At 47.1% G+C, this 120333-nt stretch overlaps 1 protein-coding gene across 9 annotated transcripts; it reads left to right on the top strand.

Annotated features, from left to right (window-relative positions):
* The first annotated feature begins 39576 nt into the window (after positions 1 to 39576).
* Positions 39577 to 104932, top strand: IL1RAP (interleukin 1 receptor accessory protein). 9 transcript variants are annotated; one of them, XM_073359026.2, is made up of 11 exons: positions 39577 to 39687; positions 57880 to 57947; positions 69195 to 69480; positions 70239 to 70431; positions 73677 to 73842; positions 79518 to 79589; positions 81837 to 81966; positions 84980 to 85128; positions 88796 to 88945; positions 89621 to 89764; positions 103797 to 104932. In XM_073359026.2, the coding sequence occupies exons 2-11, from the start codon at positions 57881 to 57883 to the stop codon at positions 104471 to 104473; spliced, it is 2034 nt and encodes a 677-aa protein (XP_073215127.2). In that variant the 5' UTR covers positions 39577 to 39687; position 57880; the 3' UTR covers positions 104474 to 104932. The 9 variants fall into 9 exon arrangements, with proteins under 9 accessions (XP_073215127.2, XP_073215133.1, XP_073215135.1 ...); XM_073359032.2 differs by lacking the exon at positions 103797 to 104932 and adding an exon at positions 96473 to 98297; XM_073359034.2 differs by lacking the exon at positions 103797 to 104932 and adding an exon at positions 91493 to 92903.
* Positions 104933 to 120333: the final 15401 nt, after the last annotated feature.

Raw genomic sequence — 120333 nt, 5'->3', positions numbered from 1 at the left:
TGGCCTATTGTTAGAAAGGGGCCTTTTCTGATTGACATCAGTTCACTTCCATCAAAACAACAACCCACTATTTCCTAGGCACCGAAAGTCATTGGTAGGTGACAAGGGCACCACCTACAGAGCAGCAAGAAATACTGCAACACCCAGAAGTCTGCAGCCATCCATTATCCCTTTTCTTAAAGGGCCTGGTCTTCACAATGGGAGGAAGATCTGAAAACTTGGAATTCACTGACAGAGATTCTTGGGAGTGGGGGAGGGAGTTTTTACATCTATCTCTCCTGCCCACGGCAGACCCTCACGAGGGACATTTGCCTGACATATAGGACCAGGAAGGGAGTTCTGTGAGATGCGTGAACGGACAGACACATTTAAGGAAGACATTTATTCCTTCAGTTATTTAGCTAGTGTTAGGGAAAAGTCTGCCTTTTCCTTTATTTAATACTATTTTATCTCTAAACAGCGTTCCGGTGTTATTCCCTACAGACAGACATGTATTTTCCCTTCTGCCTTAGATTTTGTTATTAGTACATATAAATTAAATTAGTTTTCCACAATACCTTCATGAACTTGTTATATGTGACTAAGAGAGAAGTCAGAAAGGAATTGGTAGTCCATTTTTGACTTGCCCTAAAACTTATGAAACATAAGTTGAATAGGGATGGGGGTTCTACTTGCCTCTGAACCACTTCAAGTATCCAAGAGGCTGACTAGAGAAAGGGACTGTCTCTTATGAGCCGTATATACAGAATTTAGCCCAACAGGGTCCTATTACAATAACCCTCAGAGTAAAATCCTAATGACAAATGGATTCTTTTTTGCAGAAGTTCATGGAAGCCTTCTTTCATCTCATACTGTTTATCTCCTCACCAGTGGTGCCTGATGGTTAAGATGGATTCCCCCATTTTAAAAAAAACGATGTTGCATGACAGCTCATGATCGTTGATTAGAACAGGAGTAAGTGCAATGCAGACTTCAGAACAGGAGAGAAAAGCAAAGGAGCATGCCGGAGAACAGCAAGATGGTGGAGCTGTTAAGCTAATGTGAGTTTGCTTGGATAAGGAATCCGGGTCAATCCTGTTGACTCCTTGTGTACAACAGTCAAAATACAACCTATGTCTGTGTCTTGTTTATCCCAGATCTTCTTCTCGAGGGGCTATAGATAGCTGTGGGACTCACACTGTGATCCAGTCCTAGACTTCAGCTCCAAATCAGCCTTCAGCACATCTCTGCATCTAGGCCTGTGCCTCAGACATAGGCAAGTAGCCCTTATCTCTCTCGCGGTTATTGGATGGCAGCTACTTGCCAAGGGGTGTACCTACTGCTGCAGTTCAGGCCAGGGCTCTGCTATGGCCTCCTGCCAGCGTAGCTAGGGCAGTCAGTGTGATGAGCTGTGGTTTGTGACCAACATGCTATCGCTGTGTTCACCGAAGGCTGTTTTGACAGTAGAGTACATTGGTGTTCTGGTGAAGTGCTCCTGATGTAGACCTGGCCTCACGTTAAGACAGACCAGAGTCCAGCTAGTTCTCTGAACTTTGGGCATAGCCAGTATCTTCAGGCACCGCCATTTATTGGTCGAGCAAAGCGAGGTCATACATTCAGCTGGATGGCATTTCGCACTCTGGGTGTAATGAATAACTTCTCAGCACCGCATCTGCTCAATCCTAACATTTCTAGGCATAAAAGGTTGTTACAAGGAGGAGGGAGAAAAATTGTTGTCCTTAAATCTGAGGATAGGACAAGAAGCAATGGGCTTAAATTGCAGCAAGGGCAGTTTAAGTTGAACATTAGGAAAAACTTCCTAACTGTCAGGGTGGTTAAGCACTGGAATAAATTGTCCAGGGAGATTTTTAAGAGCAGGTTAGACAAACAGCTGTCAGGGATGGTCTAGATAATACTTAGTCCTGCCATGAGTGCAGGGGACTGGATTAGATGACCTCTCAAGGTCCCTTCCAGTCCTACACGTCTCTGATTCTATAACCCCCTGATTTTGGTGAAAATTGGAAAAACCAAACGAGGCAAATGGGGGACACACGGAGCCCCAGGTATCTGGATAGCAGACCCAGCAGCTTCAACCACCTCTGTAATTGTCTCGATCAAATAACTGGTTGATGGCAGCCATTAACCTCTTCCAGGGAAACAACAGCCCTACGTGGAAGCTCTGCCCCATCTCCCAAAGCAATTTAAAATTGTGACCCCTTGAAACACTTCTCTCCCAGCTAGAAAGAACAGAACAGAGCAGTGGGGGGGAAGTGCAGAATGGGGGCACACGCAGAGCCTCTATGGGGGGGTGGGGAAGAGGGGGACCTTTTCAGAGCAGCGTCACAATCAGTTTTGCTCCCATCCACATCTCCCTGGAGTTTTCCTCTCCCTCCCTGATTTCACTGTTACTTCTCTTCCAGCCTGAGCGCCACAGTTCCATTCTCAGTGGCTGGGGTAGCCAAGCCGAGAGCCTGCTCCCCAGACACCAGCTCAGATGGCCCCTAAACCATTTGGATAACACAGCTCTGAGCCTACATGAGCAACGAAGTGTGCACGCAGCCTGCTAGCACTGCATTTGTTACAGTCCATTCACTTTGCGAAGGATCCTCATCAGTGACTGCCAGTAGGGGACCAGGAAGTCAAAGATACCAGTGCATCACCCACTTAGAGGAGGGTAAACAATTCTTCCATATAGTGAAGAAAGGACTACAGAGGTTCTCATGCAACATCACCATTATGAAGGTTTTGGCAGGTCACATGAGGCCCTATGTTACACTTGGACAATTCCATTGTTCTCTGATTTTGCCCTCCATGTCCCCTGAACAGCCCCATTTGTTTGCTCATGCACTCCACGCCAATGGCAGTAAAACTGGCAGAAAGCAGGGGTGACTCATTCAAGCCTTATGTCTGGTTCAGAGGAAAACCCAAGGAATTCTGTACATCAGGCAACATTAGCCATGTGTAAGGTGGATTTCTCCCTTGTACACTTTTTTTTATACCGCACAAGTGCTTAGAACTAACACGATAGCTGTTTTCAACAAATAGCCAGCTATGGAAAGCTGGAATCTGTAATGGTACACTAACAGGATGTGTAACATTTTAGTATCTCCAAAAGTCTCCCATGGGAGTTTGTAATGAAGTGTCCAAAATACCAGTTTGCAGAGAAGCATCTGGCAAACAGATGCTTCAGTGACTGAGGCCCTAAACATAGATCGATTTACGTGAGATCCTTCTTACTGAAGAGTTCATAGGGGAATACAGCTTTTAGGAAAGCATCTTTCCAGCAACAGTCTATTGCACGTGTTTGTGAGTTTGGTATAGACTCTGCACTCCACTTTTGCAGGAGAGAGAGACTCTTTGGCTTTACAGTTTTGCACGTGAGCTGGGTTGTGACAGGTTAAGGCTAAAGGAGGGGAAACAACAGTTGTTTTTTTTTTGGTCAAGCATCAGGAGGACAGCTCCATCAATGGCTAGTCACTGAGACATGGAACAGAAAGCCTGCAGCTTATTTCTGGCTGGGGTATTGGATGGAGATTCAGGAGATCTGAGTTCAGTTCTCAGCTATGCCACTGACTTCCTATCTGATGTTGGACAAATCAGTTGGTCTCTCTGTGTTGCACCTCCCCAGTGGTAAAGTGGGACTAAGAACCCTTCCTTTCCTTTAAATCATACATTCTCAAGGCAGGGACTGTCTCTCAGTACGCATCTCCACAGGATTTAGACAAATACTGGACCTCTTGGCATTACCGTAATGCAAAGAATTAGACCTAAAGCTCATGGGAATAAAGGCAGATTGAATGAAGGTGAACACTGAGGAGTGGGCCAGAAATACAATCCATTAATCAACTGAGAAAATGTGTCCCTTTGCGGTTTTTAAAATGAAATAGCAGCTAACAGGTGCTAAAGGTCTGAAGCCTAAAACCACCTATTTATGCTCAAACAGGGTCTTTTATTTTTAATCGTTTTATGTTGCACTGGGATTTTTATCTGTTCCCTGATTGCCGTTCTTCTACTGTGTTGCAAAGAGCTGAGATTTCCAGTTAAAAAATGTAATCACTTTTGTATTTTAATCCTCTGTAATTCCCATAGCTGCTGGACGGAAAAAAGACAAGAGGAGACTAAATCACTTGCATCCCCCTCCTCTGGTTTTGAGTTACTGATAACGTATTGGACACCACATGGGAGTTTTGGATGGAGGCTCCCTGGCAAACAGCCTGAAATGCATTTTCAAGTCAATTTCTTGGGCGGACTCGTTTGGCAGTGAAGGCTGCAATAGCCCATGTCTGAGGGTCCATTGTCAGCTGACACAGGCACCAGGTATCCAAAGTCCCACAACCGCACTTCAGTGGAGCTACCAGTCTTTTGGCGCCCCCCGGAGGAACCAAAACCTAAATCCTGCTGCAGCTCCCCTGCGACCTGAAATTAGGAGGAAGCCCTGCTAAGTTAGGCCTAGGCTTTTCAGAGGTTAATTTCCCAGCCAGGATGCAGAGGCAGCTGCATCAGGCAGCTTTTTAGGAGCAGTTGAGACGAACACCTTAAAAGAAAGGGAGCTTTGCTTCTAGAGGCCTGGCTTCTGCTCAAAAAACTGCCCATCGGTGACACAACTTACAGCTTGCTCAGTGCTGAATATGGTGTAACTGGCAGGGCAGCCCAGCACAAGCTGGGATTCGAGCCTCCAAGTTTATGGCTTCTGAAAACACAAATAAACATTTTTTTTTACATGAAAGATTTCCTTGGGTTACAGGTGACAAATCTGGCACAGAGGGGCCCTGGCTCCTCTCCTGCTGCTTTGCAGGCAGGGAAGGAGGGGTGTTGCCTACAGATTTAGGCTGCGGGGAGGGCTGTCACTGCTTCATGCTCTCCCCTGGCTCCCTAACCCACAGAAAGGATCCCGGCGGTGGGAGCTGGGTGGGCGGGGATGGTTAGAAATGGGGTGGGGAGGAATGGCAGACCAGGCTCTGCTGGATTCCACCCCCAACGCCCCCTCAAAGCCTGTGGGGCAAGCCAACCCCAGTCACTGCAGAGCAAGTCTGCAGGAACCACTATCTGATTGACAGAGCCTGGCTCCTTGGTATGGGAGTGGGAAATACTAGCCGCGAAGAAGGGAAGAAGAGCTCCCAGAAGGTGTTTTCCTCTGTCTGTTCTCTGGGGTTTTGGCAGCACGTATGTGTTCATGTGTGAATAGAAAGACAGTGTGGGATTCAAGTGAGGGGGGAGACACAAAGAATACAGGTGAGACTCTGTGGGTGGGAGGTTGGGGCTTTTTGTTGTTGATATATCCAAAAAATCCTCCTTAAGCCTCTCTGTTTTACTTCCTGCATGTTCTAGGGAATAGGGTCGTCTCAGGGCACTAATAGCGTTGCTAATTCTTACAACTGCTGTCAAGAAATCCTTCATCATGCTCAGTCTCATCCTTCTTTTCTTAGTTTTATCCCCTTGGCCTGAGCTATACCCCCATGGAGAACACTAAGCAATGCCTCTCCCTCCTTCAGACTTAGCCCATTCAAATATACCTCCACAATCCTCGTGCACCTCCTTTCCTAGTGAGCATGCTCCAGTTAGCTGCCTTTATAACACTTTCTTTTATTCTTATTTATTATTTGCAGTAGCACCTAAAAGCTAGGCCCTATACAAACTTATAACAGAGACAGTCCCCACCCCTGTCTTAGTGTAAGATTGCAGAGAACAAATGGATGCAAGAGAGGAATGGAGGAAGCACAAAGAAACAATGGGCCAGTTCTGGTCAGGGTGCTATGTGGGGGTCACAGCACACCTGCTGGCTTTTCACCTGGCCCAGCTTCTAAATGAGCATCAGAGGGTGGAGCCTATGAATGGAGGATTGCTCCCTCCAGCTGACCGTGAGAGAACCAGACACAGATCCTCTCCCCAGGTAAGCCAGGCAGTCCTGCTTCCACCTGAGCCCGCAGTCCTTGCTGCTGCAGGACCTGTTAGCATCCGGGGACTCTGCTGAAATTTCCCCCAGGAAGGGAAAGGGTTTGACTGTTCGGGACAGGACAATATCCCCCGCAATGGGCTCTGTAAGTCCCAGTGTTTTCCTCCCCCAGCTGCCTTGTTGGGACCCCCCAAGAGAAAAAGGAAATTAACTTTTCCTGCTTTACCCCTGGTTACCATCAACACAAGTTGTGGAGTTCTTTAAACCTGCAACTCCTCCAGCATCTCCTGCAGCAGGGGCCTTCCAGGCCCCTGAGAACTAGCTGGGAGGGGTTCCTGACTTCTGCTTGGGGGTTCCAAGGGCTCCGACCAGTGGTGAGCTGGAGCCGGTTCGCATGAACCGGTTGTTAAATTTTGAAGCCGGTTTAGAACCAGTTGTTAAACGGGTTCGGCAAACTCTGGCCTGCGGCCCACACGAGGCCCGAGGGACCGTCCTGTCCGTCCCGCCTGAGCTGTCGGCTGGGGAGGCTCCCCTGAAAATTTCTACTCACCCGGTGGCCCTGCTGTCCTTCGGCGGCGGGTCCTTCAGTCACTCTGGGTCTTTGGCTGCACACTTCAGTGCCACCGAAGACCCGGAGCAACTGAAGGAACCGGTTCTTCAGCTTCTGGCTGCTCATCACTGGCCCCGACCCCAGCTCTCCAATGACATAAAGCGAGGGTGGAGTCATCGCTGCGAAGACAGGTTTCCATTCCTGGGAAGCGCAGGGGAAGGAGTTCCCTGCTGCCGCACTGGGACATTCCTCCTCCTTGGAAGTCTCAGGTGGACTCTTCTGTTCCTCGCCCCCTCTAGTGCAGCAGATCAATCAGCCAGTGGCCTCAGAGCAGCCTCTGCAATCGCAGAGACTTCAAGATGGACCACTGCTGTGCAACACCGGCAATATGAAGAAATCAGATGGGCACTGGGCGGTCCAGGTAACTGTGTCGATGGGACATACACAGCGTATATGTCTAACCCACACACCTCCTGGGTGTGGTGCTCTGTCCCATCAAGTGGCACCAAGACCACTTAGAGTGAGCTTAATGAGTCTGCTCTACAGCCCTATGGCTTTTAGCTCATGCATTTAGCTCCAGAGGTCTCAGGTTCAGTTCTGTCCACCGACGACCGGGGTCTGTTGGTGTTACAGATGCATTGCTGCTCTGGTTGGGTACTGGTGGCTTCTAAAATACAGAACACAGTGAGCACCAGTAGAAGGCCCACAAACTATTTAAAGAGAGAGTACCTTTTCCTATACACTACAACCTTGGGGAGAGGCCTGGCATAGATAGAGAGCTAGGGGAAGAGAATGAAAAAAACATATTTTGAAGTCTACTGGAGGGGCATGAAGGGTAAACAGAATCAATGTGAGGGAGCACACGTAACTCACTAGCCAGGATGTGTTCAACAACTGCTCTGGGCCAGACCCACAAGGAGTTCAAGTCTGTTACTGCCCACATCTGGCTCGCAGACGCGGTAGGAAAAGCTGCTTCCAGAGAAGAACAATTCATTTTTTTAGCCCATTGGAATTTATGAGTAAAGGAACAAATATGGACACCGTGTAAAATCAAGCATGTGGGTTTATTACGTACAGCATGGATGGAGTGTCACCTCGCTTATTAGGCTCAGAGACACTGCCAAACAATTGATTACCATGGATTATATGAATTTTCCATGGGCGGAGGGAAACGATGGGGTTGGCAGTCCCAAACCCCTGGACAGGTCTAGCAGCAAGACAAGATAAGCACAGTAGACAATGGTCAAAAGGTTACATAATATCTCCACCCATGGTTTCAGGTTAACACATGACACTTAATTAGTACACAGGTGTTTTCCATTAAACAATATATAAAGTGTGTTAGTATAAAATATATATGTTGAATTCTGATTTGGGATCCATAGATAATGAAGTAGCTCCCTAGATTGTCCAACAGGTACACACCTAGGAGTTAAAGCAAAAGGACAAATGAAAAGTATATAGCAATAAAGGTTGTCTTTTAATTATTCATTTGTGTTTCTAAGGCAGGTACTGGCAATGGCTAGGAGGAGAGGTGCACATCTGTAAGAGGGAGGATATCATATCTCATACTGATATGTCTGAACCTCTTCCATAAACTTAAGGCTGGTGTGTAGGAAGGCACCTCTTCTACAGAAGAAACAGGGCCCCTTTCATTCCCATGGTCTGTTCTCAACTTTGAGATGAAGCCCCCAATTATAATTTCCACCTGGCTTCTTGCTGACCAAGCTTATCTTAGCAAAAAGCAAGGTTGTCCTTTGTTTGTTCTGCTTCTTAGCTAATATTGTTCACTATTTGCTAGGCCTCTGTCTTCTTGACCAAACTCTGGATTTTGGGCCTATAAAAAGAGCTGACACAGTCTATATATCAGGTTGTAACATAAACAGCATATGGATTTTAGCCCTTCAATGAGCGATGGCTCATCATCACCCCGCCATGTACTCAACTGTGAGGCACACAGGCACCCCCTTGTTCCTGAGACCAGAATGTAACGCTTTCTATCCCACACACGAGTAATTCATTCACCTCCCAAGTCCTAACTCACCTCATTCCTGTGAGACTCTTTTGCTATCTTGTAACACCTTCCCCTGAGGCGCCCAAAGGGTGTTACAGGCACCACTCCTCCCCCCCGCCCCCGCCACCCCTGGGCCTCTGAGTTGGGTAAGTATTAGTATGGTCATTGTACGAAGTGGGAAACTGAAACACAGAGGTTAAGTGACGTGTCTGAGGTGACTCTGCGTATGTCTACACTGAAGTGAAAAACCCGCAGTAGCGAGTCTCAGAGCCCGGGTCAACTGACTCTGGCTTCTGATACAGGGCTAAATTCAGCAGTGTAGACATCTGAGCTTGGGCTGGAGCCCAGAGCCCGGGCTCCAGCCCAAACCTGAATGTCCACACTGCTATTTGTAGCCCCGTAGTGTTTGCCAGAAGCTGGGAGTGAGCGACAGGGGACGGATCACTTGATGATTCCCTGTTCTGTTCATTCCCTCTGGGGCACCTGGCACTGGCCACTGTCGGAGGACAGGACACTGGGCTAGGTGCACCTTTGGTCCGACCGAGTCTGGCCGTTCTTATGAGTCCAAACCAGTTGACCCCGGTTCTGAAACTCGCTGCTGTGTGTGGTGGCAGAGATGGTATTAGTGACGCCCAGTCTCTACCCTAACCACTAGCACAGGCTGCCTTGTGAAGGAAAACTTCATAGACGAGAATCCCTGGTGCCTGGAAATGACAGAGTCATTCAAAACTGTAACTGCTGGAAAGCTTAGCTCATACACCCACCCACCCACACACCACTTGGTATTTCTAAAGGCTCCCATCTGAGTTCTAATTTGTTCCTTATTCAAGTAAGCCCTGGTGTCAAACATAGCTACCAGGGGCCCGACCCTGCAATGTTGAGTTCCCATCGAAGACAAAGAGAACAGAGGGCATTTGGTATTTTTCAGAGTCAGGGCCCAATTATTTTGTTCTGGCCTGGACACACACCAGGGCAAGAGGTCAGATCCTGATCTGGCAGCCACTGAAGTCAAAGGGACTTCTGTCACTGGCAACACCAGGTGCAGGCTTGGGCCCCAATCCCCTACTGGAACAGATTGTGAGCATCTTCAAATTTACTATTCTGTCTCAAATGGTAATTAGTTATTTACATAAAACTTGGGAGCATTTTAATTAGTTGTGCTAATTTAGAATTCCCAGAAATTAAGTCATAAAAGTCTATTACATGCTACACTTATTCAAATGAAGGTTGAAATGGCACATGGCAATAGTCACAAATCTTCAGCTAATGCGTGGGGAAATCTGGAGAGCAAACCTAAGCTTTGAATAATGCAGTTAAGTCACGGGCACTTCTGCTACCTCTATGCGAGGTTCAGATGTCTGACCTATGGGATGATGAACCTTTCAGACCCTAGGTCGTCACTTCCTGGCCACCCTGGGTTGCAGTGACCCAAGGTTGGTGCCATCTGACACCTCTCTGGGGCCCCGTGTGAAGTGAGTTAGTGGACACATGTCATTTCCTAGAAGATGGCTGTCCGTGCTACAAGACCACCCTGGGACCATTGGGATAGCAGGCAAGGGTGAGCCCCAGAGCCTCAAAGGTATTGAGGCTCTTAACTTCCCTTCTTGAGGATCTGGGCCCAAATGATCATGGAGACTGACCTACCCAGAGGCTGGTCCTTTGAGGTCTTGCCTGGGGCACCCTTGCATTGGACTTTGTAGCCGAGCTTGCGTAGGTGCAGCCTAAGCTGTGCCCGTTCTTTGGGTAGACAGAGAAAGACAACGCTTCAGTCTCCCAACTTTCCCCTGTCACCGGCACGGCATTTAATTAAAGCAAAGCTGCAGGTGTGTGGCTAGACTGATAACTCAGTAAATCCATCTGTATACGATAGGTAGCTTGTTACAGAGTCTAAATTACACCATCCCTATTAACCCCCAAATAGAGAAAAAGCCCAGAAAGCTAGATAATAGAGCAGACATTGCCATAAGAGTTCATCTGCTGGGGAAAATTGCTTTCTGTATAAAATGCAGCATGTGTGCCTCGTGGGGATAAAAGCCTTGGTTCCACAAATCTGGAAATACCCAAGGCCTGTGTTTGCTTGGAAATGGATTTCTTTGGGAAAGAGGAAGAGAGTACGATACAGCATCATATCAAGCCCTGATAGTGATCTACAGGCATGAGAAGAGCAAGAAGAAAGGGGACCCTAGGATATATATGGTACACTACCAACATAATTCATTGGTGCTGAAATTAACAGGGAGAGAAACCCTACTTAATCCAGGATGAAAAATCTGTTATATTCAAGGATACAAGGGAGACTCAGGAATATTTCTGCATAATTATCTTAAAATATATAGAACCATCTGATAATAGAAATTATGGGCTAAAAAGTGATTCATCCCATTAAAATCAATGGAAGCATTTGGCTCAGTATATTAATTTGATGCTAAAAGTGTGGCCCTTTTTTCAGACCGGTGGACTAAACCTCCTGAGAGGTAGTCTTTTAAAAGCACAACTAGGGTTTGAGCTGCATAATTCCCAATGGGGTGACATGCAGCTGTTCTCTCCCCCCCCCCAACCGATTGGGAAATGTTCTTCTCCAGTGATAAGAGCAAGTAGGACCCCAAGAGATTGCAACTAGGAACAAAGGAATGAAAGAGAAATTTAGGATAAATATCAGGAGCAGTTTCCAAACCATGAGGTTTATTAACCTGCGGAATAATCTCCCAGCCTGCTGCTGGCCTCATTGAGAAATGGAATAGACCACACACTAGAAAACATGCTGTAGGTCTCAATCCCACACTAGCTGAGCAAGTGGATGGACTAGCTTAGCTAATAGGTCTCTTCCAGCTCTAACTTCTTTAGCTTCTGGAGATAAGATTTAAGGTCCTGATCCAAAGCCTGTTGAAGTCAATGGGAGCTTTTCCATCAGGCTTTGGATCAGGCCCTATGGCTGTTGTTTCATATCCCTCTCTTTAGCTGGGATGGAAACCATAGAGTGTGTGTCTTTGGAATCCATTACTTGTGTCAAAATGAAGTGCAAAATTCCCCTGTGCAAGCACCTGTTTGATAACAATAGTAGAAAGGTAGGAAATGAAGCCTAAAGCCACTTCCAGCCCTCTGACAGGGTTCATGGGAGTCAAATCCAGTAACCCAGCCATTTAAAGCTCATTGAAAGAAATGCTTTTACATGCAATACACAAATGACCTGTGGAACTCATTGCCACATGATATCATTGAGGCCAAGAGAGGAGCAGGATTCAAAAAAAGGATTGGACATCTGTATGGAGAGTGAGAACATCCTGTACTATATTTAAAACAAACAAGAATTTTGGAAAGGGTATAAACCTGTCTGCTTCGGAGCATTAACTAGACTCTCACTAATGGGGTTAGGAACCTTCTGCAGGTTTTTTTGCCCCTTCCTCTGAAACAACTGCTGTTGGCCACTCTTGGAGACGGGTTACTGGATTACACTCCCATTCTTGGTTATTGCTGTTTATTAAGTAGTCTCCTCATTGACACAGTTGCCTGTCACAACAAATTGAATCAGTGCATGTGTCCAAAGGACTCCACCTGCAGCATGAAGCAGGCAGAGTGGCAAGCAGTGGGTGAGCTGAAGGCTGCACAAGGAGTGGTTTTTTACTGTCAAGCTCACTGTACAGTAGCTAGGAGTCACGGCAGAGCTGTGACAGGGGAAAGGATGTGCCAAAAGGGCTGAGTATTCCAGTGCAGAGCAATGCCGTGTGCAGCCCTGCTAAACACCCCGCATCAGCCACCGTGTGCACTTCTGAGTTACCGTGACTGGCGGGACTCCAACATTTCCAGGATTGCTTATAGCACCCGACATTTCAGACACTTCACTCCGTAATAATAATGTCCTGCACTATCCTACAGCATACCCTCTTGTTTGAGGATTTCCAAGTGCTTTACAAACGTGAGTATCGTATGAAGTAATTATCCTCATTTAACAGCTATCTGGGGCCTGGGGAGAATGACACACAGAGCAGCTAAGCACTTGGTCCAAGGTGAAAGTAGTAGGGTGGAGATTTATGATTGCCCTTCCCATGGGTCCATGAAGAGGAGCGAACTCTTTGCATTATCTGCCTGATCCCTCGTGTCTGCTATACTGGCCACAAGGTAACTTCCTTCTGCATAGCACATTCTTTCCTAATATAGGTCCTAGAGTGTCCACCCTTCCCTAGTCTTAGGTGCTGTACTGCATGGGATGGTTTGGGGGATGGCTTCCAGGAGGCTGGGGACAGGCTGTCTAGCTGCTGTGTTGTTGGGGGAAGGCTTACTCAGATGATTGCAAACAGCGGTGGCTTGGTTCCAAATTGTTATCAGTTTGGTGGCCACAAAATTGGATTGAATTAAGCAGTAGGAGGAAAGGCAAGAGTGGAATCAGAATAATGTGATTTTTTAAAAAAGCCTGATATCTCACAAACCACCAGGGCTGGACCACCGGAGAGCTATGGTTCCTAGCCTCTATTCCTGGTGAGTTCAGAGACATTGTACCTTGGTCCTATGCACCAAGCAATAATCTCTGAGCCAATTACTAGGCTGGTGGTGATGCTTTTAGCTTGCCAAGCGTCACAAGCGTGTCAGGCCAGACTGCTCCTGCAACAGAGCTCTAGCAAATGTGTAAACATATCATCAACATCTGAGTGGATCTAACATTATAATTCATCAGAAAACAACTTTGTGACTCTGTTTTTTTCAGATGCTGAAAGACGTGTGCCAAGCAGCTAACAATGCAGAGCATATACTGTAAGTTCTTCTTAAAAGGGCATCACAAATTAATCTCCCTGCTGGAGTTCTTAATTTTTTAGAGCATCATTTATCAATTTAATTCAACATTAATTTAACTGCTAAACAGCCATGACAGGAAACCTGCATCAAATATGTCTGAACATTAATACCTAAGCATCTAATTGGGAAACATTTGAAATACCAAGCTGAGGTCTCTTTTCCCCCAGATATGTTGCAATCAGAGATGCAGAAATGTTTCCGGCAACACATAATAACAATGCTTTTCAGCGGAGACTTGTAATTGGTGAAGAGAAACACGAAATAACAAAAGGTTTGCTGAAACTGACTGACAAATGAATCTCATTAGGTATGAAATTGAACAGCTCTGTGCTATTGGTGTAGCTGTCTCAAGGATAATATAATTGTCTGCACTTGCACCTCGCCTTTCATATGAGGATCTGAGTGTTTTTCAAAGAGTAATTTATTAAGGCTCTGCCATGCTAGGGAAGGAAGGAAGGAAGGAAGGTGTTTAACTAATGGTGTGCCAAACGATTCACAAAATGTCATGAAAATTTGCAGACTAAATATTACTTATTTCACTTGCTGATCCAGAAATTTTGCTTTGTGCTCATCTTTGGTAAAATGGGTGGAGTCTTTGCAGAATAATCCCCCCCCCGACAAATTTGTGCATGTTTTTATCTGAAAATATATTTTCCTCTGAATTAAATCCTGACCTATTTTCAAGCAAAAGATCCTGACATTTCTCAGTTTTCTCTCTACCTTGGACACTTCAACAAATTTGCAGCAGGATGCTAAAATCTAAGGTTCTGATTCACCATGGTGTTATTCCAGCTTTACACCTCAAGGGCATAACACTGCATTGAGGAAGTGGTGAATCAAGCATCCAAATGTCAAAGGTTTTGAATTTCATTGTGAAGGTTTCACAGTGTCCTATTGTTAGCCCCATTGTACAGATGTGTAAGTTGAGACACAGAGAAATGATGTGACTTGCCAAATATCGCATAATAAATCAGTGAGGTAGCAGGGACTAGAACCCAGGAGATAAGTCCTGATCTCTTTTCCCATGCTGTAACCACTATACATGCTCTGCCATCATATTGGAAACCTATTGGCCTTGAAAGGAACAAGATGGAATGGGTATTAATGTTGGTGGGGAGCATTTCGACAAAATGTAAAAGAGTGTTTTGAAGATGCACCAAGTATCTAAATAGCCAATGATGCAAACTATTATGAAACTTCCTCTCTCTGCCCTCATTCATCCTCCCAAGTCTTGAAAGATCATAGCTGGAGACAGTCCCTGGCATGTCGTTCCCCCAAGGCAAACTTTGCACCCAGCCAGTAGTTCTGCCAATTTGCATGTCACAGCCCTTCTCTGCAGCTAAGATCTTGCAATGCAAAAAGGCGTCCGCCCTCTATTCCACTTCTGTCCCAAAATTCCTCACTGCATCCTGAGCCATAAAGGCACAGAACCCCGAGGCAGCTCCAGTACCTAGCAATAGATTGTCAGCACACCCAGATGCAACAGGGCTTAGTCCACCAAACATGCCAAAAGCTGGAAAACAATTAATCTCCAGACCTAGCAAGGGACTAAAGTGGTGTTAGCAACTGATGAAAAGCTGGGCCTCTAGATCTGGGTCAATGAGACACAGCCCTGGTCTATGCTAGGAGTTTAGGTAGAATTTAGCAGCGTTAAATAGATGTGAACCTGCACTCGTTCACATGATGAAACCCTTTTTTCGACTTAAAGGGCTCTTAAAATCGATTTCCTTCCTTCACCCCTGACAAGTGGATTAGTGCTTAAATCGGCCTTGCTGGGTCGAATTTGGGGTATTGTGGACACAATTAGACGGTATTGGCCTCCGGGAGCTATCCCAGAGTGCTCCATTGTGACCGCTCTGGACAGCACTCTCAACTCAGATGCACTGGCCAGGTAGACAGGAAAAGGCCCGCAAACTTTTGAATTTCAATTTCCTGTTTGGCCAGCATGGCAAGCTGCAGGTGACCATGCAGAGCTCATCAGCAGAGGTGACCATGATGGAGTCCCAGAATTGCAAAAGAGCTCCAGCATGGACTGAACGAGAGGTACGGGATCTGATCGCTGTATGGGGAGAGGAATCCGTGCTAACAGAACTCCGTTCCAGTTTTCGAAATGCCAAAACCTTTGTCAAAATCTCCCAGGGCATGAAGGACAGAGGCCATAACAGGGACCTGAAGCAGTGCTGCGTGAAACTTAAGGAGCTGAGACAAGCCTACCAGAAAACCAGAGAGCCAACGGCCACTCCAGGTCAGAGCCCCAAACATGCCGCTTCTATGATGAGCTGCATGCCATTTTAGGGGGTTCAGCCACAACTACCCCAGGCATGTTGTTCAATGGAGATGGAGGCAACACAGAAGCAGGTTTTGGGGATGAGGAAGAAGATGATGATGAGGTTGTAGATAGCTCACAGCAACCAAGCAGAGAAACTGGTTTTCCCAACAGCCAGGAACTGTTTCTCACCCTTTACCTGGAGCCAGTACCCCCCTAACCCACCCAATGCTGCCTCCTGGACCCGGCAGGCGGAGAAGGGACCTCGGGTGAGTGTACCTTTTAAAATACTATACATGGTTTAAAAGCAAGCATGTGTAATGATTAATTTGCCCTGGCATTCGCGGCTCTCCTGGATGTACTCCCAAAGCCTTTGCAAAAGGTTTCTGGGGAAGGCAGCCTTATTGCGTCCTCCATGGTAGGACACTTTACCACTCCAGGCCAGTAGCACGTACTCGGGAATCATTGTAGAACAAAGCATTGCAGTGTATGTTTGCTGGCGTTCAAACAACATCCGTTCTTTATCTCTCTGTGTTATCCTCAGGAGAGTGATATCATTCTTGGTCACCTGGTTGAATTAGGGTGCTTTTCTTCAGGAGCCCGTTCCTGCTGGGCTGTTTGTCTGTGGCTGAACAGAAATGTTCCCCACTGTTAGCCATGGGGACGGGGGAGGGTTGAGGGGGTAGTCACGCGGTGGGTGGAGGCAAAATGCGACCTTGTAACGAAAGCACATGTGCTATGTATGTAATGTTAACAGCAAGGTTTACCCTGAAAGAGTGTACCCATTGTTCTATAAAATGTGTCTTTTTAAATACCACTGTCCCTTTTTTTTTCTCCACCAGCTGCATGTGTTTCAATGATCACAGGATCTTCTCCTTCCCAGAGGCTAGTGAAGATTAGAAAGAGAAAAAAACACACTCGTGATGAAATGTTCTCTGAGCTCATGCTGTCCGCCCACACTGACAGAGCACAGACGAATGCGTGGAGGCAGACAATGTCAGAGTGCAGGAAGCACAAAACGACCGGGAGGAGAGGTGGCAGGCTGAAGAGAGTAAGTGGTGGGCTGAAGACAGGACTGAAGCTCAAATGTGGTGGCAGCATGATGAGAGGAGGCAGGATTCAATGCTGAGGCTGCTGGAGTATCAAACCAATATGCTCCAGTGTATGGTTGAGCTGCAGCAAAGGCAGCCGGAGCACAGACTGCCGCTACAGCCCCTGTGTAACCAACAACCCTCCTCCCCAAGTTCCATAGCCTCCACACCCAGACGCCCAAGAACACAGTGCGGGGGGCCTCCGGCCACCCAGCCACTCCACCACAGAGGGTTGCCCAAAAAACAGAAGGCTGGCATTCAATAAGTTTTGAAGTTGTAAACTTTTAAAGTGCTGTGTGGCCTTGTCCTTCCCTCCTCCACCACCATCCCCGGTGTTTCTCTCCTCCACCACCCCTCCTGGGCTACCTTGGTAGTCATCCCCCTATTTATGTGATGAATGAATAAAGAATGCATGAATGTGAAGCAACAATGACTTTATTGCCTCTGCAAGCGGTGATCGAAGGGAGGAGGGGAGGGTGGTTAGCTTACAGGGAAGTAGAGTGAACCAAGGTGCGGGGGGGTTCATCAAGGAGAAACAAAGAGAACTTTCACACCGTAGTCTGGCCAGTCATGAAACTGGTTTTCAAAGCTTCTCTGATGCACACCGCGCCCTCCTGTGCTCTTCTAACCGCCCTGGTGTCTGGCTGTGTGAAACCAGCAGCCAGGTGATTTGCCTCAACCTCCCACCCCGACATAAACGTCTCCCCCTTACTCTCACAGATATTGTGGAGCGCACAGCAAGCAGTAATAACAGTGGGGATATTGGTTTCGCTGAGGTCTAACCAAGTCAGTAAATTGCGCCAGCGCGCCTTTAAACGTCCAAATGCACATTCTACCACCATTCTGCACTTGCTCAGCCTGTAGTTGAACAGCTCCTGACTACTGTCCAGGCTGCCTGTGTACGGTTTCATGAGCCATGGCATTAAGGGGTAGGCTGGGTCCCCAAGGATACATATAGGCATTTCAACATCCCCAGTGGTTATTTTCTGGTCTGGGAAGAAAGTCCCTTCCTGCAGCTTTTGAAACAGACCAGAGTTCCTGAAGATGCGAGCGTCATGTACCTTTCCTGGTCATCCCACGTTGATGTTGGTGAAACGTCCCTTGTGATCCACCAGAGCTTGCTGCACTATTGAAAAGTATCCCTTGCGGTTTATGTACTCGGCGGCTTGGTGCTCCGGTGCCAAGATAGGGATACGGGTTCCGTCTACGGCCCCACCACAGTTAGGGAATCCCATTGCAGCAAAGCCATCCACTATGACCTGCACATTTCCCAGTGATACCCTTGATATCAGCAGATCTTTGATTGCTTTGGCTACTTGCATCACAGCAGTCCCCACAGTAGATTTGCCCACTCCAAATTGATTCCCAACTGACCGGTAGCTGTCTGGCGTTGCAAGCTTCCACAGGGCTATCGCCACTCGCTTCTCAACTGTGAGGGCTGCTCTCATCTTGGTATTCATGCGTTTCAGGGCAGGGGAAAGCAAGTCACAAAGTTCCATGAAAGTGCCCTTACGCATGCGAAAGTTTTGCAGCCACTGGGAATCGTCCCAGACCTGCAACACTATGTGGTCCCACCAGTCTGTGCTTGTTTCCCAGGCCCAGAATCGGCGTTCCACCGCATGAACCTGCCCCATTAGCACCATGATGCCCACATTGGCAGGGCCCATGCTTTCAGAGAAGTCTGTGTCCATGTCCTCATCACTCACGTCACCGCGCTGACGTCGCCTACTTGCCTGGTATTGCTCTGCCAGGTTCTGGTGCTGCATATACTGCTGGATAATGCGTGTGGTGTTTAATGTGCTCCTAATTGCCAAAGTGAGCTAGCGGGCTCCATGCTTGTCGTGGTATGGCGTCCGCACAAAAAAAAGGCTTAGAATGATAGTCTGCCATTGCTCTGATGGAGGGAGGGGCGACTGACGACACGGCTTATAGGGTTGGCTTACAGAGAATTAAAATCAACAAAGGGGGTGGCTTTACATCAAGGAGTATTTCAGGCAGGACTTCACGGAGGGACGGAGGAGCAAATGAGTACAAAGCAAATCTGGTCTATTTCTTGTTTTGATCCACTCCATCTATCTTTTACATCTTTGGCTGGCAGCAGATGGTGCAGAAGGACTGCAAGACATCCACATCTCTTGGCTGCTCGGCAGTCGATGGTACAGTAGGACTGCTAGCCATCCTCATCTCCTGTCTGCCTGGCAAAAGATGGTACAATAGGACTGCTAGCCATACATATTGCCTGCCTGCCCACCAAAAGATGGTAGAATAGGACTGGCTGCAGGACTAAAGAGGGTGACCTGGTCGAGTCACTTCTAATGTAATCCCTGCACCCATGTCTGCCCGGGTGCTCCTGACCGACGTGGCCAGGAGCGCCTCGGACATGACAATGATGGCTACCAGTCCTATTGTACCGTCTGCTGCCACAAGGCAATGGGTTGCTGCTGCTGTGTAGCAATGCCGTACTGCGTCTGCCAGCACACAGGAGACATACGGTGACCGTGAGCTGAGCGGGCTCCATGCTTGCCATGGTATGGCATCTGCACAGGTAACTCATGAAAAAAGGCGCAAAATGATTGTCTGCCGTTGCTTTCACAGAGGGAGGGGACGGAAGGAGGGCCTGATGACATGTACCCAGAACCACCCACGACAATGTTTTTTGCCCCATCAGGCACTGGGATCTCAACCCAGAATTCCAGTGGGCAGCGGAGACTGCGGGAACTGTGGGATAGCTACCCACAGTGCAACACTCCAGAAGTCGACGCTAGCCTCGGTACTGTGGAAGCACTCCGCCGAGTTAATGCACTTAATGCACTTGGAGCATTTTGTGTGGGGACACACACAAATCGACTATCTAAAAACGATTTCTAAAAAAAAGACTTCTATAAATTCGACCTAATTTTGTAGTGTAGACATACCCTCAGTCTCTAATTCTTAAAGTGACTTCTTCAATTGGCCTCTACGGGCAGTTTTCTTGGCTTTTTTTGCAGGCATTCACCTAACTTTAGTTCTGGGCTCGAATGCTGCAAATGTAATCCATCATCGCTCCCCCTGGTTCTGGGAACATGAGACAATTCAAAGCACTTGCCTTAGCTCAGTATTATTAGGCAACTGTGATTTAGCAGCTGTGGTTGTACTCTGCATTCACTGCTTATTAAAAAGCAATAAAAGATTACACCCTTACTGCCCAGTAGCAGCCTGCCAGATAAAGCCCTGCATAATGTATAAAAATAGTGTGATTTGAAAAAAGCACAATCTCTCTACATTTCACTTGATTAATCTGAGAGGTTAATGGAAGGAGGATAGCAAGTCTTTTGTGAACTCTTGCTTTGCATGTTACACCTTCTCAACCAGTCTGGATGCAAGGCTAAGGCACGGCTTGTTTCATAGCAGAAATTGGTAAATGTACAATAGTTTATCTGCGCAGAAAATTTTCCCTGCCCCACATGCAGAGAGGCTATTAAAATAAAAAACTCAATAATAATGGGTCATTTCAACTATCCCCATATTGACTGGGTACATGTCACCCCAGGACATGATGCAGAGAAAGTTTCTTGACACCTTAACTGACTGCTTCTTGGAGCATCTAGTCCTGGAACCCACAAGAGGAGAGGCAGTTCTTGATTTAGTCCTAAGTGGAGCACAGGATCTGGTCCAAGAGGTGAATATAGCTGGACCGCTTAGTAATGGTGACCATAATATAACTAAATGTAACATCCCTGTGGCGAGGAAAACCCCACAGCAGTCCACCATGGTAGCATTTAATTTCAGAAAGGGAACTACACTAAAATGAGGAGGTTAATTAAACAGAAATTAAAAGGTACAGCGCAAAAGTGAGATCCCTGCAAGGTGCATGGAAACTTTTTAAAGACACCATAATAGAAGCTCAACTTAAATGTATACCCCAAATTAAAAAACATAGTAAGGGAACCAAAAAAGTGCCACCGTGGCTAAACAACAAAGTAAAAGAAGCAGTGAGAGGCAAAAAGGCATCCTTAAAAAAGTGGAAGTTAAATCCTAGTCAGGAAAATAGAAAGGAGCATAAACTCTGGAAAATGAAGTGTAAAAATATAATTCGGAAGGCCAAAAAAGAATTTGAAGAATAGGGTGTGAGGGAGATTCCCAAACCTGAGCCATTCTTTTTAGGTGATAAATCTGAGGAACTGTCCCAGATTGAGGTGTCGTTAGAGGAGGTTTTGGAACAAACTGACAAACTAAACAGTAATAAGTCACCAGGACCAGATGAGATTCACCCAAGAGTTCTGAAGGAACTCAAATGTGAAATTGAAGAACTACTAACTGTAGTCTGTAACCTATAATTTAAATCAGCTTCTGTACCAAATGACTGGAGGATAGCTAATGTAACACCAGTTTTTAAAAAGGGCTCCAGGAGTGATCCTGGAAGTTACAGGCCAGTAAGCCTAACTTCAGTACTAGGCAAATTGGTTGAAACTAAAGCAAAGAACAAACTTGTCAGACACATAGATGAACATAATTTGTTGGGGAAGCATCAACATGGGTTTTGTAAAGGGAAATCATGCCTCACCAATCTCCTAGAATTCTTTTAGGGGCTCAACAAGAATGTGGACAAGGGGGGTCCAGTGGATATAGTGTACTTAGATTTTCAGAAAGCCTTTGACAAGGTCCCTCATCAAAGGCTCTTAAGCAAAGCAAGCAGTCATGGGATAAGAGGGAAGAAGGTCCTCTCATGGATTAGTAACTGGTTAAAAGATAGGAAACAAAGGGTAGGAATAAATGGTCAGTTTCAGAATAGAGAGAGGTAAATAGTGGTGTCTCCCAGGAATCTGTACTGGGGCCAGTCCTATTCAATATATGCATAAATGATCTGGAAAAAGGGGTAAACCGTGAGGCAGCAAAATTTGCAGATGAAACAAAATTGCTCAAGGTAGTTAAGTCCCAGGCAGACTGTGAAGAGCTACAAAAGAATCTCTCAAAACTGGGTGACTGGGCAACAAAATGGCAGATGAAATTCAATGTGGATAAATGCAAAGTAATGCACACTGGAAAACATAATCCCAACCATACATATAAAATGATGGGGTCTGAATTGGTTGTTACCACACAAGAAAGAGATCTTGGAGTCATTGTGGATAGTTCTCTGAAAACATCCACTTAATGTGAAGCTTTCAGAGTAGCAGCCGTGTTAGTCTGTATCCACAAAAAGAAAAGGAGGACTTGTGGCACCTTAGAGACTAACAAATTAATTTGAACATAAGTTTTCATGAGCTACAGCTCACTTCATCAGATGCAACGACAGTCAAAAAGCAAACAGAATGTTGGGAATCATTAAGAAAGGGATAGATGATAAGACAAAAAATATCATGTTGCCTCTAGATAAATCCATGGTACGCCCACACCTTGAATACTGTGTGCAGATATGGTCGCCCCATCTCAAAAAAGGTATATTGGAATTGGAAAAGGGTCAGAAAAAGGGCAACAAAAATTATTAGAGGTATGGAACGGCTGCCATGTGAGGAGAGATTAATAAAACTGAGATTTTTCAGCTTGGAAAAGAGACGACTAAGAGGGAATATGATAGAGGTCTATAAAATCATGACTGGTATGGAGAAAGTAAATACGGAAGTGTTATTTACTCCTTCTGATAACACAAGAACTAGGGGTCACCAAATGAAGTTAATAGGCAGCAGGTTTAAAACAAACAAAAGGGAAGTATTTTTTCACACAACTCACAGTCAACCTGTGGAACTCTTTGCCAGAGGATGTGGTGAAGGCCAAGACTATAACAGGATTCAAGAAAGAACTAGATACGTTCATGGAGGTTCGGTCCATCAATGGCTATTAGCCAGGATGGGCAGGGATGGTGTCCCCAGACTCTGTTTGCCAGAAGCTGGGAATGGGCGACAGGGGACGGATCACTTGATGATTCCCTGTTCTGTTCATTCTCTCTGGGGCACCTGGCATTGGCCACTGTCGGAAGACAGGACCTTTGGAGGAGGTAGATGGACCTTTGGTCTGACCCAGCCTGGATGATCTTATATTCTTTCTGTTTCGGGAAGAGATGGCTGGTGCATCCACTTCATAGTACACATGCCTGTGGAGTCCGATTTGTTGATAAGGCATGACCAGGAGTTTTTTTTCCAACAACCTACCGTGCATTATTTTTCATTCTCCAAAAAAAACCAAGCACACTCAGGGCTCTGGGGTGTGAGAGTTTCTCAACCTGGTGGCCAGAGGGGTCCTGACAAGACGCAGGGTTTGGGGTCATGGTATGGAAAAGGTTAAGAGCCAGTGGTGTAGTTCAACAGACATTCTTGTTGCTAAGTATTGTAACTAGAATTAGCCCTTGGTGATATTTCAAATACTGGTGCAGTTATACCCATTATCCCTCTCACACGTGGACTCATGCAAAATAGCCTGTCCTTGCTCTGAAAACATTCAGGAGCTCTGGCGAATTTGATCTAGGGTGTAATTTCACTACTTCCATCTAATCAGCAGAGAGGCAAGACGGTGCCACATATGCTTTCTGAAGCCCAGCATCCTGCAGACCACATCCCAAAAGTCACTGGATTCCCACAGACGTCAGAGGGAGTCCTGTGTGGGGAAGATTTGCAAACCCCGGTCTATTGTTGTTTGGCAGTGGTGGATTTACAATGAGGAATAAACCTTCGAGGTGGGAAGGACCCGTCATTTAGTCTGTGCCGTCCCTCAGCAGTGCTGGGTTGTTACATTTTCAGTGCTATCCTCATTCTGCTTGAACATTTCCCCAGATGTGGGATTTCTACCCCTTTCCTACACAGCCTGGTGTAGAATCATAGACTCATAGACTTTAAGGTCAGAAGGGACCATTATGATCATCTAGTCTGACCTCCTGCACAATGCAAGCCACAGAATCTCACCCACCCACTCCTGTAACAAACCCCTGACCTAAGTCTGAGCTATTGAAGGCCTCAAATCGTGGTTTAAAGACTTCAAGGTGCAGAGAATCCTCCAGCAAGTGACCCGTGCCCCACACTGCAGAGGAAGATGAAAAACCTCCAGGGCTTCTGCCAATCTGCCCTGGAGAAAAATTCCTTCCCGACTTCAGATATGGGAATCAGCTAAACCCTGTGCATGTGAGCAAGACTCATCTGCCAGACACCCAGGAAAGAATTCTCTGTAGTAACTCAGATCCTACCCCTCTAACATCTCATCACAGGCCATTGGGCCTATTTACTGCTAATAATCAAAGATCAATTAATTGCCAAAATTAGGCTATCCCATCATATCATCCCCTCCATAAACTTATCAAGCTTAGTCTTGAAGCCAGATATGTCTTTTGCCCCCACTGCTCCCCTTGGAAGGCTGTTCCAGAACTTCACTCCTCTGATGGTTAGAAACCGTGTGTAAGGACAGCACACTCTGCAAGCGTCTCCTGATCATTCAGCCTACGTTTCCCATTTACTAACTTCATCCCATTCACTGTTAGTTTCACCCCAGCTGTGCCAAACTCAGTCATTCCTCTCCTGTTTACACCTTTCTTGTCCCGCCCCCACCTAAACACACACACAGGGTGTGTCTATACTGCACTCACCGCGGGTGACTGCAGCTCAGCTAGACATAACACAGCTAGCTCGGGTGCCAGAGCAGGGAAGCCAGGGCAGTGCACGCTTCCCTCGAGACCCTACAAGCCCACTGGGAACCCTGGGTAATTGCTTGGCTGGTTAGCCCACACAGAAGCGCTTGTTATCATGGCTTCACTGCTCCTGAACCTGAGCTGGAGAGATTAAAGCCCCTGATTGCAACCTAGACACACCCCCAGACGCAGACACACATGGGGAGCTCCCTTTGTCCAAGTTCTGCAGAGTAAATTTAGAACCAGATTGTGCCAAGCCTTGAGCAGATGCACAGTCTTGGGGCAGTTTTCTGCCCTGCGTTACGCAGGAGATCAGTCTGTGGTCCCTTCTGGCCTAGGAATCTCTGACTCTAGGAGAGCAGTGGGATGCTGAACCTCTGGGCATTGTCACTAGAGCAGACAACCTCCTCCCCAGCACAGGCGCCCTCTTAAAGCCGCCACCCAGCCCCTAATCCTCCTTCATAAATCAATCTCTCCATTGCACACCCTTCCTCCTTAGTCGGTGGGATTGGGCCTGACCGTGAGTGGTGCTCTGGTTAAGCTGCTGCATTTGAAAAGAAGGGGAAATGAGGCTAAGCCGATGGTGGTGGGCCCAGGGCGACGGGATAATGGAAGCTCTCCCTCCTGTTTGCACAGGGGGCCCTGTTCAGATTTCCAACGTTTAAATAAAAGGCCTTGGGCTGGTTTGCCCGGCACCCGTGTCCTCAGTTCCTTGGCTGAGTGGAATCCGATAAGTCTGGCTCAGAGGAGTCTTCCAGGTCACCCAGCTCTGACAAGGGGGATCGGAGCTATGTGTCTGCCCTCATGTAAGACGCACCAACAGGGATTTTCAGATTTTCTTCACGATCAGGATGAATTAATTTATCTACAAGTATTTTTAAAAGGTTGAATTTCGACCTGTCACCTTCACGAGCAACTTTAAAAAATCGTGCTGTCAGTGACATCTGTGTTCATCTCATTACGAGAGGAACTGGCCAGAATATCTGTTGCAAATAATTTCGCTGATGAATTTAGCCCCTTTTCTAATAGGAAATACTTAGCCCTCCGATCCCCATTTTCTTGAAAATCCTCACCATTTAGAAGTAGCCACTGAATATTTTGGATGAATCATTTGCAGACTACAGGTTGTTCACTTCAACTGGTGTGCTGTGTTTCGTATCAAAACACATGCTATTATTTTCTGCTCCTAAATTGGACAACCGAAACCTCTGAATGAATAATAAATAATAATGAATAATAAGCACCACACAGCTATATATCTCTCTATCAACATTTCTAAAGTGACAAGCACTGTAGACCATAAGCACAGCACATAGGTTACAGAAAACATCAAGATCTGCCCAGAGTTGTAATTTGGGCTACACTCCAGATGCAAAAATATTTTCATAAATACGTGGGGCTTTACTGAACATTTTTAATTCAGGTAAGTACTTAAATATGTATAAGACCATCCCTATTAAGGAAAGCACTTAAGCATGTGCTTAACTTTAAGTCCTATTGGACTTATGTGCTTTTCAGAATTAAGTGCCCCTCACAGTCTCAGCCCTACAAATTGCAGTCCACCCAGCATGGTACTTTTGATTCATGAAAATATTCTTGAATTAGGCTTTTTACCTATTCGACCAGCTCTAATCATAAGCTGCACACGTTGTCTGCTGTCTTCATCATTCAGCTGGCCAGGAAAGAAAAGATAATTACAGAACATTTGTTTGGTAATTGTCTAGTTCTATTTTGGAGTTTGTTTCTCGTGCTAGTGAATGTGAATCCACTATGCCATTTACTAGGCAAGGAGTCAGGTTGGGGAACATTTTTAATCAGAGACAATTTTGGTTTGTATGAGAAATAACCCCATTGTGCCATTAATGAAGATGTGTTAGTGGAAAAATCCCACGGCTGAAAATAATGGACTAGGTAGTTTAACAGAGTAAAAAGCTCCAGAAAGAGACTCTCTTCTTCAGTAGCACAGAGTGTTCTTGTCGTTTACGAGGTGGATATTTACAGACTTCCCCCACTCCCACACACAGACGTCTAACTGTTTAAGAACATAAGAACATAAGAATGGCCAGACTGGGTCAGACCAAAGGTCCATCCAGCCCAGCATCCTGTCTACCGACAGTGGCCAATGCCAGGTGCCCCAGAGGGATTGAACCTAACAGGTAATGATCAAGTGATCTCTCTCCTGCCATCCGTCTTCACTTTCTGATGAACAGAGGCTAAGGACACCATTCCTTGCCCATCCTGGCTAATAGCCATTAATGGACTTAACCTCCATGAATTTATCCAGTTCTCTTTTAAATCCTGTTATGGTCCTAGCCTTCACAACCTCCTCAGGCAAGGATTTCCACAGGTTGACTGTGCGCTGAGTGAAGAGAGCTTCCTTTTATTTGTTTTAAACCTGCTACCCATTAATTTCATTTGGTGGCCCCTAATTCTTACATTATGGGAACAAGTAAATAACTTTTCCTTATTCGCTTTCTCCACATCATTCATGATTTTATAGATCTCTATCATATCCCACCTTAGTCTCCTCTTTTCCAAGCTGAAAAGTCCTAGCCTCTTTAATCTCTCCTCATATGGGACCCGTTCCAAGCCCCTAATCATTTTAGTTGCCCCTTTCTGAACCTTTTCTAATGCCAGTATATCTTTTTTGAGATGAGGGGACCACATCTGTACACAGTATTCAAGATGCGGGTGTACCATGGATTTATATAAGGGCAATAAGATATTCTCTGTCTTATTCTCTATCCCTTTTGAAATGATTCCTAACATCCCATTTGCTAAGACTTAAAGGTTACTAGATGACATTAATTTTATCTCACCCTGATTTACTGTCACTTGCTCAATGCAGAGCAGAACTTGTATATAGACATTTCTGTTGCTAAGTTTAATATTTTTAAACTCACTTAAATGCAAGCAAAATATTTCTGCAGTTCCATCATAGATGTAGCAACCTGTATGGAACCTGGAGGGAGAAAAACAGGTTGCAGGACAGAAGAGTTTGGAAGAGAGCCCAGAAAGGCAATCTGGATGTACGTGGCTAGAATGCTAGCTGCGGTTGCAGCATCTCTGTAAACAGATGTCAGAATAAAGAGTCAGTTTAGTTTTAGAAACATGGAGTCCTTTCATGCTATTGCCCAGAACACGGTACACAAAACAACAGGGACTAGCACAACCCACTCATCCGCAGGGTCGGGAGCTGATCTGCTGTATTCAGGTATCTGCTGCTCTGTGGACAAGAGTTGTTCTATGAGAATGGAGGCTTTGCTGTACTTGGGCTCAGCACAGAGCGAACATGCCAGGTTCATACGGCTACTTGAGCACAATCTTGCAATGTACAGTATATGGTGTTCTCCATCGCAAAATAATGTATTAATTGCTGGTACAAACTACGTGTGGTGAAATCTATCTTATGTGGCCATCTGCTGGACCAGCAAAAGTTGGTCACTTGCGGGAAGCGGTCTTCCAAGAAAAGGGGAATAGGCAATGTTTTTTTGGGGTGGTCTCTTAAGACAGGAGGTTGCCTAGGCAGCGTGGGCTTCTGTAAAAAGTTCACTGCACATAAGCACATTAATTTGCTCACCACTGAAATGCAACCACCTCTGAGTGAAACGCTGTAACCCGTTCAACAGCACACAGCAATACAGAACTAGAGGTTAGCGCAGGAAGGTAAGGGAAGGTATCCATCAAAGCCAGTGCTAAAGAAATGACATATGGCCTACAGCTACATAGAGCTCAAGGGAGCTGATTGGTCTTCAGCTTGTACCACCAACAGTTCTTATGGGCCATGCATCCCACTCTGAAAGCTGAAATGAAAACAGTGTCAGCCCAAGTGTCCACATCACAAAACCCACCATCGCCCCTGGCACTAGCTGGCAGCCTTGCATGCACCCTCAACGTGGAGAGAGACCATGGAGAATGAACACCTACTTATGCCTCTGGGGATGGTTCCTCAAGGTCACGGTTAAAGCCACGTTAGCAGGGTGGTGTTGGGGAATCTTACCCTGATGCCCTCTGTGTTGCATCTGGTCTGTGGATAAGCAGAGGACTTTGACTTTCAGGGCTGTTAATTCAGGATCTTTCAACAGCACCAGATGCAGAGAAATAAAATTAAGTTAACTGAAAAAACTATAAAAGTCCCCATGACCTTTGTTTTCTGAAACAGACTAAAGTGTGAGTTTATTGTTTGTCTCATTTTGGCCAATTACTCTTATCAGAAGCTTCTCTGCTACATTGTGAAACCCTGAGGTCAGCTAACTTCCAACCTGTCAGGCACATCTTTAAATCGCTGGGTAACAACTTGGAAACCCCATTGTCAGATGCTGTCGCCTCTTTATTCTAGTTGATGGCTCGTTGCCAGGAGCCAAGCAAGGGCACAGGCTAGAGCGAGTCTTGCCCTTGTAAGTTTCAAGGTGCTATTTTTCTGCCCCAGTCGTTTTCTCTCTGCAAATCCCTTTCTTTTGCGCTTTTCTATCCATCACATTTTTCTTGGATTTCCCCCTCTTCAGAGGTCTTTAACACGTACTTAATTACATAGAAAAAGATGCATCCGGACATAGGTACTGGAACTAGGGATGCTGGGGGTGCTGCCCCACACTCAGGCTTGAAATGGTGTCCATCCGATACAGGGTTTACAGTTTGGTTTAATGGCTCTCAGCACCCCCACTATAAAAATTGTTCCAGGTCCCCTGCATCTGGAGATCCATTTCCAAGTACAGGAGAGTTTCCTATAGAGTTTTCTGTGCAGTGGGGCTGCCAGCAATTCCACCCAATTTTCCTTCACTTAATATTGGCCTAGTACATCAAGTTATGCCCCCTTGGGCCACCATCCCGAGCAAACGTTCCTCAAAGGCCCTCCCTTGCAGTACTTGGAGAAAGTGGTTGTTTAATCTAACCATGTGTGGAGAGTTCTTTGATTGTTCTTCATATAAATTCAGTACCTCTTCCAGTGACTTGTACTGCTGTTTGTTGCATCCCAGTTCAATTAGTCCAAGTTTTTGCAATTTTCTCCCAAAGTTTCAAAGGCTTTTGTCCCTGAGAGGCTGCTGATGTTCGTGCAGCTTTGCAAATGTTTGTTTCCTCCTTTTTCCTTAACAGGCAAAGCAAATAGTCTTTGGGTTTTTTTGCCTCTTCATTATCAGGATGGTAATGATGGGTCAACAAATTTGGGGCTTGATCCAACCACCATTAAAGTCACTGGGAAGCCTGGCTGTTTAGGTTAGCTAACTTTGCAAGGGTGACTTGTTAGCCCAAAGTCTTCCCTAATGTAAATCCGCTGATGTCAGTGGTGTTATGGCAGAATGAAACTGGCCAGTCGCCTTTGTCTGATGGGCCCTTTTTTGTGGTGATGGACGGCCATTCCTGAGAGAAAAGCTGGTCTTGTGGTTAAAGCCCTAGACTAGGCCTCAAGAGAGCTGGCTTCAGTTTCTGACTCTGCCACAGGCTCCCTGTGTGACCTTGAGAAAATAAAATAAATCTCTTTTTGCTTCAGTTCTCCTTCTGTAGAATGCCAATACTTCCCCTCATCTTCTGCGTGTCTCCTGTGTCTAGGCTGTAAGCTGTGCAGGGCTGGGACTGTCTCTTACTGTGGGCCTGTACACCAAATAAAGAACAATACTCTGTCTGGAAATACACTGCTCTCTGAAATGTAGGACAACTGTGCCCGTGGTCAGCCTTTGTGGAGAGAGGAGTTCTGCCCAGCCAACCATTTCATTCTAGTGTGAACTACTGGTGTAGCTCCAATGGCGTTACGCCGGTTTACACTAGCAGAAGATCTGGCCCATTGACTTCAGGGGAGCTACTGATTTACACCAGTGATGGATCTAGTTGCTTATTGAAAATGTGCTGACATATAACCGCGGGGTTCTAGATTTTCAGTTGTAATAAAACTGGGATATTAATATCAGAGCCCTGCTTACCAAGGTTGCCTTACACAAATAGTGGGTAAGGTTTTCTGCAGCCTGTGAGTTTGTTTCTTTAGCCATGTAACCTTTTAAGGGTTTTCCGAAAGCAATCCTTAACTCACTTACACACAAACTGTGAGTCTAAAGGTTAACAATTCCTTATTACTGCTGAAAGGAAATCAAAGACTTAAAAGTCCATTGTCAAAAGGATTTTTCTTTCATTTTTTTAGGGAAAACAATGAACTGCTGTTGATTACAATAACCCCCTGGGAGCTGCAAGGAGAAATTTGTTCCTCTATTAAATGTGCAGCTATTTCCTCTGTTGCATGACCACACTCATTTATTGTTTGTTATTGTTACTGTATTGTTATTGTGCAGGACGGTTGCTTCTAAGATCTGGGCCCCCAGAAGTTTTGTTTTTTAGAAAAAAAGAGTATGGAAACACTTATTCTAATTAAAAAAATACACAAAGAAATACACGAGTTTTATAATCAAATAAGAGAAAAAAAGTGGTATGTTATGTCTTGTGTCTACTAGCCATTTCGGTGTCCTTTAAGTGTGTCATCCTATTTAGGCGGTGCAGAATGTCAGCATTGCTAAGTGCTTTTCCTCCCTATAATGGGCAGCTAAAAACTGTCATCTAGTCACAGTACACCGGAGCAAGATGATTTGTGGAGGCCTTCAAGCAAGAATCCCAGGTTGCCACCCTGTGGAATAGAATCTCACAGTAGGAGACCTACCAACATCACTGAGGAGGCTTTTAGATGTTCTAACTTTGGGCAGGTCTACACTCTGGGGCTACATCGGCGCAGCTGACCGGAGTGATGCCAATTTTTATAAAAGGCTCCAGAGGCAATCTCGGCAATTACAGGCTGACAAGCCTAATTTCAGTCCGAGGCAAATTGGTTGAAACTATAGTAAAGAACAGAATTATCAGACACATAGATGAACATGATTTGTTGGGGAAGAGTTCAAATGGTTTTTGTAAAGGGAAATCATGCCTCACCAATCTACTAGAATTCTTTGAGAGGGGTCAACTAACATGTGGACAAGGTGGACCCAGTGGATATAGTGTACTTAGATTTTCAGATAGTCTTTGACAAGGTCCCTCACCAAAGGCTCTTAAGCAAAGTAAGCTGTCATATGATAAAACTGAGGAAGACTGGTCCTCTCATGGATCAGTAACTGGTTAAAAGTGAGGAAACAAACGGTAGAAATAAATGGTCAGTTTTCAGAATGGAGAGCAGTAAATAGTGGTGTCCCCCAGGGATCTGTACTGGGACCAGTGCTGTTCAACATATTTATAAATAATCTGGAAAAAGGGGTAAACAGTGAGGTGGCAAAATTTGCAGATGATACAAAACTACTCCAGATAGTTAAGTCCAAAGCAGACTGCAAAGAGTTACAAAGGGATCTCACAAAACTGGGTGACTGGGCAACAAAATGGCCGATGAAATTAAATGCGGATAAATGCAAAGTAATGCACATTGGAAAACATAATCCCAATTTGATGGGGTCTAAATTAGCTGTTACCATTCAGCAAAGAGATCTTGGAGTCACTGTGGATAGTTCTCTGAAAACATCCACTCAGTGTGCAGTGGCAGTCAAAAAAAGCTAAGAGAATGTTGGGAATCATTAGGAAAAGGATGGATAAGATGGAAAATATCATGTTGCCTCTATATAAATCCATGGTACACCCATATCTTAAATACTGCGTACAGATCTGGTCGCCCCATCTCAAAAAAGATATATTGGAATTGGAAAAGGTTCAGAAAATGGCATAAAAATAATTAGGGGTATGGAACAGCTTCTGTATGAGGACAAAAAGAAAAGGAGTACTTGTGGCACCTTAGAGACTAACCAATTTATTTGAGCATGAGCTTTCGTGAGCTACAGCTCACTTCATCGGATGCATACCGTGGAAACTGCAGTAGACATTATATACACACAGAGACCATAAAACAATACCCCCTCCCACCCCACTGTCCTGCTGGTAATAGCTTATCTAAAGTGATCATCAAGTTGGGCCATTTCCAGCACAAACCCAGGTTTTCTCATTCTCTGCCCCCCCACACACAGACTCACTCTCCTGCTGGTAATAGCCCATCCAAAGTGACCACTCTCTTCACAATGTGTATGATAATCAAGGTGGGCCATTTCCTGCACAAATCCAGGTTCTCTCACCCCCTCACCCCCCTCCAAAAACCACACACACAAACTCAATCTCCTGCTGGTAATAGCTTATCCAAAGTGACCACTCTCCCTACAATGTGCATGATAATCAAGATGGGCCATTTCCAGCATAAATCCAGGTTTTCTCACCCCCCCACCCCCATACACACACAAACTCACTCTCCTGCTGGTAATAGCTCATCCAAACTGACCACTCTCCAAGTTTAAATCCAAGTTTAACCAGAACGTCTCGGGGGGGGGGGGGCAGGAAAAAGCAAGGGGAAATAGGCTACCTTGCATAATGACTTAGCCACTCCCAATCTCTATTTAAGCCTAAATTAATAGTACCCAATTTGCAAATGAATTCCAATTCAGCAGTTTCTCGCTGGAGTCTGGATTTGAAGTTTTTTTGTTTTAAGATAGCGGCCTTCATGTCGGTGATTGCGTGACCAGAGAGATTGAAGTGTTCTCCAACTGGTTTATGAATGTTATAATTCTTGACATCTGATTTGTGTCCATTTATTCTTTTACGTAGAGACTGTCCAGTTTGACCAATGTAAATGGCAGAGGGGCATTGCTGGCACATGATGGCATCTATCACATTGGTGGATGTGCAGGTGAACGAGCCTCTGATAGTGTGGCTGATGTGATTAGGCCCTGGGATGGTGTCCCCTGAATAGATATGTGGGCACAGTTGGCAATGGGCTTTGTTGCAAGGATAGGTTCCTGGGCTAGTGGTTCTGTTGTGTGGTATGTGGTTGTTGGTGAGTATTTGCTTCAGGTTGCGGGGTTGTCTGTAGGCAAGGACTGGCCTGTCTCCCAAGATTTGTGAGAGTGTTGGGTCACCCTTCAGGATAGGTTGTAGATCCTTAATAATGCGTTGGAGGGGTTTTAGTTGGGGGCTGAAGATGATGGCTAATGGCGACCTACTGACCGCTATTCCTACCTACATGCCTCCAGCTTTCACCCTGAAGTCACCACACGATCCATCGTCTACAGCCAAGCTCTGCGATACAACCGCATTTGCTCCAACCCCTCAGACAGAGACAAACACCTACAAGATCTCTATCAAGCTTTCTTACAACTACAATACGCACCTGCGGAAGTGAAGAAACAGATTGATAGAACCAGAAAAGTTCCCAGAAATCACCTACCACAGGACAGGCCTAACAAAGAAAATAACAGAACGCCACTAGCCGTCACCTTCAGCCCCCAACTAAAACTGAACAAAAGGAAGTATTTCTTCCCTCAACGGACAGTCAACCTGTGGAGCTCTTTGCCAGAGGATGTTGTGAGGGCCAAGACTGTAGCAGGGTTTGGGAAAGAACTGGGTAAGTTCCTGGAGGATAGGTCCATCAATGGCTATTAGCCAGGATGGGCAGGGATGGAAAACCATGTTGTGAAGTGTCCCTAGCCTTTGTTTGCCAGAAGCTGGGAATGGGCGATGTTGGATATAGATATTCAAGCCTGTCTGTAAAGGCCTATACTCTAAGAATTTAGGTGTATTCTTATCACTTAGCTAGTTCTAGAGGTATAAAAGAAAGAATCAAAATCACTGTCTGCTGCTGAAAGGGCCTTCTCTTACTGTGACAGTCTGAGGCCCTTTGCTTAGGCTAAAGCCTCTGGCTAAGCAGCAGAGACAGTCATAAGCTGGGAAGCGACCGGTCACCTCCTCACATTCCAAACTAGTCCCATTGAAATAAGGTGCTATTGGGCTGTTAGGATACACTCCTGTCCTGATAATGCCTGTCGCCTCCAGAGAAAGGCAAGTGCCTAGAAGATGTAAAAGGAAACGTAGTTTAATAGCATCCTGTCTGGCAAGAACTCACTTATCAATAGCTGGGATGTGAAATCCTGACTTCTATATTGTTTTGCCATTATAGTTCCCACTTTGCCATTGTTTCTCTTTATAATCTCTGTCTGGTTCTGTGACTGTTTCTGTCTGCTGTATAATTAATTTTGCTGGGTGTAAACTAATTAAGGTGATGGGATATAATTGGTTACATAATCATGTTACAATATGTTAGGATTGGTTAGTTAAATTTCAGGAAAATGATTGATTAAGGTATAGCTAAGCAGAACTAAAGTTTTACTATATAGTCTGCAGTCAATCAGGAAGTGGGTGGGTGGGAAATGGGAATCATATTTTGCTAAAGGGGGAAATGGGAACAGGGAATGGGGGTGGGGAAATTGGAATCATGTTTGGCTAAGGGCAGGAATGGGAACAGGGACACAGGTGTAAGGCTCTGTGGTGTCAGAGCTGGGAAGGGGGACACTAAGGAAGGAAACTGGAATCATGCTTGTTGGAAGTTCACCCCAATAAACATCGAATTGTTTGCACCTTTGGACTTCAGGTATTGTTGCTCTCTGTTCATGCGAGAAGGACCAGGGAAGTAAGTGGGTGAAGGAATAAGTCCCCTAACAGGCGACAGAGAAAGGTTCACTTGATGATGACCTGTTCTGTTCATTCCCTCTGGAGCACCTGGCATTGGCCTCTTTCGAAAGACAGGACACTGGGCTAGATGGACCTTGGGTCTGACCCAATATGGTCGTTCTTATGTTCTTAGGATGGGTTTAATTGAAAACTCCAGATTAGACAACATTTACAACATCTGGTACATTTTAATTTCTGGTCTGACTGGCAACAGAGTGGGGATCAGTTTTCTATGCGTTATTTTGGCAGAAAAGTGGAATTAAAATGGCTTATATTGATGGATTTCATTCAAAATGTGAATATGGGTGGTCAAAATTATTGGTGGGCTGCGAAGATTTGATCCTTTAGATCTCAAATTTAAATGTGATCCAGATTTGTATGAATGGATTTGTATAATATGTGGGCAGTTAGGTGATATAATAGAGCAGTCTGGAGGGTGGAGTCCAATTCCTTCTTGGAAGGTATCCACATAATCAAACCTACCATTCACAACTGGACATGGAGTGGAGAACCTGTGACTACTTAGACCATGGAGATTTACAGCAACTCTCCTCTTGCTCCTTGAGGACCTAACCCTAACCCTAACCCTAACCCTAACCCTAACCCTAACCCTAACCCAAGAGATGGGTTAGAGATGGACCCAAATGGAACCACAAATCTGATCCTTCTCACTCTCAGTTTTCTAGGGTCTCATGTGATGTCTTGGGTTGGTGCCTGAGTTAAACCCAGAAGTGGCCTGATTTCAGATCTGGTTTGGATGTGGCCCATGATGGCAGAAATTGTCCAAAATCAGCTGACTTTGGGGCAAGGGAAAATCTAACAATGCTATGGCACATTGTAACATGAATCTGAGCCCAGAGTCTTCCTATAATCTGAGCCCCAGCATCAGACTGACCCTAACCAGAACATGCCCTCATCCGCCTGCCCCTAGTTACAACACCTTGTGCAATAAAATGGTCTGCCTGGAAAGAACATGTATCTACAAGAACCTTACAAGGGCTCCTCTCTGTAATATGGCATAAATCTAAAATGCTCAGCCGCTGTGCAAACCCGTGTCTGCCTATTTAACTTCTCCATATTAAGCTGGTGGAAGGACCTAGTACTCATGTGTGTAGAAAGATATCTCACCCTTGCCAAGTCTATTCTAATGTCTTGTACTTTAGCTGGAAGTCAGGTTACTGCTCTTCCCAGGGACAGAGTTGCTGTGAAATGTATCCAACACCTTAATTTATAATTCCATAGACTACAATTTCATGTACTCTAGCATTTGCTTCCAGGATCAGGAAGGAGGAATAGTGGTTTAGGTGAGTACGAGGACAGTAACAAGCAAGAACATGTCTTCTGAGGATTATAAAACAGCCTTGGACTCACCATGTCAGAATCATTGGAAACAAAATGGGGAAACCATGTGCAGGAATCTTAAAGGAGAGCCACAGGAACAGGACAGGAGCCACAAAACCAAGGTCTGGCTCCTTAAAGATTCATGGAACTTCTCCCAGCAGTTGTAGTACTAACCCCAGTGTTTTGGATTAATCCCAGTGCCTTTTTTTCTGTCTATTCTAATTCCCTCTGTGGTTTCATTTGGATACAATACTCTTCACACCATCATTCCTCACTGTTGCACAGTGTTCTTGCTGGTTGCTGCTAAACAGCTGCTGCACTTCAGCCTGAGTGAATAATACAACAACAATAATAATAATTAATAGTAATTAACATCTTTTATACAGTTCCTTTCTTCCCAATCATTTCAAACTATGTATTCAATTAACTGCTCTTCATACTGAAGTGCAGTCACCTTTGGGGTGTAACCCCCACAGGTGTTTAACAGTGCAACACTATCCAACAGCATAGGGCAGGCAGCGAAGAAGACTGGCAATATTAATTAATCCTCACAACATCCGTGAGTCTAGGTGAGCAATATTATTCCCATATCATTAGTTGCAAGCATTTTTAATCTACAGACAGCAGCTGTATGGAATGTTTGCTGTGAAACCACAACGGACTGGCCTGGTTTGGGATTTCAGTACTGGCTTTATTATTGGCTCATACTCCCTGAAAGGTTTGCTCATGTTCATGAACCTTTCAAGTGAGCCTGATGCTGAATTGCATCAAGATCAGGGGGAAATTCTTCATTTTGCTGCCAAGGCCTAAGTAATTTTGATGAAGTTATAGCTTTAAGATTTTGGAGTTGTTTGAACCTCAGGTGCTGAGTGAAACTGTGTGTTTGTGTGTGTGTGAGTGAGAGAGAGAGAGAGAGAGAGAGAGAGATCAAACATTAGTATTACTGCAGTACCAAAGCTCTTCCCTAAGATTAATTACTAGGCTCTGTACAAACCAAAGTAAAAGACAGTCCCTGCCTAGAGAACCTTGCAATCTAAGCAGACAATGGGAAGATGAGTGGGATACAACATAAAAGCAAAGTGTTCAGGGTGATAATTGGACCTTGGCTTTTTAGTTCCATTTTCCCCCCAGGACCTCAGGACAGATGACATAGAGATGGTGGAGAAGAGAGAGGGATAACTGCAAAATATGTACGTTATTTATATACATTCTTTATATGTGCATGGATCAGATCCCAAAGAAACAGTTCTCATGAATGCCTGTGAAGTGGAACCTTGGAGTTTTTCCTGGCTCGGATTTTAGACACACTTTCTACTGTAGTGTCACTTCACTGCAACAAAAACAAGGAGGAACCCGGTGGCACCTTAAAGACTAAAAGATTTATTTGGGCATAAGCTTTTGTGGGTAAAAAACCCACTTTACCCACGAAAGCTTATACCCAAATAAATCTGTTAGTCTTTAAGGTGCCACAGGCCTCCTCATTGGTTTTGTTGATCCAGACTAACACGGCTCCCCTCTAATACTTGACTCACTGCAACAGTTAAAGTTAGGGAAGTAAATTCAGACAGTAGAGGGCACCCTGATCCTGATGTCATGTGCAACCCATCATCTTCTCCACAGGGCCCTACAAACCAGAGGGTCCTTTCAATTCAGGAGTAAGAAGGCGGCCTTTCCTTTACTTCTGTCTGTGGCATGTTCCTTTTGAAGAACTGCTTCCTCCCACGGCTGAGAGACCTGCAATGGAGATCTCTGAATCACAGAGTCTCAACAAAGAGGCCATCTACCCCAGCAGGGTCATTGGGACTACTCTGCAGCGTGCATGTCATACTTTGCTGCAAGCGGGTCCCATTTGCTCATAGAAGCCTCTCGCAGAGCATGGTGGGTGAATTCATCCCAGAAGCTGACTCCCACTTCTCCTTTTCTCCTAGGGGGATGCATCCACCTTACTGTAAGGAATGTGAACACACCACCTGAAAGCATGACACCCTTCGACCCCCATTTGGGCGATACTGTAAGATTTCCCTAACTTGTGGTTACTAGTGTTCCCCTTGTGTTTAGTTACATGGGCCCAACAGTTTGCAATGGGAGTCTGCAAAAATCTAGTAATTATAATAAAAGGGTGCATGACTTCTGAGCGTGCCCGTGAAGGCCAGGTGTGCTCACACTGCTCAGGTATTTGCATACTTGCCATTTATTAATCCATGGGCTGCTGTGAGTGAAGCTGAAGATGAGATGGAGTGGTTCGGGACAGCTCTGTTTTTATGGGATGGGTGGCACACTGGTGGATGAAGCAGTGACCTCCACTGCCCACATGTTCATGCCCACATGTTCATCTGCTGGGGCTGTTGCTGCAGAAGATAAAATGCACTCTAGAGGAATTATGTCAGGGAAGTTCTCTGGCTGGTGTTCTACAGGAGGTCAGACTAGATGATCACAATGGTCCCTCCTGGCCTTGGAATCCATGAAATGGCAAAAGCAAGTAATTAACTTGCCAGGGTCTTTATTATAATCCTGACCTGTTCTCCAAGCATTAGCTCTGGGAGAAGAGTCACCATGATCCTGGGTTCCCTTCCCCCTCTGTTGCTGCCGCGAGAGACTCCGTCCCCCTAGTATGGCTCTAAAGCCTCCTAGCAGCGTGCCTGTCCTTTGTCCCTTTGAGGTGCTCTTGTGCGTCCAGCAGGCACGTCTGCCCCTCAACCCACCCGGCCCAAGGGCACCAGCTTGAGATGCCTGGCAGATCTGTGAAGCCTTCCCTATTTGCATTCATTTTAAGGCAGCTTAAAAGAATTGTGGGGATGGATTTTTTTGCAGGGTGTTTTCAAGAAGATACTTAAAATCTCCCTCTTACACATAGTTCCAGCCTGACTTCTCCGGCTCTGTCACTCCAGATGGTTGAAGGGGTGTGTATGAGACAGGCAGCGGGCTAGGGATGAAGGGGCGGAGAACACAGAAGCCGCTTCCCCACCTCCCCGCCATCCCTGATGCCTCAACAGTAGTCTTCCCATCCTCCAGCTGTGTGAATGCAAGACCACCGGGAAGGGCAGAATCCCCTCCCTGCTGCGGAACAGCTGGAGCGTCTCGAAGAGAAAAAGTCTCGCTCTTTTTTTTTTTTTTCTTTTGAACACCGGGAAAGAAAGAACCCCCCCCCCTCCCGCCCCAGGCTGGCCCATTCGTAAGGACAGAATCTCCCTTCTTCTGCTGCCCATCTGCCACACCTGGAAGGGCAGAACTTGCCCCTCTGGCGCTGCACGTCTGGAAGGGAATGATCCCCCCCCCCCTTACCACTCTGCCCTTTGCACATCTGGCAGGGCAGCATTTCCCTGCTCGGGCTGGTCCGTCTGGGAGGGAGCCATTTCCCCGCACCCCTGCCCCCCTTTCCCGGCACATCTGGCTCATCTGGAGCGCTCGTGGGGCAATCCAGACTCCCAGCTGCCAGGAAAGCTCCTCCCCCCTCCCCTCCCCAAGCTTCCGCCCCTCCTGCCGCCGGGAAGGAAATCCTCCTTCATTTGCATAATAAGACGTCACTGGGGGAGGCCGGGCCAATCAGCCCCGCGGTGGGCGGGGCGCGGGGAAGGCGCCGTAAGGACAAGTGAAGAAGGGGCGGCGGCGCTCCGGGTTCGCTGGGTGCGGGACCCGCCGGCTGCGCGGTCCCTGGCGCCCCGGGGAAGGTGAGTGAATCGGGTCGGGGGGGGGGCCCTGCAGGGCCAGAGGTGGGGGGTCCTGCCGGGCCAGAGGTGGGGGGTCCTGCCGCGCCAGATGTGCAAGCGCAGCAGCAGCAGGTCCGGGACTCCGGATCGACTCCCCTTTGCCCAGCGGGGCGTCGCGGCGGGTGGGGGGCTTGTCTCCCCTCCGGATCCTCTCCGGGGCTGGTGTCGGGAAGCCCCGGCCCCGCTGCCGCGGAGGGTCCCTCCCGCCCGTGGCACCCCGGCTGGGTTCCTTCTCGCCCGGTGCTGGGTCTGCCGGTTCCCGGCGTGTAAACGGTCCCTGAGCGCGGCTGCCCTGCGCAGTGGGGCTGCCCGGACGCTTGCGGTCGCTGCGCTGCGCTGCGAGACGGCAGGCCTGTGGCACGCGCGATTTCGCCAACTTTCAGCCCTCTGCAGCAAACACGAAATGTGTGTGTGGGGGGGTGTTTGTTGTTATTAAATCTTAACTGTGTTTTATTTAGAAAAATAATAATCCTGCACAGTCTCCTTTACTTTGTGTTCTAGCTCTGCCACAGAGATAGCCCTAGGCAAATCACTTAACCCCCCCCCCCACCTCGTGCCTCAGTTTCCCCGTCCACAGAGCGGGGAAATTAATTCGACCTGGTGAAAAAAGGGGCACAGTAAATCACAAACACGAGCAAATTCGCACACACCAAAAGTCCCTTTATCTGAACATTTTCAACCAACTCTAGTAAGTGAGCAGGAGGGAGCAGAAAGGTTAAAAGGCTTAATTCATTTACGTTTGTAATGTGTTTTGAGATCCTTCAAGGAAAGGCATTGTAAGTAATCACTGTTGTTATGAAATGGAGAACCTAAATAATGAGCTTTGTAAAGTAATGTACTTTACTATTTTTGTTTCAATAAATGTAAATACATCAGTTTTCCAGATCCCCAAGATCACTTAGAATAGTAGAAATTAGGTGGAAAGGAAAGATGCACTAAACCGAGCAAGATATATTTGATAGAGGACGCACCCAGTATTAAAATGATGGTAGCTAAAAGGGCCACAAAATGCACACCGCAGCTGCTTCAGCAGCTTCACCCGTATTCTCTGCATTATCTGAAATGCAAACTGATTTGCTTTAATTCTCTCCTTTGGATGAGGGTGTGCGCAGGGAAATTGGACATGTTGATTCCTGGCCACGCGTCCAGTGGCACGGGGTGTAACTCTAACTTTCATCTCCACTTCAAGCAGAAGAGCCTTCAACAACTGCACTCTTCTGCTGTACAAGCGGGTGAGGATGGGTCATATTGAAGACACAACACGAAAATAGAATGAAAAGGACATATCCTAGCGTGCAGCGGTCCCTCCTGTTTGGCAATACAGAGAACAATCTGAAACTGATTAGTCGCTGGCAGCAGCCGGACCCTTTTCACCATGTGTGCTTGTGGAGGTCAGCTGCCTGCAAATGCAAAACATTCTGTCGCAGTATTTAGCAAGAAAATGATGAAGTCTGGCTTGTTTTGTTGGAGCAGGGAGAAAGGCAGAGCATGGGGGCCACATCTTGTAAGCCCTGCAGTTCTGTGACCTATGTGGGTTTCATTTTTATCTGTTTTCCACATGGGTTGATTAATAAACACCACCAGGGACTGTCTCTCACAATGTATTTGTACAGTGTGTAGAAGAATGGGTCCCTGATTTTGAGGCCTGTAGGTGCTATTGTAATACAAAACACACACACACACACTTTTGTGGTCTTCCTGCTGGCCACTCTTTCGTGGTTCAGCCAGTGATGATGCACTGGCAAAATGTTTGAAACGTCCTTTACTATTTTAACTAATTGGCTTTATTTTCATTTATTTTGTCATTGCACCAACTGCTTCTTTTATTTCTGAGATCCCAGCATGCACCTGACCAGATGTAATTAAAGCAGTTAGTTTTCCTGACGGTCTGTTTTTAACTCTGCTGCCTTCTTTGTGGTGCCCAGCTGGTCCCTGAGCAGACCTCACTGAACTTAGATTTGCTGAGCTGCACTCCTCAGGGTTGACCTTGCGAGGTGCTGAGGGCTTCCTACTAGGAGCCATGCCGTCAATGCCTGCTGAAGTCCATAGTTAGGCCCCAGCACAGTCTTCTGTTCCCACTCATCTCTTACCATCCCCATGAATTTTATTTCAGTCCTTGACAAGCAGAGGACGCTGCCAGCTGTCAAACACTCTCTCCTTTTAACAGGATTCTGGGGTGGCACAGGCAGAATGCTTACTACATTGCAGAATGCTTACTACAGCTGATGACGTGTGAGAAGGAAAGAACCCAGATTGTCTTGTAGAGCCTGAGCTGAGTTTTCAGGGCTGGTAGTTAGAAAAGTAACCTATGTGTGAATGTGTATAAAATATGCCAGCCAACTGCTCCAGCCATGCTGTGCTGTTTTTTCATTGACTCTTACAGTCAAGGTGAATTGAAGTGTTTTAGAAAATAAAAATGTATACACCTAAAAAGACAAATGGCTCCATGTTAACAGTGAGCTGAGACACTTGCAGCATTGAAGATCTGAGTTCAAGACCTCCTTGGGGTGTCTTTCTCCCAGCACAGCTGGTGGTTTTCACCGACACCGAAAGCAGAGCGGAGAACTGCATCCTTGGACAGTCCTGCTTATTTAGCTGATTTGGTAGCACCCTGTGGCTCACAGCCGCTGTTCCTTCCAGCAGTGCTGTCTCAGCAAGGTAGATCAGATGCAGTGGCAGAAGGAAAGCATCGAGAGTTGTCATGTTTACCATGCGTAAACTGACTTCTCTGTTCTCCAGGCCACCTTGGAATCTGGAAATCACTTGGAGGCAGAGCTCATGTGAATTCTTTTTGAAGTGTGGAGCTGCGTGGCCCGTAACCCCACCCCACTTGGCTACAAGCTGCTATCAGATGAATATATCATCCTGCAATTAGGCTTCTGCTAGATTGACACCAAATAACCTTTTAATTTGGGCCTGAATTTAGGATTTTTTCCCCAAAACATAAGGCTAATTTAATATTTCTCTGAAAAAAGCCTATAACATTGCAGCATTCACAGGAGGGACAAAACTTGAAATTGGAGAGAGACGAAATTGAATAGTCAGTTTTTGTTGTGTGACCGAGAAAGGCAGAAGTACAGCAAAAATAATGAAAAAGCAAATTGGCTTTTCAAAGAGTCTTCTGTTTTAGTAATCGAAGGTGTTGTCAGGACTGCAAGGACAGTTTGTTAAAAAGGAAATGTTTTATCTGTTACCGTCTCTTTAATTTAGATGCACAGTGGTTTTTTCAGCTTTCTAGATTCCTTGTATTAGACAAATCAAAAAGCAAGGCAGACAATTTTTGTCATAGGCCTTGATTCTGCCTGCACTTATGTACGTGAATAACTTTATTGCATGTGAATAGTTCAACAGGTCCATTCTTGTTAATAATTTACTCATGTCCATGAGTGATGGCAAGACACTGGCCTTCATGCTTAGAGCTGGATGTCACATTATTATTAATTATTATTATTAGGGCTGTCAAGCGATTAAAAAAATTAATCGTGATTAATCAGGCAGTTAATCACACTCTCAAACAATAATAGAATACCATTTCATTAAACATTTTTTGGATGTTTTCTACATTTTCAAATGTATTGATTTCAATTACAACACAGAATACAAAGTGTACAGTGCTCACTTTCTATTTATTTTTGATTACAAATATTTTCACAGTAAAAAAGAAAGAAATAGTATTTGTCAATTTATCCAATACAGGTACTGTAGTGCAATCTCTTTATCATGAAAGTTGAAAGTACAAATGTAGAATTATGTACAAAAAAAACTGCATTAAAAATATAACAATGTAAAACTTTAGAGCCTACAAGTCCACACAGTCCTCCTTCAGCCAATCACTCAGACAAACAAAGTTTGGTTACAATTTGCAGGAGCTAATGCTGCCCGCTTCTTTTTTACAATGTCACCTGAAAGTGAGAACAGGCATTTGCATGGCACTGTTGTAGCCAGCGTTGCAAGATATTTACGTGCCAGATATACTAAACATTCATATGCCCCTTCGTGCTTCGGCCACCATTCCAGAGGACATGCGTCCATGCTGACGACGGCTTCTGCTTAATAACAATCCAAAGCAGAGCGGACCAACGCATCTTCATTTTCATTATCTGAGTCAGATGCCACCAGCAGAAGGTTGATTTTTTTTAAATTTTTTTTTTGGTGGTGGTTTGGGTTCTGTAATTTCCGCATTGGAGTGTTGCTTTTTAAAGACTTCTGAAAGCAAGCTCCACACCTCATCCCTCTCAGATTTTGGAAGGCACTTCAGATTCTTAAACCTGGGGTCGAGTGCTCTATCTATCCTTAGAAATCTCACATTGGTACCTTCTTTACGTTTTGTCAAATCTGCTGTGAAAGTGTTCTTAAAACGAACTGTGCTGGGTCATCATCCGAGACTGGCAGAATGCGGGTAAAACAGAGCAGGGGGCATACAATTCTCCCCCAAGGAGTGCAGTCACAAATTTAATTAACACACTATTTTTTTAACGAACATCATTAGCATGGAAGCATGTCCTCTGGAATGGTGGCCGAAGCATGAAGGGGCATACGAATGTTTAGTATATCTGGCACGTAAATACCTTGCAACGCCAGCTACAAAAGTGCCATGCAAATGCCTATTCTCACTTTCAGGTGACATTGTAAACAAGAAACGGGCAGCATTATCTCCTGCAAATTGTAACCAAACTTTGTTTGTCTTAGCGATCGGCTAAACAAGAAGTGGGACTGAGTGAACTTGTAGGCGCTAAAGTTTTACCTTGTTTTGTTTTTGAGTGCAGTTATGTAACAAAAAAAAAATCTACATTTGTAAATTGCACTTTCACCACAAAGAGATTGCACTACAGTATTTGTAAGAGGTGAACTGAAAAATACCATTTCTTTTGTTTATCATTTTTACTGTGCAAATATTTGTAATAAAAAATAATAATATGAAGTGAGCACTGTGCACTTTGTATTCTGTGTTGTAATAGAAATCAACATATTTACAAATATAGAAAAAACATCCAAACATATTTAATAAATTTCAATTGGTATTCTATTAACAGTGCAATTAATCGTGATTAATTTTTTGAGTTAATCACGTGAATTAACTGCAACTAATCAACAGCCCTAATTATTATTATTATTATTTATTTGTTTTACCGTAGTGCCTAGGGGCCCATTGTGTTAGGTGCTGTACAAACACAGGACAAAAAGACACTCTTGCCCCAAACAGTTTACTGTCTAAGACAAGAAACAACAGATGGATATAGACTGATGGGAGAGTACCAGGAAACAGTGAGACAATATTGGTCAGCATGATACACAGAACCTTATCTAGCTATATATTTATACCAGGGTTATTAAGAAGCACACTACATTTTTCCTCAGAGGGATTTTACATTTGTTTTGCCTTTTTCTTTTTGTTTACACTTGTAGTTCTTTCTTTCTTCTTGATTGTTTTACCTGTGGTCCTAGAGATAAATAATGACCTAACTGCTGTTAATTCCACTGTAGGGGAGTCAGATTTTTGAACGGGTAGAAATCATTCCCATCTGTTAGGTTAACACTAGTGGTTTAAGGTGTTACATTGTGACTTGGGACGAGGCCAGATGTTCTGTTGCTTGATTTAAGATTCTCATGGTGATATTTAATCTGGCTTTTTTAATCATTTAAGAAACCAAGAGGAATGTAGTTAGATTTACAAAATGCATTTGGGCATATGCTTAACATGCTTTTTAATAAAACCCTAGCCGCTCAGTCTTGCTCATGCCGAAGTCAGTCGTTGTTTAGCTACTGACTTCTATGAGAACAGGAACAAGCCCTTATTCCGGCAAAGGTTTTACTGAAAGACGTCTATTTTTTCACAGCAATAAATTGCATTTCTATTGCTCCCATCTGCTGGGGCTTCCCATGTGCCCAGCTAACCTGCCAGAAGACAGTTTGTTCTAAGGAGAGTCGCTACATAATTTTTGTTATTTAATCAGGATTTAAACCCATGTTTTCAGTGGCGGGTAACCGGTGCATTCATCCATGACACCACCACGGCCTGCAGAACTAAGGGAATTAATCAAATATTTTGCACCTGCATGGTATTTAATAGCCTCACATCTCTAAGCACTTGAAAAACATTGATTAAGATTCACACTTTCCCTGTGAGGTAGGAAGGTATTATTGTACTCCTTAGGTAGGTGGGGAAACTGTAGCATGGAAAGCTTATGGCCCAAATTCTCGTAAGAATCCACTAATTTAGGGCATCTCAGTTTTCGGGACCCAGATCTTCAAAGGTGCGTAGGCACCTGACTCCTGTTGCTCAGTTTGAGTCCCTAGGTCCTGATTTTCAGAAGGGCTGACTACCGTGAGTGCTCTGTACCTCTGAAAGTCTCACGTTTAAACAGGAGGTACCCTAAATTAGGGGTCACTTAGGAAAAGTTTTCCAAAGGGACATAGTCAAGGGCGAAGCAAATCATGTGCAGAGCCGGGAGCAGAATCCTAACTCCTAGTCCCTTGCTGTATTAGTACCACAGTGCAAAAGGTAGGCACAGTGCAAAGCCAAACCAAAAGAATCCCACCTCAGCCCACTTTGATGTGTCACTGATTGCGGATAAAAAGCCCTGAGCTGCGTAGAAATCCTTTACCCCTAAGTCTAGGGCTTTGCAACCAAATTTTAAATACAGATAAACAATTTATTTTCCTCCAAATGGTCCCGCCCTTATTTACCAATGATTGAGATAAGGCAGGAAAATCTCTACACTGTTGCATAACTCGGTCAGCCTGGCAAAGACGCGGAGGTTGGTGTGCGCACGCTCATCCGAGCTGAATAAACACACGCTCTTGCCCAAGGAGTGTCTCCTGGCTGTCGAAACGCTTGACTTTAGCCACCCTGGCTTGATAAAGTTCAGCTAGAGGCAGGCGACGGGAGGTGGGGCGGAACAGAGGTCTGGGGAATACCTTGGCGGTCTGTCTGACACGCCGATGCCTTCAGACAAATAACATCCTCCCTCCAGAATAATGGGCTGTGCTGAGCCCGGGAACTTTACCCAGTGTCTGAAGGGGACAGTGGTGGTCTGAGCTGGTCCCTTGCACATTGCTGGCCCTGTTCTCCCCGGCTGGTTCCCAGAAAATGCCCACCTAGCCCTTTCCTGCCCACCGACCTGCATCGTTGGGGGTGCGCTGGCAAAGCAGACTTATGCTCCCCATGCTGTTCCAGGCGGGTGTCTTCAGAGAGGTGTGCAGCCTGCCTCCTCACCCACCCCTCCAGCTGCAGTGGGACCCTGCAGCTTCGCTGCTGGAGTCCTCTTCGCTGTGTCTGAGAAGCTGCAGAGCATGCCGGACGGGGGCGAGCACGGCCCTTAGTGAAAGGGGCCAGGGTGGGGGCAGCTAGTCCAGGTGGCTGCAACTGGTAGCCAAGGTGTGGCTGTGGGGAGAACTGCGCCAATGGGCAGCCCCTCGAGATCATGGTTCAGGGTAAGTGGGGACCCCCAGGCCTGTTCTGGGGAGGGTGGGAGCTCAGCTGAGCCCTATCTATCTTTCCCTGTCCCCAGTGAGAACCTCTCCCCCTTCCTGGAGCAATATGTCAGAGGAGCAGCCTGGAGCTCTCCTCCCGGGTCAGCTGGAGCCTGAGGCCCTGTGCAATTCAGTAACCACATGCTGCCGACAGGGCCAGGCAGACCTGGGCTGGGAGTGCTGAGTGGGCCAGGCTATGGGACTGTCAGCTGTTTGGGGCAGGGACTGGCTTTTTGTAGGGAGTGTGCAGCACCCAGGACAGAGGTGCCTTGATCCCTGCCTGGGGTGCCGAGGCATCACTGCAAAGCAAATAGTAATCAGTAAGAGTACGGGATGGGAGATTGAATCCACACCGAGGGGCTGGGAATACCTAGCTCCCTGAATGCAGCGTTCCTGCCACTTGGCAAACATAGTGCGTCCATCCCTCCTGGACTCTCCACATTACAGAGGGTCCTAAGTTGGCAGAGGGGGTGAGCGTGTCGCTCCAGGGCCATCGTCTTCCTCTCTCGCTTCGTGTTTGGATGGGTATAGCTCAGCACCAGTGATTCACGCTGTGCAACTGGCCATGGTTTTTCATCCCCGCCGCTTAGCTCAGGGCCGTAACAACATACGGCAGTGAAATTCAAAGGAGCCCTTTGCATATCCACTGGGTGCACTAAACAGGTATTTGCTGATAAGCAGTGTCAAGGGGCGAAAGGGGAAATTTCGAGTTTATTTATTTTGTGTGCATAGATCTTTCTAAAGGAATGCAGCGACTGAGCAGGAAGGAGGCTGCGGGGTTCGGTTGTGGGCAGTGCAGATTTTACAGTAATAAAGCACCCCCTTCCTGGCATCTGCGACTCGAAAACCCCAGGATTGAGACACTTGGAACTCACAGAGTGGGGGGTTTTTAGCCTGAAGTGGATTGTCTGCCTTGTCCCTGTGCCTCGCAGCCTCTGGAAATGTCAGCAGTGCATACATTACTTTTTGTTTGTCCTTCAGCTTGGGGGATAAATTCATTGACCTTCTGAAATCAATTATGTCCTCCCTGAATAATAAATATTGAATGATCATCACAGCATTCCACTGCTGCTTTGAGTTCCGTTCCAGCCCTCCCTTCTTGTAAGTGCAACATATCACGAGACACAGGTTCTCGTAGAAGGCTGCTTGCTAGCTAGACGCTTTCCATGGTACTTTAGGGTCCCTTTGTTTCAAGGTATGTTTAATACTGCAAGTGAAGGGTGCCGAGTTATGTCCTCTGGTCAGGTAAGCGCAGGCACAGCCAGGACAAGTTCCCCACGCTCAGTGGTGTGCTGGGAATATCTTCGGGTCATCTGGAAACCGCCTTGTTAAAATCCTCCCTGCCAATTTAGGGAGCTCACCCCTGACTCCCTCCCGCCAGCGATCATCTGTCTTTAGGGCTCTTAAAAATACTTCTCAAGAGCAGATTTGTTTTGCCATCATAAGCCATCCATCCAGCAGACTTACCTGGCCACCATCACCATGGTATCTGAGACCCTCACAGTCTGTATGGTGTTGGACCTCCCAACACCTGTATAAGGTAGCACAGTGCTATTATCCCCATTCTGCAGGTGGGGAACTGGCGCACCGCAAGGCTAAGTGACTTACTCAAGGTCCCACAGGAAGTCTGTGCTGGAGAAAATCAAACCCAGTTCAGCGTCCTAACCATTTGGCCCTCCTTAGTGCATTAGATTGCACCATGTATCAGGTCTCTCCTTCACTCACCGCTTCCCATTAACACTGCTCAGTGCACTCAGTGTGTTTTTTCAGGAATAAAGTATAAACCTGGTCAGCAAAAATCCCACCCTCCGATGAGTTTGTTTCCCCGCTGGCATCTCCTCTTTCCCTTGTTACGATTATGAGCAAGTGGTTTTGTTTAAATGGGGTTGGGGGGAGGGGAGGGAATGAAAAGATTACACTGTCCCATACTTGGTCCCCTCAGCAATTCACTTGGCCCTGCCCCCTGGCATGGGCTTCAACAGAGGCTAAGTGGGACGCTGCTTTGCAAGGACGCGTTGCTAAAATATTAGGAGCATGTCACTGTCCCAATTGCCTCACCAGTGCTCCTCAGCCCCTGACCTAGGCTGGATTTGAATTGGCTGCCTAGAGGTGAATGGGTCTTTTATTATTTATTTATTTATTTATTTATTTTCACTCTCACTGAATTGCAAATGGCTAAAGGAATTTTAAGAAAAATCAATATCTAAATGACATCAAATCTGCCTTCTCGCAGAGACATCGGGCCCAATCCAAAACCCATCTGAGCCAATGGGGATCTTCAGCGGGAGTTGGAACAGACCCCAAGTATGGAAAAGCTCAGTCCTAAAAGGAGGAATGAGTGAAAGAGAGGATTATAACAGACGCAGCTTTAACAATAGCCATTGCTGTCTTGTGTCTGCTATAAAGTATGGAAATTATAGACACGCTCCAAGGAGAAATGGATGCACGGTTTAAAAAAAAAAAAGTCAGCTTTGCTTCTCAGCTCCGGTCTCAAACACTTGGGTTTTGTCTACAAGGGGATTTTAGCCAGTCAGGCAGTTCTGCTTCTGCAAATCCCTAGGTGGTTTATACCAGTGCAGCTTTCCTCAGAGTGCCCTGGACTAGTGGAAATCAAGCTACATGAGTGTAAACTGTGTCTTTGCTAGGGGTTCCAGAGGAGCAGCCGTGTCAGTCTGTATCCGCAAAAAGAAAAGGAGGACTTGTGGCACCCTAGAGACTAACACATTTATTTGAGCGTAAGCTTTCATGAGCTACAGCATCCGATGAAGTGAGCTGATGCATCCGATGAAGTGAGCTCTAGCTCATGAAAGCTTATGCTCCAATAAATGTGTTAGTCTCTAGGGTGCCCTAAGTCCTCCTGTTCTTTTTACTAGGGGTTGACACTGGTGTAGCTCCAACGATTGGCTCCAATTCCAGTGGAGAAGACGCCTTAGCTGTTGAAAACTGTCTGTGTAGGCCTGGGTGCGGAGCTGGAAATGTAGCAACGTGCGTGGGGTTTGGTGATGATTGCACAGCAGAGGGTGGGGGGAAAGTGACGTTTCATGGTTCTTGAAATGGGACATTGTGACACTTGGGAACTTTTCTTCGCTGATGTCTGGATGAGTGACTTGCTGGGTCAATGGGCGGGCAGAGAATTAGAGAGATTTGTGAAGTGTCAACGTAGGGGGTAGGCAGGAGACAGGTTTCTGTCCCACCAGAATGTCTGAGATTTTAAAAAAGAATTCCTAGCCCAAATTAGGAAGAAAAAATGAATTATTGATTTTTATGCTACATTTTCATGAACTGACAAACTGAAAAAAATTTCAGTTCAGGTCAATCAAAATGCTTTGTTCTCATAATTTCAAAATGTTTCATTTCAATTTACAAGAACAGCCATACTGGGTCGGATCAATGGTCCATAGAATATCAGGGTTGGAAGGGACCTCAGAAGGTCATCTAGTCCAACCCCCTGCTCAAAGTAGGACCAATCCCCAATTTTTGCCCCAGATCCCTAAATGGCTCCCTCAAGGATTGAGCTCACAACCCTGGGTTTAGCAGGCCAATGCTCAAACCACTGAGCTATCCCTGGTCCCCAAGTCTTGTTGTCCAATAGTGTCTGGTGCCAGATGCTTCCGAAGGAGCGAACCGAACAGGGCAATTATCGAGTGATCCATCCCTTGTCGTCCAGTTCCAGTGTCTGGCAGTCAGAGGCTTAGGGACACTGAGAGTGTGGGGTTCATCCCTGACCACCTTGGCTAATAGCTATTGATGTACCTATCCTCCATGTCCATGGATTTTGATCTTTTTTTTTTCCCTGTTTTTCATCAGAAGCAGAAGGTGGCCGTGATGGCATTACCTGCCCCCAAGGCAGATTTTCTTCTAACTCCCAATAGTTAGAGATTGGCTTAAGAGGAGGGTTTATATCTACTCTGGCTTGTGCCAGTTTCCTACCGGTGTAGCTCCATTGAATCGGTGGAGTTACTCCTCACTCTCGCTGGCGTATGTGGGATCAGAACTTTAATTTCTTGGGTGGGGAAAAGGGAGTCAACTTCTCTGCCTCTCTTAAGTACTTATAAGGCCCTATTTCCATAGAATTTGAGTGCCTCACAATCTGTAATGTATTTCTTACATCTGGGCAGGAGCTGGATTTTCCATTTGATGGGAAATAGGATGAGCAAAATATTTTTGCATTCCGAAACAAAAGCAAAAATTTCAAACTTGCCCATGAAATGAAATTCCCCCATGTTCAATACAACCAAAATGTTTCACTCTGATTTTGACATTTAAAATAAAATAGAACGTAAAATGAAAGAATTTTCAAGACAAAAATTCCTGGCCACCTCTAGTATTTATCCTCCCATTGGTCCTGTGTATTTATCCCCATTGTACAGAGGGAAACTGAGGCACATAGGTTAAGTGACTCACCTGGGGTCATGCAGGAAGCAGGGAAATGAACCCAAGTCTTCCAAATCCTACACTAGTTTCCTGAGTACTGTACCATCCTTTCAGTGGCGATAGGCAATTGATTTGGACCTTCATCAGGGCCTTTTAGTCTTAACGTGTCTCTAGATCACTGTCTCGCTGCTTCTTCCATGTCACTGATGGCACAGGGCCAGATTCTGGGCTTCATTCATGCTGGGTGTAACTCCACTGGCCGCAGTATAGTCACAGCAGGGGTGGATTTGATTTTCAGACGAGATGCATGTGTTTTTCTAAGGGCAAAATTCAGCCTACCTCGTTGGCTGGCATGACTGGCTCTGAGATTAGGGTACTCTGTGTGTACTGGAGTGACTGGTGTATTCAGTATTAAATTGTTGTGGCTATTCCCCCTATTGCATTCTTAAAAGCTTCCTGCAAAGGGAGACTTTAATGAACATCCAGCTTCCCAGAGAGGGAATGTTGGGGTCTGAAAACCCACAGCACCTGCTATTGCTCATGCTCTCAGCACAGTCCGGTGTGACGTTAGGCTGCTCTGAAGAGCTCTCCATGGAACATGCAAACTCTCCACACTGATGATTTGCTTCCTGGGAGATGTGTGCGGAAACACTGAGAAACTCTAACAAATGGCAGTGTCATTCAATGCCAAAATCGCCTCCAGAAGAGTGATCTGGTCAGAAAGAAACTACAGTAAATCCCAGCGAAATGGAGCCCAGATGGTTTATGCTACAGTTATTCCCTCCATTGTTCGATTTACTCCTGCAGATATTGAAAAGCAAGAATATGTCCTTAAGGGCTGAAGGGCCTTTTCCCAGCTTCCATTAATGCATTTATCTTTTTCTTTGTAGCTGCTTTTGTTGACTGTCCCTTTCCCCCCTCTTTGGTTCTCTTAGTTTCTGTGCTTTAATTATATTTTTTCCTGTATCCTTTGAATGACAGGATAAAAAAATCCTAACTTAGCAACCAGCCATAGAATCATAGGACTGGAAGGGACCTCGAGAGGTCATCTAGTCCAGTCCCTTGCACTCAGGCAGGACTAAGTATTATCTGACCATTCCTGGCAGGTGTTTGTCTAACCTGCTCTTAAAAATCCCCAATGGTGGAGTTTCCACAGCCTCCGTAGGCAAATTATTCCAGTGCTTAACCACCCTGACAGTTAGGAAGTTTTTCCTAATGTCCAACCTGAACCTCCCTTGCTGTAATCTAAACCCACTGCTTCTTGTCAATCTTCAACCCTTTTCCTGTGCAAGGTGTGGGCCTGGTTCTCCAGAGGAGCAGAGCCCTGAGTGGGTGTGTTATCTGTAAAGGGTGAGAGAGACCTCCTCTGACAAAGTGAAAAATGGGACCCTTTCCTCCTCCCGGACAGTGCTGTGCAGAAGCTGTGCCGGCCACTAGAAGTCATCCATTGGGGAAGGCATCTATGAAGTGATGGGTCTCTGGCCAGGCTGCCCCTCCAGCCTGCCCAATTGCAGGGATCCCCGGCGAGTACATGGCATACACCCCTTTGTGTGCCCCTCCAGATGTCTGGTCCCTCTGCAGAGAGCCAGTTGCTATGGGGCACCTGAGAACCCAAGGGAGAAAGGGTAGTTTTGTCCTCCGGGCAAACAAATGGAGCAGAGCCTTGCTAACTGGAGTGCAGGGGTGGAGCCGGGAGAGCGCCTAGCCTGCATCTATCACCCGTTCAGCGGAATCCTCTAGCCCAGTGCCCGCCTGGAGCCCTCTAGGTACATCCAGGCAGTACAGGACAGCACAAGCTGTCCTTCTTGTCAGTCTCAGCAGGGAGGCCGGAGACTGAACTTGCCTCTCACCCCAAGAGGTCAGCTCCTTTCTGGCCTGGCTTGAGATGCACTGGTGGGGAAGGATAGCTCAGGGTAACCTTGGGCGTGGGAGACCCAGGCTTAGTTCCCTGCTCTGCCCTCGCCTCCTGGTTTGACTTGTCTTTCTGTGCCTCATTTGTTCCACCTCCCAGGGGTGCCATGAGGATGAACATATGGGATCCCACGGTGACGGGAGCCCGATAAGTACCATAGCGAGATATGTGCATCCCAGCAGCCTGTGCCGTGCTGCCCATCGTCTTCCTCCAGGGCTGCTTTCCCCAAGGACCAAATGTAAAGGGGAGAAATGAAAGCCAATAAAGGGATGGAAGCAGTTACTCGCCACACTAGGCACACCGGCTCAATCCGTCTTGCTAGCTTTCCCACATCTGCAGCCCTCCTCTGGGGTGGAGAGTATTAACGTCCCATCAAAGGCAGTGGGAGCTGGGAGTGCTCAGAGCTACTCAGCGCCTTGCAGGATTGATCCTGGAGGGAACTACAGGGAGAAAGCAACGTGCCGAACCTGCTTCTGCCATTTGGGGTCTGTTTTCCCCCCTGAAGTGTTCCATTAACTTTAATGGCCCTCTCAGCCGGAGCACTTAGTGGGATGTCTGAGGGGAGCTTTCGTTCCGCGTGCAGTCACGTGGCTTCTCCGCGGAAAGTAAAAACCTGTCAGGTCTTTATAGGGGCTCAAGGACAGAAAGGGCAGAGGCAGCGTAGTGGAAAATACAGGCTTGTTCTCCTTTAGAATGGGCGCAGGATCTTTGGAAAGAAAATGCTGCAGTTACATAGGATGGTATTTTTTGCCCTGGTGTTGGATACGTTGGAAAGCAGAGAGCGATTCTGGGTGGGGAATGAGAACTCCAGGTAACAAGGCGTGTACAGAGAGCGGAGTAGCATCCTCCGGAATTTGCAGAACTCCCGTTACCTTTAGTGGGGCAAGCTCCGGGAGTAAGTGCCGGCTTAGACTGGGCATTACGGGCCTGTGCCATTGTTCCTAGGGGTCCGGCTCTTCATTGTGAGTGTGCCCTGCAAAGAACAACTCCTCTCTGTCGCCCTGTGCGTCCCATTGCACTTTGTTAAATGGCAGAGCAGCCCAGGCTGTGATCGGATGAGTCCCAGTTCAGAAATGGAGAAGTTGCTGTAATCCGACACGCTCTGTGTCTGTCAGTCTCCAAGGATAAGATCTGTGGAGAGCCTGGAATGAACCAAACTGCACTGCTCTGGATAATGCAACTGGGAGGAAGTTGCAGAAACACTGGATTTCATACTAAAAAAACAAACAAACAAAAATTATCAGGGCCAGTTTGTTCAGCCCTTAGGAGACCACCTTGCTCTTGGGAGTAAAGTCCCATTGGCTTTAATGGGATATTTGGGGGGAGCAAGTCCTCATCTGCACAGCTAAAGGATGCAAAAAAGAGTCCATTGAGATTATGGCTGAATTCATGTCACCATGGGCGAGAGTATAGCCGCCCAACTGATGGCCAAACTCAGCCCTGGGGTAAGCAGGAGAAGCTCCCCTAAAGCCACTGATTGCGCCTGCATACACCCAGGCTGACTTTGTCCTGGTTTGCGTAACTGGGGAGTGAGTGGCTTCAATGAAAAGTAGGGAAGAGGGCTCATTTGTGGATTTATTTTGAAGAGAAAACAGGGAAGACTTTGCTGCTCACAGAGTGGACTCTGCAGACACAAGACAACACACAAGGTGCTGTGACGTCATTGTCAGATCTGACAACAGCCGTACGGTGCGAGAACTTTGCCCCCAGTTCTGATTAAGTGTATTGCCATTCCCAGCTCCAGTCCTCTGTGCTGTCAGCTCTCTGTTCCCAACTGAGCAGTCGCAACCTCTCTCTTTCCTCCGTCTGACCGGCCTAAAAGAAGACAAATAAAGAGGTGTTTTATTGTCCGTGAGGGAGGCTGGCAGGTAGCAGAGCTGGTGTTTATTTTTTAGCCCTGGAGCTGTTCTGAATGACTCAGGCAAGTATTTACGGGGCAGCAATGCAGGATTAGGCTATCAGATGGCATTTCATTTTGGATGACAGAAATGTCACGAGAAGACCAGGTCACTTCATTTTTATTGAGGCCTGGTAATTGGCTCCCAGAGGAAGAAAACAACTCATGAAAAACAAACACAAATGCCTGGATTGTCAGGTTTTTACTGATCTCTAGTGCTCAGACTCTGGAGACTATCCTGGTACCTGCCAGCAGGAATTGCCTCCCTGCATGTTTAGAGACAGCCAACGAGAAATGAGAGTAGGACCTCATTTGTCATGAGTCCTTGCAATGCCCCCCAGGACTGGCTAGGGACCATCAGTAGGACCCTAGTGCTCTGTAGCTCTAGAGCCAAGCACATTCAACGCAAACCTGCCTTACAGTGAAAGGTTTAAGAAGCTCAGTCTGTTTAATAAGAGAAGTTGAAGAGGTGATTGATCTTAGTGCTACATGGGGAGTCTTCTGAGAGTAGAAGGCTCTCTAGCGGACAAAGGCAGAACAGAATCCAATGGCTGGAAGTTGGAGTTAGATAATTTCAGGCTCGAGATGAGGTGCATGTTTTTTAACAGTGAGGGTAATTAACTCTTGTGACAATGTACCTAGGGATGTGGTGAAGTCTCCATCACTTGGAGTCTTTAACTGCCGATTGAATGTCAAACATGCCCTAGCTCAACCACAAGATATGGGCTAGATGCAGAAATTACTGGGTGAAATTCTTTGGCTTGTGTTATACAGGTCAGCTAGATGATCACAATGGTCCTTTCTGGCCTTACAATCTATGGATCTTTGCTGTTTTTTCTGAGGGGCCGGAGATGGATAACCGTTCTTCCTCATCTCCCTCCTCATCCCTTCTGTAAGCAAAGTGAGCCCGATCCGACCTTCCCAACTCCACTTCCTGAGACCCAGAAGATGGTCCCTCTCCCAGGGGGGAAACAACCTTACACTCCTTGCCCCATCATCCGGCCTGTTCCTTGCTAGCCTGCTTCCTGGTGTGACTGGCACCCACCAACCTCCCTCCACTTAATCCAAAATCAGGCGAGGTTTGGGGAGAAGCAGCAGGCTGGGAAGGCAGGGTGCTTTGGGGAAGCTTGCTGGGGAAAAAGGAGGGAGCGTTCCTGGGGCAGATGAGGGTGCTTGGTGGGAGAAGGGGTGGGCAGGGAGTCATCCCTCCAAGAGCCCTGACCTTAACACACACGAAAGTGGCTGCATAAGGGCTCATTGTTTAGATGAGAGTCCCTGTAGGCTCCTGCAGTTGTTCATTAAGCGCTGTATAGCAGGCAGCGAAGGGCTGTGCTGTTGCATTGCTTTAATCTCCGTTATTAGCCAATGGAGCAGGGCTTTTTGCCAGACCAGCCGTTCAGTACCATCATGGCTAGGTGGCTTTGCATTTGCAGCCCGGCAGCTGCCTGCTGCCCTTTGCTTGGGACTGCAGAGAAGCGCGGGATTCTTGCATATTTCCCTCTGCTGCTAGGAGAGGCTGGCCCGGCAAGGGGAAGCATCATGACAAATCATATTAAGAGCAGGTGCCTCAAGTTGGAACCTTAAACCCATGGTCCGGTTTGCAGCGTTGTTAAGCGCACACAGCTCCCACTGGTGGCTGAACTTTTGCTACCTAGAGCTCCGTGCTCCTAGAGATTGCCCCTACTGACACGCACAGCTAAATCCAGATTCTTTGATCAGCCTTGCCTTAGCCACTTCAGTTGTCTGCCTGCCATCATGATCTCCTGGCACCTGGGAATGTCAAACGAAGCCTTCAGTCCCACTAATTAGAGCATCTACTAAATGTCAGCTTTCATAACCTGCAGCTTCTGTTCAGCATGCTGGGAAGGCCTGGAGCTGCAGGGAACTTTGTTTTGCAATGACCAAGAGGATTTGTGAGAGCAGAATGCCAAATGTCAGATGCATAGGTTGGCTCACATTCTTGTGCCCTGAACCTGCACCAGCCGTTCATACCAAGGGATTGGTCACCTACTGGCAGTCCACAGCGGTCCAGCACTGTGGTTTTGGAGCCAAGGCTCAAGACTTCTCTTACTTCCCATGCTGTATGCATGCAGCTGGCAGATGTCCATGGTATCTGTGTGTAGACGCTACCTCTGAATGTTACACTGAGCTGAAATGTTTCAGAGTAACAGCCGTGTCTGCATCCGATGAGGTGAGCTGTAGCTCACGAAAGCTTATGCTCAAATAAATTGGTTAGTCTCTAAGGTGCCACAAGTCCTCCTTTTCTTTTTGAGCTGAAATGGTTGAACTTGAGATCTGACTTCCACTGTCTAACTATACTTTTGGGCTTAGGTGCCTCATGCTCCCATGGTGTCTCTATGTAAACTTTTACAAAAGCCTTAAAATCAAATTCAGAGGTGCTGGAAGGTGCCAGAACAAAACTGCCACGGACAAAACTTCCCTTCAATGGAAGAGTTCAGAAATAACTGGAACTTCTTTGTGTGTGTTTGTATTGCAGGATGAAGGTGTGCTGTCCCCTGCTGGTTACTTTATGGTTGTGCTTGGCCACCCTCAGCAGCAGCTCAGGTAAGAGAGCTGTCAACTTTTGTTTTAGGAAATGCCAGGCAGTGTATTAGGTTCCACTCTTCCAACTCAGGACAGGAAGCACAAACTCATCTCTGGGCCTTTGAACTCAGCAGGGATGGATTTATTGCTTAAAAATAGTTGTTGTTTTTTAATATTCCTGGATGCAGTGGCCATCTGGGCATCTGAGAGAGCTTTGCAAACACAAGCTTCATAACACTCTGGTCATTAACATTATCATTTTACAGCTGGTAAAACAGAGACTCAGTGGGGGTGGGAAATGACTTGCCCGAGATCATGTAAGGAGCCAGGCAGGGCCGGGAATTGAACCCGAGAATCTTTCCCTCCTGTTTGGATCCGGAACATGAGATTCTGGCCCTTGAATTATGACTCATGTCTCAGTCATGGCTGCTGAGAATGGAACTTCTTGAATGGGCCAAGTTTGCATGCCAGCTTCATTGAGTCATGTTCCTAGCAGAAAATATGTTGTAATCCTCATGGGCGTCTGGCTCGCATTCAGCTGGGCTGCTCATGAAGAGGGGGATTGTATCTGTATCGGCCTCAGGCTTCCTATCTGGGGCAAAGGAGAGATGTCATGATTTACAGAAGGAAAATGGAAAGGGACTGGGGAGCAAGATTTATTAGGGAAAATGCATTGAAGAATGAACATTCCAGGTGGCCAGTGGAGGCTCAGTACGTCCCTCGTCGGCATCGGCCTCATTGCACCATTTACCGAGCCTGCGCTTGGATAAACCCCCCCCGAATCCCTAAATCAGGCCCCCTCCCTTGCCCAGTGGAGCTGTACTGGCTCTGGTGGGTCCTGAGAGCTCCATGCCCCCGGTAGGTGGGAAACCGGGTCGGATTCACCCTTCCGTGCCTTTCTCTTGTGGAATCAAAACTGCCCTGTCTACCATGTGGACAATCTCCCCTTCCATTTCAGGTAGGGTGCTGCTCCCTGGCAGTGCTCCAGAAAGCATTGCTGCAGCATTTCACGCCGCCACTCGCTGCGGTGACGAATCTGGGAAGCCCAAGCCAGTGAGCAAAATCCAATTCCCCCCGGTGCCATGGTTTGTAGCTCCTGGCCTGTTGCCTCTGCAGGTGTTGCTGGGTTTGTTCGGGCTTTTGCTAAAATGAGGACCTCAGAAGCGGGTGCTACGAGGTGGGGCAGTATGATCTACTGCTTAGAATATGGGACTGGGAGCCAGGGCTGCAGGGTTCTGTGCCCAGCTCTACCCCTGACTTGTTCTGTACCCTTAGGGAGGACACTTAAGTCCAAATTTTCAAAGAAGTGTCCACTAATTTTAGTGTTTCAGCTGTTGGGTGCCCTCCTTGGGACCCCGGGCCTACTGTGAAAAGGGGTTGAGAATCCATAGCTCCCCTGGGCTCTGCCTTAAAAGGGAGTTAACCGATGTCAGGAAGGGACACACTTTGGTGTCTATGGATGGAAGAACGATATACCGTGGGCCAGATTCTGCTGTCAGTTCATTGGTGTCAATCCAGAGTAACTTGTCTGAGGCCAGTGGAGTAACTCAGATTGTCACTAGTTTAGGTGAGATCAGAATCTGACCAGATAATGGCCATCATAACCCATTCTGCACTGTAAAATACTGGCTGTTTTGTGTTTGAGTACCACTTTCCCTTATTCGCTCCTGATCATTGTTTTACAGATTTGACTCTGATTTTACTGCAAGTTCCATTTGTATCTCTTACCTTCCCAGGCTGCCTTCATATTCTTCACAGTCTTTCAACCTTAGTGAAGGGTAGAGGATTGGGAGAAAATCATTGTCAGTTTTACTGTTGTGGGGAACTAGAAAGGACTCGTTAAGAGCCTGTAATGCTGCCAGCAGAGACGGGAAAGCCTTGTCCTGAGCTCTGATCGTTTAAAGTATCTGTCTAGAGTTGAGGAATAAATGCTGTCCAAAAAGTAACCTTCACTGCCATTCGGCATCATGCATATGTAGGAAATCACTTCCCTTTCCTTACCTGTCAAACAGGCCGGGCGCTCGAGTGGAATGAGCACAGCCGTGCAAGCCAGGGATGCTTGGGGCCAAGTTCTGTGCAGATTTACACCCTAAAGGGAGTCATAAGTTAGTATGGAATCAGTGTAAATTGTTTGGCCTCTCTCTGTGCCAGATTCTGCTCTCAGGACCTGATCCAGCTCCCTCTGAAATCAGTTTCAAAACTCCAGTTGACTTGAATGGTGCAGAATTGAGACCTTCAGTGTACCGGTGTAAATCCACTGTAACTCATCTGCTTTCAGTGGAACAGAGACCAGAAGTAGGCCCCATGGGTCAAATTCATCCCCAGTGTAACCTCCTACCAGGGTTAGGATCAATTTAGCCTAATGGTGGGCAACCTTTGGCCCATCAGGGTAATCCGCTGGCAGGCCGCCACGCAGTTGGTTTACATTTGCACGGCTGCCTGCAACTCCCAGTGGCCGCGGTTCGCCGTTCCCAGCCAGTGGGAGCTGCGGGAAGTGGTGCAGGCCGCAGGTGCCCACCACTGATTTAGCCTGTCTGTCTCCCACTCCGTAGAATGGGTGCGTAGTTACTTGTGGCCAGGGATAATCTGAGGGTTAATAAATTACTGTCTGTGAAACACTTTGAAGAGGCAAAGCTTTGTATCCATTCTCAGGAAACACTGCTACACAACTGTTACTCGAATGATGGGGTTCCGGTGATCTTATTTCTCCTATGGGTGGTGACAGCCCCAGAAGCCCAGAGCGTGCGTATTTTAGGGTGTAAAGTAACAAGAAAAATAGATGGAAATGTCTTGTGGTTTTTTTTTTAAATGAACAACTGCCCCCCAATGCCCTCTGCCCCCCACTCCCGTCTTCTAATATTTCCTGCCTTGCCCCTCCTCCTCCATTCCCCTGTCTGTTGCAATTGCTGGCCAGCTCAGGTATGTTTTTATGACCTGCTACGCCATTTTTAAGCACAGTTCTGGAGCTGCTTTCATCTCCAAGGTTTATTTATGATACTTTGAGGTTAGGTTGTTCCCCACCCAACTTTTAAAGTGAAGTTATGCTGGGGAAAGATGCCTGATTCATGCCCCTGGGGGGAACCGGAAGGTTTAGCTGCAAAGCAGGTACATCAGTAAGCTACCACCATGTGGTACTTACCAATTTGCATCAACCCCGAGCTGTCAGGATTCCTTCTGCAGACAAGAGAGGAGTTCAGTCTCTATGTCCAATCAGGGGGAGCCAACTGCCGGGGGGGGGGGGGGGGAGGATAGTTTTATATTTTTGTGTGCATGGTGTGAATGTCTGTCGGCCAGGAGAAGGGAGGAGCCCGTTTCACTTAGGTCACTGATCCGAGGTTAGATGGTTGCTTTCGGTCTCTCCTCACATGAATCAGATTTGAACTGGCGGCCCGTTTGATTCAAGCTCCATAGCATATTATCCAAGTCACCTAATCTTCCCCCATCCCTGGTTTAGTTTTGTATAATAAACCAAAATTATAAGAGACAGAGTGGCCGGGTGACGCTTTGAGACCAGCCAGCAACCTCCATGTCTCACATCTCTTTTGGGTGTTTTGTTTCTGTTCGGCTCAGCTGTTGACTGAAAACCTGTTAGTCACAGTCTGAGGTCCCATTGAGATGTAACTGGATTTTGACGGCCCGGGGTGTAGTTGCAGTAGCCTTGTCAAAATGTATAAGCTAAGCAGGGCTGCACTTGCATGAGGTGTCCAGGGAAACCCCAGCGTGCTGCCAGGAGCGGCCAATGCTCCTGCCTGGTGTCACGGGCATTAGGCTGTGTGAGACAGGAGCTTACAGAGAAGCTGTGGAAAAATGAGGATCCCGAGATCACCAAATACCAGGCATGTTTACAAGAGGGAGGTGCGTTACCCCTGCTTTCCTGGCCAAGTCATTATACCTTGACTACCTAGTGCAAGTGCAGTTGGCTACGGTATTCTTCACTTCCTGTCTTCAACTGGTGTGGCTGGGAGTACATAGCTGCTGCGTTCCACTCCAGAGGTGGCTGCATCTCAGCCTTGGAGGAAGGAACGTGAAGCCCTTGGGGGTCCCTCAGGATGATAAACGAGTTATTTCTGAGGCAGGGAAGAACTGCTCTCCATGTTTCATGAAGGAGAAAGTGGGGCACAGAGGTGAAGTAACTTGCCCAAGGTTACACAATGAGTCTGCGGCAGAGCTGGGAACTGACCTCGGATCCCCTAGGTCTCAGTCCGGTTTCTTAGCGCGCTGAAGTGATGTGTCAGTATCAGATTATCTCCATGTACACCGAGGCTGAGCGCTTTGCACTGGTCTTTCAAGCCACCTTCTTTTACGGGTTGTTTTGTTGCGCTCTCCGCCACACCAGGAGCTAACCAACAAGTACTGCTCTGCTCTCGTCCATGTGTCAATTTCCTCACTGAAGTGGGTGGGAAAGTGGGGACTTACTTGTTTTCCTCAGGCTTAAAAGCCTCTCACACCCCATTTTTATTATGTCGGGCTCAGTTTAAAAATGTGGAACCTGCCAGAAAACACTGAAGGTTTTCTTAGGGCCACTTGCATGCCTTACAATAAACACTGTATTCATGTTTACCTGTTTTACAAATGGGGAAACTGAGGCACTGAGTGGGGAAGCGATTTGCTCAGGGTCACCCAGCCAGCCAGTGGCGGAGCGGTGAATAGAACCCAGGTCCCCAGAGTCTCAGTGCAGTGCCCTAGACACTTACCGTGCGTGTAGCTATCTGATGAGATTTGGGCGCATGTGCGTGCATGGGCACTTCTGTCGGTGTGTTGTGCACGTGTGTGGGGAGGAGATGGGCTCTGTGTCCGTAGGGGGCGTTCCCAATGAGGGTGTGGGGAGTGTTGTGAACAAAGCTGCCAAAGATTTCCAGAATGTTTATTTTCTATTTTCCGGGGGTTGAGCGACACCGTTATTTTCCCTCCTTCCCCAGCACTTTCCTGTGTGCACAGCGGAAACCCCCAGCTTTGCTCAGCTTCTGAGCAGGGTCCTGGCTCCTTGCTAAGCCTCCTCACCCGTTATACAGCCAGGCTGAGCAAGAGGGCAGGTTTTTAAAGCAAGAGATCAAAGATGATAATAAAGAAATCTCCCTGCGTGTGAGGTCGGTGCTGTAACACCCACAACCCGGGCCATTCAAAGTTAACTCCCCTCCCCGATACGAGCTGCTTTTCCTCGTGCATCAGAGAAGTACTGCGGAAGGAGAGAGTCCTCCCGTCTCATCCTTATCTCAAGGAACATTGAATTCTGTGCAGTGGCCTTCAAGTGACCTTTGTCTCTGCTCTCCAGCCTCCTGTGTCAGAGGTGGAGCCTTTGCTTCTGACACACCAGGTGGAAGAAGTTTGCCCACCTCCCTGCACCTCGCTTGCTCCGCATCCCTTTCCCATGCAGGAATGTAAACCAGCCTCTCCCCTGGGACCTGCAGCCTCTGAACAGCTAGTTCCACACACTGGTGTTTACTGATGCTGGCTTTCCATGCCCTGTCTCCTTCTCTTTGTCTCCCATCCCATTTCTCCTTTCCCCTTCTGCATGCATTGTTCCTCTTGCTGACACATTGAGATAGGTTGGTGGTTTAGGGCATTGGACTAGGGCTCAGAAGATCTGGGTCTAATTCCAGTCTCTCTCATGAATGTGCTGCGTGACCTTTGGCAAGTCACGCAGTCTCTCGGGACCTGGGGTCCGCCAGCTCTATTATGGGTATAACAACAAGTATCTCATCCATCCTTTGTCAATTCAGATATTAGCTCTTCAGGACCTGGACTGTCTCTTCCTGTGTGTTTGTAGAGCACCAGGCTCAGCGGGGCTTCAGTCTTGAGTCTGCAGCAGTACAAATTAATGCTAATAATAGTGATACTTGCATGCATTATTTTAAAATTAAATTGTATTGGCATCTCCAGGGTGAGTATCCATGGACTGAAATAGAGTTTCATCAGCTCTCTCTGTTAGGCATCTTTAATCATATAATCATAGAACTGGAAGGGACCTAGAGAGGTCATCTAGTCCAGACCACTGCACTCGGGCAGGACTAAGTATTATCTAGACCATCCCTGACAGGTGTTTGTCTAACCTGCTCTTAAAAATCCCCAGTGATGGAGATTCCACAACCTCCCTATGCAATTTATTCCAGTGCTTAACCACCCTGACAGGAAGTTTTTCCTAATGTCCAACCTAAACCGCCCTTGCTGCAATTTAAGCCCATTGCTTCTTGTCCTATCCTCAGAGGTTAAGAACAACAATTTTTCTCCCTCCTCCTTGTAACAACCTTTTATGTACTTGAAAACTGTTACCATGTCCCCTCTCAGCCGTATCTTCTCCAGACTAAACAAAGCCAATTCTTTCAATCTTCCCTCAGAGGTCATGTTTTCTAGACCTTTAATCATTGTTGTTGCTCTTCTCTGGACTTTCTCCAATTTGTCCACATCCTTCCTGAAATGTGGCCCCAGAACTGGACACAATACTCCAGCTGAGGCCTAATCAGCATGAAGTAGCGCAGAAGAATTACTTCTCGTGTCTTGCTTACAACACTCCTGCTAATACATCCCAGAATGATGTTTGCTTTTTTTGTAACAGTGTTACAGTATTGACTCATATTTAGCTTGTGATCCACTATCACCCCCAGATCCCTTTCCGCAGTACTCCTTCGTAGGCCGTCATTTCCCATTCTGTACGTGTGCAACTGATTGTTCCTTCCGAAGTGGAGTACTTTTTATTTGTCCTTATTGAAGTTCATCCTATTTACTTCAGACCATTTCTCCAGTTTGTCCGGATCATTTTGAATTTTAATCCTGTCTTCCAAAGCACTTGCAACCTCTCCCAGCTTGGTATCATCTGCAAACTTCATACGTGTACTCCCTATGCCATTATCTAAATCACTGATGAAGATATTGAACAGAACCTTACCCAGAACTGATTCCCGTGGACCCCCACTCGTTATGCCCTTCCAGCATGACTGTGAACCACTGATACCTACTTTCTGGGAACGATTTTCCAACCAGTTATGCACCCACCTTATAGTAGCTCCATCTAGGTTGTATTTCCTTAATTTGTTTATGAGAAGGTCATGCGAGGCAGTATCAAAAGCCTTACTAAAGTCGAGATATACCACGATATCTACCGCTTCCCCCCTATCCACAAGGCTTGTTACCCTGTCAAGGAAAACTGTCAGGTAGGTTTGACACAATTTGTTCTTGACAATGAGCCCATTGCTATGATATCTGAGGATCTGTCTACGCAGCAAATTAAAACCCATGGCTGGCCCGTGCCAGCCCACTTGGCTCATGGGGCTCGGGTTGCTGGGCTGTTTCATTGCTGTGTAGACTCCCAGGCTCGGCCTGGAGCCTGAGCTCTGGGAGCCTCCCACCCTGCAGGATCCTACAGCCTGGCCTCGAGCCCAAGCCCAGAAGTCTACACAGGTCCTTCAGACCACAGCGCGAATGCGGATTCCACCTAGCTTACCCCCGACGGGTCTAATTTGTGCAGGGAACATTTCAGAGACAGGCAACTGCCTGTGCCAGGACGGTGAAAGCCCGAGCCCAAGGGAGCGTAAGCCCATGTGGCTCCACTGATTTCAGTGGAGCTCTGCCAGCTGAGGTTTGCACCCTGAGTTCTGGCAGGTTCTCGTGCACTGATCCCCGAAGCCCTCCTTGGTGTCATTGTTCTGCTCAGGATATGTGGCACTGTGTAGTATGGATGATTTAGTTGGGGTTGGTCCTGCTTTGAGCAGGGGGTGGGACTAGATGACCTCCTGAGGTCCCTTCCAACCCTGATATTCTAGGATTCTATCCCATCAGTATTGAGAATGAAATCCTTTGTGTTGTGGAAGGATATTCACGGGACTTGAAACGTCCAGGGAAGAACAAAATGCCCTTGTCACTGGTTGAGACCGACTTCGCCAACTGAAGTGTTATGCGCTTGCTGGCAGCGGCAGCAAATACGTTTCTGAACTTCTAATGCAGCCTAGTGGATTGGGAGTGGGAGAGGTGCAGCAGGGAGTTGCACACAAAACACTGCTGAAGGCAAACACATCAAGATCGGTTTCCAGCACAGATTAAATCTCCCCACATCCTGGGCAAATGATACAACCAGCTCTCTCCAAGCCTGACAAACCCAGCTGGTTCTGAATCATTCTGCGACAGCACCGGGCTAGTCACTGCAGCAAAGGGCATTATCAGCATTGGGAATCATAGAATCCTAGAATATCAGGGTTGGAAGGGACCTCAGCAGGTCATCTAGTCCCACCCCCTGCTCAAAGCAGGACCGAAAAGAGACACTGAACAGCTGAAGAAGAAGAAATGGCTTTCGTGTGCGTGAGAGATCATTCACATGTCCTCCGAGACAAAACCCAACCTCTCAGGCACAAGGCACCCACTGTGGTAAATCTAAATGCAGATCAGCCTGTGGGTGATGGCCGCCTGGCTACATCCTTTCACAGCAGCCTGAGCCAGGTAGGAGGGGGTTGAGGGGAGCCCGTCTCATGCCCTGAAAGGTTTATATGTCCGATACAGTGCTTGTTTCTGTCATCCAAGTTGAGATTGATGGTCCTTGGCTTTCCTTCCTGCGCTCTTGGGGCGTTTATCGAGATTTATGGAGCCACGAGGGCTGGGGAGCAGTCAGCCTCTCTATGTTCACAAGTAAGGTAAAGCCAGACCCCTGCTTTGTGGTGTAGGGTGTAGCCGTCCTTTATCAGCATGGCTGTCTGCTGCATTTCGAGTTAGTTCACTGAGGTTTGGAGCCGACCTTCTCCAAATTGGGATTCCTCAGCATGTCTTGACTCCTGAATGTGTGACAGCCTTCCTAACCTGTCAGGAAAATTTACTCAGCCCCACTAACACATCTCCGTGCCCCCCGGTTATCATAGTGACTGACAGTCACGGAAAACCACAATTCTCTTTTACGTGGCCATCCACCAAGATCAACCCCCCACCACACCGTGGGCAGTGCTGACTTGGGAGCTCTTCCAAAGTACAAAGGATTGTTCAGGATTGCGGAGTTCATTGGCCTTGAGCCCAGAACTTCAGTATTGCCATTTTTACGTAGGTTTCTTTTCCCCTCTGGCCCTGCCATGTGAAGAAATAAAGACAACTGACACTTACCCAGCCCAAGGGGACACAGTGAAGTCAGTGGCAGATGGAGCGCAGATGAGAATGAACCCCAGGGAGCCCTCATGTACGGTCCCCTGATCTAATCCCAAAACATCACTCCCTGGTCACAATCCCTTCCCTTAATGGGAAGCAGAGACTGGGATGAGGCTTTAGGCTTTCTTTGTGAAAATAAATGCCCCTAAAGCAAATAGCATAAAGCTTCATCATGCATATAGCAGTCAGTCACTGACCGAGCAGTCTGCTTTGTTAACAACTCTGAAGTCCTGACCTTGTATAAATCAAGTAGCCTGGACCTCATGGTTCTAAGTAGCTTATCAATGTATTGGTCACAGTTAGCCTTGTCCATGATGTATTTGTCCCATTCAGCTTTGACCATGATGCTGGTTAGCCAATGTTTTGGACTTACAGAATGAGGTTTTCAGTAGCACTCAGCATTGGCCTGACTGTTTCCAGGGAAGTCCCATAGAAGTTTTACCACAGATTTCACGAGAAGCAGCGTTAGGCCAATGCTGTGTGCTTCTGAAAACACCAGCCAGAGAGTTTAAAGGGAAATAATTTTAAAAAATCTAGTTTCACTTTTCACTCTTTATGCCGTTTGCTATCTGCACTCTGAAGAATGACATGACACCGCTCAGATTGGCTTCCTGTTGACAGTCCATTTTGCTAGGTTTCTCCTGCTGGTTTGGGTTTCTCACATTCCAAGGGAATACACATTCAGTTTTCATTGACATTTTTAGAATCCCAGGAAAAACATTTCTATTCAGATTGGGTCAGATTCTTCAATTCTTACATTTAAGTAGCACTTAGTTATGCAAGCTACTGTTGCTCAGTGCAAGGGTTGCGAAGTCTGTCCCATTAGGTTGTGTTAGCCCTGCTTTTCTCCTTGTTTTTAAATGTCAGTTTTGGGCCAAAATACTTTCCACTGCCCCTTTGAGGAGTAGGATGTGCCAGAAGAGCCTGATCCCTCGAAGGCAATGGGAGACAGCAGGATTGGCCCAAAGAAAATAGGTCTGACGACTCTGGTTTTCTGTCTAGCAATGCTCCTCTGATCTCTGCACATGTGAGAGGCTCTGTGGTAAATCCCCTCCCATGTGTATTGTCATGGTATCTGACTGCACTGCTGCATCTGACTTGGTTTTCTGTGTGACTCACTGTGGTTTTCTGGGTTAGCATGACTAGGAGGCTTTGCACGACCTGACACCTCCCACCAGACACAGCCCTGTTTTCCGTATGTGTGCAGGGCCTGCCCGCTGAGGCAGGATGTGTTGTCACACCGCTAGCCTCTCTCGGCTCGCAGAGGAGAATTAGGAAAGACGGTGGTTAGCCAGCACGACGGGTTTGGGGTTCACTTGCATTCCGTGTCCCTTTTATTAAGTAGCTTCCAGGCAAACGCGGGAAAAGATGCTGTTAAAGAACAATTAACCTTTCGCCTGTGCTTTGCCTTTATTTCTTTGTTACTGAGGAAGATGAATGTGGGTTTGCTCTGCAGCTTTCCTCCTCCCAGCCCAGCTTCTGCCTCTGGCAGACCCTGTAGTGAGCCCCCCTTGATCCTGCTTTATGACGTGTGTGGCCATGGGAATGCAGCTCGGGGCTCTGTTTCTTTTCCCATGCTGCTTCCTAGGTCTGGAGCACCCTCCCCAGAGAAGTATGATGTGCCTTCTCCCATGCCAGGTCCTCCCGCTGTTCCACCGGCAGCCTTGCCCCCCTGTTTCCTTGCCTACACTATAATAGAAACAGGTCGCTGTGTAGATGGCAGCCCAGTGCCACTGAATTCTGCAGCAACAGCCCTTAAGTCCTGTGGCAATGTTAACCGATTCTACCGCCGTGAAATACCCTACGTTCCCGGCCCCTGCCGCCCCACACAAATGCACACACAGCTGTGGCATAGAGTTCATCAGGGAGTCATTTTCAGGTAGGATTTCTCTCCATGCTGTCCGGGAAGCCTGGCTCTACCCACTCGCGTCCTGTGATGTTGCCCTGGCAGGGACGCATATCTTGGGGAATTGTAGGAAGAACAGCAAGAAGAAGCCAGGTTTCCAGGTGCCTAGTACTCTGAAGGCAGCATCCCCAGCTCTGTCTCCAATGACGCCGCTAGACACGTTGATTTCAGTGGGAGCAGGAGCGTGGGCAGCTCTTCTTTTCTGCCCACGTGAAAGCTAAGGTGTCTCTTCCTTCTGGCCCTAGAGCGCTGTGATGACTGGGGAGTGGACACCATGAAACAAATCCAGGTCTACGACGGGGAACCAGCTAGGATCAAATGCCCGCTCTTCGAGGCCTTCTTAAAATACAACTACAGTACAGCCCATTCGGCTGGCTTAACCCTGATCTGGTACTGGATTGGGCAGGACCGGGACCTGGAGGAGCCAATCAACTTCCGTCTCCCAGACAATCGGGTCAGTAAGGAAAAAGACACCCTTTGGTTCCGGCCTGCCCTTCTCAACGACACTGGGAATTATACCTGCATGCTCAGGTAAGCAGCGCAGTAGGGCGGAGGGCGTCAGACTGTAGGGCACACAAATGCCTTTTACATAACAAGAAAATTGTGTTGCTCGCTTAATATCTTATATCACATAAGAATTAACGGTGACAATGTGACAGTTACAAGAATTCTCAGTGCCAAGCCCATTTATATTATAATAATGCTTAGCACCTTGCAGACGTTAATGCACATACCTCTCCATGCTAACTGTGAGTGTCCACGGGGAGAATACTGGCAAAATCCACACGCCCCCTCCAGTAAGGAGCAATCTCTATATAGAAGTGGAGATGGCTTCAGAGGCAGGGTAATATGTCAACTGGATGCTAATTTGCCAAAGTTTCCTGACACCCCAAAAGAGTTCCAGGGAATTAAAAACAGCTCCAGGTGCAGGAGAAAATGAATGTAGCATCCCCAAAGCAACAAAGAGGAGATCTCAGTCTGTCTTCCTTTTTCACGTCTTAGCCCCCATTGTTTTCATTACGTTGGTAAAGGATGGTGCAGTACGTGAGTTGTCTTTGCATGGGGAAAAGTGTCTTTAGGTTTTTCTAATGCACTGTGCGGCTGCTGTGTCTGTCTCAGTGTGTCTGTCTGGAGTTTTCCTACATGCAAATACGACAATAGAGGCTGGATCTATCTCATCAGAGCCGTCATTTCTGTGACCCAAACTGTGACTTTTAATTTCATTTCATTCATAATGCCACATAAATAAACTAGACCAAGCTAATCGTGTTTCCCTCCTCTGTGCTTAGAAACACAACCTATTGCAGCAAGGTCGCGTTTCCCCTGGAGGTTGTTCAGAAAGACCAAACTTCTTGCGTCAGCCAATCAATAAAACCTACTGAAGAGCTGTTCTATTTGGAGCATACTAACGAGAAGATCATTTGTCCAGATATTGATGGCTTTTATCCTCCCAGCGTAACGCCAACTGTCAACTGGTACAGGGTAAGAAAGGGAGTAGTGGGGCTAAGAACCAGGAAGCCAAATTCTACCCCCAAACTCCCTGATGCAACTCCACTGAAGTTACTGGAGCTGCTGCCTCGATCTTGCTCCCTTTGAAGTCAGCAGTGAAACGTCCCTTGCTGGCACTGACGCAGGAGTGGGGCCTAGATTAATCAGACTGGGACTTTTCAGCTTGGAAAAGAGACGACTAAGGGGGGATATGATTGAGGTCTATAAAAATCATGACTGGTGTGGAGAAAGTAAATAAGGAAGTGTTATTTACTCCTTCACATAACACAGGAACTAGGGGTCACCAAATGAAATTAATAGGCGGCAGGTTTAAAACAAACAAAAGGAAGTATTTCTTCACACAAAGCACAGTCAACCTGTGGAACTCCTTGCCAGAGGATGTTGTGAAGGCCAAGACTATAACACGGTTCAAGAAAGAACTAGATAAATTCATAGAGGATAGGTCCATCAATGGCTATTAGCCAGGGTGAGTAGGGATGGTGTCCCTAGCCTCTGTTTGCCAGAAGCTGGGAATGGGCAACAGTGGTTGGATCACTTGCTGATTACCTGTTCTGTTCATTCCCTCTGGGGCACCTGGCATTGGCCACTGTTGGAAGACAGGACACTGGGCTAGATGGACCTTTGGTCTGACCCAGTATGGCCGTTCTTATGTTCTAATAAGGAAGAGTTTAGTCTCAAGGTGACCTTCTGGAGAGGGCAATAGACTGAGACTCAGGAAATCTTGGTTCAGTTCCTGGGCTGTTGAATGACCTTGGGCAGGTCACATGCCCGCTCGGCCTCAGTTTCCCCATCTATAAAATAGGGCTAGCCATACTGACCTCCTTTGTAAAGCGCCTTGACATCGATGGCTGAATTATTACTATTAGGTGAAGAGGTTGGAAAGTGACGAGTGATTTTTGGGGGGCCCGACCGGAGGTACCATCTGAAAATTAGGCTCCTTTCTGGTGTCTGCAGTTGAGTGCTCCTCACTTTTGAAAATCTTGATGTCTCCTTTGAGGTTTTCGAGATTCTGCTTGCCCTGGCTAGCGACAGACATAGTAGTGTCCAGCTCTGTTCCTGGCAGGGCTAGGTGACACAGTGGTAAGAATGTTAGGGGCTGGGCTACACTTTCCTGCATGCTAAGCCAGTGGTGAGAAAATCCCCTAGGTAGGCTCAGTGGAGATGCAGCCACACAGGGCTGGGAGGCTAAAACCGCTGATGTTTTGTACAGCAGTTTGAGATTCGTAGATGGAAGGTGTCGCAGGTGTGCAGCTGTATCTGGTCTAACTAAAACCCTTCGTTCGGGCCAAGAGGAGTAGCTTCATATTGGTGGTTTAAATGACTAATTGGTATCATCCATCGATGTTCAAATATCGACAATCAATTAGCAGAATGAAACAAAGAGCGCCATTTAAATCATTTTCCTGGCAGCAAGCCATAAAAGCCACTTTGCCTAGTAAAAGCCATTAACAATGGTATATTACCTCTGTCTTCAGCTGTCACATTAAGATAAATCTGAGTTGGAAATGCACCATTCAGAAATAATCACTTGGAAAATGTACAAATCTTTGGCTTTTATGACAGTCAAGTTATCATCAGCCTATTTAGAGGATATAAACCTTTCTGAAAAGGAGCCTGTAACTTGGCACTTGGGACAGGTTTCCTGCTTTTTCTGACAGAGGAAGGCTTATTAAGGTTCCTGTACTGTGGATTTCTTTTGGTCAGTTGCTCATTTTGGGTCAAATCCTCAGCTGACATCAAGTAGCATAGTCCCATTGAGAGCAAAAGTGCTATGCCAGCTGAAGATGTCAGTTTGCAATTTGGTGTCAGTTTGTAAATAGAGTTAAGTTTACTTCTTGTCCTTTTTTTTTTACTTCCATGTCTTTCTTTCTTCTGGGACCCTCACCCATTGCTAAGAGCTCTTTCTCTTTATAGAACCTGATAAGTTAGAGATGGAATAAACCTACTGGGGTCATCTACTCTTATCGCCTTACCTTTTCAAGATTATTCCTTGCAGTACCTGCACTCACTTTCATAGAGAGAAAGAAGAGGAAAAACCCAACACACGAGAGGGAGCGGTGGAGACAAAATTTTGTTGCAGTTTTGTTAATGCCCAGATACTCCAGTGATTAAAAGCATTGGAAGTGCAAAGATGGTTAAGGTTTTACTTGCCAGCGTTTCCTTGTAAATGTTTCCACAGCCCCATGGCTCTCGTTATGGGACTTTCCCCCTGATCTCCAGCCAGAGGTTTTCCTTTTTAATTTCATCCCATTATACCCTTGGTACTGAGCTAAATAATTCTTCTCCTTCCTTGGTGTTTACACCCTCTAAATAACCTGTAGATAGTTAAGTCTCCCCTTTGTTCACTGCTTAGCTAAGCTGTGTGCATTTATGGGCTGATTTCCAGAGGTGCTGAGCACCTGCAGATCCAGCTGGCTTTAGTGGGTGCTCAGCACCTTTGAAAATCTGAAAATCACAGCCTAAAAGAGCCTAATGGCCCAAGGAGTTTAAGGGATGTTATGGCAGGAGACACCAGCAGGTGCTGTTACAGTCTCACCTGTTAGCTTTCTTACAGTGTGAGCAGCATACAGTCCGAAGACACGCTGTATGGTTGGTTTTGTGATGTGGAGTCTTTGGGGGAGTGGTTATAAACAGTAAGGGAGTTTGCTGTCTGTCTTAATCTCTCTAATTCTTGAGGCAGAGTTGCTCTCTGGGAACTGGGCACTGGCTGATATTTCTGAAAGAGGGGATTTGCCTGCGGGCTGCATGTGGCATTCTCTGTTTCAGCACAGGTGCCTATAGTGTGAAAAAAGAAGTTAAAGAAAGGCGGTACCATCAGTGATCTCTCCATCAGTGGGAAACTGACCTGAAGAGCCCCAACAACTCATACCGCTTGGAAGAGCGGCGAAGAGGAATTAGACATACAGTTCAATGGGAGCTGGGTGCCTGATTCCTTCCAGTTCCTTTCACTATCCCAGCCTTAATCTTTCCTGAACAGTAACTCGCTCCATCTGGGGAAACCGAGGCACGGGGTGGACAAATGTGCCCCTCACCTTATTGGACTCATGAGATTTTGATGCTGTAGAACCTAGACCTTAGCCTGAACTGAATCGAAATCCAAATACTGCCTCCTACGCTTATTCCAACCAGAGCAGAGCTTTAGATTTTTATAGAGGGATTGAAAACAAGTTTCTGAATTTTAGTTCCAAAAGCGTAAGTGTTTTGCTGTCTGCTTCTAGAACTGCGTGTTGGTGAAAGGCTTCCACGACCGATATCCCGAGGGCCCAACGCTCATCATTGGCATTGTCCGCAGTGTGTACAAAGGGAACTACACCTGCATTGTGAGCTACAAGGAGAATGGAAGGACCTACAACCTCACCAGAACCATAAGGATGAAGGTAGTAGGTAAGGAGGATAAAAAACCATACAGAATTGTAGCAGCAGAGATGAAAAGTTCTGGAGAAGGCTCTTGCGGGCTCGATCAGTGACTGACTATTGGTCCCACCTCTGACTCCTTGGCATAAATGAATTAATTAATCTGCCACCGCCAGGTATTTCAGTTTGCTGGGGTCAGCCTCCCCTGGCATGTGAACGCCCAGGACACATCTCCGGCAGGGTGAGTCGTGTGAGTGAGGATGAGATGATCTGGGCTGGCCTCTGCTGGCATTGCCCTTGTCACGGTTGTGTATTACAGGTTAAAGTCTGTCTGTGGTGATCTCGACTCACTATTAGAAATAGTTTTCAGAGTAGCAGCCGTGTTAGTCTGTATTCGCAAAAAGAAAAGGAGTACTTGTGGCACCTTAGAGACTAACCAATTTATTAGAGCATAAGCTTTCGTGAGCTACAGCTCACTTCCTCAGATGCATATCGTGGAAACTGCAGCAGGCTTTATATATACACAGAGAATATGAAACAATACCTCCTCCCACCCCACTGTCCTGCTGGTAATAGCTTATCTAAAGTGATCATCAGGTGGGCCATTTCCAGCACAAATCCAGGTTTTCTCACCCTCCACCCCCCCACACAAATTCACTCTCCTGCTGGTGATAGCCCATCCAAAGTGACAACTCTTTACACAATGTGCATGACAATCAAGTTGGGCTATTTCCTGCACAAATCCAGGTTTTCTCACATCTCCCCCACCCCCATACACACACAAACTCACTCTCCTGCTGGTAATAGCTCATCCAAACTGACCACTCTTCAAGTTTAAATCCAAGTTAAACCAGAACATCTGGGGGGGAGGGAAAAACAAGAGGAAACAGGCTACCTTGCATAATGACTTAGCCACTCCCAGTCTCTATTTAAGCCTAAATTAATAGTATCCAATTTGCAAATGAATTCCAATTCAGCAGTTTCTCGCTGGAGTCTGGATTTGAAGTTTTTTTGTTTTAAGATAGCGACCTTCATGTCTGTGATTGTGTGACCAGAGAGATTGAAGTGTTCTCCGACTGGTTTATGAATGTTATAATTCTTGACATCTGATTTGTGTCCATTTATTCTTTTACGTAGAGACTGTCCAGTTTGACCAATGTACATGGCAGAGGGGCATTGCTGGCACATGATGGCATAGATCACATTGGTGGATGTGCAGGTGAACGAGCCTCTGATAGTGTGGCTGATGTTATTAGGCCCTGTGATGGTGTCCCCTGAATAGATATGTGGGCACAATTGGCAACGGGCTTTGTTGCAAGGATAAGTTCCTGGGTTAGTGGTTCTGTTGTGTGGTATGTGGTTGTTGGTGAGTATTTGCTTCAGGTTGCGGGGCTGTCTGTAGGCAAGGACTGGCCTGTCTCCCAAGACTTGTGAGAGTGTTGGGTCATCCTTTAGGATAGGTTGTAGATCCTTAATAATGCGTTGGAGGGGTTTTAGTTGGGGGCTGAAGGTGACGGCTAGTGGCGTTCTGTTATTTTCTTTGTTAGGCCTGTCCTGTAGTAGGTAACTTCTGGGAACTCTTCTGGCTCTATCAATCTGTTTCTTTACTTCTGCAGGTGGGTATTGTAGTTGTAAGAAAGCTTGACAGAGATCTTGTAGGTGTTTGTCTCTGTCTGAGGGGTTGGAGCAAATGCGGTTGTATCGCAGAGCTTGGCTGTAGACGATGGATCGTGTGGTGTGGTCAGGGTGAAAGCTGGAGGCATGCAGGTAGGAATAGCGGTCAGTAGGTTTACGGTATAGGGTGGTGTTTATGTGGCCATTGTTTATTAGCACTGTAGTGTCCAGGAAGTGGATCTCTTGTGTGGACTGGACCAGGCTGAGGTTGGTGGTGGGATGGAAATTGTTGAAATCATGGTGGAATTCCTCAAGGGCTTCTTTTCCATGGGTCCAGATGATGAAGATGTCATCAATATAGCGCAAGTAGAGTAGGGGCTTTAGGGGACGAGAGCTGAGGAAGCGTTGTTCTAAATCAGCCATAAAAATGTTGGCATACTGTGGGGCCATGCGGGTACCCATAGCAGTGCCGCTGATCTGAAGGTATACATTGTCCCCAAATGTGAAATAGTTATGGGTAAGGACAAAGTCACAAAGTTCAGCCACCAGGTTAGCCGTGACATTATCGGGGATAGTGTTCTTGACGGCTTGTAGTCCATCTTTGTGTGGAATGTTGGTGTAGAGGGCTTCTACATCCATAGTAGCCAGGATGGTGTTATCAGGAAGATCACCGATGGATTGAAGTTTCCTCAGGAAGTCAGTGGTGTCTCGAAGGTAGCTGGGAGTGCTGGTAGCGTAGGGCCTGAGGAGGGAGTCTACATAGCCAGACAATCCTGCTGTCAGGGTGCCAATGCCTGAGATGATGGGGCGCCCAGGATTTCCAGGTTTATGGATCTTGGGTAGTAGATAGAATATCCCAGGTCGGGGTTCCAGGGGTGTGTCTGTGCGGATTTGATCTTGTGCTTTTTCAGGAAGTTTCTTGAGCAAATGCTGTAGTTGCTTTTGGTAACTCTCAGTGGGATCATAGGGTAATGGCTTGTAGAAACTCGTGTTGGAGAGCTGCCGAGCAGCCTCTTGTTCATATTCCGACCTATTCATGATGACAACAGCACCTCCTTTGTCAGCCTTTTTGATTATGATGTCAGAGTTGTTTCTGAGGCTGTGGATGGCATTGCGTTCCGCATGGCTGAGGTTATGGGGCAAGTGATGCTGCTTTTCCACAATTTCAGCCCGTGCACGTCGGCGGAAGCACTCTATGTAGAAGTCCAGTCTGCTGTTTCGACCTTCAGGAGGAGTCCATCTAGAATCCCTCTTTCTGTAGTGTTGGCAGGGAGACCTCTGTGGATTAGTATGTTGTTCAGAGGTATTTTGGAAATATTCCTTGAGACGGAGACGTCGAAAATAGGATTCTAGGTCACCACAGAACTGTATCATGTTCGTGGGGGTGGAGGGGCAGAAGGAGAGGCCCCGAGATAGAACAGCTGCTTCTGCTGGGCTGAGAGTATAGTTGGATAGGTTAACAATATTGCTAGGTGGGGTGAGGGAACCATTGCTGTGGCCCCTTGTAGCATGTAGTAGTTTAGAAAGTTTAGTGTCTTTTTTCTTTTGTAGAGAAGCAAAGTGTGCGTTGTAAATGGCTTGTCTAGTTTTAGTAAAATCCAGCCACGAGGAAGTTTGTGTGGAAGGTTGGTTCTTTATGAGAGTATCCATTTTTGAGAGCTCATTCTTAATCTTTCCCTGTTTGCTGTAGAGGATCTTGATCAGGTGATTCCGCAGTTTCTTTGAGAGCGTGAGGCACAAGCTGTCAGCATAGTCTGTGTGGTATGTAGATTGTAATGGATTTTTGACCTTCAGTCCTTTTGGTACGATGTCCATCTGTTTGCATTTGGAAAGGAAGATGATGTCTGTCTGTATCTGTACAAGTTTCTTCATGCAGTTGATAGATTTCCACTCCATACGGCTAAATGCAGTGCCTTGCATAATGACAGGTTTCAGAGGAACAGCCGTGTTAGTCTGTATTCGCAAAAAGAAAAGGAGTACTTGTGGCACCTTAGAGACTAACCAATTTATTTGAGCATGAGCTTTCGTGAGCTACAGCTCACTTCATCAGATGTTTACCGTGGAAACTGCAGCAGACTTTATATACACACAGAAATCATGAAACAATACCTCCTCCCACCCCACTGTCCTGCTGGTAATAGCTTATCTAAAGTGATCAACAGGTGGGACATTTCCAGCACAAATCCAGGTTTTCTCACCCTCCACCCCCCCACACAAATTCACTCTCCTGCTGGTGCTAGCCCATCCAAAGTGACAACTCTTTACATAATCAAGTCGGGCTATTTCCTGCATAGATCAAGGTTTTCTCACATCCCCCCCACCCCCATACACACACAAACTCACTCTCCTGCTGGTAATAGCTCATCTAAACTGACCATTCTCCAGGTTTAAATCCAAGTTAAACCAGAACATCTGGGGGGGGGGGGGTAGGAAAAAACAAGAGGAAACAGGCTACCTTGCATAATGACTTAGCCACTCCCAGTCTCTATTTAAGCCTAAATTAATAGTATCCAATTTGCAAATGAATTCCAATTCAGCAGTTTCTCGCTGGAGTCTGGATTTGAAGTTTTTTTAGTGCCAGCAATGCCCCTCTACCATGTACATTGGTCAAACTGGACAGTCTCTACGTAAAAGAATAAATGGACACAAATCAGATGTCAAGAATTATAACATTCATAAACCAGTCGGAGAACACTTCAATCTCTCTGGTCACGCAATCACAGACATGAAGGTCGCTATCTTAAAACAAAAAAACTTCAAATCCAGACTCCAGCGAGAAACTGCTGAATTGGAATTCATTTGCAAATTGGATACTATTAATTTAGGCTTAAATAGAGACTGGGAGTGGCTAAGTCATTATGCAAGGTAGCCTGTTTCCTCTTGTTTTTTCCTACCCCCCCCCCCCCCCAGATGTTCTGGTTTAACTTGGATTTAAACCTGGAGAATGGTCAGTTTAGATGAGCTATTACCAGCAGGAGAGTGAGTTTGTGTGTGTATGGGGGTGGGGGGGATGTGAGAAAACCTTGATCTATGCAGGAAATAGCCCGACTTGATTATGTAAAGAGTTGTCACTTTGGATGGGCTAGCACCAGCAGGAGAGTGAATTTGTGTGGGGGGGTGGAGGGTGAGAAAACCTGGATTTGTGCTGGAAATGTCCCACCTGTTGATCACTTTAGATAAGCTATTACCAGCAGGACAGTGGGGTGGGAGGAGGTATTGTTTCATGATTTCTGTGTGTATATAAAGTCTGCTGCAGTTTCCACGGTAAACATCTGATGAAGTGAGCTGTAGCTCACGAAAGCTCATGCTCAAATAAATTGGTTAGTCTCTAAGGTGCCACAAGTACTCCTTTTCTTTTTATTAGAAATAGTGTCTCGTTTTTCCAGTGGCTGCTGTGTGTTTCCTGCCTTCTCTCAGGCTGTCTATTTTAAAACTAGCAGGCTCATCTGTTCAGACTATAGGATCTTCAGGGCAGAGGCTGTCTCTTCAGAGCTGCCTACAGTGTGCCTCAGTCTATGTGGCAGCAAACACTATGCAGAGTGTAAAAACCTGGTAAACATGAGAACATGCTTGTGTCACGTGGTAACAGCTGCTCACTGAGGGCATGGTAGGAGGAGAGAATACTGTTGGCAGGAAAAACCAGTTTTTGTTGTTTGGTTTTTTTTTAAAGAGCAGCAATAGAAAAATCTGTGTGATAGGCTGAACTGTAAGTAAAGTCCAAAGGGCCTAGCTGGAGGTGTGATTCCTTGGGACTGCAGCTGGGCCCAGATCATCTATCCAGATAGCCCTATAGGTGGGGGTTTTCAAAATCTGGATTGGGCATCAAGTTGTGTGACTGGGACCACTTTCTACTTAGATCAACTTCTGCCCTTTGGGACATGCATGCAACTCTCAGCAACTGCAGCGGGAGATGGGTACGCACATCTGGGGGCGCAGGGGTGAATGACCCTGGTGTGCAGTCACAGATGGTAGAGTATATGCAAGTGGCTAGTTACTGTAAGATAGTCTGAAATAATTCCAAATCCTAATGAAGACTGACTGTGTTTTCAACTGGGACCCCGGCGGGGGGGATTCTGTTTTCTGTTCTGCAGGGTCTCCAGCCAAGGCAATGCCACCGCAGTTTAGCTCTCCAAATGAGAAAATAATCTACGAACTCGAAGCAGGTAAATCACAGTGGTAGCTGCCCACGGGAAGCCTACATGCATTGATGGGGAAGATTATCTTAAGCCATGTAATTAACAAGCACAGAGGTTCATCTCGGTTGCCTGCTTTCCCACGGCTTTCCTTCGTGTCTTTACTTGAAGCATATGGGGCGCCGTGATTGCTTTGCAAGCAGCATGGGATTCTCTCTCTTTTCTGTAGCTTCCAAATTGCCGAAGCCCAATTATGGGACATGAGAACACAGCTTAAGAAGGCTCTTTGAGCATACAGACTTACTGAAATAATAAACATGGAAATCAGGCTCCAGCTGGTAGGAGCAGCTTCAGAAGCAGAGAAAGCACCGGAGAGAAGGGGGTAAAATGGGGCACAGCTGGGGTCGTGCCTTCCTCAGAAGCGGCCAAGGCAGGGATCTGCAGACATTCAGAGAACTTTCTGCAGGTTTGACTGGACTTTCTCTGCCCTGTGCTGATTGTCTGGTTGTGCTAACCCTCCCCTCACATAGTCTCCTTAGCTCATCTTCACTCCACACCTGCCCTCTCCCCCACCCCTTTCTTTCCATTTAGTCAGTCTCCTCCTAAAATCGTGCCCACCCTCACATAGTTCACTCTGCTGGTGTGTTTTCCTGCTTCCCCGGCGCTGTGCGTGTCTGGTCTCTATAGATTGCTAGCTCTGCAGGGCAGGGACTGTCTGGTACTCTGGGTTTGCACAGCATCTAGCCCATTCTTCATTGGTCCTTAGGCACCAACAGCTTCTGGAAGCTGCAGTATTGCAAATAATAAACATGATTCATAATAATGAGGAAGATGTTGTCCTGAAGGACTGGATTTGGAGATCTGAGTTCAATCCCTGCTCTGCCACAGACATCCTGTGGGACCTTGGGCAAGTCATTTACTCTCTCTGTGCCTCAGTTCCCCATCTGTAAAATGGAGACAATAGCCCCATCTGGCCTCCCAGGGCTGCTGAGAACAAACCAATTATTGTGTGTGTGTGTGTCCATTGTGATGGAGTTCACTCACAGCTAGGGGTGCCTCCTCCTGGCCGCTCTGGAGACCAGCACTGTCCAGGGCCCCCTTCTTCTGCTTGCTGCACATCCTACTTCTGCGCTCTCAGTCTCTGCGACCGGGTGCTCCTTCTTCGTGACTTGGCCCTCAGGCCAGGTCACTATGTGCGCTTCCCCTTTGTGGGATGTCAGTCTCTTCAAAAGAATGGGCTCAGGCCATCTTCCCCTTCACTGCCAACTGGTGCCACTTCCCCAGTGGCAGGTAGGGGAACCCAGGCCCACCCTCTACTCCGGCTCCCGGCTCAGTGACCCTGCAGTCGGCAGCCCCAATCTGCTCCACCCTGGACCTTGCTGCCTTTTCCCTGAGCCCTTCCTTACCTTCTGGCTCTCCCCACTTCTCTGGGTTTGCCAGCCCCACAGCTCCCTGTTCCCAGGGGGTAACCGCAGGCTGCTTGCCTCTGTAGCCCTCAAACGCACCTCCCTTCCCCCTGGCAGTGACTGCAGGCTGCTTCCCTGCAGCCCCCTCTGTTATCAGCTTCCTGCCTTTATGAACCCAGCCCATTCCTCCTCAGGGCTTCCTCATCCAGTCAGGGGGTTACTTCAGCCTCCTGATTGCCCTCAGCTGTGGCTTGGCTGGTTGATTGGCCCCTTTCTTAGCCTACATTAACCCCTTCAGGGCCAGTGTGGGGTGAAGACCCCATCACAGGCACGCACAACGTGGTGGTAAGAACCACTTAAGTACCTGGTTAGGGAGAGATTTGTTTGTTTATTTACTGTTTATTTGTAAAACAAAAGTGAAATATTCCCACTGTTACAGTTATCAGACATTTGAAAATATATTTTGGCCACATTCCTGTTAGCTTTTGTGTCTTTTGCTAGTTTCTCTTCAGAATCTTTTTTTGGCCTGCCTGATTAGACTTTTACACTTGACTTGCCAGAGTTCATGCTCCTTTCTATTTCCCTCAGTAGGATTTGCCTTCCAGTTTTTAAAGGATGTCTTTTGATCTCTAACTGCCTCTTTCACTCTGTTGTTTAGCCATGGTGGCATCTTTTTGGTCCTCTTACTGTATTTTTTATTTGCAGTGTACATTTAGTTTGAGCCTCTATTATGGTGTTTTGAAAAAGCTTCCATGCAGCTTGCAGACATTTCACTCTTGTGACTGTTCCTTTTCATTTCCATTTAAACTCGGGCTATAAGAGGCTCTGGAAAGCAGAAGCTGCTGCGTCCACCCTAATCCTCTTCTCCTAGGTGCCGACCTTGTTCTGCCCTGCGAAGTCTACTTCACCTTTCTGAAGGACTCCCAAACGGAGGTCTGGTGGACTGTTGATGGAAAAAATACAGACGATATCACAGACATGAAAATAAAAGTCTCCGAAAGGTAATGTTTCATAAGAAGGACGTTCATTGTATATCTCTTGCAGCCCTCTCCGCTAGCTGCACATGGGATCCCACAGAGAGGCCTGGGGTATTCAGCAGCACTGCCCCTGTTGGCAACACCTAGAGCTCCCAATAGGAAAAGACTGTTCAGGTTATTGGCAAGTCCCAAACATTAGGAGCCAAGGGTCACTCGTTTCTTAGTGTTAGTCAGATCAAATCACTCCCGGGTGCAATGCAGCACCTGTGCGTAGTTATGATACTTAACCATGATCTGCTCATTGTTTGTCACCAAGTTTTCTTTTAAAAGAGACATCATTAAGAGGCTCCATAAGCTAAAGAGGGCTCATCATTGGTAATAGCATCGCAAACTGGCTAGTGTGAGCCACTGCCCTCTAATGGAGCATAAGGGAACTGCATTGCTGTGTGTCATAGACTCTGTACTGTTAACAACAAAGGGAGGCTCTCTCTTTACGTGAGACAGTTGGTTTTGGAACAGGAGGATGTGAGGCCCTTCCCCACCATCCTCACAATGACCTGTTGAGAGCAATAGATTTGTTACAGTATCTTCCATTCCCTGTTATGTTTTTCATCCTGGAGGGTGCCAAAGTGCTTTATGACATATTTACAGAGATCATGTTGTAAGGAACCGTGACTCGTGCATATGCACATGAACTGCAAGTGCAGACTGAACCACACCCGCCCCGCCAAGACATTAGCACCAAGTACACAAGTCATTACTCCTTGAAATAAAGAACTCCCATAGCTGTGAGATGGCAGCATCCTGGGACCAGCCACTAGAGGGAGACATGGTCACATTCTGTTATTACAGCTTCTCCCGCCACTGGAAAGAAGCCGCCGAGGTGTAGAATATAGCAAGTATGCACAACATTTTAGGACCGGAAGAGAGGAGCAACACCCACTGGAAACTGCTGGGGCGCTGCGGATAGGTTGAAAGTAACAACCCAAACAGAACTTGCAAGGGCTCATAAAAAGTGCTACAAACTGTTTGGAAAACTCTGTTCTGCAGCACAGCACCCCTTAGCACAGTGGTTCTCAACTCTGGTCCACCGCTTGTGCAGGGAAAGCCCCTGGCGGGCCGGGCCGGTTTGTTTACCTGCCGCGTCCGCAGGTTTGGCCGACCGTGTCTCCCACTGGCTGCGGTTCACCGCTCCAGGCCAATGGGGGCTGCAGAAAGCGGCGTGGGCCGAGGGACATGCTGGCCGCCCTTCAAGCGGTGGACCAGAGTTGAGAATCACTGCCCTAGCACCAGGCTAGGCCCTTCATTCCGTGCTGACTCAGAGGCCAGAATACCATCTTCAGAATCACCCAACAACACCCTGTAGCAGCTGGGATTTCCTTGGAGATGTCTTGTCATGATGTTTAGGTTTAGCATTGCTTGTGTGGGGTCAGGTTAGCATCTACCAGCGGTTTATAAAGAACTGGGTGACTGGTCGTGGGATTTTTGTGTTTGTTTTTTTCCAAACTGTTAGAGGAATTAAAAACCAACTATTAATTTGCCATGCTTTCAAATCCACCTTGGCTTTCGGTTCTAACGTTTGGACAGTCATCATTTTGTTCATAAGAATATTAATAAATATGATGGGTAGCAGAATCAGTCCATAATTAGCTTGGGGATGAAGCAGAATTCGTTTGAAGATGAGCATTATTATCATTAGAATGCCATGTACATAAAAAGGCAGGCCATACTTACAGGATGGGAGACTATCCTGGGAAGCAGAGACTCTGAAAAAGATTTGGGGGTGGGGGTAATCAGCTGAACGTGAGTTCCCCGTGCGATGCTGTGGCCAAAAGAGCTAATGTGATCCTGGGATGCAGGGGAGGGGGATATAAAGTAGTAGAGAGGTTATTTTACATCTATTTGTGGCACTAGTGTGCAACCGCTGCTGGAATAGTCTGTCCAGTTCTGGTGTCCACAATTCAAGAAGGATGGTGATAAATTGCAGCGGGTTCAGAGAAGAGCCACGAGAATGATTAAAGGATTAGAAAACCAGCCTTACAGTGATAGACTCAAAGAGCTCCATCTATTGAGTTTAACAAAGAGAAGGTTAAGGGATGATTTGATCACAGTCTATAAGTACCTATATGGCAGACAAATATTTAACAATGGGCTCTTCAATCTAGCAGAAAAAGGTAGAACACGATCCAATGGCTAGAAGTTGAAGCTAGACAAATTCAGACTGGAAATAAGGCGTAATGTTTTAACAGCAAGAGTAATTAACCATTGGAACAGGATTATGGTGGATTCTCCATCAGTGACCATTTTTAAATCAAGATAGGGTGTTAGTCGAGAAAATCTGCTCTATAAATGATTTGGGGCAAGTTCTCTGGCCTGCACTATACAGGAGGTTAGACTCAGTGACCACAACTCTCCCTCCTAGCTTTGGAATTTGTGACTCTCTGACTAGGTGTTACAGTAGCACATAGAGGTTTCAACCAAGATTGGGGGTCCAGTGTGCTGGTTGTTGTACATATTAAAGGACAGACTTGTCTTAAAGAGTTCACAAACTAGACAGACAAAACAAAGTGGAGAAGAAAGGAAATCTTTTTATCCCCATTTTAGAGATGGGTAATTGAGGCACAGAGAGACTAAATGACTTGCCCAGGGTCCCACAGAAAGTTTGTGATGAAGGTGGATACTAAACCCAGATCTCATGAGTCTTTGTCCAGTGCCTTATGGCAAGCCCACCCTTCCCCTCTAAAATGCCCCAGGACACCAGTTGATCAATCATATTCCTCACACTGGCAATAAGCAAAAGTAATGCCAAGAAATTTAAACAAAACCAGTTCACAGAGGAACCAAAAGGTCAAACTGTTCTGCTGTAAAAGTTTTTGTGAAAAATGAAGCAATTCCTAAATATGGGTGTGATTTGCAAAAAAGGAAAGGCTGAATTCTGTGTGTGTGTGTGTGTGTGTGTGTGTGTGTGTATTAAAAAAAATCACAAACAGTGCAGCCAGTGTTAGCATGTGTAATCCTTTTAACTTTTCTGTTCCAGTGTCTCTACTACCGAACTTGGACACAAGGACATCACAAGGACTCTGACCATTTTCAAGGTCACACCCGAGGACTTGAAGCGCAACTACACCTGTCATGCCAGAAACACCAGAGGAGAGGTTCACCAGACGGCCATGGTGGGAATGAAAGGTAATGGAATTGCACAGCAGCGGCTTAACGGATGCAGCAAAGCAAAAATCATAGACGCATGGTCGAATGTGGAAGAAATTTCTTGGGGCAAGATGGGCCTTGGCTGAATGCGGTCATACAAGGGAATAGGGGGAGTAAATATTTCCTGCTCCCTCTGCTCCTGTGTAGCCTTCTTATTGCTACCCACATTGCACTTCCGGCTCTAGGGAAGAGAATAGAGGCTGCATGCCTGATATTCCCTACTGCGCTCAAGTGGGTATGAAGAAAGATGGGGTGTGGAACCATGGTTCTATTCCCTCCAGGCAGCAAGTGGAGCAGGGCCAAAGAGACTAGTAAGTTGCACCCTGAAAGGAAGGAAAGGACGAACTCTCCCTCAAAGCAAGGGAGAATTCCGTCTGTCACGGTTCTCTGCTCCTGCTACTTCTGGCTGGCGCCGCGACTTGTCACCCTTCTACAGGGCTGAGCCTAAAGGCTCAACCTAGCCCTCAGGGACCAGGGGCTCATCGTGTTCTGCCCCAGGTGTTTTCGAGTTCAGGAGCCGGAACCAGGTTGTTACACTATGTCAGCTGTCAGACCCTTTCGGAGGCGCCATCCAGTTGTTCTTTAGACGTCTGTTATCTCCTTGGTGCATGGACACAGTTCCCATTTATCTCTGTACCACGGGAGGAGAAGATACATCCTGCAGCAGCCAAATTTGATGGCTTTTCTATGTTCATTTCTGCTGACCAAGCTGGGCTGTGTGGGAAGCTGCAGCCTTCTTTGTACTCTGACCCTTCTTTTAAAGCTCAATATCCCAGACACTAAACTACATAAATCATTCTGCCCTAAATGATGGAAGGATATTTTCTTCCAACTCCGTGCCAAGTGGTACATGCAGTGGGTGCTGTCAGCACAGGATGGGGGAGCATTTGCTGAGGCATGGCAGTTCTGGACTGTGCACCAGAAAATCAAAAAAACCATGGGCTGATTAGACTTCCCGGTTGAATTATGCACTGACCTTCCCGTTGGACTCTAGCAATGGTCACTGTCCCAGGCCCTGCTCAGGGTCTTTTCCCCTGCTTTAAACGTGCCACAGCTTTGCAAGAGGGTCAATGGAAACTCGTCATGGGATGAGCACACAAGTTCTTCTAACCAAAGCTATTCATCCCTGTTAAACACAGTATTTTTAGTGTGGGGTGACCCATGCCCTATGCATCAGTAGAACAGGCCCCTGAGTCTGGACTTCACTTAAAGAAACAACTTTAGCCAGTGTCATATAACTGCCCCTCACTAGGAAACCCTAATCTGAACATCCTCTCTAACCCTGGGGCCTCTTTGAAGACAAAAGACGTTGGCAGTCTCTCATTATGGGTTTCCTGGCAGAGTGTCCCTGAGACAGATCACCACCTTACTGCTTCCCCGCCAGTGTGACCGGACAGACAGGAAATGCCTTTTGGAAGTTGCTGTGCTTGAAGCCCTTCAAGGTCACTTTCCTTTGAGATTCCCAGATGGAAACTAGACAGACCTCAGAGCATGAAACACTCCTCACAGCACTCTGGTTTTAGTCCCTGCCTTGGCTACTGTTGGAGGGTGATCTAGAGAGCCATTGCCAGGACTGTGGGCAAATTCTGGATAAAAAGTATAATTCAGAGAAAAAGCTGACTTTTTTTAGAGCTGTTTCTCGCTTAACCTGAGTGGTATTTTTCCTGTTTCACACACCCATCTCACAGCAGCCAAAACCCTTTCTTCAGGTTTCCTTAGCTGGGCAGACATTTCTGTTACCTCACTAACTTCCAGTGGGTGACAGCACTGTACACAGAAGACCTGAGAGACTGCCCGGCTGCACATCAGGAAAGATTGCTGTTTCTAAGACGCTCCACCAGAGAGGAGTCTGCCCTGGTTTAACATATTTCAAATGCAAGATGCCAAAAAATAGCCTTTTCCTGACTTAAGTCGAACAACTCTGTGGCTCCTGCTCTGCCCTACTCTCTGTCAACATGAGGAGTCGTCCTCTGGATTTCAGAGATCTTCATTAGGAAGACACTTGGCTCCTCAAATGTTATACTCTGCTGCCGCCAGGGTTGCTGGGAGAGTAGACATGATGGACCCAAAGGAAGGCTTTCCTCACTAATGACCACTTTACATCTGTTTTCACCCCTTTTTCTTTGTCTTGGGTGGACAATTCTACAATCTTTGTGTGTCCCTTCAGAAAGGAGCCCCAGACAGAGCATGCAATTAATCAAGGGCAGAGTTTGGTTAGAGCCATTTATCTGCCTACCTTAAGCTTTTCTCTAGCAGTCATCACTGTAGTGTCTATGCGCTTACTTCTTGTATATGGATAGGGAAATTGAGATGCATGGCATGCTGGCCCTTTGTTTAGAAAACAGCCCTCCAGGACCTCACAGAATGCTGTTTCTTGGCTGACTGATGCTTGACTGTCTGCAACTATCTCTCTTTCCCTCTTGTCCACTTTGCCAGATCCCAGGATAGTTGACTGGAAGCTTCTCTTTCTGTAGACAAGTTACTTATGTCTTCTTTTTTCTTTCTGCTCCATTCCACAGCAGAATGCAAGAGCCAGCCTGGATCACTGCAGGCTAAAGTCAACTAGCTGCAGACCATCACATCATGCCACTCGCGGCTCAAGATGGCCAGGACCTAACCTCTCAGTACCATTTGCCTTATAAATGTTAGCAAGTGGGCTTGTATTTCTTTTATGTTGGCTATGAAAAAATTCCCTCCTCTCCCTGCCACTGGTTTATATTAATTTCTGGCTCCTGGTTTTATTCTTCTTGGGATTGTCTCTTTCACTGTTTCCTGTATCTCTTGTACTGTTCGCTACCCATGGAGACTTGCTGGATTCTTTCAGTTTCTGTTTTCTCTTTCTGGTGGTTTGGTTTGTTGGCTAATAAAGCTCTGTTACATCCACGAGTTTTGTGATGCTTCCACTTACTGCTGATGGCTCTCTATTCAAACTGCCACTGTGCATGTCACTTAGTCCAGCTGTGCCCATTAAAAGGTCAGTATTTGCCTAAGGATTCCACACAGTGACCGCGTTAATTCGTATTCTAAGGATGAGGAAAAACAGGGGCATCTCAAATACTACTGTTAGCAAACGCTGGCTTCTTGAGAGAGTCTGTCTTGTTTAGGACAGGTCATCTTACCTCTTTGCAAACAGTTCAGTCTTTCCAGTGTTTTCTCAGAGCCTTCCTTCTGTCTTGTGACTAGAAACAGTCGGGGGTCAGGCAGCTTTCACAGTCGTACCCTCTGAGGCCAGCGTGAGCCTTTGGGCCCAGCCCAGAGTGACGGCCGTCCTGCGGCAGAAAGGAATTGGGACTCGGAGATTCCTCCCTGGCCTTCTGTCTTGCTCCGGGAAGATGTGGGGAGTGATTTACTTCACCCATCTTCAGTGTCTTTATGGGCAGCAGAATTAGCCCTTCAGTCATTTCAGTTCCCCTTCAATTGCCTCCTTCATGTTGCAACCGCCCAACCCCCTAAAACTGCCCACGGCTCGCGCGCGCGTGTGTGTACTTATTTAGGCATTAGCCTTTGATGTCCTACAGGAACCTCCATTTACAGATGGGCTCACATTGTGTTATGCCCTTCGGCTGCCTGTGATCCAGCCATGTGCCCATTAAAATGGAAGCCCAGTGTATTCCGTGAAAAAAGATCGATCTGTTTTTAACCCCAGTTCTAGCTCCAAGATACACTGTGGAATTGGCCTGTGGACTGGGAGCCACCATCTTGCTGGTGGTGATCCTGATCGTCGTCTACCACGTTTATTGGCTCGAAATGGTTCTCTTCTACCGGGCTCACTTTGGAACAGATGAAGCCATTCTTGGTAAGGGTTCCATGGGGTTACAACACCTGCTTCTTGCTGCTAGTCACTTTGGTTCTGGAGATAACTTTTGTGGCAGGCCATTTCTACGCCCTCCAGAAGCAGGGTAACACTGACCCTAAATGTCCTTAACGGTTTTCACTTTTCTGGGTGAACTGAATGCTTGCGAGAGGAGCCAGAGGCAGGGTCTAGGAGGGTATCCTTGGAGTAGGTGCGGTGTGGCCATGATAATGTAAGCTCTCCGCACATTGCTCCATTAAGATCCCCCATGGGACCATCTCGAGGGACAGGGCTATGTTGTCCTGTCTTTGGCCTCTCTGCTAAGGGTGTGGAAAGAACAGTCTTCTGTCTCGAGCACAGAATCAGGCTTCTTATGTCACTCTGAGCTCATCCCCCAGGCACGCCACATCACTGTTTCTTCCTATGGAAAACTGGGATGATAGTAGGTCCCTGGCTGGAATGGCAGGTTTGCTGCTGATCCCGTGAAGGTGTGCCAGGCGCTTTGAGTCCCGCTGAGGCTAGAGAAGCACAAAGCCTTGTCTGGCGAGATGGCTCATAGGTACAGGTCCGTGGCACCTGTAAGACTCGAGAACCAGCGGGGGAGGTGGGGACTGAACAATGGGGGAAGGCATGGACCGTAGCCAGTAACAGAAGTGTGTCTCTGCTCCCGACTCTCAGATGGTAAGGAGTATGACATTTATGTGTCCTATGCCCGGAATGCCGAGGAGGAGGAGTTTGTGCTGCTGACCCTGCGTGGAGTCCTGGAGAACGAGTTTGGATACAAGCTGTGTATCTTCGACAGAGACAGCCTCCCCGGGGGAAGTAAGTATGTCACGGGGGATGCCCACCATTTATGCCCTTCCCCTTAATTATGTTGGAGGCCGTGGTGATGGAGAGGAGGGTGATAACGAACTGGCCTTTCAAAGCAACGTCCCCCACTCCATTAAACATCCCTCAGAGCAGATTCTGGTGTCTTGCTTCACGTGATGTTGCACTCAGCTGCAAACACTTCAAGCTAGTGTCGGGGGGGGTGCTGCCAGGGTCAAATGACAATGGGTATTTTTCAATGCTCTTTCCAGGAGGTGTGCTGTACAGTGCTCTAAAAGCACCACAAGGCAACCAGCCCCCATCCTTAATTAAAACTTATGAACTGGCCTAAGGAAGGGAGGATAAAGTTGTGGGTGTGGACTGAGGAATAGGGGAATTATTACACTAGCCCTGATCAGTAATCCATCCAGTGCATTACCATGTCACTGACAGTGGCTAGCACCCTCTGTGTCAGAGGAAGGTGCAATAAATCCTGTTGTAGCAGTGATGGGATTATCAGTCCCCAGGGAAAGTTTCCTACTAATCCCCATTAGTTAGAGATCAGCTCATACCCTGAAGCACGTCTATCCTTAGTAAATATCAGCATATTAATAACCCTGAATAGCAAATACTACATTTGTATTTATTGGGGGCCCACCCTTTAATGATGGACAGGGCCAAAGGGCTCCACACCCGGGAGTGGCCAGGACACTCCTCGGATCAGTTGTACAAACCTGGGGTTGCCGAAGCAAAGATGCAAGAACAGCCTGTGCTCCAAATTCCCCATCTCTTGGGGAATCCCACATGGTGACAGGGCACAGAGGGTGCCAGAACCTCAGTCGGAGGCTAGATAAGGGCCACAGCCATTGAAGTCAACGGAAAGACAGCTCTTGACTTCAGAGGGCTTTGGGTGAGGACCCGGTTATGTCAGAACGTGTGCTGGTAAAAATCACTAGCTAGGTTGTTCCAAAGTAGAGGCTTGCGCACTCAGGTAACCCAAACCAGGAGTGATTCCCCAGTCTGAGCCAGCTGTAAGGGAGATCAGAATCAGACCCTGGGTCCTTTTGCTCTCCTAGTCTCATGCAGAATCCATTGACAAGGTGTTTGGGTGCCACTCCTTTGACATATAAGAAAGCAAAGATGAATCCCCAAGTGGGTGACGAGGTAAAGCCACTGGGTGGTTGGTCAATGCAAAGCCTGCATGAAGAGGCGAGCCGTACGCCGGCTTGTTTGTTTTTGCCAATGGTCAGGCTCAGGCAGATGCTGGGAAGGAGCAGGCTCCTGCAGCCAGCCCTGGATAGTTCTGTTCAGCAGCTGTTCACTCTACATTGGTCCTGTCCACCTAGCTAAGGCCAGTGGTCAGCAGACTGAGACCTTGCATCCCATAGGGCGTGAATGCTGAGAGAAAGGGGAAGGACCGTGGCTCCTCCTTTCTTCCACCCACTGACAATCCCCGGTGGGAGGAGGCTCAGGAAAACCAGTTTTATGTCACCAAACCATGGAGCCAAGTTTAGTAGGGGCCACAGAGCAGTTCTCACCATGTGTTTGCACGGGTGTCGCTTGACAGATCATCTGGCCCTTTACAAAAACTTACAGTTTTATAGCGGGCTCCAATCCTGACTGGGGGCTTTGGGCACTGACTCAAAGTGAAAATAGCAGGTTAGTTCAGCCCCTGCAAAGTGCCAGACAGCTGAGGGAGGGTTTGGTGAACACTGACAATTTAAGTTTTTTGGTTTTTTCTAGGCTAAATCTTCAGGGTTTATTCTACTTCTTAACACAATGTTGAGGCGGCCGTGGGCTAAAAAGTGCAGTTCTGTGCTGAGAAGAAACTCTGTAAACTTGGCATCTCCTTCCGCAGCAGATCTGCTCCTGGTGCCTGTTAGCAGTCGGCTCAGCAAATTGATATTTTTATTGTTTTCTGCTCCAGTTCACCTTGCAGAGCTGATGTTGCTCTGGGAGAAAGAGGTTCTGTCCCTTCTTGTGCATCAGCAAGATTGATTCATTAAGTTCCAGTCGCGTGTTGGCACAGGTGTCACTGGAAGGCATAATTCAGCCTCCTGTGTCTTTATTGCTGGTGGTGATGTACAAGAAGGAAAGAATCCAGCTTGGCTCTCAGATCCCAGGTAGGGTTTGCAGGGCTGGCAGTTACACAAAAAAATTATTTGCGGACAGGTAAGTTGAAGTCCTTGAGAGGCGATAAACATGGAACCCACAAGGTCATTTTTGCAGTAAGCTCCAGGTAGAGCAGTTCATTAAGGGTGAGATGTGGCTATGTGGCACAAAGCCAGAACCAAGGTCCCGTGGCCCCAGTGTAGGAACAATGATGGCAGGAACAGGGTAGGCCCACATTGTAGGAACATGAATGGGAGACTCCTCACTCGATGAGGAGGGAAAGACAGTAACAGAAAATGAAAGTACTCCACTTAGGAAGGAATAATCAACTGCATAAATACAAAATGGGAAACAACTGCCTAGGAAGGAGTATTGCAGAAAAGGATCAGGGAGTTATAGAGGATCACTGACTAAATATGAGTTAACAATGTAACACTGTTGCCAAAAAGGTGAACATCATTCTGGGATGTATTAGCAGGAGTGTTGCAAACAAAACACTAGAAGTAATTCTTCTGCTCTATTCGGTGCTGATAAGACCTCAGCTGGAGTACTGCATCCAGTTCTGGGCACCATACTTCAGGAAAGATGTGGACAAATTGGAGAAAGTCCAGAGGACAGCAACAAAGATGACTAAAGCTCTAGAAAACATGACCTGTGAGGGAAGACTGAAAAATTGGGATTGTTTAGCCTGGAGAAGAGACAACTGAGGGGGGACATGATAACAGACTTCAAATACATAAAAGATTGTTAAAAAGAGGAGGGTGATAAATTGTTCTCCTTACCCTCCAAGGATGGGACAAGAAGCAATGGGCTTAAATTGCAGCAAGGAAGGTTTAGGTTAGAAATTAGGAAAAAATATCCTAACTGTCAGGATAGTTAAGCACTGGAACAAATTACCTGGGGAGGTTGTGGAATCTCTATCATTGGGGGGTCCTTAAGATTAGACAAACACCTGTCATGATGGTCTAGATAATACTTAGTCCTGCCTCAGTGCAGAGAGCGGGACTAGATCAGTGGTTCTCAAAGCCGGTCCGCTGCTTGTTCAGGAAAAGCCCCTGGCGCACCAGGCCGGTTTGTTTACCTGCCGCGTTTGCAGGTGCGGCCGATCGCGCTTCCCACTGCCCGCGGTTCACTGCTCCAGGCCAATGGAGGATGCGGGAAGGGCGGCCAGCACGTCCCTCGGCCCCTGCCACTTCCCACAGCCCCCATTGGCCTGGAGCGGGGAACCGCAGCCAGTGGGAGCCGCGATGGGCCGAACCTGCGGACGTGGCAGGTAAACAAACCGGCCCAGCCCGCCAGGGGCTTTCCCTGAACAAGCAGCGGACCGGCTTTGAGAACCACTGGACTAGATGACCTATTGAGGTCCTTTCCAGGCCTACATTACTGTAATGAAGCCAAGCACACATGGGGCAGAATGTTTCCAGAGCAGATTGGCCGGTTGCTTTAGGAAATGCTTAACTGTTTCCTTTCCTTCTGGTGTCAGTCCCAGATGCCCATTAACAGACTACTCTCTTCCCTGCCTCGTTATGGTTCACGTCTCAGCTCATTATGTTCCACAGCTATTTTATATCAGCAGGAAGGACAGCTCTGCATCTGACCTACAGCTCCACTGTTCTGTTCGTGCCTTGCTCTCAAATGGTGCGGGCTGCTGTATTCTCTCATAACCCAGCAAATGCACATTCTCCTTGGGAACTAACTATAAATCGTCCTCTGCCTTTCACTCTGGTGTTCTCACCCCCTTTCTCTCCATGTGCGATATCACCCACTCTGCCTCCTCGGGGACTGGTCCAGTTCAAAAGAACAGAGCATCTTTCATCTCAAAGGGTCCCAAAGTGCTTTCCAAACAGCAGGCCCAGGGATTGCTTCATCCGCCTCGGGTGCAGAACCCAGGGGTTGTTTAGCAGCACCACTGTGCGGCAGTTCAGCGCAGGACATGAGGAATATCTTATCCATATGAATCGCCTGCAATGAAAAGTGCCATGGGAATTTCAATGACTGCTGGTGGCGAGTGTGTGAAGGTGGCATTTCCAGCAGCATGGTGCCCTCATGCCAGTACAGCGTGACTCAGTGGGACAGTCATCTCTAGAGCTGGCCAAAAGTTATTCACAAATTTCAGTACATGATTCAAATTACTTGGTGAATGTTTTTTACTGTTATTCAGCCAGCTCTAACCAGCATCTGCTGACTGGCCAGCACCACTCCCTGCAGCCCCTAGCCAATCCATGGCACTCTTCCAGCGAAGAGTTGATACAGCCTTTCTCTCCTCGCCTTGTAAGGTCTGGCAGGATCATATCTGAAGGTGGCAGGTCTGCAGGCAGACAGCGTATCCTGCCCTCAGGGCAAGCCTGATCCTCTTCCTAAATTCTGTAGAGAGAGAGAGAGAGAAGCAGCAGGGACCTGTTTAAAAAAATCAAGAGCTAAAAGAAATAAATCAGCTAAGTCCAGCACGATAGCTCAGCCGTGCACTGTGCTAGGAACTCCTGGTGGGGCAGAGCTGTCAGTCGAGCTGAGCCGTAATGTGGGTAATTGCAGAGTAGTCGTCTCTTTGTGTCTGATCTGCTGGGCTCTTCACTGTGTGTCCTTGCACAAAAAGAAAAGCTCCTTGTTTAAATCCCCCGTGTGGCATGGTGACGTCTGCCACTGCGCATCTGGCGACACCCATCACCAGGCGACTGGCCACTCCTCTGCCTTGTCTGAAGAAGTGAATCCAGGGCATGGGTCAAACAAGTGTGGCCCCAAGCTGCCTGTGGCTGCTTCCAGCACCAGCCTCTGCGATGTGGCTCCAACCACCTGTGCCGTGCTCCGGAAGCAAAGACCCTGAGCGTGCCACGGGGACGTGTGGAACAAGGAGTGCAGAAAAGGGCTTCCCTCATCCTCATGCTCCCTTGCAAAAGTGTTTTTAAAATGCATCGGCCACCTCCTATGCCAAAACAAGAGAATGTGCCCCAGAAGTTAGTGACGCTCCATGTGTGAGCGCTAGTCCCCACCACACATCCGCCTCTGGCGTGGACAGTGGAGTGGCTGGTCTCAGCACAGCCCGTCTCTTGGGGTGACCAGGGGAGCCAGATTTGCTAAACACGGCTTCCTAGAATGAGAATCCGCTAACTCCTGACAGGCCCCAGCGAATTCCTAAAGAAAGTAGGTCACGGAAATCCACCTGCCAAGCTGTGCCTTCAAGTTTACCTCTCTTTCTCTTGCTCTGCACTCTCATGTCTCTGCTTCTCTCCTGCCTGCCCGCCCATGTCGCTTTGCTGCTTCTCCCTTCCACCCTGACCTAGGGACCCTTCGCCACAAGCCCAACCAGGGGTGCTTCCATACCCATCTGTGTGACGCAGGCTCACAGCAATGGTCAGCAGTTGCCACCTTCTGGTTAGGTCCCCCAAGCGCCAGTCCCTGCCCACCTGGACAGTGGGGAGGTCATTGCTGCTCCCCCATCACACACCACCGGGCTTCAACTCCTCTGCTTCTTAGGGAAGTACCCTGCCCCCAGAGCGTGCGCCTGTGTGATAGGTAGAGGATTATGCTGTCCTTGATGAAGAAGCAGGGGGGAGATGGATTATCCCTCCAGTGCTGCTGGCAGGAGTGAGTCAGGCACCCTTGGCGGCTGAATGCTGTTAAGTTCCAGCGTTACTTTCTTTTCCATGATATTTTCTGCCTGTGAACGATGGAAGCAGCCGCTGGGAGATGCGCTTTCAGAAGGACTTTGCATTAATTTTGTGAAGGTGGCTCAGGCAAATCTGCTCGCTGCTGCTGGAAAGCAAAGGCATCCACTACCATGTCACTGACTCTCATGGTGTCGCTTTAGAGACCCCACATTAAAAACCTGGGGCAGCGGAGGTCACTGCCTCTGGGAACAGTGTGGGGGTGCGGTGATGAGGGATCCAGGAGCAAGAGCTTAATAATGGATCCAGGAGAGTAGTTAGAACTCCAGCAATTCAAAATTAAATTAACCCTCAGAACATCCCAGTGGGTGGATAATTACTATCCCCATCTCACAGCGGGGGAAACTGAGGCAGAGGAGTGAAATGATTTATCCAAAGGCCTGTCTGTGTGACAGCAGGATTAAAACGCAGATGTTCCTGGCTTCTCTTAGATCACATCTCCCCCTAGCTGAGGTGACAACATTGCCCAGGGGGATGACACCCTGTGACAGTCGTGCTTGGCTCCAGTAGATTGCGGGGTCTCCTTTTCTGTCCCACTTATAACTGGGATAAATCCAGGCCTGCCCAAAGCAGCCTTCCCGCAGTGATCGAGTCTCTCGTGGTAACGTGGCATGATGGCGTTTACATAGCACTGGCTCTGAGCGACCCCAGCCACTCTCTGCTCTTAGGGAGCCTGGCCATTTGTGCTGGAGAGAAGGGCAGCATGGACCGGGGTTGGGAATGGGGAGCAGTTCCTCTGTGGATCAGTAAAGGCCCAGCTGCTGGGAAGGAAGGGGGTGCTGGCTGCTGGAGCAGAGGCCTTCATTGGGTAGAGCTGCCTGAAGTGGTTGGGAAATCCCCATGCAGACACACACAGGGGCTCGGTCTCCCAGGAGGGTCTGCTTCACCGCAGTCCCTCAGCGGTGCGTTCTCTGCCGTCGCTAACCAGCTCGGTGTCTTTCTCTCCCAGTTGTCACAGACGAAACTCTGAGCTTCATCCAGAAAAGCCGCCGTCTGCTCGTTGTGCTGAGCCCCAACTACGTCCTCCAGGGCACACAAGCCCTTCTGGAGCTCAAAGCTGGTCTGGAGAACATGGCCTCCCAGGGCAGCATCAGAGTCATCCTGGTCCAGTACAAAGCCATCAAGAAGAGCAAGGTGAAGGAGCTGAAGCGGGCCAAGACTGCGCTCACTGTCATTAAGTGGAAAGGCGAGAAGTCCAAGTACCCACGGGGCAGGTTCTGGAAGCAGCTGCAGGTGGAGATGCCAGTGAAGAAGAAGACCAGGCGCGCTAGCATCAATGAGCAGGAGCTTTCCAATTCCTCCCTGTGAGATGTGTGATAGAGGAGGGATAGCGAGGCTGGGGAGGGGGCAAGAACATACCCACTGAAGGATTCCATCTTGAGCGTTTCAGAACGGCACCTTCCTATGGCCTTTTAAACTGCCCTGGTCAGAGAAGAGCTCACTGGCCAATGTTTCAAATGTGCCCCCTTTTATTTAGCTGGACAAGACCCAGTCAGCATTACATCCACTCTCAGGGTCTAAATATTTGCCATCCAGGAAGGGTGCAAGCATCCTTTGGGGGAAGGGAGGCGTTTGCACGGGTCAGCGTTCTCACTCTTGGGATCTGACCTGAGCCCTGCCCCGGTATTCTGGGACCTCGATCCCCCTTTGTCTCTCCTTAAGACCTTTCATCCCTTCTGGTTAGTGGCTCGTGGCGGTAACGACCCCAGCATGGAAGCACCGGGCCAGTTTGAACAAAGTCCCCAGACGAGCTGTTACGCTTTCAGTAAGGATCCTTGGAGACGGGCGTGGCCACGTTGCTCATTCAGACACTCCTGATTTCTGCTTCAGGATGGGATGTATACTACAACACATGCTCACACCTCGCACTCAGCTGGCTCCTACCATTCTTGGATGTGTTCCCATGGGAACGACTCCCTTCAGGGACTTTACAAATGTGAAGCGATTGTCACAGAAATGTACTTACGTTTTGTTTTGAAGGTACTCCTTGGTGGTATTTGTTTTACAGCCCTTCTGGCAAAAGCTGGCCCAGCTCAGAAACTCTTGGCAGTCTTCTGAGTTTCCAAACCCTTGTGGTGCCCAATCCTCGGAATCGAGGGGAGTTTCATTATTAATACAGTGCCGCAGATCCTTCCTTCACATGCGTGTATGACCCTTATTTGTAGAACAAGCTCAGGGACTTCACAAGGGTTGCAAACGGCTCTGCTTTCCTGCTGAAGAGCAGTGTCCCTGTTCAACCTATGCTGCTGGCTATTGGAAAACACTGTGGAAGGAGTTAAAGGAGGCATTTTGTTTCAAAACCAAAACCCAAACCACCTCTCTCCAAGTTCTGCCCACATCTTCATGCGCTTGGTATGTGAGTCAACCAGCACATCTGATGCTGCCAGCCATGCTTGGGGTGGCGCTTCAGAGAGGTAACGTCCGCACTTAGGGTGACCAGGTGTCCCGATTTTATAGGGACAGTCCTGATTTTGCGAGATTTTTCTTATATAGGCACCTCTTACCCCCCCACCCCCTGTCCTGAATTTTCACACTTGCCCTCTGGTCACCCTATCCGCACTTAATGCTCTCCTAGCTCAGAAGTGCAGCAACAACAAAAGGTTAAGTGGGCAACTTTGCTTGTTTGTCACCGTGTAGAACAGGCAGACCTCGGCAGGTCCTGTGGTGACACATGGGACTGAGTCTGCACATACTTCCCAGAGTTTCAGGGAAGGCTGAACACCCCTGCACAGATTATTAAGGAGTATCCAGCAATAAAGAGTTTTTATTTATTCTCTTACTTGTCCTGATTTTTGGTTTTGTAGATCTGCACTTTTTAAAACAACAGTTATGGAAGTGTATTTGCCAACCTATACTTTGTTTCTGAATTCCCACTCTCTGAAGTGAGAAGCACCAAGGACACTAGCTGGGCTGGATGTGCAAGAAGCAGTGCGATGCACGAGTGGAGCGGTTCTGGGCCACTAGCCCATGTCTGACGAGTCCTGACAAGCGTCTTTCCTGGTCTTAAGAGTGCCCGTCGGTGCTGGGCCCTAGTGCACCAGTCCTGCCTGCTTTCCAGCTGTTCTTTCAATGCTCTCACTCTGCTCCCTCCTGTTGACGTCAGTGGTAAAGCCCCTTCTGTCATCAGTGGCAGCAGGGTTAGGCCGGGTGCTTTTGAAAATTCCACTCTGGGCTGCTTTATCCTGGATTAGACAGGAAGCACCGGCACTGGCCGGAATAGGCAAGGACTTGGTGTGCTAAACCGCCGCGCTGGAGTGTAAGCTCGCTGGGGCAGGCGTCTGTCTTATTACAGAGCCCAGCATAATGGGGCCTGGCTCTGGCTGGAGCTTTGAGATTCTTCTGTGATAGAAATGTTTACTAATGATTAATATTAGAGGACAATTAGTCCTCAGGGCAGGTCAGCTCTTCCCTGCTTTCCTAGGGGAGGAGGATTGGTTTTTCCATATGTCTGTAGAATTGTTAATCATTTACTATTGTCCTAAAATTCTCTTTCTCCCTTGGGGCACCTAGATGTCTTGGTACATGGGGGCATTTTTGCTTTATTCTGGAATTGAGTGTTACTCCTGGCAAATGCATGTATATTGTTTGTGGCTAAGATTGTAACTCTTGGTTGACCTGTAACTCGCCCTGTCACTCAAGCAGTGTCAGGCTATCCAGAGCTGCTCACAAGCTTGAGTACCAACCTCAGGGCAAATTGTGAAGAAACGGCACAAACACCAAACTGGTTGTGAGTCCTATACCTAGATTTCACTAACCAAGTATCTAGTGTGAACTCAAGCATTCTGACAGCCTTAACATGGAGTCACAGACGGTCCCCTTGAGCAATCCGATCTATCTTGCCACCTAGGTAAGCTTGTCCTTGTGATAGATGGTCCTTTACCCCCGCAAAATCACAACAATATTCAGGTTACTCCCAGTCCCAAACGTGCAGTCACTGACCCCAGGTCAGTTTCACCCTAGTATCTCACCAAAGCCAACACTTGTAGCCAATCCTATAATAAACAAACAAGATTTATTAAGTAAGAAAGAAAATGAAAGCTATTTTCAAGGTTAAACCAGGTAAGATACACACACAAATGGGTTACAGTCTTAGGTTACAAAGGGGTAATAGAAGGTGCCGTAATATGCAAGCTCTAAGTCCTTTAGGACTAACCCAGGCCAAGACCTGGGGAACTCTGTTAGGCTTAGAAATCTTTGCCTCTAAGAGTTCAAGCAGCACAGAGCTTGAGGTTCTTCTTGCTGGACATTTTTATTCCCTTCCTCCCTGAGTTCAAACTGATGGGATGAATTTACATGCAGGTCTCCTCTTCTGATAGGGTGGGGAAGGGGGCGAATGCAATTAATAACCAATTTATTCTTTGATGTTTCACAGTGGCTCATTTGGTTTCAATGGGCCTTCTTGCAGAGCAGGGCAGGGCCTAACCCCTCCTGCAGGAAGCCAGCATTTTACATGAGTTAGTGCTCCTTTCCTGTTTGATGAGTTACACAGCTACAGAGGTCTACAATGCAAACACTTAATGGTACCTTATAACCTGGGCTACAGATGTTAAGCGAGATTAATACATGCAGCATTCTACAAGTATTTCATAAAGTCTAAACACATTTTTATAAATTGAATACCTATTTTAATACTTCTACCCCACAGCTGAGCCAGACGGGTTTCCGGCTCTGCATTCGTTAGGTTTCAGTGGGGACCTAGGGGCCTTGGCATGAGCTGGCACCTGGTCTGCCAGCGTCACAGTCCCTGTGATGCCCATTGGTGAGACTGGGACACGCATTGTGGAGCCATTGTTAAAAACAAACAGCTGGAATCTGTGCACTGTCCATCCAACTGGACAGGAATAGTTGTGCTGTCCTGGAGAGACAGCCAAGGAGCCCAGCTGTAAAACGTCCTGGCTTAGGTCCCAATCCGGCAAAGTCTTTACACACATACTTAGTTTTAAGTAAATGAATAGTCCTGATGACTCCAAGTCCCAAGTGGCTTCCTGGAAGTCAACAGAACTGCTCATTTGCTTAGGATAAACCATGTATTTTGCTGTGCTGGAGCCGTAATCCACCGCTGGCTCTGCAGTGTGGTTTCCTGGCGCCGTAAACTCAGTCTTCATGTTGTCACTTGTGATATAATCAGCACCTCACAGTTTATAAAACTGTGTAAAGCCAGGATTAACCTGTAAAGTGCATCGTTTTGTCCCATTTCTTCCTGCTGGGGCTTTGGAATCTCTTCACGTTAAGCATCTCCTTGCGATAAACGCAGCCAGAGTTACCATCAAGCAGCTGTGACATCTGAATGCAGGATGGAAGGCCCCACATCACACTCCAACCACTTTTTGTTGCATTCTAAGTTGACTTAAAAAAACAGCCTGCGTGCATGGAATCTGAATGTCCCCACATCTCCCAGCCATTAGCATCTTGCATCTCACTGCTGGCTCAGGTACCGAGAGACCCTTAGTTACTAGGTTAATAGAGATTTATTTTAGGACAGAAAATCCCTGTGTTTAATTTTACTTGTTTGATTTAATATGTTTTTAAAAAAATAATGGACCAGACCGTCCTCTAGTATAAGTCAGCATAACTCCAGCAGCATCAATGATTCAAGATGCTTGTGCCCATTCCCCGACAGGATTACCAAGAAGCAGGCCATCTCCATCAATTCAATGAAGGATCAAAGCATGCAAGTTACCACTGACTGCAATGGGAGCTGTTAGGCCAGCGTTCGGCTTTTTGAATGTCCCTTGCATAGGGCAGATGCTGGGGCCCATCCCAAATAAGCCTATCCACTTATTTATGAATGGCATTTGGTTCCCAGTGCAGGATTTTAGCACAGCTTGTACCTTTAATTTGGTGCGTTCATCTGATTCTGTGCTGTAACTTTACATTAGTCAACAGATAGCTAAATGTAAAGTCCTTCATTTTATCTCGCTGTGGAGGAGGACCGGCTTTGCACACATTGGAATGGACTTTGCTTTCCATTTCATTTGCTGTTTTAAGGCCTTTTTCCATTCTACGTTTTCTCACTTTTGTGATGTGTCAGTGTTGTTGGGTTTTATATACATATTTTTACTTTTAAATAAAATGTTTATTTTCACTTTTGCATTTAAGTCCTTGCACAGTTCTCCTGAGTTTAATTTTACTCCATTTCTTCATCAGCAAATACGTGTAGCCAAGGCAAAATGTTCTGTCCCAGCGGCAGCATCTATTGTAAATAGAACCCTAGCGGGTGGAATTCACCCCTGTGCAGAGACCCAGCATCATGAGGCCTAGGTACCACCTTAGTCACATGTATACCATCCAAATAGCGGTACCTATTCATGTTATAAATAGCACCCAAAGGCCCCAATCAGGACTGGGCCCCCTTGTTGTAGGGGCTACACACACACATACACACAGAAAGTCTCTGCCCTGAAGAGCTTTCAGTCTAAAAAGACAAAAGGGGGATGGCATGGCTATTACCCCCATTTTACAGATGGGGAAACTGAGGCATGGAGTAAGTGACTTGCCCAAGGGCACGCAGGAAGTCTGTGTTAGAGCTAGGAATTCATCCTTAATCAAAGTCAACCTCTCCCTTAGGCTTATTCTCCCATCACCCATTTGTCCGGGAAGGCTTCTCATTCTGCTCAGGCTTGCCTCTTTCCTGACTACATACTAGCAGGTTGTTGATGCACAAACTAGCCTTTCCAGACTGCTAGCCAAATGCATGCTCAGGGCACCAGATGTACTCTAACTTTACAGCCTTTAAAGAGCTAATAGAAATCTGTCGCTTTTAGATTCCTTTTGCACATAACTTTGGGGTGCTCTGCAGTGCGCACAGATGCTACCTAAATGTGCAGGCACCAGACCAGAGACCTTCACAACAAAATCACTAGCAAGTAGGATTGCAGGAAAAACCTGCAGGAAAAACCAGTCTCCGTCCTCCCCGCAGTCTGGTACTGTATTGCACAGCTGAGACCAGACAGGCTTGTTAAAACTGCTCAATGATGCAGCAACGTAACCTTCCCGTGTGGCAGCTCCTAGACGTCAGGGATCTGAACAAGGGCAACGGAAGTTGCTGGGTGCGCTCCTGTGCAAAGGCAGCTCTTTATAGGCGATTTTTCTTCTTGTGTTTATTAAAGTTTTCCCTCCAGCACGCTCTGCCCTGGTTAAACACTACCAGCCCCAGCTACCCTGTGCCAGATGCCATCACTCACAGTGCGAGGCCAGCCCTTCTGTGTTCGTTGGGTTTTCATGGTAATAATGTCAATTAGGGAGAGTGAATTTGCTAAGTGGCACAGCCCTAGTAATCTCTAGCCTGTTCACTGGGAAGCCATTAGCCACAACTCTTGCTTTTGTCAGCAGCTAATACACTTTGTGTAACCCGTGTCATCGGAGCTATAGCCAGGAAGGCTAAGGCTGTGCCTTGCTTCAGTCCCATTTCAATACTGTTAATAGTACATACACGGGGCTTGTCTTGCACCTTTCCAGCTAAGGAGCTCCCCTTACTGTACAAACTTTAATGAAGCCCTCTGCAAGGCAGTACTTTTATTGTCCCCACTTTAGAGAAGGATGAATTGAGACATGGAGGAGTCAAGGGCCAGCATTTTCCAAGGGCTCTAATTTGGGGTGCTTCAATTTTTGGATGTCCAATGGGAGACAAGAAGAGGTGGCTTTCTGGAGTTGGCAAGAAGCCCCCAGTGATGTCCGTTACAGGTGTAGCCTTCTGAAAAAAAAAGCTCTCAGGGCCAGATGAACTGTTTGCTTTCCTAGATTCCAAGGCCAGAAGGAACCATTGTGATCATCTAGTCTGACCTCCTGCAGAGCACAGGCCAGAGACCTGCCCTACAATAATTCAGAGAGTATATCTTCTAAAAAACATTTGCATTGCTCTAGTGATGCAAAACAGCTGTAAGCCCTATAGGCAAGTAATTCCCTACCTATCCCTTGGGGAGACTCTTGCTCCTTCCTGTGAAGTAGGTGCTCCTGGCACAGTTGGGGATAGAATAATGGACCAGATCGAACACTGGTCTGACCTGGTATGGTTTGCTCCTAAATTCACTAGCAGCCTTGTAAAGAAAACTTACCAGGCACAGAGTCTGCCTGCCAACCTGCACCGTGATGGGGATGCTGACTGAAAAATATCAGCTGTTGATATTTGTTGTGGGCCGGGACCATGGGCAAGTAACATTTGGCTGGACTGCATGAACCAATTTCTCTCTTCTCCAGCTGGGAAGGGCCATGCATGTGTCCAGTGAAATAGCCTCATTTGGCTTTGTTCTCCTCTCTCACCCTTGCCTCTCTAGATACCACTGAGGCAGTTTTCGACTTCATTCAGCGAAGCCGGAGGATGATCGTGGTGCTGAGCCCCGATTACCTGACTGAGAAGAGCATCAGCTTGTTGGAGTTCAACCTGGGCATCGTGTGCCAGAACGCCATCTCCACCAAGCTCATTGTGGTGGAGTACAGGCCACTGCAGGTCACCCATCCTGGCATTCTCCAGCTGAAGGAGTCTGTCTCCTTTGTGACCTGGGACGGGGATAAATCCAAGCCGTCCGGCTCCAAGTTCTGGAAAGCCTTACACCTCGCCCTGCCCCTGAGGAGCCTGAGCTCCAGCTCGGGTTGGAACGAGAGCTGCTCCTCGCAGTCAGACATCAGCCTGGATCACGTCCAGAGGAGGAGGAGCAGGTTGAAAGGCCAGCTGGAACCGCAGAGCTCCAGAATGGGCGCTGCACCTCAGAGTGGGGTGGCCAAGCACCGAGCCAAGCCGTTCATGCCATGTCAGTGCTGTATGACGTACTGTGACAATGGCGATAAACTCAGGCAGAAGAGCCGAGCCGTACTCAAGTCCAAATGGGAGACTCACCTCTGCAAGCCAGTCTCGGGCAGAAACAGACTAGAGCCCCCAGCTGCACAGCTCTCGGCTCTTGCCCTCTGCCAGTACCCCGATTTGTCCAACAACAACGACTTCTGTGTTCTCTAGCTGAGTTCCCAGACCACAGCAGAGCCGCTGGGGATGCCAAGCGAATGGAGCAATGATGAGGGGTTTGGGGATTTCCCGGACTGGCTTCGCTTCCTTCGACATGTCCTCATTCTTTTCCAGTCAAACAACAGCCATGCAGGAGTGCTGGAGTGATGTTACCAAATGTTCCACTCATTGGCACTTGAGATGGGAGAGACCATGTAGTCCCAAACTGATCTAGGGACCTCTGGGGCCACACAGGGCATGCACGGCTGGGCTGCTAAATAGATATAAAAAGACATTCAGTATTTCCCTTATGTTGGCCCAGGGAGATGGGAGATGGGAGAGGGAAGAGTTCCTGTGAGGTGAATCGGAGGGGAGGTGTTGACTAAACAATCTCCTTATGAAGGGGTACAAAAGTGTGATGTGAACTCAGGCTTGACCCTTCACCTTTGAATCAATTAAAGCTTCATTACTGATTTCATTGTGGGCAGGATCCAGCCCCACCTCCTGCCGAGGCCGGATGGGTCTCTTTCAGTGGATTCTGTGGTGCTTTTTCATATCCTTGTTTAAAGGGACATGGTCACAGCTTTAAAAAATAACCCCCGTCTCTCTGTAGGCCTTTTAGCATGCCTTTGCGCACAGGCCATTTCAGTGGTGGCCCTGTCGGGCCAGTTCCCCCACTGGTTGGCATGGGCCTTTCACACAGCCACTAACATTTAGAGAGAGGGGTGGCCAGCCCCAAAATAGGCAAGATAAGGCCTGAAACACACTTAAAAACCCCACTGTTGAAACGCCCTAGATTTCAAATGGACTGTGTCTCATTAAGTGATTCACGAAAAGGGCCCTTGATCACCTCCCTCGGGTCCGGCAGACCTCGCCGCCAGGAAGTATTTCCTCCTGTGCACCCTGAATTCCATTTTCCCATGCTCGGTGTCATCTCGACACCCATTCCCCCCCAGCCATGGGGTTTGCAAATACTCCCACCTTCACCCCCTCAGCTGTCCTTTGGTGTCACACATTGAGTTCTGGAGGCCTTTACCTGGGAATTAATCCCTCCCCCAGCTCTTTAATCAGTCTGACTGCTTGTCTCTATGTTAAGTGTGGCTGTTGTTAATTTGTCTTCTCTGTGGGAGGCATGCGTTAGGAATCCACTGTAGGAAGCGTGTGGCTGGTGTGGCTACCAGCCCAGAGGCTCGGTTGGGGTCAATGAGCGCAGCTGCACTGAAGTCATTGAGTCAGTGCTGAGGGTCTGGCCTACATCTGCCTCCAATTAATACTGCCAGAGCACAGTGACCCTCCCGTCACTCTCTGAAAGATGGACAGGTGGCATTCATTCCACAACCTCTCTCCTGTGCCAAATTTTATACCCTTTTCTCTGTCATTAGGAGATTGAACATAACCCCAGGGGCTTTCCCATTACGATTCATGAGGAACTAAAAAACGTAGAGAGCAGCTGAGACAAACGGTAGGAGGAAATGGAGAAATAAAAACATGGTTTTGGAGGAATTCCAAATGAAACTTGAGTCTGAAATTAGCAGCCCTGTCTAGCGTGAAAATTAGAATATTCTTAAGGTCTCGCCCATCATTCCACCCACCGCAGAACTGTTTCTGTCAGTCTCTCTCCAGTACTACATGGCACCAAGGTTTACATGACTCAAGCCAGGTTCATATAAAGTCACATCAACCTTGAGTGATTAAGTAGAGGAGGAGGAGTGAGGTTGTGGGTGGCAGGAGAGGTAATAAACTGCAGAGAGTTTTGTGAAAAGGAAAGAAAACAGAATAGCCTCCTGAATTAGACAGTCCCCGTCACAGACAGCTGGATGTGTCACCTCACCATGGATGAAAATACAAGCGAAGAAATGCAAATATTTTGTCAATCATTGCCAGGAGCCGGTTGGGTTATTAATTGTAGGCACCGATCAGGTTTTACCAGAGAGCTCTGTCCTTGTATGACCACGTTGTAAAGTGGTGAGTTATGTTAAGGACAGAGCTGCCATTCAGATGTGTTGGAGAGGGTGGTAAAATTGTGAAGGGCTGTAAAAATGGCAAATGCAGCCCTTGCTGGAACAAACTCCCATCCCTCCAGGTAGGGAGGAGGTAAAATACTAAGGGCCAAAACCTCAGATGGTGTGTAGCTCCACTGATTTCAGTAGAGCTGTGCCAGTTTATTCCAGCCAAAGTGCTGGCCTAATCTTTGATTATTTGCTGTTATAACGACTGGGAGGAGAAGCCGAGCTTTGATACGTCACAAGAATGTGGACAGTTATTTGCTGAAAACTGGTAACGCTCTGTGGCAGCTTGTGCTAATATGACTGGGATAGTTTCCTCTACTCAGCATAGCTGCAGAGCTCCTGTGACTGAACCTTAGAATACAGTTCATTCCCAATTGTGTGTCCCTCATCTTAATCCTTTTGGGCGGAAATCACTCCAGCACAAAAGGGTCCCAGCTCCTGGAGTCCTGTGATTTCTGTGGGAATCTCAGCTTTCATTTTAAAGAAAATTAGGTCTCTAGCCCTCATATTTGTGTAGAAAAATGCAAAAATGTAATGCCTAGCAGCTCCAAAAGCAGAAGGCAACTAAAGAGCCCCACATTTATTTTATTTTTTTAAATGACATGAATTTTAAGGGTCTGCACCAGGACTATGAATTGCATACGGACTTAGGTGGGCCTTTTGCACAGGGGCGGATTCTACCCCATGAGAATAACAGTTAAACCATGTCACACTGCATCTGCTCTTGGCAAGTGCAGACCTAACAATATAGTGATTGCTCTCCTCTTGCTAAAGCTGCAGAGATATACACAGACCTTTAGCGTGGTGATGGGGGTAGAAAAGGCACTTCCAGATCCATCCTTTTTTTGACACATTTCTGGTATTAACATTAAAACTGACACTTTAAATTCGGCACAATGTTGTTGTCACCTTGGGCCTAGTGTAGTATGTGATTTCTCACGTGCGCACGCACACCCACCCACCACGAGAGCTGTCCAGTTATCACGATCAGCCAAAGGGAGTAGCTCTCCCTCCTCAACTTGGCAGCTGTGTACAGAATCTCCTGGTGCAGTAAAACATTCAGACTCTGGCGTTTTCCCCTGCACTGAGATTGCTGGATTGAAATGCTAATAAGTATTTGCTATACTGGAATAGATTGTTAGTTTCATCTAGAAACCTAGCAGCTGCTCATGCTCCAGAGGAAAACTTAAAGTCAATGCACAGAGCCTTTAGCACCATATTTATACAGAGAGCTCCAGTCCCAGCTGCTGGTCAGGTGATGTATTGACGCATGAGGATTCCAAACAGAGCATGATTCTAGGCAGGTCAGAGAAGGTGGAGGCTAGGCCACCTCTGCTTTTTTATTCGCACCCTCCCTAGAGATCTGCTGAACCATTGAAGTTCTGTGAAGCTCCACTGTCTCCTTTCAGTTTCACTCTGCTCCTCCAACTGCAGAGGGAGAAGAGACGTCTCATGTGAAGCAGGATGCAGAGACCATCGGCGGGCCAGGGCAATGATTTTGGGGCCCTTGCTCCTGTCTGGAACACGTGCTGGGTGTTGTAGGCACCTAAAGTACACTTCAGCCATTTTAATCCTCGAGTTCCCAAATCTCACAATTGTGTCTTATAGTGAAAGCCCCAAGGAGGACACTCCATTTAGGTTATCAAAGAGGAGATTAAGGCTGGATTACACTGGATTACAGGCTATAAATAGCTGCACGGGGAACAGAAATTTGATAATAGAGGGTTCTTCAATCTAGCAGACAAAGTTATAATAAGAGCTAATGGCTGGAAGCTGAAGTGAGACAAATACAGACTAGAAGTATTGTAAGCAAGACCCGAGAAGTAATTCTTCCACTCTGCTCCGCACTGATACGGCCTCAACTGGAGTATTGTGTCCAGTTCTGGGCACCACATTTCAGGAAAGAGGAGGACAAATTGGAGAAAGTCCAGAAAAGAGCAACAAAAACGGTCTAGAAAACATGACCTATGAGGGAAAATTGAAAAAATTGGGTTTGTTTAGTCTGGAAAAGAGAAGACTGAGGGGGACATGATAACAGTTTTCAAGGACATAAAAGGTTGCTACAAGGAGGAGGGAGAAAAATTGTTCTCCTTAACCTCTGAGGATAGGACAAGAAGCAAGGGGCTTAAATTGCAGCAAGGACAGTTGAGGTTTGACATTAGGAAAAACTTCCTAACAGTCAGGGTGATTAAGCACTGGAATAAATTGTCCAGGAAGGTTTTGGAATGTCTATCGTTAAAGAAATTTAAGAGCAGGTTAGAAAAACACCTGTCAGGGATGGTCTAGATAATAGTCCTGCCTTGAGTGCGGGGGACTGGACTAGAAGACCTCTCGAGGTCCCTTCCAGTCCTATGATTCTATAAATCAGGTGCACATTCTAAACAGTGAGGCTCATTAGCTATTGGATCAGTTTACCAAGGATTGTGGAGGATTTTCAAAAAGCTCTGCTCTAGAGCAACCACAGCTACTGGACTTGAAGCAGGAATGAATTCAGGGAAGTCCCTCTGGCCTATACTATACTGGAAGTCAGACTAGATGATCTAGCCTTAAAATCTATGAAACCCACCGGGACATGTGTGGTAGGCATTCTCCACTTTTGTGTCTGTGGAGTGAGAGTGTTTGTTACCCAGCAGTCTCTCTGTACTGCCCCTTTCCTGAATTATTGATCCAGGTCTCATTGGCTGTAAACTCTTTGGGGCCAATCCTTTGTATAGTGCTTGGACATTTACGGTGTTTTAGTAACAGCATTTGCCTCTTCTGTAGCACTTTTTATGCAAGGGTCTCAGAACACTTTATAGGGGTTAATGCCTTCAGCCCCACAACACCCTTGTGGTGTAGGAAAGCACGGATATCTCCATCTTACGTGAGGCACAGAGGATGGCAGTGAGTTGTCCAAGGTCACAGCAGAGCCAGGACTAGATCCCACGCCTACTGATTTCCATTCCTGAGCTTGAACCACAAGGCCATCCTTCCTGTCAGCTTATGACTGGCATGGACAATAAATAATCCTTGGCACCTCTATATGCTTTGTCATCTACAGATCCCCACACGCTTTACAAAGGAAGGCAAATATCATTATCCTCATTTCATGGATGGGGAAACTGAGGCACAAAGAGTCGACGTGACTCATCCAAAGACACACAGTAGGTCAGGGGCAGAGCTGGGATTAACACCTGGAATTTCTGTTTCCTAGAGTAGTTGCCTTAGCTATTCGAACATGCTGCTAATGCAGCCTGCCTTGGTGTCCCATGGATCCAAGTGCTTCTGCATCTAACCTTGCTGGTAATAACTAGTCAGTGATCCCTTTTCATTCTCCTCCTCTCAGGCTGGTGTTTGGGCTTCCTCTTTAAATAGACTCTGACAACGCACTGGTAACAACGCAGCATCTGGGGTTTCAGCTCGTCAAACGTTCCAGAATTTGACCGATATCCTAAGGACGTTTGGAGAGGAAAAATCCTGGCATGCTGACTTGAATACACTGGGCAAGGAGAGCTTTGCGCAGGGAGTGTACTCAAATGACAACAACGTGGGGGCTGCCCCAGCCTTACACCACTAAACCCCGATGTGTGAACTAGCTGCAGCAAGGCTGATGAGCGGTCATTATTTCTGTGAGAGCAATTCAATAGACATGATGATGGAACTTTTAAAGGCCTTGTGGCAATGCATTGCCAAGTCCTGCAGCACAAGCATGGGACACTGCCTTGAAACCAGGCCCATTGACTGCCCCATCTTGGTGGTAGATTTCATATTGCAGCAGCTACGTGCAAATCACTTAGGGTGACCAGATAGCAAATGTTAAAAATCAGGACAGGAGGTGTGTGTCGGGGGGGGAGAGGGGGGCAGAATATATAAGAAAAAGCCCCAAAAAGCGGTACTGTCCCTATAAAATCAGGACATCTGGTCACCCTGAGATCATTCCTGTTGTAGACTGGTACCACGGAAACCTGGGAGCTGTAGAGCTGTGGTTCGCATTTCTCAACCAGGGGTGCACAGAGCTCTTCCAGGGGGTACATCAACTCATCTAGATATTTGCCTAGTTTTACAAACAGGATACAGAAAAAAACTTTAGCAAAGTCAGTAGAAACTGAAGTTCCAGACAATGATTTGTTTGTATGGTTCTGTATACTGTACACTGAAATGTAAGTACAATATTGATATTCCAATTGATTTATAATTCTGTGGTAAGAATGAGAAAGTCAGCAATTTGTCAGTAATAGCGTGCTGGGACCCTTTTGTATTTTTATATCTGATTTTGTAAGCAAGTGGTTTTTAAGTGAGGTGAACCTTGGGGGCATGCAAGACAAATGAGACTCCTGAAAGGGGTCCAGTTCTCTGGAAAGGCTGAGAACCACTGCTGTAGAGAACAGCAAGGACACACCTTCAAGTAGAAGCAATTTTGTGGAGGCAAACCCATAAAGAACATCCAAACCAATCCCATAGATTGGAATGCCCCTAAACTCAAACAGTGTGTGAGCGTTGGAATCCAAAACAGGATCTGGATTTGGGAATGGCCCCACTTATACAGGGTCCAGCCAACTCCCAGATCAGAGACCTCCGAATGTTGAGGGAATCAGGCACTTCAAGGAGTGGATCAGCATTTTGAAGCTCTTCATAGCAAGCTTTAAAAATAGCATTGGCAGGAATCAGTATTTCCAAATGGAGTTCAGTGAACATTTTTCTTCCTTTCTAGAGATAAACAGTGTCAGGAAGAAAGGATTATGCTCCATTACAAACTATTAGTAAATCAGGCCTCCCCCACACAGTTCTCCTTTCCCCTGGTCTATCATACGCCTCCCTATATTGTCCTTTCTCAGTTACCCCGCTTTAGGCCCCAGCCTTGTAACCAGAGCCACCTCCTGAGAGCCCCACTGACTTTACAGTGAACTATGAGTAAGTGAGACAAGCCCTCGAAGGGGCCTTACTACGAAAGTGAAAAGCAAATGCTTGAGGAAGCAGTACTAAACCCTTTCCTACTTCTAGCCTCACAGCCGCAGGTGAGTTTCCTTATACTCTACCCAATTAGTAGGCTCCTCAGTCAATTTACACTAATCAAGCCAGCTGCAACCCTCCAGTGCAGCCCATCTGAAAAACAAGCAAACACCCGCAAGCCAAACAGGCTCACAAATGATTTAGGGGATTAGGTTCCCATCTACCACAGCCCAGGCCTAATGAGCTGGTTACACTACAAAATGCATTCTTCCCTTGGGGAGTGGAAGGAGAAAATAAAGGTAATTGAAGATGGTTTTCCCCTGGGAAGTGGATCAAATGGTAACCACAGAACAGATCCGGAGATAACATCATGGCACACGCAGAGTAATATGTACTTTTACAAGGACATGCAGCAGTTACCCTGCTGGTGGACTCTATTTATCTCAGTTCCACATCACTGTAGTATCTGAGGGCCTCATGATCTTAAATGTATGTACCCTCCCAATACCCCTGTGAGGTAAGGCAGTGCTGGTCTCTCCATTTTACAGATGGCAAACTGAGGCCTGGAGAAACTAAGGGCCACATTTGTAAAGGTATTTAGGCACTTAATTCTCATTGGGAGTTAGGTGCCTAAGTAACTGTAAAAATTTGGCCCTTAGTGACATGCCCAGGGTTACCCAGGAAGTCTGTAGCAAAGCAGAGAATTGACTCATGATCTCCCACCGCCCAAACTGGCACCCTAAGCACAGGACTCTCCTGCTCATGAGCATGGCTTCACTGTGCATAAGGAAGTTTTCAAAGATCTGGCATCAAGCGTCTTATTAAGAGCTGGCACAAAATTATTCAGTGAATCTATATTGTTTGATGAATACCAGTGAAATTTGTCATATAATATTGTCCATTAATACCTTTTTCCTGCTATTCCATCGGCTGTCCCCATTATGTGCCGGCCCGGATGTTCATGCTTTCCTTTCCTTTCAGCTGATTTGAACAGTTCTTCCCATCTGTACAAAGAGCCAGATGTTTCTAGTATGTACATTCCTAGATTTATCTGGAGATGGGGCTGATTCACAGAGTTCACATACACCATCAGCTCTGCAGCAACCCTTCTGCAAAGCACAGAATGGCTCAGGTTGGGTTTTTCTAGGTTAGCCCATTATAGAGAGAGGCCAGAGCTGGGGAGCTCACAGCCAGATCTGAGCTCCAGTGGTGGGTGAGGGAGCCAGGATACAAGTCTCAATTTCAGGCCCACTGGACACCGAGGTTCGAGTTTTGCCCCTGAGATCTGTGACATCTACAACTCAGGACCTTTCTCAGGCTGCTCTTGGTGGTGTTGATTAGACGGCAGGAATTTGTGGGACCAGTTGGCATACCCATCCCCTAGTCCAGGGAGCTGCTGAAGTCATGCCCAGAAGCACAAAGGCCAGGATCATTGTGAGCTCATGATCTGGCAGTAAGTGCTACATCCTTTCTGCCAGATGCAGATGGCAGACAGCATTTCTGGCAGCTGTAGCTACTCAGGTGTCTTAAGACCAGACTCTAGGACTCCCAGACTTGCTGTTTGGAGTCAGCCCCCCTCAGTGCTGGGTGATGCTAAGACGGTGGCTAGCTCTCCAGAACGGTGTCCTCTTCCCAACAGCCACCCCCTTCGTCTTGCTCAAGTTTGGTTTCCAGCAGCTGCCTTTCATCCACCGTGGCCAGGCTCCGAGATACGTGGGTGATGGTGCTGGGTGTGGTATAAAGCGGGGTGTTATCTGTGTATTGTTAGCATTCCAGTTAGTGATGTCTCATGGTGTCCTACACTAGCTTTATCCAGATGGGTGATAGACTAGAGCCTTGGGACTCCACAGGTGAGAAGGCTAGTGGCCGAGAAGTTGTATGTCACTGCTTACTCTCAGTGCAGCCAAAAGGAAGGATTGCAGCCAAACCTCTGCTTTCCCATTAACCTTTGCTACATTTAGAAGCTAGACAAATTCAGACTGGAAACAAGGTGTACATTTTTAACTGTGAAGGTAATTAACCATTGGAACAACTTACCCAGGGTGGTGGTGGATTCTCCATCACGGACAGTTTTCAAATCTTAAAAATATCTTCGATATTTTTTGAAAAGACCTGGTCTAGGAGTTATTTTGCAGAAGGTCTACGGGCCTGCGTTATGCAGGGGGTCAGACAGATGATCACAGTGATCCCTTCTGGCCTTGGAATCGCTGAGTCTTCCAGGTGGGACAATAACTGACTGTGATCCACAGTATTGAATGCTGCAGATATCTACTAATATGAGGCCTGTTCAACACTATAAAGTTCAGCCAGCACGGTTGTGTCTGGTGTAGGTATGAAAAAATTACACCCCGCCTGTGCGACAAATCCAGCAGAACTCCCAGCCTAGATACAGCTATGTCCATAGAAGAGGGCTTTCGTTGGCATAGCGAACGTTCAGGGCAGTGGTGTTACCGTGTCAGCTGAAGAACTCCTTCTGTCTGCGCATGCAACGAGGGGGTTATGCTGGGATAGGCTCTGTAGCATAGACATGGCCTGGGATTAGACAGTGTCCCCATATTAACCGGCAAGAAGAGGTCACCCTCAGTGAAAATGCCACGAGTGGTGTAAGTCTTGTTTCACATCAAACACATGGGCAGTTTCCCCTGGAGAGGTGTCCATGCCTGGCCAGCAGGAGAGACCTTGGGGCCATTGGCAGAGCTCAGTCGTAAGGGCAGAGACTTTCACAGGTTCCGCTGTGCAATATCTCACTTCAACCATTTCTCCTTGCCCCTCCCGTTCAGCAGCACCAGACTCATGCTCAATTTCTAAAAGAAAACAACACCCCTTGTTGTCCTGCTAAAGCCACACTTCTTAAAGGATCGGTTTGTTTTGGACATGTTTTCTGGGCCGTGGCCCCTTTACGTTACGTTAGCGTTCATGCTGGCAGTCTCGTGATATTCCCTCCACACGTAGGGCAGGCATGCTTTCCAAGCCCCCCTGCCTGTCCCCCGCAAACACACTTCAAACCGACCAGTGTATCTCAAGAGAGTGGAAACTATTTGCTAAATATATTTGCCCAGAAGTTATTTATAGCTTGTGCCTAATGAACTGTAGGGCAGCCACCACTCCACACTGCACAAAGAGGGCCTTATCTGAAGAAGCAAGCAATGATGCATGATCATACACTTCCTCAGTGACCCTGGTGACCTTTGAACCAAATGACCAGCAATCTGTAGCCTGGACCTTTTGGCCATTACAGACCATCAAGCAGGAGTGAAAGAGTTAAGGGCTGGGTTCTGTCCCCTCAGAGTGTTGTCAGACAGGCATAGAAAATATTGACCCATAACTCCATGGCATGACATTGTCCCATCATGGAGCCAGGATGTAGGCAAAGCAGGTCTCCCCAGCACAAATTCAGTTCAGGATTCATTTGTCTAATGTCCCTCACATTTATTTTCTAAGTCATGTGTGATAACCTCTGAAAACTCAGGGCAGTACTACAGTATGGTGGTAACCTCATGGCTTAGTGTGAACACCCACTCTCCTCGCTAGCCGCAGAACTGAGATGGGCTCACAAACACCCTGGTGCCAGGAGGTGTGTAGATCCAAGAGTTCAGTCCAGGGGGGGTTCAGCTCATACTAAAACTATGACTATTTCCAAATTCCTTCTCTGTATCTAGGTTTGGATTTCAAGCACCAACCTCCCTCAAAGTTCAGAGCTGTTGAGATCCAGGGTTTTGGGTTAGACCCATCACTACACCACACTAGTCTCTTCCCTTAAAGGGGCTTATCTCCCAAAGAAACCAGATGGCTTCCAGGAATATTGAGCACTGAGGGATTGTATTAAGGTTCAGTCTTCAGCACTGATGAAGGCAGACAGATCAAGGCGTGAGAGGACTTTTATGGCTCTCTATTAAAGGGAGAAGGGCCTGGGATCCGTTTTTCTGTATTGTGTGTGTCAGAATGTAACAGGCTACCAGGTGCTGAGGTAATATTCTGTGTAGATCTATTACTCAACCCTTTGTCCTGAGTCTCTCAGGTGAGTGCCCTGACCACTGGGCTGGAGAGTGATTCTCACTGTCCCTGGCCCAATTCATAGGTAATGAAAGGAATGGCTTCAACAAGAGAATGAGGCTTTGTCTACACTGGCACGGTCAGAAGGGTGTCAGCTGTGAGAGGGCAACTGTTGGTGGGACTTCCCCACGACAGGGAGTGTTGCCATAGAGGTGGAGACTGGTGGTCCCAAGGCGGGTTTACCCCGTGACCAGAACCCCGCAGAGAGGGATATAATTTTTTGCACTGCTTGCAGGGCCTCCAGCATGGACGGCACCAGGAGCTAATGAAGACCTCCGTTGCTAGCCGGGATAGCCGGCGGGGAGTGGGCTGGGCTACACCGTTCGACCTGAGCTGGGGTTCGGGATCCCGAGGGGGTGAGCAGGTGCCCGAAACAGGGCCTAGGTCTACCCCAGACTTGTCCTTTCCCTTGCAGGAAGCTAGAGACCTTCCTCACCCCGTCTTCCCAGGCTTCTGGGCTGGAGCCACAGGAGACGGGTGCCGGCTTGTCAAATTTCAAGCTAGGTTTGTAGTTTGCCATCTAGTGGCCACTTGAGAAAACAGCTACTTTAATTTTCACTGAAGTATAGACGCAGGGTAACAAGATCACATAGGGTTCAATCTGTCCTGCTGGAACAAGTGCACTGTGACTATCTTGGGAAATCAGGCATCACAGTTAACACAATGTCTATCCCTGCAATTTCAAAACTAAGTCATGGAGATACAGCTTCAAATTTTCTACTGGCCTAAATCCATTGACTTCACTGGAATGACACCTGCGGAGAATATAGTTCACAGTCGTTTGGCAAGGACTGATATGAATCAAAGACCTGGCCTGCAGTGGTATGTAAAAGTGAGTTCTTTATGTCAAAAAAATCTTCCTTAAAAAGCAGAGATGGACGGACATTAAAATACTGAGGTTCTAAAGTGTTCTGACAGCCACCACCAAATGGGACATGAACTCTCTTGCACTATGACAGGTTTCAGAGTAGAAAATTTGTACTAGAAAATCTTTCCATGTTTAACAACCAATGTCAAATATAACTCCCCCGGCCACTGTTCCAAAGCAGTAGACCACTTGATTTGTAGCATGGTATGGCATTTCGTCAAGGCTAGATGCCTAAACACCATGGTGGTGAGTGGAATAAAAACTTAAATAGAATAGTTATCTCCTGTGAAGTCTAGTCACAATTAATTTTATCAACATATGGGACCCCTTTTCTTTTTGCTTGTAAACTGTGTGCAAACAGACATTGATTGTTACAAATTTGTTCATTGTTCCATGAATGGGGTGTGTTAATTTGTTTCAGCATGACACGACGACTTATGCAAATGTGGGTTTGCATGTACATGGGCACATATGTATTCACACACGTATTCAAGAGTAGGGCTGGTCAAAAAAATTCCATTAATACCTATTTTCAACATATAATTAGGTTTCCAACTAAACCAAAATTTGCACTGAAAGTATCAAAAATATTTTGTCAGAAAACCAAAAATTTTCAGACAAAAACCATTTCCCCCTCTGGTTTTAGATAGTTTTTGTCCAAATTTTTTTAGTTTTAAGGTTTCTGGTTTCCTGAGGGGGGCAGGGACCCAGAAATTTTCCATTGAACTTTTCTACAAAAAAAAGTTTTTTCTCCCCATTTTAGTTGATTTTTTCCATGGAGAAAGCCCCCATTTTCTGACCAGCTCCTATTCAAGATACTGTCTTTACATAGGAGTGGCCAGACTGGGTCAGACCAAAGGTCCATCTAGCCCAGTATCCTGTCTTCTGACAGTGGCCAGTGTCAGGTGTCCCAGAGGGAATGAACAGAACAGGTCATCATCAAGTGATCCATCCCTTACTGCCCATTCCCAGCTTCTGGCAAAAAAGGAATATTTTTATGATTTGTAGGAAGCAAATTAGAGGAGACTAAAGGTACATCTACCCCCACAAAACCCAAAGCAAAACACAAAACCCCAGTGCCCACGAGTCTCAGATCCTGGGTCAATTGACTTGGGCTCAAGCTCCGGGGCTCCAAACTGCAGTGTAGATATTCCCACTTAGGCTGCATCCTGGGCTCTGAAACGCCGCAAGTCAGGAGGGTCTGAGAAAATGTGTTTCTACTGAAATTTTCTGTTTTTTCCAATTAAAACCAAAATCTATCAAAACCCAGAAAGTTTTCATGCATGTGTAACAAAAACTGCAATAAATGTGTGCACAATTTAAAAAAAATAAAAACAAAATATCCTTTTCTTTCAAAATGTTTCACCAGTTCTAATGGACTCTAATCCCCCGCCCCTTCTCTGCCACGGCTCTGTTACAGCTGGGGCTCAGCGCTGGTCTTTTTTCCTGCCAAAGGCTCCTCTAATGGCTTCCTACAGACCAGCCATTGAGCTCATATTCTGATGAATTGACAATTGATGCAAGAAGGCTCCAGGGCAACATGTTTTTGGAAAGGAATTTGGTGACGCTATTTTTGCATCCATTTTTCATCCGTTCCTTGCCCTCAAAATAGTCCCTTCACAGTTCCAGCACACGTGCAGGCTAGAAATAGAGCCCCCCAAAAGGAATTTTCCTTTCCAGTGCACCCACAGATTCCTTTCCCCAGAAAGGGGGTCTGTTCTAAACTTTTCAGAATAGCGTCTCTCTCCCCCACTAACTACCACATCCCTCCTGCGCCGAACTAATGACCTATGTGCATAGGGAGATGCTTATCCAGAGATGGGCCAAAAAAAGATCAGAACAGACTGGCTGCTTCAGGATTTTCAGCCTGATACAGCAAATAGCTGATTTATTTTATTATTGACCAGAACAGATTGCTCAGAATTTCCCTGTCTTCTGTTTAATGACCGCTAGAGGGCAAAGCAGGCCACTGTATGAGGATTGTATAGCCAGGAGGTAGCTCACCCAAGAGGCCTGCAGCCCTTGTGTCACAAGGCTCTTACCTGGAGGTTTGTCTGCAGTATCCTGCAGGATGAAGCAGGTCTGGCTGCCGAGTGGGGGTTGCTGGATAATAGCACGGCAGTTGACAGATGCACAATAGCACCCAGAGGATTACCTAGGTTTACTTTTTCTGGAGGAGTTTGAATTTCACCCAGAGGCAGCCATTGTCCAATGTTTCCTGTTTCTGGGGCACAGTGTCACCATGCAGTCTTGGGTCCTGTTTCTCCTCTTACAGTCTAAGCCAGGAGTAGCTCCTCTGAAGCTGACGAGGCCAAGGCAGCGTTAAACTTTACGTGCCCTGGAGGAGTGAATCGCAGACGCACGGTGTCCCTGGGCGTGAAAAGAAAACTCCTTTCTGTATATGCTGTTCCTACAAAATATCAGTGCCATACAAGAAACCACAGCTAAGCACTGAGAGGCCAGAAAACGGCGCCTGTGCAACCTTAAGTCTGCCCCCTTGTGAATCTGCACCACAATATACTTCTTTAATCATAGACTATAGGGATTAGAAGGGACCTCAGGAGGTCATCTAGTCCAACCCCCTGCTCCAGGACCAATCCCCAATTTTTGCCCTAGATCCCTAAATGGCCCCCTCAAGGATTGAACTCACAACTCTGGGTTTAGCAGGCCAATGCTCAAACCACTGAGCTATCCCTCCCCCTGTTAGAGGATATCAGAATTAAGCTGCCCCTCACTTCAGTGAACACTATAATATGGTCTGGTGTGCAAGCACCGGCTCCCAGAGCTTTCTGGCTCCTGACTCCTCAGCCCCTGGAGCCCCAGATCCCAAGTTCCTGGGCAGCTTGCTAGGTGGGCTGCCGTACAGCCAGGGCTCCCAGGGCGTTCAGGCTCCCAGGGGAACTTGACAGCCCAGGAAGCTTATTTTGGTTTGGAAAGACCGAAACATTCTTGCCGTGGGGGTTTCCAAAACAAAATATTACCGATTTTCAGGTCCACGAAAAATGCTGAATTTGGGGATTTAATTTCAGTGGTGCTGGAACAATTTTTGTAGCGGGGATGCTGAAGGCGGAAACTAAGTATTTGGGTTGTTATTAAGCCAGGGGGTACGGCAACACACCCAGCACCAGCACCTATGCTTAATTTCCCCAAACTCAATATTCTTCAATGGACTTGGAGGTCTGTCTCGCAGCCAGCTCTCCTACTGGGTATTAAGTACCAGGAGTTGACACTTAGTATTTGCCATCAGTTCCCAGCACTCCACACTCACCTCCCTTCAGCTTGCAAACACTTGGAGTGGAAATCACCTGGTGTCAGCCAATGGCAGGAGAAGTGCAAACAGAGAGTTGGCTGGGACACCTGGGTGCCAAAGCAGCCGAGCCAGGGAGGAGAGGGGGGCTCGCAGCATCTGCCTTTCAGCTGGTATGCTTTCTGCCCGGCAAGGACCCTGCAGACATAAGGGCTTTCTCCCTGAAACGGACCGTCAGCCCAGAAATGGCACCCTCCGCAGGTCAGTCCCTTGCACAGGTGAGCCGGAGCCAAAGTCAATACTGCCCGTGCGTGGGCCCTGCTCCCAAGGATCTGTAATTGTTACTGAGGTTGTGTAACTGCTCTGTAGTGCAGACATTTGTTATCCTGCTTACGGACACACCGGACCTTGTGACGAATGTGGTGCAGACAACAGGCAGGGTCAGAGCCTCAGCAGGTGTTCATTGGTCTAGCAGAAGGGCCAGGAGGCTGAAATCAGGGGAGCTATAACAACACCCACAGACCCCCATCATCAGTGGGTGGGATTGAACCTGGGACCTCTGAAGTTTAGTGTAGGAGCCTCTACTACGTGAGCTAAAAGCCAGCTGGCTCTGAGCCGTGGCTGTAACAGCCTCATCAGTCTCTCGCGGGGCGAGGTGCCTCTAGGGGAGGGCCGAGTGCCACACCAAGCAGGCCTGGGTTACACGGTGCGGACTGGCACCAGCCAAGGCTTCCCCCCACAGTTACTATCTTACAGGGAGGCAGGGGGC

The sequence above is a fragment of the Lepidochelys kempii genome, chromosome 9 (assembly GCF_965140285.1).
Source record: "Lepidochelys kempii isolate rLepKem1 chromosome 9, rLepKem1.hap1, whole genome shotgun sequence".
Lineage (NCBI taxonomy): Eukaryota > Metazoa > Chordata > Testudines > Cheloniidae > Lepidochelys > Lepidochelys kempii.
This window is presented reverse-complemented; position numbering and strand designations above follow the sequence as displayed.

What these genes read in the sequence shown, in the direction of transcription:
- IL1RAP (XM_073359026.2), top strand. Translation starts at nt 57,881, where the DNA reads ATGAAGGTGTGCTGTCCCCTGCTGGTTACTTTATGGTTGTGCTTGGCC. An exon ending in AATTATACCTGCATGCTCAG is followed by an intron (nt 69,481 to 70,238) that starts GTAAGCAGCGCA and finishes CTCTGTGCTTAG; the next exon opens with AAACACAACCTATTGCAGCA. An exon ending in AAAATAAAAGTCTCCGAAAG is followed by an intron (nt 81,967 to 84,979) that starts GTAATGTTTCAT and finishes TTTCTGTTCCAG; the next exon opens with TGTCTCTACTACCGAACTTG.